This window comes from Procambarus clarkii, chromosome 13, assembly GCF_040958095.1.
Source record: "Procambarus clarkii isolate CNS0578487 chromosome 13, FALCON_Pclarkii_2.0, whole genome shotgun sequence".
In the NCBI taxonomy this organism is placed as follows: domain Eukaryota; kingdom Metazoa; phylum Arthropoda; class Malacostraca; order Decapoda; family Cambaridae; genus Procambarus; species Procambarus clarkii.
Window position 1 is genome coordinate 32,875,678 of NC_091162.1, and position 125,055 is coordinate 33,000,732.

At 45.3% G+C, this 125,055-nt stretch overlaps 2 protein-coding genes across 2 annotated transcripts in view; one reads left to right on the plus strand and one right to left on the minus strand.

The window, feature by feature from the left end:
- The window catches only part of LOC123757286 (protein SCAI), a 179,871-nt gene extending 176,498 nt beyond the window's left edge, over positions 1-3,373 (minus strand). The window contains exon 1 of the mRNA XM_069324084.1: positions 2,975-3,373. Coding sequence (XP_069180185.1) covers positions 2,975-3,063 — 89 coding nt within the window. The 5' untranslated portion in view covers positions 3,064-3,373. The remainder of the gene's footprint in view (positions 1-2,974) is intronic.
- A 49,488-nt stretch (positions 3,374-52,861) lies between these two features.
- Positions 52,862-112,171, plus strand: LOC138364286 (probable deoxyhypusine synthase). Its single transcript, XM_069323864.1, has 4 exons — positions 52,862-52,995; positions 60,645-60,727; positions 74,871-74,980; positions 112,000-112,171. Coding segments are annotated over exons 1-4 (342 nt in total). The 5' UTR covers positions 52,862-52,993; the 3' UTR covers positions 112,147-112,171.
- The last annotated feature ends 12,884 nt before the right edge of the window (positions 112,172-125,055 follow it).

Sequence of the window (125,055 nt, forward strand, 5' to 3'; positions counted from 1 at the left end):
TGTGGCCAGAGTTAGATATTGTCCTAATAGCAGCTTTGTGTTGAGTAATTAGAGAACGTAAAAGATTTTGGGTAGTAAAACCCCAAGCACAAATACCATAGTTGAGATAAGGATAGATGAGAGAGTAATAAAGTGTCACCAGGGCAGGGCGGGGTACATAATATCTGATCTTAGAAAGAATGCCAACAGTTTTTGAAACTTTTTTTGATATATTTAGAATGTGTCCCTGGAATGTAATCAGGGTGATTACCTGAATGTAATCAGGGTGATCACCACACCAGTAATGAATAAATATATTTATATAATGAATAAATGAATAATAATGAGTAATGAATAAATATATATATTTATTCATTATAATGTTGGTGCTGAATGTAGAACATGAAATATATATTTATACTCTGAAAAAGTATCATTTCATAACGAAATTGGACAAAAATAAGCTCCTGGTGACGCCAAAGCAAGTCAACGGTCCAAGCGACAACGTTGTGGAGCAACTTATCCAGGACACAATGTTGCTTGGAGTGTGTTTGCTGGCATATCAGCCTTTTGTACTACCTAACCTAACCTACCCAAACCTAACCTAACAAAACTTAACCTAACTAACTAAAGCTAACCTAACTAAACCTAACTTAATATAACCTGAAGGCAACAATATATCTTGGATAAGTCGCTCCACAACATTGTCGTTTGGAGCGTTGACTTCCTATGGCCTCTCATGCAACTTAGTTTTATCTAATTTCGTTATAAACATATATTATTTCAGAGTAAAAAGGAGTTTTTTCATGTTCTATCTTCAGCACCAACGTTATAATGAGTAATATATCCTATTTCTTTATTACTTACATAATACTAGGAAGCTTTGGGTAGTTTTGAATAGATTTGGGTAATTCGATGGACCGCTCAGCCCATTGCACACCCTGGGCCACCAGACACTCGGCCCACTGCACACCCTGGGCCACCAGACACTCGGCCCACCCTGGGCCACCAGACACTCGGCCGACCCTGGGCCACCAGACACTCGGCCCACCCTGGGCCACCAGACACTCGGCCCACCCTGGGCCACCAGACACTCGGCCCACCCTGGGCCACCAGACACTCGGCCCACCCTGGGCCACCAGACACTCGGCCCACTGCACACCCTGGGCCACCAGACACTCGGCCCACTGCAAACCCTGGGCCACTAGACACTCGGCCCACTGCACACCCTGGGCCACCAGACACTCGGCCCACTGCACACCCTGGCCACCAGACACTCGGCCCACTGCACACCCTGGGCTACCAGACACTCGGCTCACAGCACACCCTGGCCACCAGACACTCGGCTCACAGCACACCCTGGCCACCAGACACTCGGCTCACAGCACACCCTGGCCACCAGACACTCGGCTCACAGCACACCCTGGGCCACCAGACACTCGCCTCACAGCACACCCTGGCCACCAGATACTCGGCCCACTGCACACCCTGGGCCACCAGACACTCGCCTCACAGCACACCCTGGGCCACCAGATACTCGGCCCACTGCACACCCTGGCCACCAGACACTCGGCCCACTGCACACCCTGGCCACCAGACACTCGGCCCACTGCACACCCTGACCACCAGACACTCGGCCCACTGCACACCCTGACCACCAGACACTCGGCTCACTGCACACCCTGGCCACCAGACACTCGGCTCACTGCACACCCTGGCCACCAGACACTCGGCCCACTGCACACCCTGGCCACCAGACACTCGGCCCACTGCACACCCTGGCCACCAGACACTCGGCCCACTGCACACCCTGGCCACCAGACACTCAGCTCACTGCACACCCTGGCCACCAGACACTCGGCTCACTGCACACCCTGGGCCACCAGACACTCGCCTCACAGCACACCCTGGCCACCAGACACTCGGCCCAGTGCACACCCTGGCCACCAGACACTCGGCTCACTGCACACCCTGGCCACCAGACACTCGGCTCACAGCACACCCTGGCCACCAGACACTCGGCCCACTGCACACCCTGGCCACCAGACACTCGGCCCACTGCACACCCTGGGCCACCAGACACTCAACCCAATGCACACCCTGGCCACCAGACACTCGGCTCACAGCACACCCTGGCCACCAGACACTCGGCTCACAGCACACCCTGGCCACCAGACACGGCTCACAGCACACCCTGGCCACCAGACACTCAGCTCACAGCACACCCTGGCCACCAGACACTCGGCTCACAGCACACCCTGGCCACCAGACACTCGGCTCACAGCACACCCTGGCCACCAGACACTTGGCTCACAGCACACCCTGGCCACCAGACACTCGGCTCACAGCACACCCTGGCCACCAGACACTTGGCTCACAGCACACCCTGGTCACCAGACACTCGGCTCACAGCACACCCTGGCCACCAGACACTCGGCTCACAGCACACCCTGGCCACCAGACACTCGGCTCACAGCACACCCTGGCCACCAGACACTCGGCTCACAGCACACCCTGGCCACCAGACACTCGGCTCACAGCACACCCTGGCCACCAGACACTCGGCTCACAGCACACCCTGGCCACCAGACACTTGGCTCACAGCACACCCTGGTCACCAGACACTCGGCTCACAGCACACCCTGGTCACCAGACACTCGGCTCACAGCACACCCTGGTCACCAGACACTCGGCTCACAGCACACCCTGGCCACCAGACACTTTGCTCACAGCACAGCCTGGTCACCAGACACTCGGCTCACAGCACACCCTGGCCACCAGACACTCGGCCCAATGCACACCCTGGTCACCAGACACTCGGCTCACAGCACACCCTGGCCACCAGGAAGCCCGCCCACCATTCACAACCATAACCCCTCCCTCATCCATTACTAATCACCCCTAGGAACGTCGTCTGCTTTCCCGCGCTGTCACACAATGTAAACACTGCAGACGAATTCCTCTCAACCATCGCTAGCTGCCACTTCCCACTTACCGAAGTCCATTAAAGAGCTGTTTTGACTTCTCCAGCAGGTGACAAAATTCGTTTACAATTTTGCGCTCCTGTTCGTCCATTTCAGCCATGGTAGCTGAGGTAAGGAGGCAGCGCGGCTGTCATGAACCACCTCGCCAGCTCCGCCACCGTCTACACTAGTTACCGCCCCGGCTGGCCCCTCCACTCCAACTTCTCACAACGCTACTTTACAACCTCTCCGCTCTCCTCCTCAACCTCAATCTCTCCTTAAATTAATTTGTTGAGCATATGTTTGGCTAAATTGAGTTTACTTGGGCAAGTTATACGATGTATTGCGAGGGGAACTAGCAGGGAGGGGAACTAGCGGGGATCGAGGTAGGTGGCGCCAAGTCTCCTTGGAAAACTTGTCTGCCGGTTCTTCATTGCGACCTTGTGAGTGGCTGTCTCCTCACCGCTGGTCATGTCTCTTCATGTTTCCTCCACCACACTCACAAGGCCCAATGTAGTCTCCCTTAAAGTTCAGTCCCACACAAGAACAAGTGGACCCAACTTAATTGGAATCATTTTAAGGTCTGGTTTATTGATCCACATGTTTGTGTTTTGAAATGATAAGTTGGATGCGGTGATGATGTACTTATTCTTTTAACATTATAATATGTAATATAGCACTAGGCGTCTTAAACATTGCAGGAACACATTTTATCTTTTTTGTATAGCCCAATATTGGCATTTAATCGAAATATTTTAATGTACTTCCAGCAGCTGTAGTACATGCTATATGCTGTATATAATAATTAATTTGCAATAATGTACAATGTGTTGGTGAGATTACATAAGATTGGTATTTTTACATGCATGCAAAACCACTAACACGCATAGCGTTTCGGGCATATGGACTGCGCTGAGCTTTTGATTAGGTACCATGCATGTGGAAGACTCCCTAGGAATTACAAGCACCTGAAATAAATGGCAAATTACTACAATGAATAAAACAAAGAAAGCAAAGGGTCGTCCTAAGTGAAAACGACTCTGGAGAAATGTGGTAAGCAAGATACCGTAATTAAGGTTCTATCCTAGGGCAGAATATGCCTAAATACTTTGGCATACTCAAAGCAATCAACAAGAAACATGAATATGAAAAAAAAAACTTTGGATTGACCTAGTTGCAAAGGAAGTAGTTAAGAGGCACGTACACGTCAATGTTTACCAGTATAATAATTTCAATTTCTTTCTTTATTATGCACCCCATACCCATCCTTTAGCGGTGGTGTAAAGGCTGATATATATATACATATACATACACATACATATTTAATCACCTACACAAATACACACATCAATAATTTTTTGTATCATAAGTGACTCAACAAGAGGCTTACAACAGTCATTATAAAAGGCACTTTACATCTATAGTAAGTCATACAGATACTAGTCTTGTTGCACACCCACCCAACTGTGCGACAGCTTTACAGTCATGTGCATGCATTACTTACAGTAATCAAATTTTGGATACTTCGCTAAGATTTCGGACAGCACATCCATTATGAATGAAGTACTTACACATTTTTTGGACACCTTTTGATGATGTTATCTCTAGGGTCAAACTTAATCTGTGTAAACACTCTATGCAAATAAAGGGACCTAGTCTATGGAACTCACTCCCTAATGAATTGAAAAGCTGTCAAACTTTTGCCTCACTCAAAAACAAAAAACAAAAAGTACCTAATTTCATCTTCATAGTTTCCTACATTGGGCTTTAAATTTGCCCTGTATCTAGTGTTAACCAATCTCCCTATCTTCATGTACCCAATAAATTTGCCCCTCTCATGTGTATTTTATATATATAAAACGCTGAATTGTAATGTCAATCCTGACCTTAAAAGCTTCCTAGAAGGTTGTAACAGATCCCATGAGCACCACACCAGAAACAAATACCTATTTGATATTCCAAGAGTACGACTTTAGTCAAACTAGAAATGCTTTACAAATCAAGGGACCTCGAATGTGGAATGACCTTCCCAATTATGTTAAAGACTGTACCTCTCCCAACCAGTTTAAGATAAAAACTAAGTACTTCCTAATTAACTCAATGTAACCTACCTCACCCCAAATTGTCTACCCATGTCAAGTTCAAGTTCAAGTAAGTATATTGAGACAAGAACAAAAATGCATCTCAAAGGGATAGAGTAGCTTAGGCTATTTCTACCCCCCTTCACTTCATGTCCCTCAAGGGGCGCACAAATTCAGTGAGTACAAATACACAAATCACAATACAGTACAAGAATCCCATTTAACATTGCAGGTTAATATAGTAAGCACAGCATATAAGTGTTACACTCCTGGGGCAAAATTCTTGTAGCTCCTAAGTATTCTGTCTATCATACCATTATCACACATCCAAACAATTTGATGTGCCACACTACTTATTTCCTTATTTCTATAGTTATCAATAAGTTTACACTCTAATACATAATGTTCTAAGGTGTGCCGTGCGGCATACTACATAATTTACACTCCTATCTTTTTCACTGACATCAACACCGTATTGCCAGATATATTTGTATCCTAATATTAATCTCATGTAAATTGAATCCTTCCAAGTAGACTTTCCTCTACCATAGGTGAAGGACGAATTTGTATTTATTATTGAATAATTCTTAAGTGTATTACTACTGTCCACCATTGCCATTCTCTTTTACCATTTCTTCACCCTCTTGGATCATCTTGATTCTTGTTTTTATTTGCTTCAAGGTTATCTGACATACAACATCAACAAGAATTTTTTCCGTGGCTCTCTTCGCTATCTCATCAACTACCTCATTCAGCAGTATTCCCACATGTGAAGGGATCCACATGAATCTTACTTTATACCCATTTTTTTCTAATTTCTTAACATTTTTTCTACACTCAATCACAATATTCTGATAAACTGGACGTCTGCTATTTAAAGACTCTAACGCTCCTCTACTATTAATAAAGAAGCAGGCATTTTTACCACATTTGACTACTTCCTGTAATCCTGCTAATACTCCTTGGAGTTCAGCCTGAGTTGAAGAGACATTGTCAGTTAAGCGGCGGCTAATAACAGAATCTACAGTGCCGATGTCAGTGTACTCTCTGATCAAAACTCCACATCCTGCCTTCCCATCCCTAGCTACTGACCCATCACAATATACATGTAGAGTGTTTTCTGAAGGTAATTTTCTAATTATACAATCATAAGTTGCCCTCAGCTCTCACATCTCGTACATACTTTTTTCTTTTGCAAGGGAATAATTACTACATCTACATTACAATCCTCCCACGGTAGTGTGAATTGTTTCTTTCTGCTCAGGGGAAAAAAGACGTCAACAGTTTGGGGCTTAATTTATTACAAATTGGAGATGGTAAATTAAATTCTGCAGAACATGTAAATAATAAGTAGGAACAAATGTAACATATCCATGTCTACTGAGTACTAATATTTAACTTAAAATGAAACATATCCATGTCTACTGAGTACTAATATTTAACTTAAAATGAAACATATCCATGTCTACTGAGTACTAATATTTAACTTAAAATGTACACCCATATTAATTGAGTAAGCTTAGCATAGTGACATGATAAACACGTTCTGCAGAAACCTAATGTCAATGTAATGTAATTATATGAAACTAGTTATAAGTCAGGACACAAATGTTCAATCAAGTGAATAGGCCACATAGCAGGAATAGGCCGACCAGGAATAAGTAGAAGGGTTTCCTGACTAAAGGTAGGGCTTAATAGCACCTAGACTGGGCAAAGTATTCAACCCGTCCTCTTAAAAATAACGTCACTTTTGGCTCGTATGCGCGCTATGGCCAAATTTCGACGTAATTTGAAATGAAATCGACTCACAAAAGTGACGTACTGTTCCGTTTTCTGTTCGAGTCGTCCGGCCCTCCTCAGACAGCTTAGAAGAGGAACTTTCAATTCACGTTTTTCATACCGTTTTGAAACTTTATGAGAATTTCCTGCTCACCTAACCTATCAGAGGACCCTTAACTTACTGTTGTTGAAAAAAAAATCCAAATTTATTTTCAATTTTTTTTCATTTTCAAATTACGTCCAAATTCGGCCATACGGACAAACGGCCAAAAGCGACGTTCTTTTTAAGAGAACAGGTTAAGTATTAGCTGCGGACAGCGGGACACTTGGAGACCGGCGCTGCACCCCCACCGCAGGCCAGCTGGCCGGACCCCCCCCCCCCTGAAGGGCGAGGCCCGCTGGCCACGAGGCGGCCTCAAAGTGGCAGAGCAACAACATCCCGCCTGACGAGGATGTACAAGGCCGACCCCGTGTCGGTCGTTGTCGCTGCTGCGAGCCTCGCGGATGTGGAGGGGAGGTGGCAGAGCGGGAGCAGGCTGCTAAAGTAGGAACCCCGCCTTAAGTAATACACTTTATAACTGGGCCGTACACTATAACTGGTAATACACTATAACTGGGCCGAGAATCAGTGGTTCAAAAATTAAGTTGTGCCAAGTCCTCGAGTCTCAAAATACTATCATCTTGAGTCTTCTAAATGAGAATCTAGCGTACCGCGCTAATCTCCAACAACAACAACAAGAAATAACCCTCCTCCGCGAGGATATTAGAAACTGCAAGGCAAGCCAAGACCAACTACAGCATGATTTGATTGATCTCCGTGAGGAAAACAACCTTCTGAAAACTGATGAAGCCTTAAAAAAACAGGAGGAAGCTCTCAGCAAAATGACTGCATGTATCAGTACATTTTCAGCCCAACGTTCTGTCTCCCAGGATGAACAAGACCAGCAAAAGCTGCTAGGCTCTGTTATAGTGTCGTCCCAAGATATACCTGTGGAACATGAAGGTGAAAGTTGTGTCGAAATAGCTCAGGATCTCTTAAAAAACAAATTGCAGCTCATTCTAAACAAATCTGACGTTATTGCTGCCTACAGAGTAGGCAAAAAGAATCCATCAGGTCAAAACCAACGGAAAATTCGCCTGAAGCTGTCTTCCCAGTTCACGAAATCCAATCTAGTCCGGACAGCTGCAACCCAACGGAAGGGATTATACATCAACGAGTGCTTGACTGGGAACAGACAGCAACTCCTCTACCGCCTGCGTCAAATCCGCCAAAAAAACCCAGATGCGATTCATCAGTGCTTCGTTAGAGATGGACTGATAAAGGTGAGAAAAACCGCAGAGGGCAAAATGTTCACAATTACTAAAGAAGAGAACCTCAACACTTTCCTCTCTCAATGTGGTCTGTCTCAGCTCATTATCACTCCCAGTGAATTAACTTAATTAACCCCCTGTCAACTAGTGGGGCTAGGTTTCCTAAGTCTCTTTGTTTCATTTTCTGACTTAATTTTTAACTTACTCTTAACTAGTCATTTACTGAAATTATTTAATTGAGTGCATTAATAGTTCTTCAGGTCTTATAAATTATACAGTCATAACTGAACTATTTATAGTTAATAATCATTAGCTTAAATTTGCCTATGTTTATTATTCAACTTTTCTTTGATTTCATTTATTACCTAGGTTGCCTAGCCTCGCCATGCTCCCATACTCCATTGTACCCCTGGCTTTGCCTGCATCTCAAATTGCAAATTGTTACTTACAGTGTACCTGAGAGTACTTGTAAGCAATCTACCTCATTTTTCATTTTTGCTCAATTTGTTTTTGTATTGCTTAGTCTTGTTTATGTTTTTGTTTTGTATTTCTATATCTTGTGTTTTGTATAGTCCATGTTTATATGTTTTTTTCTTTTTTAATCTCATTTATTACCTAGGTTGCCTAGCCTAGCCATACTCCCTTACTCCATTGTACCCCTGTAAGCCCCTTTTGTGTTTGTTTTGTACAGTATTGTGTACATTTTTTTCCCTATTTTATAGCTTATTTCTACCTTGTAATTTGCCTTTCTTTCCTTGTTTTTCCTGCAATCAGCTTTTTTTATGCAGACAAGTATAGACCCAGAACTTAACCTCTTATCCACTATCTATGACAATTATCACTTTAATGATCTAAATTGCAGATATTTTGCAGCACATGATGTAAACAATGTATTAACTCATAATCACAATATCTCTGTAATCAATTTGAACGTTAGATCCCTAGGTAAACACTTCGATGATGTTAGTGCCTTGATTGAAGCTATTGACAACAAATTCTCTTTTATTATACTTACTGAAACATGGTTGAAAGAGGATACTACTCAGCTCTTTAACATGCCTAACTACTCAGCAATTCACAACTGTCGTCAACTTCAGAGAGGTGGTGGCACTGCTCTTTACTACCACCAAGAACTAACATGCTTAAAAGAAATTAGAACCAGAGACTGCTATGGGGAGTATATCTTCGCCAGCTTCAGAGTCAAGGGTGCCGAGTCTGTCCTGTCTGTGGGTGAAGTTTATAGAATTCCTAACACTGATGTGTCCGAATTCAACTCAAACCTTAGAAATCTAATACTTGATAACAGACTGAACAAAAACCACCTAATTATCGCAGGGGACTTTAATATTGACCTCTGCGAGCCTGAACACCCTACTGCTGTTAGCTTCCTCAACTGTATGAATTCCTGCTTCCTCATACCCTTAATCACTAGACCTACTAGAATCACTGATAGCACTGCCACGACGCTAGATCACATCTGGACAAACATAACCTCTCCGCTTACTTCAGGTATAATCACCGATAGCACTACAGACCATTACCCCACATTTCTCTTAACTAACATTAGCAAACCACCTCTTGAGTCAAGAGAGATACGTTTTAGACTACACAATGAAACTGCTATAGACAATTTTATAACTGCTGCTGATAATGTCAACTGGGAGTCCGAGTTAGGTAACATAGTGGACATCAACCTAGCAGTGCAATCTTTTCTTCAAAAAACTCTTAGCCTTTATAATACCCACTGTCCTATGCTTACAAAACAAGTCACAACCAAAAGGCTTAACAATCCCTGGCTTACAAAGGGAATACTTAAATCTATTAATAAAAAACATGACCTTGAGAAGAAGTATAGGTTAGGAATTGTCTCCAAAGAATTCTCAAAGAATTACTCATTATTGCTGTCTAAGATAATTAGACGAGCCAAAACTAAATACTACGAAGATAAATTTACCCAAATAAAGAGCAACATTAAACAAACTTGGAGAACAATTTCACAAATATTGGGATCAAAGAAGTCTTTAAATAACAAACCGACTCTCCTGTCTAATAACGATGGTCAGCTTTCAGCCTCTGATTCTGCTATTGAGTTCAATAGGTTCTTCTCTTCCATTGGTTCATCCCTTGCAAATGATATTCCATCTTCCAGTACTGACATTAAGGACTATCTTACAGGTAACTATCCACAGTCTCTGTACTTAAAGCCTATTAATTCCACTGACGTCAATGAGATAATCCTTTCCCTTAAAACCAAGTCTGGTGCCCTTGAGGAGATACCAACTTTAATTTACAAAAAAGTTTCCAGATCTTTAGCCCCTGCTATTGCTTTGCTCTTCAACAAGTCACTTGAACTTCAAACCTTCCCAGATATTCTAAAAAAAGCGAGAGTAACGCCTGTCCACAAATGTGGTGATCTCACAGATGTTAACAACTACAGACCTATATCTATCCTGCCAAACTTGTCAAAAATTTTTGAAAAACTAATCTATAAGCAGCTTTACTCATATCTAGCCAAACTCAATATACTTAGCCCTTGCCAATATGGCTTCAGACCCAAAAAAAAAGCACTAACGATGCACTTATTAGTATGCTTAACTCGATTCATACAGCTCTTGATAAAAATGAGTTCCCTGTTGGGTTGTTTGTGGACCTGCGTAAAGCTTTTGATACTGTCAACCACCAAAACCTTCTTCTTAAATTACATCATTATGGAGTCAGAGGACACTCCCTACAATACCTCAAATCCTACCTTACTGACAGGCTCCAATATGTTTCTGTGAATAATACAATTTCTCCCACCCTACCCATCAACATTGGTGTTCCCCAGGGCAGCATACTTGGCCCTCTCCTCTTTCTCATCTACATTAATGACCTTCCAAATGCCTCCCAACACCTCAAACCAATTCTATTTGCTGACGACACAACCTTCATTTACTCCAGTCCTGATCCCCTTGCTCTAAATGCCACAGTAAATACTGAGCTAAATAAAGTCCATCTGTGGCTAACTGCCAACAAACTCACCCTTAACATTGACAAAACTTTCTATATTTGTTTGGCAATAAATCCTCTAATCAAATAAATCTCAAAATAAACAATACCCAAATTTGTAACAAATTAGATGGCAAATTCCTTGGCATTCTCATTGACCACAAGCTGAATTTCCAGGGACACATTCTAAACATATCAAAAAAAGTTTCAAAAACTGTGGGCATTCTTTCTAAGATCAGATATTATGTACCACGCCCTGCCCTGGTGACTCTCTATTACTCCCTTATCTATCCATATCTCAACTATGGTATTTGTGCTTGGGGCTCTACTACCCAAAATCACTTACGTCCTCTAATTACTCAACACAAAGCTGCTATTAGGACAATATCCAATTCTGGCCCCAGACATCACTCGGTACCCCTACTCAAATCTCTGAATATGTTAGACATTAAGTCACTGCACATTCTCTCATGTGTATTATACATATATAAAACGCTAAACTATAATGCCAATCCTGATCTCAAAAGCTTCATAGAAGGTTGTAACAGAACCCATGAGCACCACACCAGAAATAAATACAGTTTTGATATTCCTAGAGTACGACTTAATCAAACTAGAAATGCTCTACAAATCAAGGGGCCCAGAATGTGGAATGACCTTCCCAACCATGTTAAAGACTGTACCTCTCTCAACCAGTTTAAGTTAAAAACGAAGCTATACCTAATAAATTCCCTGTAACCTACCTTACCCTTCTATTATCAACCAATGTCTGTTTTTCTTTAAAGAGCGCTGTTTGTCGACAATTGTATTTGTGCTGCTTTTTCATCTATGTTTTCATTTCTTGTTTTCATTCTACTCATTATGCTCAATTAGTATTAAGCTTGTCATTTAAGTTTATCATGCCCGAAACGCTTTGCGTAATAGTGGCTTTAGGCATTGTATGTACTAGCTATACCTATAAGTCAACCAATCCTTGTAAAAATTTATTGTATGTATGTACCTTACCTAAATAAAATTGTATTGTATTGTACTTAAGAATTATTCAATAATAAATACAAATTCGTCCTTCACCTATCGTAGAGGAAAGTCTACTTGGAAGGATTCAATTTAAAGTAGGAAATTATGTAACCCGCCCTACCCTGGTGACTCTCTATTACTCCCTCATCTATCCATATCTCAACTATGGTATTTGTGCTTGGGGTTCTACTACCCAAAATCACTTACGTCCTCTAATTACTCAACACAAAGCTGCTATTAGGACAATATCCAACTTTGGCCCCAGACATCACTCGGTACCCCTACTCAAATCTCTGAATATGTTAGATATTAAGTCACTGCACATTCTCTCATGTGTATTATACATATATAAAACGCTGAACTGTAATGCCAATCCTGATCTCAAAAGCTTCATAGAAGGTTGTAACAGAACCCATGAGCACCACACCAGAAATAAATACAGTTTTGATATTCCTAGAGTACGACTTAATCAAACTAGAAATGCCCTACAAATCAAGGGACCCAGAATGTGGAATGACCTTTCCAACCATGTTAAAGACTGTACCTCTCTCAACCAGTTTAAGATAAAAACGAAGCTATACCTAATAAATTCCCTGTAACCTACCTTACCCCCCTGTTGTCAACCAATGTCTGTTTTTTTTTTAAATGGCGCTGTTTGTCGACAGAATTGTATTTGTGCTGCTTTTTCAGCCATGTTCCCCCCCTTTTTTTATCTCTTTTTTTATTTGTTCTCAACTCATTTTATTCTTTATGCTCAATTAGTATTAAGCTTTAGTCATTTAAGTTTTTCATGCCCGAAACGCTTTGCGTAATAGTGGCTTTAGGCATTGTATGTACTAACCCTATCTATAAATCCATCACTCTTTGTAAAATCTCTTGTATGTATGTACCTTACCTAAATAAACATTTGATTTGATTTTGAACAGGGCGGCCCCACCTCTAGCCCAGTAGGGAATGCCGGACACAAATGTTCAATCAAGTGAATAGGCCACATAGCAGGAATAGGCCGACCAGGAATAAGTAGAAGGGTTTCCTGACTAAAGGTAGGGCTTAATAGCACCTAGACTGGGCAAAGTATTCAACCCGTCCTCTTAAAAATAACGTCACTTTTGGCTCGTATGCGCGCTATGGCCAAATTTCGACGTAATTTGAAATGAAATCGACTCACAAAAGTGACGTGAGCTCCGTCCCTTAGGAACGGAGCATTGCCATAGGGAGGGACTCCAAGTGCCCACCACCTGCCGTCTGCCATGCCGATCGACGTGCCCTCCTACGGGGCGTGGAGCTGGAGATAGGCCCTGCTAAGGGGCATAACGGACGAGCCCAATTAAGGGGGTTAACTGACGTGCCTGTGGGGCGGGCGGCAGTCCCACCAGGGCAACTCGTGGGCCCCGTGGAGGGGCAGACTGAGGGCCCTGCAAATGTGACTGAAATGTGTAAATTTCGTTGAGAAAGGAGTAGCAGGGGGGGGGGTCTTAGTGACATGTCCTTGGGGCGGGCGACGGGCCCACTAGTGCAACTCGTGGACCCAGCCTAGGGGCACTCTGAGGGCCGTGCCAAATGCGTAGCAGGCGTGCCGGTCAGAGGGGCGGAAAGGAGCATGCCCAGCAAGGCAACACCTGTACCCGCCTTCGGGCTAGGAACGTGCCCAGGCGGGAAATAACCAAGACAAAGAAACTGGAAGCGTGTCACGGGGGGGGGGGGGGGAGGGGGGTCTACCCCACGGGGTACGGACAGAGCCTGTGTGGCCACGCAAGCCCCTGGGACCTCCCAGCCCACAAGGCAGGACACTGGAGCCCAGGGTGCCCGCAGCAAGCCCAAGCGCTATGCCAAGGGGCATAGAACCGAAGAGGCCCAGCCAAGGGCATAATAAACTGAAGTGACCCCAGCCTGGGCTTAATAGACTGAAATGGCCCCAGCTTGGACTTAATAGACTGAAGAGGCCCCAACCTAGGGCTGAATACTGGAGTGGCCCCAGCCTGGGCCTAAAACTGAATTGGCCCCATCCTGGGCATAAAACTGTAGGAAGAAAAACCATAGAAGCGAGGAGGCCACAGAGTGCCTGTTCACTTGGGACGACACCCCCAGCGTGGTGCGGCACCAGCCCGCGGGCGGAGGGGAGCCCAGCACGTGCACACCACGTGGCCCTCAGCCCGGGCGGAGGGGAGCCCAGCACGTGCACACCACGTGGCCCTCAGCCCGGGCGGAGGGGAGCCCAGCACGCGCACACCACGTGGCCCTCAGCCCGAGCGAGAGGCGAGCCAAGGCCCCTAGGGCAGTCCCTAGTGGCAAGAAAGCCGTGAGGAACCTGGCCACGTGGCCCACACCGTACCCCAGACACGCTGAGCGCGCCTAACACTAGGGCACGCTGGGCACACCTCCGGGCCCCTAGGGACGCCCCCTAGGGCAAGGAAACTGTTATGGTTTTGGTCAGAAAAACAATCTTCGTCCACATGGTTTTTATTCTCCGCCAGTAACAACAACAAAACATTATCAGGTACATGAAATATTATTAACAAGATCATAAACAAAAGAGCATCTGCTCCAAACATGCTACCTCCAACATCTGTAGTACTCAATCCCAACATTCCTCCCCTTTTAAATAAACTATATCCCTACAGGTTAAGTCTATCAGGCGGTCGTATGACTCTTCCTGATTTTCTCAACTGGGAGTCCTGACCTGTTACTTCTGGGAAACATTCTTCTGAATTACTCCTTGTAGAGTCCATAGGGTTAACTGTATCCCCATTACCCTCTGCTGCCCCTTGCTCTGCCTCCCGGTCTCCTGCAGGTGCTGCTATCCCTTCATTATAAGGATGGATATCACTAGTTGCCCCGCCCCCACCTGAAGGGTCTTCAAAATTCCCTGTGAACCTTGGCATGAGCTGATCGGCATGCCTTTTCCAATTAATGTTCCCAAAACTCTGCACTTGCACAGTGAAGTTCCTGCGGCCCAGGACCTCCCTAATTTTCCCTTCCACCCAGGGCTTTCCACTTCCAAAATTCCTTGCATATACTGCATTACCCCCCCCCCTCATTAAACAACAATTCCTCTCCCTGAGCCAACTGACTGGCCAAGCTAGTTACCGATTTCTCTTTATTGGGATCTGTCTTTACTGCTTCCGTGTGCACTTTAAAGTGTCTATTAAACAGTAATTCAGGAGGAGATTTACCAGTAGTAGAATGAACAGTTTTCCTTTGATTATATAAAAATCTACAAAGCCTTGTATTAATAGTACCTTCCGTAAACCGCTTTAACCCTTCTTTCAAGGATCTCACTGCTCTCTCTGCTAGACCATTTGAAGAAGGATTATAGGGGGCAGGTGTTACATGTTTAATGCCATTTTTCCGAAAAAAAAATCCTCCATTTCCACAGAAACAAAATAAGGAGCATTGTCTGAGACAATTATGTCTGGCAATCCAAAATTACAAAATGTTTTCCTTAGTAATTCACAAGTTACAGATGATGTGGTGGAATTACACACATGCCATCCAGAAATTTGGTGTATGAATCCACCACCACTAGGTAATATTTATTATCCATAGGTCCGGCATAATCTACATGAAGTCTAGACCAAGCTTTTCCAGTGCATGGCCAAGAAAGTACTGGGGCCTGGGGTTTCTGATAATTCTTAAAGCAAATATGACAATTTTTTGTTACCTCAGCAATATCCTGGTCTATTTTTGGCCACCAAACCCAACTTCTAGCTTCTGCTTTCATAGCATTTATGCCATTATGGCCTACATGCAGCTGTTCCAAAATCTTACATCTCAGTTCCCCAGGCACCACCACTCTATTCCTATACAAGAGTACATCCTGGTGAATACTAAGGTCAGCCTTCACTGCAGCATACTCTGACAATAACAAATTATCATTCCAACCATATTTGACATTTTTCAACAACAGACTTAATTTAGGATCTCTACCAGTTGCCTTCCTAATAGTCTGGAATGAAATATCCTCAAAAGACATAGATTCCACCAGGTTAACATACTCCACTGGAATACTGGAATTTAATTCTTCTGTCACAGGCAATCTACTTAATGCATCAGCTACTACATTATCCTTGCCTGGCTTAAACTCTAAATCATACTCAAACTGAGAGAGTAGTAATGCCCATCTTTGAATTCTAGCATTGGCATTAACTGGAATCTGCTTACCTCTGCCAAACAATCCTAGCAAGGGTTTATGATCTGTTCTAGCAAGAAATTTCCTCCCCAGCAGAAAATACCTCAGTTTTTTTACAGCATATACCAAAGCTAAGGCTTCTTTATCTAACTGAGAATAATTCTGTTCCGCAGGAGATAATTTCTTGCTAGCAAAATATACTACTTTATCCTGACCATCTACTTCCTGTAATAATACACACCCCACTCCTACTGGGGAAGCATCTACCTCCAGTTTTAACGGGAGTCTACCTGTAAAATTAGTGAGCACTGGAGAATTGATCAATTCCTGCTTAATATTCCTGAATGCATTTTCCTCTCTTGCTGCCCACTTAAATCTAGCCCCTTTTTTCAACAATTCATACAAGGGTGCTAATTTTGTTGAAAAGTTCTTCACGAACTTACAAAAATATGTAACCATCCCAACAAAAGTGTACTTTGTGGGAACCGACCTGTGAGATTTATATTTATTTAATTTATATGAATTTATATTTACGTTAATTTATATACTTCGATAGCAATTTGTATAATGATAAGTGGACTGTATTTCTGCAATAATCTCTTAATCTCACAAATCGATCCTCTACACATTAGGGGGGGGGGGTTATTAAATTAATATATATATGCAGCCAATCAAACTACAGAAATAACTACATACATTAAAGAGGTTCCTTATCTTATAGTACAGCAGGTTAGTCCACCAGGTATAACTAGGGTGTAGACACCAAATTATCCTCTTTGAGGTAGCTTCCATATCACCCAGTAACTGGTGCACAAATCTTGCATCCTCGTCTTGACCTGTCAAAAGTGCGCTAGCTGTGAAGCCAGATACCTATATATGACAAGTATATCAGAGAAAACAGTACATGGAACATGAAGACCTGGCTTAATTACCTTTAGTTTGAGGCTTCCATGTGATCTAACCGGGTCACCCTATATAATGACATTAATGGCCACTAATGATAAATAATGGGTTTCGGAAAGAACACTTAACTTGATTTGTTGACAGCGTGTTGACAGATGGTACACCTTTGGTATCCATAACACTACGTCCAAGTAAAATTAACAGGAGCCGAATTTGCTCCCGTGTGAGCCTCTGGTCTCGTATAACAAATGGCTGCCCTCCTCCTCACTCTGACGCCTGGCTTACATTGTCCACATTTCAGAAAGTGATAGAAGGGTCACATTTACTCTACTTTAATATTGATAATTAAGTTAATTTATATAAGATGTTTTATGATGGTAAAGTCCAAAGACTAATGTATTTAAGAATAATTCCCAGCAGAATAGCTGGTGAATTATAATAGTATGTGGTGATGATATCCCGTTTTCTATAGACGGTAATTCCGCTACAAGTTACGTTTTCTATGGGTAACTTGTTTATACAATACAGCTATTATCTGTATGATTATTAAATGGTGTCGGATTTTCCGACATAATTCCCCAGGGGGCTGCTCACGGGTCGAAGTCCTGATTAGAACAGACGAACACCGATACTCCTCCTTCGAATTATTAGATTAATTTGATGTTAGTAGTTAGTAATCACACATTTGTGCGTCTGTTCGTACAGGACGGATGTCCCGTACTAGAGTTGCAGGGGTTAGAAGTCTAATGCGATTTCATTTCCCTGTCAACTCTTGAAAGGCTAATATTCAAGCCTTATTACATATTATTTAACCCAGAAGACTGGATGTGATCAAGTACTACAGTCAAGTATGATTCAGGGACTGCAGTGAGATCAGTGACATTAGATATAACTTGAAGTTTCTTCAGGTAACTGGTCACTGATATATAAACACTGAGGCCCATGGAATACATCTTGATTAAATAATAAATGTATCAAATCAGTCATCAGATTTATTGGGGTTTAATTTAGTTAATTGATTCAGAAGATTGAATAGCTCATCATTAAAGTAAAGTATGGTTCTGAGACTGCAGTGGGTTCAGTGACATTGGTCGCAGTGACTTGTAGCTGTTTTAGGCTACTGTTCACTGATTTGCCACTGAGGCCTCATGAACTCATCTTCAGCTTCAAATGATGATACTAACATCAACCTCTGTTGGTATAGTCAGCTGTAATCTCCTTAGTATAATGCTACTGGAGAAATATAATCAGCTGACAAATTTAGATTTCTACTGTTATTGTTTATCTGCAGGCATAGGTCTCCTCAGGCTTGATACTGGGCCTGAGAGTAATTTACCTCCTGCAGAGTTTAACATGGTTATACCCTGATATTTAGTAGGGCTACCGATGAATCGATGGCAATAGTCTGTCCCTACAAGGAGACCGAAGTCGTTGAGGTGATCAGACTTAATATTATCTGCCAATTTTATTCCTCTATTTCTCAGGAATTTGGCTGTTGCTCGCAGACCTTGAACTTGTAGGTCTACTGGTATTTTGTCCACCACAATGGCTTGTACTCGACAGACGTACCTGCCTAAACGTACTGATGGTTGTACCACCTGGTAGACTTGAGGTCCTGCATCTGTTACAAACCCTGAGATGTTGAATGACATCTGGGCTACAGGCCTTAATTGTAGTTCATCTGCCAGCTTTTTAGTGATATATGTTCTCTGGGATCCTTGGTCAAACAACCCACGGGTATGGACCTTGGCCCTCTTATTCAGGATGGTAATTTGGGCAGTAGGCAAAGTCGTATTACCTTTAGACTTTGCCGATTGGACACTCTTTGTTTGTTGCACCTTGCAGTACTGTACTGTGGTGGGAATGCTATCTTCCACCTTGGGGTTTGGAGACGTTGTTTTGGTGTCTCTGCACAATGCTGCATGGTGCTGACCTTTGTTACACCTATTACAGGTGTGTAATTGGGTCTCACAGTCGTTGATGTTATGTTTCCTGAGGCACCTCGTGCAATGTTGCAAATCTTTGAGTCGCTCAACACGGGCGTCACTATCAGGAAAATTAGGGCAGTGGTACATTGAATGTTTCTCATTGCAGAACAAACATGTTCCATAGCTTCCAGTACCCTTTGGTGTCACGTTCTTGGGTGACACAGTAACTATAGGCTTGGAGGGTCCCACTGCATATACGCCCACACTGCTACTGTTCCACTTTGATGTTGAATTATATTGTCTAGATTGATTTGGAGTACCTTTGGTACTCTGTGGTTTACTATTATTGGTTTCTGAGGGTTTACTTGGTGGTTTTAATTTGTCATGTGTTCGTAATTGATGAACTACTGACTTTAAACCTTCAGATATTTCATTCATAGATAAGATGCTTTTATTGTAATGAGCACTCATTTGTCTCAATATGTCCCTAGGTATTTTCTCCTGGACAATTATTCTCAAGACCCACTCAGCCCCGTTTGTATCTGCTGTCAGGCTGAGGGCATTGATCAATGATTCTACCTCCAGCTTGAAGACTTGGAGTGAATCAGCTGAAGCCTCCGGTGGGGGTAAATGCAACAGCTCATGAACTAAATGTGATGTTCTTACTTCTGGATCAGCATAATTATCCTTGAGGAGTTTTACTGCCAGATCATAGCCGTCATTAGTTAATCTCAGATGGGATACTACTGTTTTAGCCTCACCTGATAATTGGCCTTGCAAATAAGAGAATTTACTACTCTTTGGTAAAGATTGTTTTGAGTCTACAAGGTCAACGAATTTGTTCCAAAATTCGTCCCAATCTTCCTCATCTTTTCCTGAGAAAGTGGGTAAATTAATTGGAGGGAGTCGAGCTTCTGCTTGACTCGTATTAGATGCAACTGTTGTTGTTGTTGCTGTTGCCTTGTTCTGGGCAATTAATTTGACATAAGGCTGTAACGTGGCCTGAGTTTGATCTTCATAATTCGCAAGATCAACCATAATGTCGTCTATTTCTGTTTCTGATAAATTAGTGTTGGCAAGTTCAGCCACATATGTTGCTATTTGACATTTGATTTGCTCAAATTTACCTGCAGCTGCTTGATAATAGCTTTCCAGGTCAGCATAATCAACTGTTGATTGTTGTGACAAATCTTCACATTTCTTGATCTGTCTTGTTAAGTGGCCTTTAAGACCTGCAAGGGTTCTTTTCATTCTCCCTGCATTATCCATACTGGCTCGTTGGTGAAGCCTTGTGGGACTTGTACTTGGGCTGCTCATAATACTGAACAAACACTAATGGTAGCCTAGGGTAAATTCTGCACTCACTAGGCAATAATCCTACCTCTACTAGAGGTTAGCACTTAAAATTAATACACATTATATATATACAATCATACACACTAATGATTTGAGTGATAAACCAGTGTCACTGGAAGTACCTTTAGGTTAGCTCTTCTATATCACCCTAGGATGGTAGAGACACTAATTAATCACTCAAAGGTGTAATGATCATAAGTAAATTATTATATATACAACTCAATTCGAGTTGATAAAAATTACACCCAAAATAGGGTCTGCACCATTCATTAATGGTGTTAGGTTGTTGAATATAGTACAACTGACTATGGTAATAATGGGACTAGGATGAACGATAATAGTTCAACTAGTCATATCCTACCCTGTTGTGGGTTGGCAATTAGTAAATATTATACTGTGATCACTAGTGCAATATATATTAAATAATTCTCTATTTGGAGAAATAATATACACAATTATTGATAATAGCCTCTTAATTAGCCTCTATGAAACTTCTAATATTATCTAGAAGTATTAAATATTATTAGTGATCTCGCGAAATAAAGTCCACAAAATTCGTAGATAATCTCTCGCGAAATGTAAGACCACGAAATCCGTGAACAATCACGCGAAGACACAGTCACTAAATTGGCTGGCTTCTATATTAGCGCTGTCATTTCACGAAATAACACGCCACCAAATATCTGTGGGTGTGCATGAAACCGCTGACGAAGCTGAACTCGGCTGAGGGAGGCTCCTGAGCTCCCACGAGGCTACGCTGCCGTCTTGACTGCTGGCTTTGTTTAAATAACACTGCACTAGTTTATTTAATGAATCCACTGGTTAACTGGTTCATCCGGTACTAAGATGACCAAATGTGGGTTCATAGGATCAAATAATCCGTCATCCGGTTCGAAGATGACCAAATAATGTGGGAACCGACCTGTGAGATTTATATTTATTTAATTTATATGAATTTATATTTACGTTAATTTATATACTTCGATAGCAATTTGTATAATGATAAGTGGACTGTATTTCTGCAATAATCTCTTAATCTCACAAATCGATCCTCTACACATTAGGGGGGGGGGGTTATTAAATTAATATATATATGCAGCCAATCAAACTACAGAAATAACTACATACATTAAAGAGGTTCCTTATCTTATAGTACAGCAGGTTAGTCCACCAGGTATAACTAGGGTGTAGACACCAAATTATCCTCTTTGAGGTAGCTTCCATATCACCCAGTAACTGGTGCACAAATCTTGCATCCTCGTCTTGACCTGTCAAAAGTGCGCTAGCTGTGAAGCCAGATACCTATATATGACAAGTATATCAGAGAAAACAGTACATGGAACATGAAGACCTGGCTTAATTACCTTTAGTTTGAGGCTTCCATGTGATCTAACCGGGTCACCCTATATAATGACATTAATGGCCACTAATGATAAATAATGGGTTTCGGAAAGAACACTTAACTTGATTTGTTGACAGCGTGTTGACAGATGGTACACCTTTGGTATCCATAACACTACGTCCAAGTAAAATTAACAGGAGCCGAATTTGCTCCCGTGTGAGCCTCTGGTCTCGTATAACAAATGGCTGCCCTCCTCCTCACTCTGACGCCTGGCTTACATTGTCCACATTTCAGAAAGTGATAGAAGGGTCACATTTACTCTACTTTAATATTGATAATTAAGTTAATTTATATAAGATGTTTTATGATGGTAAAGTCCAAAGACTAATGTATTTAAGAATAATTCCCAGCAGAATAGCTGGTGAATTATAATAGTATGTGGTGATGATATCCCGTTTTCTATAGACGGTAATTCCGCTACAAGTTACGTTTTCTATGGGTAACTTGTTTATACAATACAGCTATTATCTGTATGATTATTAAATGGTGTCGGATTTTCCGACATACTTCCCCAACTGATGTTGGGGCTGTGGCATCTATTATAGCAGCTACATTTTTGTGAGAAGGAGTAAAGCCCTTACCTGAAATATGGTACCCCAGGTATTCAATGGCCTTGGTCTTCAACGTTGTTTTTCCCTTATTAATCTTCACATTGTGCTTTTGCAAAAGATTCAAAACTTGTTCTAATCTAGCATCATGCACTTCCTCATTCTCCCCACATACAATAATGTCATCTAAAAAACTAGCCACACCTTCAATGTTTACTAACAACTAGGACATGAATCTCTGAAAAATTGCTGGAGACGAGGAGAGTCCAAAAGGAAGTCTTTTATACTTAAATAACCCCTTGTGGGTGTTAATCACTAACAATTTCTGGCTCTCCTCCTCTACAGGAATTTGCAAGTCGGCATCTTTCAGGTCAATCTTAGAAAAGATTGCCCCTTGCAGACCACTGACAACAACTCATCTATCTTAGGTAAAGGGTACTTCTCACAGTGTATGCGGTTGTTCAGTTCTTTCAAGTCTGCACAGATTCTCAAGGATTTCCGATCTGCCTTCAACACTGGTACAATTGGGGCTGCCCACTCACTATGTGTAATTGGCTCTAAGATGCCTTCTGCCACATGCTTTTCCAGGGCTGATTCTACCAATTGCTTGTAATGAAACGGCACTGTTCTTGCCTTGAAAAATTTAGGTGAAGCCCCACTTTTCCGGTGAATTTTTGCCACCATGCTATTAATTGGCTTATCTGCCTCCACTGAATATTTATCTAACATTTGTTCGGCACTTTTAATTGTTTTAACTATCGACAATTCATCTAGGCCCGCCAAGAAAATTCTCACTTTTTTCCATGAGATCCTTACCACATAGGCTAGGATTATGTGAATCCACTACATAAAAATCCTGGACAATTTCTTTTCCATTATAACCTACTTTTGCCGACACCTTGCCATAGACCTTAATCGGTACATTATCATAAGCACTTAAAGATTTTTTACCTGGTTTTACATTCAATTGCAAGGTATCTGCCCAATCTCTAGACAATGTTGACACTGCAGCACCAGTGTCCAGTTCCAAGGGAACTAACTTCCCATTAATTACAAAATTCACCACTTGTGACTTCACTGAACATACCTTTTCTTTCACCGAATATAGTCTGCTTTCCTCACCTGCAGCTTCTTCAGACTGGTTACCTTCCTCTACTGCCTTGACCACAGTACCACTACCTCTTCTTCCTGCATTCCCTGGTCGTCTCCTCTCCCAGGCCTTGTTGTTCCTGTTCAGATATTCCCTACACACTCTCTGCAAGTGTCCCTCCTTGTTACAAAAGTTGCATATATATGCACGAAACTTGCACTTGCTACTTATGTGCTTGTATCCACAGTGTGTACATCTGGTCTGGCTCTGTACGACCATAATTTCCTGAGTAGAAGTCTTACTTCCAAAAGCCCTTTCCAGGTTCAATATCTTCTCGAGCACTGTCCATGAAGTCATCGATTGTAGATCCAAATTTTCTGCCACCAGGTTAGGGAAATAATTCTCCTTTTCCACTGCCATGAACAACTGGTCCCTAACCCTGCCGTCCAACTGTGCTCCGAAGTTGCAGTGGTTAGCCAAAGCCTTCAATTCCGCAAATAAATCCTGTACGGATTCCTGCTGCTTTTTCGTCCTCTTCTGGAAATCTATCAAACTCCTGTGATATGATGGTTTCACCACATACTGACGTTTAAGCAAAGCAATCAAGTCTACATAGGTCTTCGTGTGCGGTAGCTCAGGTGCACACAAATTTCCGAGAACACTATATGCTTCAGAACCCAGTGAAACTAAGAGTACCGCTTTCTTGGTGGCGTCCTCCTTAATCTCCCGGTACTGAAAGTTTGCTTCCAGCAGGCTGAGCCACAGGTCCAACGAGATCTTGGCAGTGTTTAACGGCTCGATTGACATGGTAGCCATGGCCACGGTGTAGCACACTCCACTGTTATATACGAAGCGTCCACTCGTCCACACGACGTACCCTGCACTGTCTTGATCCTCACACCACGTCTCGTACCCAGGCTCTCTGCCAGCGATGTTTAATTAATAAAATAAAAAATAAAATGTTTATTTAGGTAAGGTACATACATACAAGAAATTTTTACAAAGATTGGTTGACTTATACGTAGAGCTAGTACATACAATGCCTAAAGCCACTATTACGCAAAGCGTTTCGGGCATAAGCAAAGCGTTTCGGGCATCAATTCTCGTCGCCACTGTTATGGTTTTGGTCAGACAAACAATCTTCGTCCACATGGTTTTTATTCTCCGCCAGTAACAACAACAAAACATTATCAGGTACATAAAATATTATTAACAAGATCATAAACAAAAGAGCATCTGCTCCAAACATGCTACCTCCAACATCTGTAGTACTCAATCCCAACAGAAACCATGGAGGTCTGTTCGCACGGGCCACTCCACCAGGCTTGGGGCGACTCCGGCCCACGGGCGTAGAGGAGCCCGCACGTGCCCGCCTCGTGTCCCGGGCACCTACCAGGGCGAGGGGCGAAGCAGTGCCCTAGGGACGACGCCTAGGGCAAGCAAGCCACTGAGAGCCTGGCCACGTGGGCGACACCACCAGATGTGAGGCCGCCCGCCCTCGGGCGTTAAGGAGCCCCACATGTGCATGCCACGACACACACGCCTGGGCACTGCGCTGAGGGCGGAAAAGGACTCCGCCGTACAGCCCACACGGCTAGCGCCCTATAGAGAGGGGCAAATGAACCTGGGAGGAAGCTAGCTAGGGCGTCGCAACACGCACCACGAGGGACACGGTGCTGGCGCACACGCCAAATACTGGGGACATTTCTAACTAAACAGGGCACCCCAAACGCTGAGCGTGGTGGGGAAAACACGGGCATGATTGTACCTTAGGACATGTTGAGATGGGCAGGCCTCCCCTGGCGAGCCGATGGGCCAACAACGACAACTCCAATCAATCAGGAGTCCCGTGCGGGCCGCCCTTGTAGGCGACGTGGGCCGGCGAGGAAGACTATAAGTCGAAGGTGAGTAGGCTTCTAAGGTACTTGTCGTAGTCCACGTATAACAGAATGGCGGAGGAGCTCCATTTTTGTATGTGAAGCGGCTGCAAAGGGTGGCGAAACAGAGGTCGCCGGGACCGCGGGAGCTCGTTTAGAACCCCCGCTTAGTGCGCAAGCAGCTTAAAGGGTTAAACACAGCTCTTACAGTGTACCTGAGAGTACTTGTAAGCAATCTACCTCATTTTTCTTTTTATGTTCATTTTGTGTTTGTCTTGTATAGTCTTGTTTATATATTTTTTTCCCCTTTTTTATATCAAAATTTTATTTTGTAATTGTCATTCTTGCCTTATTTTCCTACAACCAGCTTTCTTATGTAAACAAGTATAGACCCAGAACTAAACCTCTTATCCACTATCTATAACAATCATCACTTTAATGATCAAAATTGCAGATATTTTTCAGCACATGATCTAAACAATGTATTAACCACAAGCTGAATTTCGAAGGACACATTCTAAATATATCAAAAAAAGTTTCAAAAACTGTTGGCATTCTTTTTAATTCAGATATTATGTACCCCGCCCTGCCCTGGTGACGCTCTATTACTCCCTCATCTATCCATATCTCAACTATGGTATTTGTGCTTGGGGTTCTACTACCCAAAATCATTTACGTCCTCTAATTACTCAACACAAAGCTGCTATTAGGACAATATCCAATTCTGGCCCCAGACATCACTCGGTACCCCTACTCAAATCTCTGAATATGTTAGACATTAAGTCACTGCACATTCTCTCATGTGTATTATACATATATAAAACGCTGAACTGTAATGCCAATCCTGACCTCAAAAGCTTCATTGAAGGTTGTAACAGAACCCATGAGCACCACACCAGAAACAAATACAGTTTTGATATTCCAAGAGTACGACTTAATCAAACTAGAAATGCTCTACAAATCAAGGGACCCAGAATGTGGAATGACCTTCCCAACCATGTTAAAGACTGTACCTCTCTCAACCAATTTAAGATGAAAACGAAGCACTACCTAATAAATTCCCTGTAACCTACCTTACCCCTCTATTGTCAACCCATGTCTGTTTTTTTTTTTGTTTAACACCGCTGTTTGTCGACGTAATTATATCTGTGCTGCTTTTTCAGCCATGTTCCCCCCCTTTCTTATTTTTATTTTTATTTGTTCTCAACACATTTTATACTTTAAACTCAATTAGTATTAAGTTTTAGTCTTTAATGTTTTTACTGCCCGAAACGGTTTGCGTAATAGTGGCTTTAGGCATTGTATGTACTAGCTCTATCTATAAGCCTAGCAATTTTTGTAAAAATCTCTTGTATGTATGTACCTTACCTGAATAAACATTTATTCATTTATTTATTCATTATTAACACATAATCACAATATCTGTGATTATGTGTTAATAATAAGTCTGTCAGGTGCAGTTGCAGTGAGAGGTTGTGTTAGCTGGAGCTCCGATTGTAGTATCATTATTATAGCAATAATGGAAGGATTAGTGAAGGAATTGATGAATCTAGTTGGAACTCTGAGAGCAGAGATGGATTCCCTACGAGAAGAGGTACGATAGCTAAAACATCGGAAAATCTAGATGTTACTACTGCTCGGCTTAGACTCGGTTACAAGTATCTCTGGGAATTCTCATTATATGCTGATGTAGACCTGACCAAATGTAAACTGTGCCAACAAAATTATTCGCACACCCTCCGTCACTATGTGATGGAGTGCGAAATGATACGTGAATTTAGAGACAATTCCATAACCAATGTTCCAGCGATGTCAATATTTCATTCAAAATGATCTGCTACCAGAAATTTTAGCCAAATATCCCCAGTTTGCTAACTATAGGTAGTAACTAAGTGATTGTAACCTATCCACCGCTGCCCACTGGATGGGGGGCGGTGTACAGGACAAACATATAAATTGTGACACTAGCTCTCCACATATGTCAGTTGCTTAATTTAGAACCTGTACTTGAGGTCGATCTCGAACCCATTGTTGATGTGACGACTTATATTGAATTTTGTAACTAGCTCATCAAGATTGTAACTTGCTTAGCTAAATGAATTGTGGGGTTCAGTCCCTGAGCCCATTTTGTGCCTCTGTAACCCTTTCCACTACCGCCCACAAGATGGGTATAGGGTGCATAATAAATGAACTAAACTAAACTGAAACATCGGGAAGAAACGAAGGAGGAGACCAATATTAACAAGACCTCGTCGTGGAAAGTCGTTAAGGACAGGGATCTTAAGAAAACCTTGACAAGGCCGCCTACAGACGCCCTAAGGACGTCAAATTCATTTGCCGTGTTGGAAGACGAGTGCTGTGGTGAGCCTGCAATTCACTCGAAACGGAAATCAACGAAGAGCAATGAAGCACAGGCCCCTCAAAGTGCTCAGAAAGTTAAGGAGGCACCTAAACGAATTTTGGTTGTGGGAGATTCCCAGGTGAGGTATTTAGACAGGACGTTTTGTGCCAGAGATAGGGGGAACAGGTTAAGGGTCTGGTATCCGGGAGCTGGAATTGGAGATATTGTTGACAACATGAAAGATATTATGACGGGAAATGGGAACAAACCCATTATTTGTATTAGTTAGGAGCAAGGGAGGAATCCCGATCATATGTGGCATTCTTCCGAGAAAAAGTGTTGGGAATGAATGGTTGTTGAGGGAACTTGGTGTTAATTGCCGGCTGGAAAGATATTGCAAATCAAACGCAATATCTTTCATAGACAACTGGGAACACTTCTATGGAAGAAATGACCTCAAAAGCTTCATTGAAGGTTGTAACAGAACCCATGAGCACCACACCAGAAATAAATACAGTTTTGATATTCCAAGAGTACGACTTAATCAAACTAGAAATGCTCTACAAATCAAGGGGCCCAGAATGTGGAATGACCTTCCCAACCATGTTAAAGACTGTACCTCTCTCAACCAGTTTAAGATAAAAACGAAGCTATACCTAATAAATTCCCTGTAACCTACCTTACCCCTCTGTTGTCAACCAATGTCTGTTTTTTATTTTAAACAACGCTGTTTGTCTCTAATTGTCTGTAATAATTTGTAATTTTATTTGTGCTGCTTTTTCAGCCATGTTCCCCCCGATTTTATCTCTATTTTTATTTGTTCTCAACACATTTTATTCTTTATAACCATTAGTATTATGCTTTAGTCATTAAGTCATTTAGTCGTTTAGTCATTTTCCTGCCCGAAACGCTTTGCGTAATAGTGGCTTTAGGCATTGTATGTACTAGCTATACCTATTAATCCAACAAACTTTGTAAAATCTCTTGTATAATATAATATAATAATATGTTTATTCAGGTAAGGTACATACATACAAGTGATGTTACATTAATGGATTGATATATAGATAGAGCTAGTACATACAATGCCTAAAGCCACTATTACGCAATGCGTTTCGGGCAAGAAAAACATTAATATCTAGAACTTAATACTAATTGAGCATAAAGAATAAAAAGTGTTGAGAACAAATACAAATAAAGATAAAAAAAAGGGGGAACATGACTGAAAAAGCAGCACAAATACAATAGGTTGACAAACAGTGTTGATTAAAAAAAATAACAGACATGGGTTGACAATAGAGGAGTGAGGTAGGTTACAGGGAATTTATTATGGTATGTATGTACCTTACCTAAATAAACATTTATTCATTTTAAATGAAATATATGCTCGTGATGGGGTGCACCTATCGAATGCTGGGGTTGTTGCTGTTGCGAACTCGTTGGAATCAGTGGTTAGAGGCATTTGTTTGGGTTTAAACTGTTAGTAGATAGTGGTGTGGGAATTGATAGGGAGGAAGGAGGTAATAACAGTATGTGTTTGTCGGAGAAACAAATTGGCAAAATGATCAGGGCAAGAGAAGGGCCTCAAAATAACAATTCACTTAGGGTATATTACACTAACAACTAACAGTAGAAGTCTAAGAAACAAAATAAATGAGTTAAATGCTCTTGTCTGTACAGAAAAAATAGATATTATTGCACTTACCGAAAAGTGGATGATTGTAGAAAATAGAGAACTATTAGCTGAATATCAAATAAATGGATTTACACTATTTCACACAGATAGATATATTAGACGAGGAGGGGGAGTAGCCATATATGTTAGGGACAATTTGAAATGTAGTCTCAAAGAGGGAATCAAAACTAAGCCACACACAGAAACTATTTGGATTGAATTAAACGATAAAGCAAATAATATTATAATAGGAGTTATATATAGGCCACCAAATTTAGACAGAATGGAAGCAAAGCATCTATGGGATGAAATATCTAGAGATCTAACAGTATTTATGTCATGGGTGACTTTAATTTTAGTGGAATAAACTGGGTGAACAAAACAGGGAATAATGAAGCAGAAGACTTTCTAGAATTAATAGCCGATTCAGTAAGTTCAGTAGAACTTTGGTTTCAACTCTTTTACCCTGTCGTAGCTCAGTCGATTAAGGCAGTGTCTGGGATGCTCCCAGACGCAGGTTCGAATCCTCGTCACGGCCCTTGCGGATTTGTTCATTGTATCCATCACGTTAGTGTGATTTCTGTGTGTAATGGGTATGGGGTCCACTACAGCTCAGAGGATGGGTATGGGGTCCACTACAGCTCAGAGGATGGGTATGGGGTCCACTACCGTCCACAAGATGGGTATATGGGGGTATATCTTGAGGTTATCTTGAGATGATTTCGGGGCTTTAGCGTCCCCGCGGCCCGGTCCTCGACCAGGCCTCCACCCCCAGGAAGCAGCCCGTGACAGCTGACTAACACCCAGGTACCTATTTTACTGCTAGGTAACGGGCATAGTGTGAAAGAAACTCTGCCCATTGTTTCTCGCCGGCGCCTGGGATCGAACCCGGGACCACAGGATCACAAGTCCAGTGTGCTGTCCGCTCAGCCGACCGGCTCCCATACCGACCGGGGTATATAAAAAATGAAGTAAAATATAAAATCTTCTGATTTTCCTGAAAATTTCTCTTCTCTTTTCCCTTCACCTATTAAAATATCTATATTATAACAGGTTAATTTAGTTCATTGTTGCAACCCATTCTCGCACTTGCTTACAGTCAATATTGGCTTATTTAATAAGTGCATATGTGACATGCTAATTGATTGTGAATATTTTAGTTTACCTTGAAAAGCTTCATAGAAAACACCAACCTTACCTAACCTTCTTAGTATGTTAAGATAAGCATCTTATTGCTTCTTGTTTACAATTATTACTTAACCTATCAATGGTATATGTTAAGTATAAACATGTTTTTTTGTGAGACGCTATCGTTGTGCGCGTCACCTGGGTATGAACGCTTCACTTCACCGGGGAGTCGAGGGTGCGAACTCAGCCGTGTTGAGTGGGAGGGGGTTCGAGTGTGCGCCAATCGTTTCGAATAAATACTAACGCCGCCTACGCCACTTGGAACGAGCCAGCCACCTATAGCGGGGTGCCTGATGTATGGGAATGGTGTGTAAAGCCGGCAGTGTGAATGAGTAAGTACCTATGTGTGTATTTCTGGTGATTAGTAGTCTCTAAAGCTTGAATTCGAGGTCAAGTGTTCCGTCACATTGTCACGCAGCACCTGTTCAGGTGGAGTGAATTGTGGGCGAGGAGATTAATCACCTCTGTTGTCATCTTGTCAGTCCAGAGGGACTTAAGTCTGGTGTACACAGACGTACAGTGTGTGTGTGTGTGTGTGGGTACACACGGGAACAGAATATACATAGATTAGCCAAGGACTGAGAGGATGTCCATGTAATAATTCTTTTATTTCATCGTGGTAATCATTTTTGATCGTCCGTGGGACGGAGTGATATCATTTCCATGTGTGGTCTTGCAGGTGTGGAATTCCAACACTGAGCGCTCAGGTATGTGTAACGCCAGTGATTCCTGGCAATGATTATTGTGGAGTGTACCACAGTGTGGCTTTAATTTCTTGTATTGTTCCCAGGGCCGTGACAAGTGTGATTTATATAAATATATATTGTGGTTGCAGTATTAATTAACGAAATTTTGGTGAGTTTTGGTGAGTGACGAGGCCGTCTAGAGAGACCGCCCCCGCTCTGTTGAGTAACGTAACTCTCGAGTGTTTATCGGAATGCGTGACCGATAAATCACTCACCCATGTGATTTAAGGAGTGTGAGATTCTCCTTAGTGTTCCCAATAACGTTTGATAGCTGTAGGCTACATGTGTCAGCAGTAATTTTATATATATATATATATATATATATATATATATATATATATATATATATATATATATATATATATATATATATATATATATATATATATATATATATATATATATATAATCGTAGTGTCACGGTGCCCAGTGTTATTGTGTTATTTACTGTGTGGTGATTGCAATATATTGACCTATGTTCTAGGGGTCATTTGCAGCAGTAAGTAAGTGTGTGCAGTATCCTAATATTTGGAAATTAGAGTACTTGCCGTGTGTGTTATTGCAAAGGGGGTTGTTATTTGATGGTGATTGTTGCTAGTGTTGAGCAATCACCAGATGTGATTGCAGTTCAGTAAAGCCATTGTGGGGCAGTGTTCTAGAAGGTTCATGTCCTGTAGGTTATTTTACTAGGTTCTGCAGTATTGTCATTGCAACCGGATTGTAACGTAAATCACTGTGATTTGTTAGTGTGATTTGTCATTGTCGTGGGGGAACTCGGCTGTAGACGAGTACTTGGGTACCAATATATTCTCCTGGTTATCTGGTAGGACATCGAAGTCCAGTATTCAGTGAGGTGATTGCGAGGCAATTAATATAACGTAACCAAGGGAACGCCCATTGCTTCAAGAGAATTTGTTCTTTGACAATTTAAGTAACGTAGAATACGTTTGGGTTAATTTACTTTCCTGCAAGCAGCTACGGTAGTCTCGAGGTGCCTAGCCATCAGCCAGATAAGAATTAGAGTATTGTCTGTCGTAATTAACGGTCAGTGGGCCGGGTAATTGACGTGTTTCAGGAAGTCAAAGTAATTAATCTCGATCCTTGTTTGATCGACTCACACGAAGGCTACATTGTTCCATTAACGTAACGTCGTTATCTGCCCGGAAGTACCGGCACTTGATTGACTCGTGGGAGGAGTAGCGTCATTTTAGAATAACGTAAACGTGGGGCTAATTACTGTTATTAGTCACCTGAATTGGTCTGAGTATGGAAGGCTCAGACGGAATTCATACCTTAATGTAAATTGCTGAGCCAGTGTGAAAGGTTGCGTATTTTAATTGTTTAATTATTGATCTTGAGGATAGTAATTAATTACTCTAAAGGTAATCACGAGTGATTACCGTTCTCTTAGCACTTTGGACATTGTAAATCAAAGTTTACCATCGCTGAGTGATTAGTAACCGATTAACGTAAATTAACGTAACTAGTAAAGAGATTAATCAGCTGTCTGGAAGTACAGGAATTAATGGGATTTTCTCACTGAATGCTCGACGGGTAGAGTGTTGTTTGATTTCCGCGTTACTAGTGACAGTTACAATACACAATACAATACAATACAATACAATACAATTTTATTTAGGTAAGGTACATACATACAATAAATATTTACAAGGATTGTTTGACTTATAGGTAGAGCTAGTACATACAATGCCTAAAGCCACTATTACGCAAAGCGTTTCGGGCATGATAAACTTAAATGACAAGCTTAATACTAATTGAGCATAATGAGTAGAATGAAAACAAGAAATGAAAACATAGATGAAAAAGCAGCACAAATACAATTATGTCGACAAACAGCGCTCTTTAAAGAAAAAACAGACATTGGTTGACAATAGAAGGGTAAGGTAGGTTACAGGGAATTTATTAGGTATAGCTTCGCTTTTAACTTAAACTGGTTGAGAGAGGTACAGTCTTTAACATGGTTGGGAAGGTCATTCCACATTCTGGGCCCCTTGATTTGTAGAGCATTTCTAGTTTGATTAAGTCGTACTCTAGGAATATCAAAACTGTATTTATTTCTGGTGTGATGCTCATGGGTTCTGATACAACCTTCTATGAAGCTTGTGAGATCAAGATTGGCATTATAGTTTAGCGTTTTATATATGTATAATACACATGAGAGAATGTGCAGTGACTTAATGTCTAACATATTCAGAGATTTAAGTAGGGGTACCGAGTGATGTCTGGGGCCAGAATTGGATATTGTCCTAATAGCAGCTTTGTGTTGAGTAATTAGAGGACGTAAGTGATTTTGGGTAGTAGAGCCCCAAGCACAAATACCATAGTTGGAAGAGTTATTAATTTAACGTAAAATGTTACTTTGTTATTAACGTAAATGTTATTGTGTTATTAACGTAAATCAATTGGTATTGATTGTTGATCGTCCGTGGGACGGAGTGTTAACGTAAGGATTAATTTGAGGAAGGGTGCTGGAGTTGCCAGAGAACCCATTAGTTATTGTCATTAAAAAACTACTGATTTGATTGCATTGCAACCGCTGTTGCAGGTGTAGACTGCACTGAGGCGTAGAACAGTTAGGAGGTTACTGGAGACGTATTTCAGAATCTACTGTGTCATTTGTTGTAATTGTGATTATAGATCTGTTAGTTCTTGTTTCTTGTTGATTCCTCTGTGGTCACGCTTATGTTCGAGTTAGTTCATTATGCAGTCCGAGGGGCTGGTGTCTAGCTGTCATTGATAGTGTCACAGGAAGTATTTCGAGTAACGTCATTGACATTTCTTTTTTGTTTTGTTGTAGTAGTTAGTACTTTATTGAATAAACTAAGTTGTTATGGTTAACACTGTCTTTTCGTTACACCCCCCACACATTATTATTGTTATGCAAATGTTCTTCATACTCGACTAATAAAATTGAGACTAATTTTCTGAGCTTTGGATCAAATATACGGCACCACACAACAATAAATTATTGTTGTGAGAGCCCGTGACCTACTCGTTAGATTCGCTTCGGCGATTGGCGAAGGTCGGCGGCCTAAGTGAGGGGGATTTCAATTTTCATTGGGGTCTCGGCGTTTGCTCGCGCCTAGTCAATTGTTCATACATGGTCCCAAAGTGAGGAATGAGCTGCTTACTACACTGGTGTGTTAGCTAAGCAAGTCCTTCCTCAGGCGACCTAGTTGAATATCACGACAGGAATAAAGGTTAAAGAATAAAGAAAATTCTTAGAAATTTTCCGAGCTAAAATTCCTTATACCAATTTCAATTTATTCCAAAACTTCTTACAAATGCTCAACTCAAACTCTTACACTAAGCAAGTTACAATCTTGATGAGCTAGTTACAAAATTCAATATAAGTCGTCACATCAACAATGGGTTCGAGATCGACCTCAAGTACAGGTTCTAAATTAAGCAACTGACATATGTGGAGAGCTAGTGTCAAAATTTATATGTTTGTCCTGCACACCGCCCCCCATCCAGTGGGCAGCGGTGGATAGGTTACAATCACTTAGTTACTACCTACAGTTAGCAAACTGGGGATATTTGGCTAAAATTTCTGGCAGCAGATCATTTTGAATGAAATATTGACACATCGCTGGAACATTGGTTATAGAATTGTCTCTAAATTCACGTATCTTTTCGCACTCCATCACATAGTGACGGAGGGTGTGCGAATAATTTTGTTGACACAGTTTACATTTGGTCAGGTCTACATCAGCAGATAATGAGAATTTTCCAGAGATACTTGTAACCGAGTCTAAGCCGAGCAGTAGTAACATCTAGAAGTCTGCTGATTGTATTGGATGATCCATAGATGTGTGGCTCCTCTTGCATGATAGTATGATGATAGATGGAATTACTGGTGTCAATTTCACTTTGCCTCAGATCTACAAGATCTTGTTGAAGTTCTCGGTGTACTGTTGCTCTCAGATTGCTCATTGACAATCCAAGGTTACACTCAACGGCTCTTTTAAAGGCAGATTCTTTGGCTAACTTATCAGCTCTATCATGCATTCGGAGGCCAACATGAGATGGAGACCACATGAAATGAACTCTGTTATCATCCTTAATAATTTTTGTTGTATTTGTGTCTAGCTTCGGACACGAACATGTTACAGTTATGTCTTAAAGAGTTGAGAGCATTTAAGGATGATAAGGAGTCACTTACAATTAACGTTTCAAGTTTGGAGACTTGTACACATTTCAGTGCAAGGATCAAGGCAAATAGTTCGGTCTGAAGGGTAGAGGCCCAATTGTTTATACGGACTCCCCACTCAAAGTCTCCGTGGTGTAGTGGTAAGACACTCGCCTGGCGTTCCGCGAGCGCTATGTCATGGGTTCGTATCCTGGCCGGGGAGGATTTACTGGGCGCAATTCCTTAACTGTAGCCTCTGTTTAACGCAACAGTAAAATGTGCACTTGGATGAAAAAACGATTCTTCGCGGCAGGGGATCGTATTCCAGGGACCTGCCCGAAACGCTAAGCGTACTAGTGGCTGTACAAGAATGTAACATCTCTTGTATATAACTCAAAAAAAAAAAAAAAAAAAGTACAAGCCATCACCCATTGTCAGAACAACTGCACTTCCAGCTGCACCCGTGGTGCGGTGTAGGGAACCATCAGTGTATATAAATAAATAATAAAATAAATAATAAAATAAATAAATAAATGTTTATTTAGGTAAGGTACATACATACAAGAGATTTTACAAAGTTTGTTGGATTAATAGATGGAGCTAGTACATACAATGCCTAAAGCCACTATTACGCAAAGCGTTTCGGGCAGGAAAAACAATAATGACTAAAACTTAATACTAATGGGTATAAAGAATAAAATGTGTTGAGAACAAATAAAAATAGAGGTAAAAGAGGGGGGAACATGGCTGAAAAAGCAGCACAAATACAATTACAAATTATTACAGACAATATGATTTGAGAGAGAGAATGCTCTGTGGACAGAGCATCAATATGGCTTAAGGCGTTGAGCTTTGCCTCAATACGAAGCTTGGGCTGATCTCTAATTTACTTCTTGGGTGGAAAGGGAGGGATTAAAACTGGAAAGAGTGTAACCTCCCACGGTGCAGGAAAGTGCCTTTGTTGTTTGTCTTGGTACAAATCATGAACCTGATACATTCTGAGTTGAGTTCCAGTTTTTGTTATTCATTTGGAACAATGCTGATCTTCAATAAAGAAATTCTGGAGGGCTTCTGTGCAAGGATTAGGATGAGTTAGCCTAAGCATTTTTATACCAATTTGACAATTAATTTCAGTAACACGATCAACAACGCTCAGAATATTAAGTTCCTTTCTCATATTAAGTATCTTTGTGGTACGAGGGCACCCAAGGATTATCCTCAAGGCTTCGTTCTGCAATTTTTCAAGCCCTCCAAGCTTTCTTTCAGGCATCAAAACAAGCAGAGGTGCAGCATAATCCACTAAAGATCTGATGTATGCAAGGTACATCAATTTGACAATTCTGACATTGGCACCATAGCTTGAGTGATAACCTGCAACAGCCTTGAGAGCTCGGAGCCTCTCTTTAAACTGACGACAGAGTCTGAATACAACAGGACCGTACAGTGGCACCTCAAGGCCAAGGTATTTGAATCTGTTTACATAGTCAAGCTGGGAGCCATCAGACAGTTGCATTTTGCGAACAGCTCCTCCCTGCCTGGGTGGGCGCCGATTTAGTATCTTTGTTTTCTCTGCTGAGATAATTAAACCTAGGTCCTGACATGAGTCTAATACAGAGTTAAGAGTGTTCTGCGTGTTAGCATACCCAGTGGTGTGTATCATTATATCATCAGCATAGCTAATGATGTGAACGTTGGGTTTGCTCGGTACAGAGTTTAACAGCATGTTTATTAAGATATTAAATAAGGTAGGACTGAGGACACCACCCTGCGGGGTACCTAGTTCAAAGTCTCTTGTTACACTTCTATGCCCCTGGAAAAATACAGATGACTTCCTGTTGGATAAGTAACCCCTGATCCAACAAAGAAGCCGACCACCAATATTCATTCTTGCAAGCTCACTCAAGATAACATGTCTATTTGCAATATCAAAGGCAGACTTAAGATCTAGGAAGGTGGTATATGACTTTTCAGTGTGCAGGGTAAGAAAGGTGGTGATGCAATGATGCACACTCCTTCCATGCATGAAGCCATATATCTGGGGGGATAGCATGGTTCTTATTCTATGGAGGAGACGGTTTAGGACCATTCTCTCGAATGTTTTGCAAATGCAGCTAGTAAGGGAAATTGGGCGGAAAGCATTCTCTTGATTTGGCTTGGGAATTGGAATGATTATACTGTTGGTCCAAGAGTTAGGAAGCTCCCCAGTAACATAGCTCATATTATACAGCTCAAGCAGGGGATTCCCTGGTACTAAAGGGAGCAGACGCAATATGTCATAGGTGATACCATCTTCACCGGGAGATGTGGCTTTGCCTTTGTTTAGGGCCGCGAGCAATTCAAACCTCTGTAAATGGCACGTTGCATTCATCTTCCATGTGGAGCATTTACAGTCTCCGTGGTGTAGTGGTAAGACACTCGCCTGGCGTTCCGCGAGCGCTATGTCATGGGTTCGTATCCTGGCCGGGGAGGATTTACTGGGCGCAATTCCTTAACTGTAGCCTCTGTTTAACGCAACAGTAAAATGTGTACTTGGATGAAAAAACGATTCTTCGCGGCAGGGGATCGTATTCCAGGGACCTGCCCGAAACGCTACGCGTACTAGTGGCTGTACATGAATTAACAACTCTTGTATATATCTCAAAAAAAAAAAAAAAAAAAAGTCAACGAGCCTTTCTCGATCTCCGTAACCAGCATTTAATCTGAACTGTATGTCTGGGGGAAGATTATTGAATCTAGAGGTGGTTGCCCAAGCATCGGCTAACTCGTTTGCTCTGTGTAGAGGGTGAGGGTGTGTTACATGGCCGATCTTATCGCCTTTAATTCTTTTAATATTCTTCCATGCCTGGCTGAGGGGGGTGTGAGAGTTGAGACTGTTAACAAAAGTTTCCCAGTTATCTTGCCTGAGCTCTGTCATGCGCTCCCTCGCCTTGGCTAGGGCTTTCTGAAAGAGCTTGAGCATTGCTGGCGTACGTGTTTCCCTATATGCAAGCCCAACTCTGACAGTGCGTTTCAAAGTACGCAGTTTGGGGTCATTGTAATAGGCATGGCGTTTATTACCTTTCATATCGTTCCGACTATTGGATGGTGCAGGGGGCCGACCTAAAGGGTCAGCAAACATCTGAATGCTCTGTACTAGACCGTCGTTAAATGTCTGGACTGTGGAGGGATCATAAGTGCTGTACCACTCTGACACATGAGCAACAAAGTCTTCACGTCGAGCAGGAGGAACACTGAGCCGTTTGCGTTTGAAAGTCCCACCGGGCAGGATGGTATTTCCTATACATAGAGTAGTCAATCTAGGGTGATGATCTGACAACAAATCTGTTACAATAAGTGATGTGCACCAGATGTGAGAGACGTTGAAACCAACACAGAGGTCTAAAATGCCAAAATGTACAAATACCAATATTATGTAATCTCACTAACCCATTGTACCATCTTGTAAATAAATAATAATAATAATAATTATTATTGGTAAATGGTAAAAATAAATACAAATACAAATGTTTATTCAATACAATACAATACAATACAATACAATTTTATTTAGGTAAGGTACATACATACAATAAATTTTTACAAGGATTGGTTGACTTATAGGTATAGCTAGTACATACAATGCCTAAAGCCACTATTACGCAAAGCGTTTCGGGCATGATAAACTTAAATGACAAGCTTAATACTAATTGAGCATAATGAGTAGAATGAAAACAAGAAATGAAAACATAGATGAAAAAGCAGCACAAATACAATTATGTCGACAAACAGCGCTCTTTAAAGAAAAAAACAGACATTGGTTGACAATAGAAGGGTAAGGTAGGTTACAGGAAATTTATTAGGTATAGCTTCGCTTTTAACTTAAACTGGTTGAGAGAGGTACAGTCTTTAACATGGTTGGGAAGGTCATTCCACATTCTGGGCCCCTTGATTTGTAGAGCATTTCTAGTTTGATTAAGTCGTACTCTAGGAATATCAAAACTGTATTTATTTCTGGTGTGATGCTCATGGGTTCTGATACAACCTTCTATGAAGCTTTTGAGATCAGGATTGGCATTATAGTTTAGCGTTTTATATATGTATAATACACATGAGAGAATGTGCAGTGACTTAATGTCTAACATATTCAGAGATTTAAGTAGGGGTACCGAGTGATGTCTGGGGCCAGAATTGGATATTGTCCTAATAGCAGCTTTGTGTTGAGTAATTAGAGGACGTAAGTGATTTTGGGTAGTAGAGCCCCAAGCACAAATACCATAGTTGAGATATGGATAGATAAGGGAGTAATAGAGAGTCACCAGGGCAGGGCGTGGTACATAATATCTGATCTTAGAAAGAATGCCCACAGTTTTTGAAACTTTTTTTGATATGTTTAGAATGTGTCCCTGGAAATTAAGCTTGTGGTCAATGAGAATGCCAAGGAATTTGCCATCTAATTTGTTACAAATTTGGGTATTGTTTATTTTGAGATTTATTTGATTAAAGGATTTATTGCCAAATAGAATATAAAAGGTTTTGTCAATGTTAAGGGTGAGTTTGTTGGCAGTTAGCCACAGATGGACTTTATTTAGCTCAGTATTTACTGTGGCATTTAGAGCAAGGGGATCAGGACTGGAGTAAATGAAGGTTGTGTCGTCAGCAAATAGAATTGGTTTGAGGTGTTGGGAGGCATTTGGAAGGTCATTAATGTAGATGAGAAAGAGGAGAGGGCCAAGTATGCTGCCCTGGGGAACACCAATGTTGATGGGTAGGGTGGGAGAAATTGTATTATTCACAGAAACATATTGGAGCCTGTCAGTAAGGTAGGATTTGAGGTATTGTAGGGAGTGTCCTCTGACTCCATAATGATGTAATTTAAGAAGAAGGTTTTGGTGGTTGACAGTGTCAAAAGCTTTACGCAGGTCCACAAACAACCCAACAGAGAACTCATTTTTATCAAGAGCTGTATGAATCGAGTTAAGCATACTAATAAGTGCATCGTTAGTGCTTTTTTTGGGTCTGAAGCCATATTGGCAAGGGCTAAGTATATTGAGTTTGGCTAGATATGAGTAAAGCTGCTTATAGATTAGTTTTTCAAAAATTTTTGACAAGTTTGGCAGGATAGATATAGGTCTGTAGTTGTTAACATCTGTGAGATTACCACATTTGTGGACAGGCGTTACTCTCGCTTTTTTTAGAATATCTGGGAAGGTTTGGAGTTCAAGTGACTTGTTGAAGAGCAAAGCAATAGCAGGGGCTAAAGATCTGGAGGCTTTTTTGTAAATTAAAGTTGGTATCTCCTCAAGGGCACCAGACTTGGTTTTAAGGGAAAGGATTATCTCATTGACGTCAGTGGAATTAATAGGCTTTAGGTACAGAGACTGTGGATAGTTACCTGAAAGATAGTCATTAATGTCTGTACTGGAAGATGGAATATCATTTACCCTGATAACCCTTGGCTCAAGTTATTAACTCAAGTACATGAAGATCAAATGACAGTAATCAAAGAGCAGTCGGCCTTAATAATGAACCTGCAAGGCTCATTATTATCTTTGCAGAATGAAGTTGTAGACTTACACAAGAACAATCAAGATCTATCTACCAAAGTCGTCAACCTCGAACAAGAATTAAGCATTCTCAAGAACACAGTTACAAACTTTAATCCAGATGCAACCACTAAAAAACAGGAAGAAATATTGCAACAGTTTGAGAACCATCTGAACAACCTACAACAACAACAACACACTGTTACCCAAGACGAGACAGACCAACATAAACTACTTGAGTCTGTAATTATCTCTTCACGTGATTTTCCCCAAGAAACTGATGGTGAAGACTGTGCTGCCATTGTGATCAAAGTATTGCAGGATAAGTTAAATTATTCGATCCAAAAAAATGACATCAAAGCAGCTTATAGAGTGGGTACCAAATCATCTGGTACTAATAATAGGCGAATTCGTTTAAAATTAGATAGCTGCTCCCGCAAGACTGATCTTATCTCATCTGCAGTTGCTAGTAAATCCACTGTTTATGTGAATGAATGTCTGACCAGGTGCAGGCAAAATCTCTTTTTTAAACTGCGTGGCTTCTGCAAAAATTCCCCTACAATTAAACACTGTTTTGTGCGAGATGGTAAAATTATAGCTAGGAGGACTGACACTGGAAAAACCTATTCAATAACTACAGAAGCTCACCTTAATTCATTCCTCAATGACTGTGGGATAGCTGCTGTATAGCCTGAATTCAGATTATAATCTCATATAACTACCTTTGTGTACTCTAGCTCTGCCTTTCCCTTCAAAAGGTTTTAACTTTAGTTAAAAAAAAAAAAAAAAAAAATAATGTTGTCATCTTTATTATTGTCTTTTTTTTCTTTTTACTCCCATGTTCCATAGTACACTGGCTTTGCCTGTGTCCTCTAGTATTAACTTCATTATCCAGTGTTCCTGAGTGTATCTCTATTTAAATTACCTCAGTTTGTTTTAGTGTAACTTTAGTATTCAACTATAGTGTACTTATAATAGCAAGCTTTTCATCTTATAGATCTCATAATTGTTTTTTTTTTTTACTTTTTTGGTCATCTATTGTTATTAATTATTTTAGTTAATTTTTTACATTCCTAGTTCCCATTAAGTTTTTTTTTCTTTTTACTTAAAATTACCATTAAGTTTATTTTACTTTAGAATTTTTAATCTACTTTTTTCTTTGTTTTCTATTTTGTAATTTGCCATTCTTACCTTGTTTTCCTGCAATCAGCCTTTTTATGCAGACAAGTATAGACCCAGAACTAAAGCTCTTATCCACTATCTATGACAATCATCACTTCAATGATCAAAATTGCAGATATTTTACAGCACATGATGTAAACAATGTATTAACAGATATTCTCAATATCTCTGTAATCAACTTGAACGTTAGATCCCTAGGTAAACACTTCGATGATGTTAGTGCCTTGATTGAAACTATTGACAACAAATTCTCTTTTATTATACTTACTGAAACGTGGTTGAAAGAGGATAATACTCAACTCTTTAACATGCCTAACTACTCGGCAATTCACAACTGTCGTCAAATGCAGAGAGGTGGTGGTACTGCTCTTTACTACCACCAAGAACTAACATGCTTAAAAATAATTAGAACTAGAGACTGCTATGGGGAGTATATCTTCGCCAGTTTCAGAGTCAAGGGTGCCGAGTCTGTCCTGTCTGTGGGTGCAGTCTATAGAATTCCTAACACTGATGTGTCTGAATTCAACTCAAACCTTAGAAATCTAATACTAGATAACAGATTGAACAAAAACCATCTAATTATCGCAGGGGACTTTAATATTGATCTCTGCGAGCCTGAACACCCTACTGCTGTTAGCTTCCTCAACTGTATGAATTCCTGCTTCCTCATACCCTTAATCACTAGACCAACTAGAATCACTGATAGTACTGCTACGACTCTAGATCACATCTGGACCAACATAACCTCTCCGCTTACTTCAGGTATAATCACCGATAGCACTACAGACCATTACCCCACATTTCTCTTAACTAACATTAGCAAACCACCTCTAGAGACAAGGGAGTTAAGCTTTAGGCTGCATAATGAAACTGCTATAAACAATTTTATAACTGCTGCTGATAATGTCAACTGGGGGTCCGAGTTAGGTAACATAGGGGACATCAACCTAGCAGTGAAATCTTTTCTACAAACAACTCTTAGCCTTTATAACACCTACTGTCCTATGCTTACAAAACAAGTCACAAGCAAAAGACTTAACAATCCTTGGCTTACAAAGGGAATACTTAAATCCATTAACAAAAAACACGACCTTGAGAAGAAGTATAGGCTAGGAATCAGTCTCCAAAGAATTCTCAAAGAATTACTCGTTATTGCTATCTAAAATAATTAGACGAGCCAAAACTAAATACTATGACGATAAATTTACCCAAATAAAGAGCAACATTAAAAAAACTTGGAGCACAATTTCACAAATATTGGGATCAAAGAAGATTTTAAATAACAAACCAACACTCCTTTCCAATAACGTTGGTCAGCTTTCAGCCTCTGATATTGCTATTGAGTTCAATAGGTTCTTCTCTTCCATTGGGTCATCCCTTGCAAATGATATTCCATCTTCCTGTACTGATGTTAATGACTATCTTACAGGTAACTATCCACAGTCTCTGTACCTAAAGCCTACTAGTTCCACTGATGTCAATGAAATAATCCTTTCCCTTAAAACCAAGTCTGGTGCCCTCGAGGAGATACCAACTTTAATTTACAAAAAAGCCTCCAGATCTCTAGCCCCTGCTATTGCATTGCTCTTCAACAAGTCACTTGAACTCCAAACCTTTCCTGACATTCTAAAAAAAGCAAGAGTAACCCCTGTCTACAAATGTGGTGATCTCACTGATGTTAACAACTACAGACCTATATCAATCCTGCCTAACTTGTCAAAAATATTCGAAAAGCTAATCTACAAGCAGCTTTACTCTTTTCTAGCCAAACACAATATACTTAGCTCTTGTCAATATGGCTTCAGACCCAAAAAAAGCACTAACGATGCACTTATTAGTATGATTAACTTAATTCACGCAGCTCTTGATAAAAAGGAGTTTCCTGTTGGGTTATTTGTGGACCTGCGTAAGGCTTTTGACACTGTCAACCATCAAAACCTTCTTCTTAAATTACATCATTATGGAGTCAGAGGACACTCCCTGCAATACCTCAAATCTTATCTTACTGACAGGCTCCAGTATGTTTCTGTGAATAATACAATTTCTCCCACCCTACCCATCAACATTGGTGTTCCTCAGGGCAGCATACTTGGCCCTCTCCTCTTTCTCATCTACATTAATGACCTTCCAAATGCCTCCCAACTCCTCAAACCAATTCTATTTGCTGACGACACAACCTTCATTTACTCCAGTCCTGACCCCCTTGCTCTAAATGCCACAGTAAATACTGAGCTAGAGAAAGTCCATCTTTGGCTAACTGCCAACAAACTCACCCTTAACATTGACAAAACGTTTTATATTCTGTTTGGCAATAAATCCTCTAATCAGATAAATCTCAAAATAAACAATACCCAAATTTGTAACAAATTAGATGGCAAATTCCTTGGCGTTCTCATCGACCACAAGCTGAATTTCCAGGGTCACATTCTAAATATATCAAAAAAAGTTTCAAAAACTGTTGGCATTCTTTCTAAGATCAGATATTATGTACCCCGCCCTGCCCTGGTTACTCTCTATTACTCCCTCATCTATCCATACCTCAACTATGGTATTTGTGCTTGGGGCTCTACTACCCAAAATCATTTACGTCCTCTTATTACCCAACACAAAGCTGCTATTAGGACAATATCCAACTCTGGCCCCAGACATCACTCGGTACCCTTACTCAAATCTCTGAATATGTTAGATATTAAGTCACTGCACATTCTCTCTTGTGTATTATACATATATAAAACGCTGAACTGTAATGCCAATCCTGACCTCAAAAGCTTCATTGAAGGTTGTAACAGAACCCATGAGCACCACACCAGGAATAAATACAGTTTTGATATTCCTAGAGTACGACTTAATCAAACTAGAAATGCTCTACAAATCAAGGGACCCAGAATGTGGAATGACCTTCCCGACCATGTTAAAGACTGTACCTCTCTCAACCAGTTTAAGATAAAAACTAAACACTACCTAATAAATTCCCTGTAACCCACCTCACTCCTTTATTGTCAACCCATGTCTGTTATTTTATTATTATTATTTTTTTTTAATCAACACTGTTTGTCAACCTATTGTATTTGTGCTGCTTTTTCAGTCATGTTCCCCCTTTTTTTTTTATCTTTATTTGTATTTGTTTTCAACACTTTTTATTCTTTATGCTCAATTAGTATTAAGTTCTAGATATTAATGTTTTTCTTGCCCGAAACGCATTGCGTAATAGTGGCTTTAGGCATTGTATGTACTAGCTCTATCTATATATCAATCCATTAATGTAACATCACTTGTATGTATGTACCTTACCTGAATAAACATATTTATTTATTTATTTATTATTTGCAAGGGATGAACCAATGGAAGAGAAGAACCTATTGAACTCAGTAGCAGAATCAGAGGCTGAAAGCTGACCATCGTTATTAGACAGGAGAGTCGGTTTGTTATTTAAAGACTTCTTTGATCCCAATATTTGAGAAATTGTTCTCCAAGTTTGTTTAATGTTGCTCTTTATTTGGGTAAATTTATCTTCGTAGTATTTAGTTTTGGCTCGTCTAATTATCTTAGACAGCAATAATGAGTAATTCTTTGAGAATTCTTTGGAGACAATTCCTAACCTATACTTCTTCTCAAGGTCATGTTTTTTATTACTAGATTTAAGTATTCCCTTTGTAAGCCAGGGATTGTTAAGCCTTTTGGTTGTGACTTGTTTTGTAAGCATAGGACAGTGGGTATTATAAAGGCTAAGAGTTTTTTGAAGAAAAGATTGTACTGCAAGGTTGATGTCCACTATGTTACCTAACTCGGACTCCCAGTTGACATTATCAGCAGCAGTTATAAAATTGTCTATAGCAGTTTCATTGTGTAGTCTAAAACGTATCACTCTTGACTCAAGAGGTGGTTTGCTAATGTTAGTTAAGAGAAATGTGGGGTAATGGTCTGTAGTGCTATCGGTGATTATACCTGAAGTAAGCGGAGAGGTTATGTTTGTCCAGATGTGATCTAGCGTCGTGGCAGTGCTATCAGTGATTCTAGTAGGTCTAGTTCAGGTAAATTCTATTCAGGTAAAGTACATACATACAAGATACAAAAGTTCATGGATTTATTTATTTATTTATTTATTTATTTATTTATTTATTTATTTATTTATTTATACACATACAAGAAGGTACATTGGGATTGTGAGGATACATAATAGGGTAATAACAATCTTGTAAAGCCACTAGTACGCGCAGCGTTTCGGGCAGGTCCTTAATCTAAGAAAATTTTAAGTAGGTAAATACTTGCAAAATTTCTAAAAAATTATAACAGCTACAAGGCAAGAAAAAAAAGATGAGAGAAAATTGTAGGTATATTAAAGCACATAGGTAGCTCAGATTGATTGCAATGACAGCGTGAATGGTAGTTGACAAAAATTGGTAGGCACAATACAGCATATGGCTAGCACATAAAAGAAGACAGCAATGAACACAATGATAAGGTTGTTTGGGGTAAATACATAAAAAATAGGAGATTGGGTAACACTAGGTACAGAACAAATTTAAAGCTCAGTGTAAGAAACTAAGAAGATGAAATTAGGTACTTTTTGGTTTTGCTTTTAAATAAGGCAAAAGTTTGACAGTTTTTCAATTCACTAGGGAGTGAGTTCCATAGACTAGGTCCCTTAATTTGCATAGAGTGTTTACACAGATTAAGTTTAACCCTGGGGATATCAAAGAGATATTTATTTCTGGTGTGGTGATAATGGGTCTTATTACATCTGTCCAGGGAGAGTTTCAGAGCATGGTTTCCATTTAAGAACAGGGTTTTGTAAATGTAGTTGACACAAGAGAATGTGTGGAGGGAGTTAATATTTAGCAAGTTTAGGTTTTATAGATAGAGCTAGTACATACAATGCCTAAAGCCACTATTTATTTATTTATTTATTTATTTATATATATACAAGAAGGTACATTGGGTTTGTGAGAATACATTGGATAGTACAGTATTTACATTCTTGTAAAGCCACTAGTACGCGCAGCGTTTCGGGCAGGTCCTTAATCTAGCAGATAATTTTAAGTAGGTAATTTCAATCAGAATTGATAAATGATAAAGATACATTACAAGAAAAAAACCTACCAGAGGACCCAAAACAGAAAACGGGAAAGTATGTTTATTTATTTATTTATTTATTTATTTATGCATATACAAGAATGTACATAAGGAATGTGAGGATACAAATATGGTAATTACAGTCTTGTAAAGTAACTAGCACGCGCAGCGTTTCGGGCAGGTCCTTAATCTAAGAAAATTTTAAGGAGGTAAATACTTGCAAAATTTATAGACAAAAAAATGATAACAGATTACATGAAATGAAAAAAAAAGAAGATGAGAGAAAATTGTAGGTACAGTATATTAAAGCACATAGGTAGCTAAGATTGATTGCAATGACAGCTTGAACGGTAGTTGACAACAAATTGGTAGGCACAATACAGCAGAAACAATATAAGATTGATTGCAATGACAGCTTGAATGGTAGTTGACAAAAATTGGTAGTCACAATACAGCATATGGCTAGCACATAAAAGAAGACAGCAATGAACACAATGATAAGGTTGTTTGATATTACATAAAAATTAGGAGATTGGGTAACACTAGGTACAGAGCAAATTTAAAGCTCAGTGTAGGAAACTAAGAAGATGAAGTTAGGTACTTTTTGGTTTTGCTTTTAAATAAGGCAAAAGTTTTACAGTTTTTCAATTCACTAGGGAGTGAGTTCCATAGACTAGGTCCCTTAATTTGCATAGAGTGTTTACACAGATTAAGTTTGACCCTGGGGATATCAAATAGATATTTATTTCTGGTGTGGTGATAATGGGTCCTATTACATCTGTCCAGGGAGAGTTTCAGAGCATGGTTTGCATTTAAGAGCAGGGTTTTGTAAATGTAGTTGACACAAGAGAATGTGTGGAGGGAGTTAATATTTAGCAAGTTTAGGGATTTAAACAAGGGAGCTGAGTGTTGTCTGAAAGCAGAGTTAGTTATTATTCTGATAGTAGATTTTTGCTGTGTGATGATGGGCTTAAGGTGGTTTGCAGTGGTAGACCCCCATGCACAGATACCATAATTAAGATAGGGGTAGATTAGTGCATAATATAGTGAAAGGAGAGCAGAGTTAGGAACATAATATCTGATTTTGGAGAGTATACCAACTGTCTTAGAGACTTTCTTAGTTATGTGTTGAATGTGGGTGCTGAAGTTGAGTCTCTTGTCTAGGAATAGGCCAAGAAACTTGCCATCATTTTTATTACTGATGTTAATGTTGTCTATCTGTAGCTGAATTGCATTTGATGATTTGCTTCCAAATAAGATGTAGTAAGTCTTTTCGATGTTTAATGTTAGTTTGTTTGTTGACATCCATAAGTGGACTTTTTTTAATTCATTATTCACAACATTATTTAGTGTATGTGGGTTGAGGTTTGAATAGATAAGGGTAGTATCGTCAGCAAACAATATAGGTTTGAGAATATTAGAGACATTAGGCAGATCGTTTATATATATAAGAAATAGAAGAGGTCCTAAGATACTGCCCTGTGGCACTCCAACGGTAATTGGTAGAGTGGAAGAAGTTGTATCATTGATGGTTACATATTGGTGTCTGTCACTAAGATAGGATCGGATGTAGTCAAGGGCAAGGCCTCGGATTCCATAATGCTGGAGTTTAAGTAAGAGGTAGTTGTGGTTAACAGTATCAAAGGCTTTTCTTAGGTCAATGAAGAGTCCAATCGGAAACTCATTTTTGTCAAGGGCTGAGTAGATAACGTCAAGGAGACTAATGATTGCATCGTTGGTGCTCTTTTGGGACCGGAAGCCAAACTGGCAGGGGCTGAGTACGTCGAATTTTACGAGGTAGGAATAGAGGTGTTTGTAAATAATTTTTTCAAATATTTTTGATAGAATGGGTAGATTTGATATTGGTCTATAATTGTTTATGTCCGCCGGATTGCCTCCTTTATGGACTGGCGTTACTCTTGCTTTTTTGAGGATATCAGGGAAGGTGTGATACTCTATAGATTTGTTGAACAGTAGTGCTATGGGTGGGGCAAGGGCATGGGAGGCTCTCTTGTACACAATGGACGGAATTTCACTGGTGTTCCCTGCCTTGGTTTTTAGAGAATGTATGAATTTTAGAGAATTTATTTCGCGAGCAGCTGCCGTTTCGGGCAGGAAAAACACTAAGACTAAAACTTAATACTAATTGAGATTAAAGCATAAATTGTGTTGAGAAAAAATAAGAAAAAATGAAAAAAAGGGGGGGGGGGGGACATGACAGAAAAAAAAAGCAAAAATACAATTTGGTCAACAAACAGCATTGTTTCAAGTAGTAGACATGGGTTGACATTTTGGGGGTGAGGTAGGTTACATGGAGTTAATAAGGTAGTACTTTGTTTTTATCTTAAATGGATAATCTCAATTAGTATTAAGTTTTAGTCTTAGTGTTTTTCCTGCCCGAAACGCTTTGCGTAATAGTGGCTTTAGGCATTGTATGTACTAGCTCTATCTATAAATCCATCAACTTTTGTATCTTACCATGTATGTATGTACCTTACCTGAATAAAATTTATTTATTTATTATTTATTTATTATTTATGATAGGTTTTGGGCAGGTCTTGACATGCCCGAAAGCCTTTGCGAGTTAGTTGCTTAAAATAATGTAAGAACACCAATGTTATGTACTCTCTCAAGAAAATGTATCTTCTTGTATATAAATGAATAAATAAATAAATTCGTTTGACTAATTCTAATGCATGTAGGCGAGAACAGCTGTGAACGCCAGCTGGCACACAAGTACATGAGCGTCCAAAAGTCTTTTACACAAAAGACATGTACAGATAGGCGTGTAGCGAGTAGATTATCCCAATAATATACTCGCTCCAAATGCATTGTTAATATTCCTGTCAACCTTTGGAGATGAATGAGGTGAGGCGTTGCCCGGGCAACACGGTGAGGTACGTGTTGCCCGAGCATATAAGCAGCAGAATAGCAAACATTAACCAGAGTCTACTTTCAAGTGTGGTCTAGAGCAGACACTTGCGAGATACTGTACCGACGCTCAGTGCGCTCAACTCACACCAAAGTATCACCTGTGTACTTCTGTATATTCGACCAAATATATATATAGTATCTTAGTGTCTGTGTTTATTTGTCACCATACTTTACGTAACAATAGAACCGTTACATTGGTGACCCCAGAGAGTTTCGACGATACCCAGCCACGATGGACTACAACATTGACTCTCACTGGACCTCCACTGCTGCTGCTTGCTGTGGACCCCAGCCACCTGTCGTGGAACGTTGCCAACACCCTTGCCACAGCTATGATTTTCATCGCGATCATCTCTGCATTTTCATCTGCTACGGCTTGCTGCTCCACGATCACTACTCACTCATCTGGCAGCTTCATCAGTAACTACATAATGTGGGATCTACAGCCTGTCCTGCCTACTTTCCGTCGCTGCTAGGGCACTGCTTGTTCTACAGGGGCGCCCATGAAAGCTGCTCTTTCGTCAGATTCATCGACACGTTCACTGCATTCTGATACTCTGCCGACTCAAGCACCTTGCGCAGTACAGGATTTTTTTTTACAGCTTGCGTTTCCAACTCTTCGTCGCCTCCAGGACAATTCAGCTCTAGCAGTGATTCCCTCGTTGTCCTAACTACGTGCCTACATTACCTCCTAATGTCCTGGTGCCCGAGCCCATCCGCCCCGGATCTAAATGCTCCACCAGCGACCCAAGGACGCAACAATTATGCACATTCTTCTCTCCTGCTACACCGAGCTTGTCCACACACTGCTACATCTTTTGGTACCAGACTACAATTTCCACAGTCAACAATGTAGTACTCGGCGTGTACAGTCCTAATCAACCCAAGACGCTACAGCTTCGACACAGAGCAGACAGCAGACTATAATAATAATAATAATAATAATAATAATTTTTATTTAGGTAAGGTACATACATAAAGAGATTTTACAAAGTTTGTTGGCTTTATAGATAGAGCTAGTACATACAATGCCTAAAGCCACTATTACGCAAAGCGTTTCGGGCAGGAAAAACATAATGACTAAAGCTTAAAACTAATGGGTAAAAAGAAAAGATGTGATGAGTACATATAAAAAATAGAGGTAAAAGAGGGGGGAACATTTTTGAAAAAGCAGCACAAATACAATTACAAATTATTACAGAAAATTACATTCAAACAGCGATGATTTGAACAACAAAAAACATTAAACACTACGAAAACAAAAACACTACGACCGCATCGAGCCGCCACGCTCTCGCTCCCCGAGTTCAGTTAGTTTAGTTCATTTATTATGCACCCCATACCCATCTTGTGGGCGGTAGTGGAAAGGGTTACAGAGGCACATAATGGGCTCAGGGACTGAAGCCCACAATTCATTTAGCTAAGCAAGTTACAATCTTGATGAGCTAGTTACAAAATTCAATATAAGTCATCACATAGTTCAGACACTCACAATTCTCAATCGAGCCGCCACGCTCTCCCACATAGAGCTCCACGATGCATGTAGGACTCCGGCCTCACTCAGCTCTCTGCTCTGCTCCAGGCTTCGTCTCAACGTCTGCTACACTGCTAAATCCAGAGACACATCCGCCGACTACGCAGTTCACTTTTCGACCACAGTTACCAGCAGCACCGCCACCTACGACAACGGACGATCCTGTACGACCTCCCACCCTACAAACCCCAGTTACCAGCCGCACCACAACCTGATCCTACGACGACGGACGATCCTGTGCGACCTCCCACCCTACGACCCCAGTTAGATGACATCAGCGAAGAGGAGGAAGTTAACTTTGATGGTTATGTAACGCGAGCAGGTCGTACAATTCACCGACCAGCTAAGTTCCTTGATCAAGTATTTTTCCTTTCATCCCCTGGGAGGGGGAGTTCTGTAGCAAGTAGATTATCCCAATAATATACTCGCTCCAAATGCATTGTTAATATTCCTGTCAACCTTTGGAGATGAATGAGGTGAGGCGTTGCCAGGGCAACACGGTGAGGTGTTGCCCGAGCATATAAGCAGCAGAATAGCAAACATTAACCAGAGTCTACTTTCAAATGTGGTCTAGAGCAGACACTTGCGAGATACTGTACCTGTACCTGCCTGTACCGACGCTCAGTGCGCTCAACTCACACCAAAGTATCACCTGTGTACTTCTGTATATTCGACCAAATATATATATAGTACCTTAGTGTCTGTGTTTATTTGTCACCATACTTTACGTAACAATAGAACCGTTACAGGCGTGTAGCTTCTGACTTCGTTTTTATTTATTATTATTACATATCAGGCGCTTACCTTTAATGCTTATTATTATATACAAATATAACTATCACATAATAAATGTTAAAGGAGTTTATCCAAAAACTGGCAAAAATGTTGTGTTTTGTGCGTTGTATCGTGTTTGTGGTCATTCGGGTGTGTTGTGTTTACGCTGGAGGGCGGCGTCCTTACCAAGCCCGGATTATGTCCATTACATCACTAAACTTCATTTAATAACTATATGCCTGTTAAGAAGAAGATTTTAATCGTTAGTAGCATTATATTGTCGTTTTAATATTGAACACGTACACACATGCGAAACGTCCAAAGCTGTTGTACGAAGTGGTAAAAATATTAGTGTGCGATGATGTCAGTGTACAAAGTGTCTTGTATCGGACGGAGGAGTGTGGTGGGATCATCAGTACTGTAAGCGATCATAAACAGTTGGACAGTGGAGGCTGGACTGGTGGCGCGGCGTTTAGTGTGTGTGGTTATTCACGAATATTTTAATTTGATATCACAAGTGATGTAAGTATTCCTGTTGTACAAATAATAGTAATAATAATAATTACTATTATCTATAGACTCAACTTCAGTACCCACATACAACACATAACTAAGAAAGTCTAAAACAGTTGGTATACTCTCCAAAATCAGATATTATGTTCCTAACTCTGCTCTCATCTCTCTATATTATGCACTAATCTATCCCTATCTTAATTATGGTATCTGTGCATGGGGTTCAACCACTGCAAACCACCTCAAGTCCATCATCACCCAGCAAAAATCTGCTATCAGAATAATATCAAATTCTGTTTTCAGACAACACACAGCCCCCTTGTTTAACTCCCTAAACATGCTAAACATAATCTCACTCCACAAATTCTCTTGTGCCAACTACATTTACAAAACCCTGTTCTTAAATGCAAATCCTTGTCTGAAACTCTTCTTGGACAGATGTAATAGGACCCATTATCACCACACCAGAAATAAATATCTCTTTGATATCCCCAGAGTTAAACTTAATCTGTGTAAACACTATCCAAATAAAGGGACCCAGTTTATGGAACTCACTCCCTACTGAATTGAAAAGCTGTCCAACTTTTACATCATTCAAAATCAATACTAAAACGTACCTAATTTCATCTTCATAGTTTTTCACTTTTTGCCTTAAAATTGCACTGTATCTATTGCTACCCAATCTCCCAACCTTTATGTTCCCAATTTGAACATCTTTACCATTGTGATCATTGCTGTTTTCTTATATGTGCTGCCTATCTGTTGCATGGTGTTTATAAATCTTGTTTATCTGTATCTTTTGCTACCCAGTCTCCCAATCTTTATGTACCCAATCTGAACATCTTTACCATTGTGATCATTGCTGTCTTATATGTGCTGTCAATCTGCTGTATGGTGTCTATTAATCTTGTTTAAATTACTAATCAAGCTGTCAATGTAATCAGAGCTTTAATATAACAATGTGCTTTAATATACTTACTTATCTCTCTCATCTCATTTTTCTCTTGTAATGTATCTTTATCATTTATCAATTCTGATTGAAATTACCTACTTAAAATTATCTGCTAGATTAAGGACCTGCCCGAAACGCTGCGCGTACTAGTGGCTTTACAAGAATGTAAATACTGTACTATCCAATGTATTCTCACAAACCCAATGTACCTTCTTGTATATATATAAATAAATAAATAAATAAATAAAATAAATATTAGTACCCGCAGGACACCTCCCTGCAGAGTACCTAGTTTAAAGTCTCCTGTTTATTTATCTATTTATTTATTTGTATATATACAAGAAGGTTTATATTAGAGTAAATTTCAAGATTTAATTAGATTTACATGTCATCTTTTTTTTCTTTTTCTTTTTTCTCTCGGAATTATCTATTGAGCTCACTTTGTTTTCTTAGGTTCATACCAATTATAGGATTTTAATTAACCATTACTAAGCTAATTATCTTCAAGATCATTTTACTTTATGATTATTATTTTTCTTATTATTTTTTATTTTACATTTATATTGTCAGTCTCTACTGATTTTTTGTTTTTTATTTTATGTAACTTCTGTGTCCTTCCTGGCTATCTATTGGATCTTTATTTTACTTCTAAATTGTTACTATTTTATTGTATTTGCTTTTATTCTTGTGTTTTGCTTTATCGTGTATCTTGTATCGTGATCCCTCTGCATCTCTATGCACACTGATATTGATCCTGATCAAAATCTTCTGTCTCATATCTACTCCAACCAGCACATTGATCATCATTATTGCAAGTATTTCACAGCACACCAGGCTAAAAACAAACTCAAACTCCAAAATAGCACCTGTCTATCAGTTTACAACCAAAATGTTAGATCACTTGGTAAACATTTTGACGATTTAAATGCATTACTCACAGCACTAGGTACTAACTTATCGTTCATTATCTTAACAGAAACTTGGCTAAATAAAGACTATACCCAACTCTACAACTTAGCTGGTTATAAAGCCATTCATAACTGTAGGCCTAATAAAAAAGGTGGTGGCACAGCTATATATTACCGAGATACATTTATCTGCAACAGTGTTATTAGTGACAGAGATGACTACTGTGAATATACTTTTGCTCAGTTTACAATTAAATCCCTTAAATCCTCTTTGACTATTGAATCCATCTATAGATTTCCCAATACTAACATAGCTTCTTTCTCAGACAACCTAAGGAATCTTATTATAAACAACAATCTCAACAAAAGCCACATCATTCTGGCAGGAGACTTTAATATTGACCTGGGTCAACAAAATTGCTCTCAAGTTGACTATTTCCTTAACAGCATGAACTCCTATATGCTAATCCCCTCAATCACCAAACCTACCCGAGTCACTCAAACATCAGCCACTACCTTGGACCACATATGGACAAACATAACAGCTCCCCTTGTATCTGGTATAATCTATGACAGAACAACTGACCACTATCCTACCTTTCTCATAGCGAACATGGACATAACACCACCAAAAAGCAAGAAACTTTCATTTAGGCTACACAGTGAATCAGCTTTAGGCAATCTTACAGATGCACTTCACAATATTAACTGGGATTCTGAATTCAATAATACCCAGGATATAAATTAGCTAACCTCTTCCTCTCCAAAACTCTAAGTCTCTACAACCTTCATTGTCCCCTTCTTACCAAGCAAGTAACTGACAAAAGATTAAACAATCCATGGCTCACAAGTGGCATTCTCAACTCAATCAACAAGAAACATGAATATGAAGAGAAACTTAGGATTGGCATAGTTTCAAAGGAAGTAGCTAAAAGGTACTCATCAATGCTTACCAGTATCATAAGAAAGGCAAAACTTGCATATTATGTGAATAGATTCAGTGAAGCAAAAGGCAACATGAAAAGCACTTGGAAAACAATCTCTAGTATCCTAGGAACTAAACAACACTCACATAACCAAATAAAACTCTACAAGGATGGGGATATACCGTCAACTGATTTAGAAATGGCAAATGAATTTAATAGTTTCTTTTCATCGGTTGGTGCTAATCTTGCCAGTAAAATCCCACAGACTCAGACACATATTAACACATCTCTCTCAGGCAGCTATCCAAACTCTCTTCTCCTTTCACCAATCAGCCCGGCAGATGTGTCCATCATACACTCTCTAAAAACCAAGGCAGGGAACACCAGTGAAATTGCGTCCATTGTGTGCAAGAGAGCCTCCCATGCCCTTGCCCCACCCATAGCACTACTGTTCAACAAATCTATAGTGTCACACCTTCCCTCATATCCTCAAAAAAGCAAGAGTAACACCAGTCCATAAAGGAGGCAATCCGGCGGACATAAACAATTATAGACCAATATCAAATCTACCCATTCTATCAAAAATATTTTAAAAAATTATTTACAAACAGCTCTATTCCTACCTCGTAAAATTCGACATACTCAGCCCCTGCCAGTTTGGCTTCCGGTCCCAAAAGAGCACCAACGATGCAATCATTAGTCTCCTTGACGTTATCTACTCAGCCCTTGACAAAAATGAGTTTCCGATTGGACTCTTCATTGACCTAAGAAAAGCCTTGGATACTGTTAATCACAACTACCTCTTACTTAAACTCCAGCATTATGGAATCCGAGGCCTTGCCCTTGACTACATCCGATCCTATCTTAGTGACAGACACCAATATGTAACCATCAATGATACAACTTCTTCCACTCTACCAATTACTGTTGGAGTGCCACAGGGCAGTATCTTAGGACCTCTTCTATTTCTTATATATATATAAACGATCTGCCTAATGTCTCTAATATTCTGAAACCTATATTGTTTGCTGACGATACTACCTTTATCTATTCAGACCTCAACCCACATACACTAAATAATGTTGTGAATAATGAATTAAAAAAAGTCCACTTATGGATGTCAACCAACAAACTAACATTAAACATCGAAAAGACTTACTACATCTTATTTGGAAGCAAATCATCAAATGCAATTCAGCTACAGATAGACAACATTAACATCAGTAATAAAAATGATGGCAAGTTTCTTGGCCTATTCCTAGACAAGAGACTCAACTTCAGCACCCACATTCAACACATAACTATGAAAGTCTCTAAGACAGTTGGTATACTCTCCAAAATCAGATATTATGTTCCTAACTCTGCTCTCCTCTCACTATATTATGCACTAATCTACCCCTATCTTAATTATGGTATCTGTGCATGGGGGTCTACCACTGCAAACCACCTTAATCCCATCATCACGCAGCAAAAATCTGCTATCAGAATAATAACTAACTCTGCTTTCAGACAACACTCAGCTCCCTTGTTTAATTACAACTGAAGGTACGTATACAGAAGACAACGAAGAAATTAGTGAAATTCTAAGAAGCCAGTATGAGGCTATGTTTAGCACACCAATAAACAATATGAAAGTTGATGAACTCTGAAGATTTTGAAAGAGAAATTGACAATATGCCCATGCACTCAGCTCCTGGGCCTGACTCATGGAATTCAGTATTCATAAAGAAATGTAAAGTACCAATAGCGCGAGCACTCAGCGTAATATGGAGAAAGTTAGCTCTGATCCTGTGGGATGCGATGATCTGTTTTATGCTTCTCATCTCGCTTGTTGGAAGGCAGTGCTTGCTACCTCCAGGAAATCTACCTGGGCCCTGGCTCTTAGGTTTTCTTCTCCTTTCTGTCCCTCGCTGTTTGAGGAATCTGCAGTTGTACGTATCACTCATACGGATGTATCACTCAGCGTAATATGGAGAAAGAGCCTGGATACAGGGGAGATAGCAGCTGCATTTAAATCTACAGATATAGCTCCTCTGCACAAGGGGGGGTAGTAAAGCCTTGGCAAAAAATTATAGACCAGTTGCACTAACATCCCACATAATAAAAGAGTTTGAAAGAGTGATTAGGAATCAAATTTCTAGTTTTATGGAAAATAATGAGCTACACAACCCAGGACAACATGGACTTAGAGCGGGCAGATCCTGTCTGTCACAGTTACTCAACCACTATGACAAAATCACAGAAGCTCTAGAAGAAAAGCAAAATGCAGATGTTGTATTCACAGACTTTGCAAAGGCTTTCGACAAATGTGACCATGGGGTGATAGCACACAAAATGAGGTCATTGGGAATAACTGGTAAAGTAGGATGCTGGATACTCAATTTCCTGTTGAACAGAACACAAAGAGTAACAGTCAATCAAATAAAATCGAGTCCAAGTGCAGTTAAAAGTTCTGTACCTCGAGGTACAGTCCTTGCACCACTACTGTTCCTTATTCTCATATCACATATAGACAAAAATACACGTTACAGCTTCTTGTCATCCTTTGCAGATGACACAAAAATCAGCATGAAAATTACCTCTGCTGAAGACATTGAAAAATTACAAGCAGATATCAACAAAGTTTTCAATTGGGCAACAGAAAATAACATGATGTTTAACAGTGATAAATTCCAGGTACTCAGGTACGGCAAAAATGAGGATCTGAAACATAATACAGGGTACAAAACCCAATCGAATCTTCCCATAGTAGGAAAACAGCATGTCAAGGATTTGGGAATAATGATGTCTGACAATCTAACGTTTAGGGAGCATAACCAAGCAAATATTGCATCAGCCAGAAAAATGATAGGATGGATTACGAGAACTTTCAAATCCAGGGATCCCATCACATTGGTTGTACTTTTCAAGTCACTTGTGTTGTCCCGTCTCGAGTACTGTTCAGTACTCACTTCCCTCTTCAGAACAGGAGAGATTGCTGAAATAGAGGGAATACAGAGAACATATATGGCACGCATAGACGAGATAAAGCACCTAAATTATTGGGATCGTCTCAAAGCTCTCCAAATGTACTCACTAAAAAGAAGATGAGAGAGATACAAAATAATATACATGTGGAAAATACTGGAGGGACAGGTCCCAAATCTGCACAGTAAAATAACAACGTACTGGAGTGAACGATATGGAAGAAAATGCAGAATAGAACCAGTGAAGAGCAGAGGTGCCATAGGCACAATCAGAGAACACTGTATAAACATCAGAGGTCTGCGGTTGTTCAACGTCCTACCATCGAATGTCAGAAATATTGCCGGAACAACTGTGGACATCTTCAAGAGAAAACTAGATTGTTTTCTTCAAGGAGTGCCGGACCAACCGGGCTGTGATAGGTATGTGGGCCTGCGGGCCGCTGCAAGCAACAGCCTGGTGGACCAAACTCACAAGTCAAGCCTGGCCTCGGGCCGGGCTTGGGGAGTAGAAGAACTCCCAGAACCCCATCAAGCAGGTATCACCACCACCACTGACACCACCACCATCACTGACACCACCACCACCACTGACACCACCACCATCACTGACTCCACCACCACCACTGACACCACCACCACCACCACTGACACCACCACCACCACTGACACCACCACCATCACTGACACCACTACCACCACTGACACCACCACCATCACTGACTCCAACACTGACACCACCACTGACACCACCAGCATCACTGACACCACCACCATCACTGACACCACTGACTCCACCACCACCACTGACTCCACCACCACCACTGACTCCACCACCACCACTGACTCCAGCACTGACACCACCACTGACACCACCACCATCACTGACACCACCACCACCACTGACACCACCACCATCACTAACACCACCACCACCACTGACTCCACCACCACCACTGACTCCAACACCACCACTGACTCCAACACTGACACCACCACCACCACTGACACCATTACCACCACTGACTCTACCCCCCAGCAACACCACCACCACTACTGACACCACCGTCACCAGTGACACCACCACCACTGACACCACCACCACCACTGACACCACCACCACCAGTGACACCACCATCACCAGTGACACCACCACCACCACTGACACCACCACCTCTGACACCACCAGTGACACCACCACCACCACTGAAACCACCATCACCACTGACACCACCACCACCACTGACACCACCACCACCACCACTGACACCACCACCACCACCACTGACACCACCACCACCACTGAAACCACCATCACCACTGACACCACCACCACCACTGACACCACCACCACCACTATCACCACCAGTGACACCACTGACACCACCACCACCAGTGATACCACCACTGACACTACCACCACTGACACTACCACCACTGACACTACCACCACTGACACCACCACCACTGACACCACCACCACTGACACCACCACCACTGACACCACCACTACTACCAGTGACACCACCACCACTGACACCACCACTACCACTGACACCACCACCACCACTGACACCACCACCACCACTGACACTACCACCAGTGAAACCACCTCCACCACTGACACCACCAGTGACACCACCACCACCACTGACACCACCACTACTACCAGTGACACCACCACCACTGACACCACCACTACCACTGACACCATCACCACCAGTGACACCACCACCACCACTGACACTACTAGTGACACCACCACCACCACTGACACCACCACCATCAGTGACAACACCATTACCACTGACACCACCACCACCACTGACACCAGTGACACTACCACTGGTATTGGGCTTTGATACCCAATTCTGGGTAATTTATATTAATGTTGTACATTACCTTACAGGATGGAGGGTGAGAGGGATATTGCTAAGGAGGCAGTGTTGGTCCACTCTGAGCCAGTACCCGAAGGAACTCCTACAGTCCAAGGTAGGTAATTCGTCATGATTAATGATTTTAAAGTGTATGGTTTTTTCAGTATTGTCTATTATATACTTGCTTTATGGATTTTCAAGTGGGGAGGCCCTTTGTTTCTCCCGGTAGTTGTCTCACTGAGTTGTCTCCCCACTACTGGATCACATCAGTTGTAGGAGTCCTGTTTGGCTTCTGGAGACCAGCGCCAGAATCTGGCTCACAGAGGTACCTCACAGAGATACAAGGAACAAGGGGATGACTCATATCACCCTCACTGGGAAGCATCCAGAAAGTCAGCCGTGCTTTTTAAACATCTTCAAGGGTCATAAGAAATGAAGTATTGAAACAGCCAAATGATTTTGCAAACAATTCATTTACAAATTTGGTTCACTTGAAACTAGCTGAATCTTGTCAGTATTGGTGGTTGCTACTAGGTGGCCCAGAGCCACTGGCTAACAACCAGTGTTAGCCAGTGGCTAACAACCAAAGTTGGTCCTGTTGCTGATGTTGACATGCTTAGCAGTGCTCCTTGGATTGCCAACTGGCAGTGGTTCCTACTGCTTCTCAACTAAATGCTGGCCATTGTTTGGCTTTCATCCTGTGGGGGCCATTTGCTTGTTGTAGCATTCTTCTCTTTTCAGTAATTGTTTCACATGTGTGTATTTCTTTCACTGCACTCTTGTGTGGACTTGGCAATTTTATGCTTCGAGCTGCATGTGCTCAGGGTTACTCTTCCCTGGGTGCTTATCTAACAAAGACTCTGCACTGACAGTTATTTCTCTGGTCTGTTTGGGTGTTTATAAGGGAGTTTCTGAGGGGAGCCTCTTTGGCTCCCTGGAGCTATCCAGGCTGATATGGCTACCTTGCCTTACCTTGAGGTTACCTTGAGGTGATTCTGGGGATTAGCGACCCCGCGGCCCGGTCGTCGACCAGGCCTCCTGGTTGCTGGACTGGTCAACCAGGCTGTTGGATGCAGCTGCTCCCAGCCTGATGTATGAGTCACAGCCTGGTTGATCAGGTATCCTTTGGAGGTATTTGTCAAGTTCTCTCTTGAACACTGCGAGGGGTCGGCCAGTTATGCCCTTATGTGTAGTGGAAGCGTGTTGAACAGTCTCGAGCCTCTGATGTTGATAGAGTTCTCTCTCAGAGTACCTGTTGTACCTCTGCTCTTCAACGGGGGTATTCTGCACATCCTGCCATGCCTTCTGGTCTCATGTGCTGTTATTTCTGTGTGCAGGTTTGGGACCAGCCTCTCTACTATATTAGACTTTGGCATCAGTTAATGTGAATGAAATTTTAGGCCTACCAGGGACCACAAGCCAGAACCTGGCCCCTTTAAAGAGGCACGAGGAGTGATGGCCTACAGAAACCCTGTGAGGTTGGAAGCATTCTATGTCTGCCATCGACTGGGTCAGGCACCCCAGAAAGGTAAGCGTCCTATTCTGAATAAGAAATTGCTACTGAAAACCAAACTAGTGGACAGAACTCCTCAAATGAAAACAAATAAACGAGCATGATGTCACCACGTCACCGCGCCACTTGTCTGCGCAGCTGTCCCCTCCCTGGAAGGGAAAAAGGGGAAACCCCAGACCCTCATGCCGGCTATTCATACCTCAGTTCTTTGGCTGATGTGATTGGCAACAGTCGTGTGACTCTGGCTCCTGATTTTCTGTCCTCCTACAGCTCAGTACCTTGTGGTGTGGTGCTATTTCTCTGGTGGTGCAAGAGCCAAGAGTAATTTCACAAGTACTCGGGCTGCATGCGCCTAGGGTCACCTTCCCTAGGTGCCCTATAAGTACTGCCTTGGGGCTTGAGGCCACCTTCCACAAGTCACCTTACCTTGAGGTGCTTCCGGGGCTTAGCGTCCCCGCGGCCCGGTCGTCGACCAGGCCTCCTGGTTGCTGGACTGATCAACCTTGACCTTGGGATCTACCTCTGCTTGGTCTTTCGCTGCTCGGTGATTGACTGCCCTTAGTGTGCTGGTGTGTTTCATGTACCCTTGTTTGCCTTTGGGTATGAGTAGTTTCCACTGGTAGGGGCACAAGGTACTGCACAGTTAGTTTTCACCTCTCATAGTAGCCGGCTTTGTTCCGCCTGGGTACGTTATCCTCTTGCAGTGTTTTTCTTTTATTTTTTGTTTCCTGCCTGGTGGGGGATTCTGCCTCTGGTTTTGGTTATCTCCTATTGTTCTATTGTTCTCTAGGTCCCCCTGTGAGTGGAGATGTCCCAGGGGGGGGGATGTCAGCTTTTAGCAGTTTTCTTGGTAGACTTGATTTGGGCACAGGTTAGCAGTACCCTGCCTGGGCTTCCCTTAGCGTGTTTCCTGTGTAAGGGTTCTGGGAAACCCTGCGGGAGCACTTGGGTCTGATGGATGTGTCCCTTGGGTCCCCTCTCGCCTTGTGCGAATTTGAAGGTTGCTCTGTTCCCCTGTCTCAGGGTGATATTCACCACTTCTGCCTCCGTCGTGCTGCTTGCTGGGTCAGTGACACCTTTGACCCAGAGTGCTGTGAGTTTTGTTGCTTGTTTGTGACTCAGTTCACCCAGTCCACTGATGACTCTGTTCAGGTGCAGGCAGCTCAGGCGTTGCATGCTAGGTTTAGGTTGCTGCAACGTGCTAGGTTGGTTGTTGACCCAGAAGCTCCGAGGCTGCTCCGTTTTGGTTATAGGGAATTGGACTTGGGGGTGTTGGTCGCTTCGACCTTGGTTCAGTCTGTGCCCTCTCTTCCTTCTCCTGCTATGGTTCGTTCTGGTCCTCCCTCCCTTCTGCTTCTGGTTCCGAAGCATCTAAGGGTTTTGTTTGATTGGGACTCGGGCAGTCTCGGGGAATGCCCCTTTCGGAGTGGCGACTGAGGCCTTTGAGCCTGATCCTCCTGCCGAAGCGTATGAGTCTGACCAGTGGGCCCCCTTCTGTCCTGCTTTTATGGCTGCCCTGGCTTTTTCTTGTGTGGCCGTGGCTTTGGGGAACAGCTCGGTTCCGGGTCCTGCTCTGGAGGTTACCGGGGTGGGGGAAAGGCTGACTTGAGGGGTCTTGGGCCCCATTGGACCCCACTGGGAATTTTTCTTCCCTCTGAGCAGGGTTTACTGTTACAGGGGTGGAGTTTTCTTTTTCCTCTGCCTCGTGAGTTGGATTTGGTGTCAGCCCCTCCCTGGGTTCGGTTCCGTGTCCCTTCGGATCCGTCGGTCCTGTCCTTCCGGAGGCTTCTCGTTTCCCACCTCATGAGGTGCAGGAAGTCATTGCAGTGCAACCCAGATTCTGCCTCCATAATGGATCCTTCTTCGTTCAGGTTTGAATCTTCATTTCCTCACTGGGTTCGTTATGAGGTTCTGGAGTCGTCCTGGCTAGCGGACTGCCCTGTCTTGTCATTGGAGGCTTGGCATATGTTCTGTCGGTCCAGCATGCTGGAGCAGCATGAGGCTGGGAGAGTGGTCCAGGTTTGCCTGGGGGACAAATTTGAGCACTTCAGTGTATGCTTGTTCGCCCCTACCCTTCCTCGGGATATTAGCAAGGTGCAGCTTCACGTGCAGGTTCCCTCCCTTTGAGCTGCACTGGTTGCTGAGGACTTGCGCACTCGTGGGCTGTTGGCGTCGGTCTTGCGGTTCTTTTCCTTCCTTGAGCTGTCCTCGGATTGGCTTACGGAGGATGTGAAGGCGCTTGGGGTCGTTCCTGGGTCTGGTGCTTGGTCTCAGCGGCATGTGCATCGTTTGCACTACTGAAGCTGTTCGCGCCGATCCTGTGGGATGCAATGATCTGATTATGCTTCTCGTCTCGCTTGTTGGAAGGCAGTGCTCGCTACCTCCAGGAAATCTGCCTGGGCCCTGGCTCTTAGGTTTTCCTCTCCTTTCGGTCCCTCGCTGTTTGAGGAATCTGCGGTTGTACGTATCACTCGTATGAACGTATCACTCAGCGTAATATGGAGAAAGAGCCTGGATACAGGGGAGATAGCAGCTGCACTTAAATCTACAGATATAGCTCCTCTGCACAAAGGGGGGTAGTAAAGCCTTGGCAAAAAATTGTAGACCAGTTGCACTAACATCCCACATAATAAAAGTGTTTGAAAGAGTGATTAGGAATCAAATTTCTACTTTTATCGAAAATAATGAGCTACACAACCCAGGACAACATGGATTTAGAGCGGGCAGATCCTGTCTGTCACAGTTACTCAACCACTATGACAAAATCACAGAAGCTCTAGAAGAAAAGCAAAATGCAGATGTTGTATACACAGACTTTGCAAAGGTGTTTGACAAATGTGACCATGGGGTGATAGCACACAAAATGAGGTCAATGGGAATAACTGGTAAAGTAGGATGCTAGATACTCAATTTCTTGTCGAATGGAACTCAAAGAGTAACAGTCAATCAAATAAAATCGAGTCCAAGCGCAGTTAAAAGCTCTGTACCTCAAGGTACAGTCCTTGCACCACTACTGTTCCTTATTCTCATATCACATATAGACAAAAATACACGTCACAGCTTCTTGTCATCCTTTGCAGATGACACAAAAATCAGCATGAAAATTACCTCTGCTGAAGACATTGAAAAATTACAAGCAGATATTTACAAAGTTTTCGTTTGGGCAGCAGAAAATAACATGATGTTTAACAGTGATAAATTTCAGGTATTCAGGTATGGCAAAAATGAGGATCTGAAACATAATACAGGGTACAAAACACAATCGAATCTGCCCATAGTAGGAAAACAGCATGTCAAGGATTTGGGAATAATGATGTCCGACAATCTAACGTTTAGGGAACATATCCAAGCAAATTTTGCGTCGGCCAGAAAAAATGATAGGATGGATTACGAGAACTTTCAAATCCAGGGATCCCATCACAATGGTTGTACTCTTCAAGTCACTTGTGTTGCCTCATCTCGAGTACTGCTCAGTACTCACTTCCTCCTTCAGAGCAGGAGAGATTGCTGAAATAGAGGCAATACAGAGAACATACACGGCACACATAGACGAGATAAAACACCTGAATTATTGGGACTGTCTCAAAGCTCTCCAAATGTACTCTCTAGAAAGGAGATGAGAGAGATACCAAATAATATATACATGGAAAATACTGGAGGGCTAGGTCCCAAATCTACACAGTAAAATAAGAACGTACTGGAGTGAACGATATGGAAGAAAATGCAGAATAGAACCAGTGAAGAGCAGAGGTGCCATAGGCACAATCAGAGAACACTGTATAAACATCAGAGGTCCGCGGTTGTTCAATGTCCTACCAGCGAGCATAAGAAATATTGCCGGAACAACCGTGGACATCTTCAAGAGAAAACTGGACTGTTTTCTAAGAGAAGTTCCGGATGAGCCGGGCTGTGGTGGGTATGTGGGCCTGAGGGCCACTCCAAGCAACAGTCTGGTGGACCAAACTCTCACAAATTGAGCCTGGTCTCGGGCCGGGCTTGGGGAGTAGAAGAACTCCCAGAACCCCATCAATCAGGTATCAACCAGGTATCAATCCCTGGTCGCCTGTGGCATATGCCCCCGGGGGCCACTAGCACACCTACCTTGAGGTTACCTTGAGGTGCTTCCGGGGCTTAGTGTCCCCGCGGCCCGGTCGTCGACCAGGCCTCCTGGTTGCTGGACTGATCAACCAGGCTGTTAGACGCGGCTGCTCGCAGCCTGACGTATGAGTCACAGCCTGGTTGATCAGGTAAATCACCTGGCTCAAGATGCACCTGGATCAGGTGATCACCTGGCTCAAGATGCGCCAGTTGCCACAAATATATTTTTGTTCATTTTTTGTGCACAGTTCCAAATACATTTTATTTGTTTTTTGTGCCAATCCTATGTATAATGAACACTTACACTATATTATGGCAGTAGAACATCCGTACTGTCCGAAGACAATGTGTTACGTGCATGACACATGTGTACACATATGTTGCATGTATTTCCCATGCATCATGCTAATTTATGTATATATACAATCTATTTACACACTGTACACTATCGCACAGTATATTCATTCACCATCAATACACTCAGAACTCTACGAGTGTCAGCTGCCACACCCAGCCAGTCTCCCTCACTCCTCCAACATCTTACTCGCCAACATTGCTCCTCCCACCATACTGTTATTGTTTTTATTACACTATTTACACATGTTATGTATACCTATCTACATGTTTTATTCACCAGAACTGTGCAAGTAAGCCAGTATTGTGTCCAAACTTTACAGTGGGCACCATACACTGCATGAGAAATCACACAGCAGCCAGCAGATGACACTTCAATTACATCACCTCCCTCACCAAAATAGCTCCTCCCAGCATACTCCTGTTGCAGTTATTACACTATATACACACATTGTATATACCCATGTACAAATGTGCGCCATAGCGAACCACTAAGCTAGTACAGTTAGCAAAGCAAGAGTGGCTGCCCCACACACACAGTGAGGCCACCTCGATTCTCTCCCTCGCTCCCTCACCACAATTCCTCCTCCCACAATACTATGCACCTATGTACATGGGCATATACACACATTGCATATACCCCATGTACAATTGTGTTCACAATAGCGAACCACTAGGTAGTATGATAAGCAAAACAAGAGTGGCTGCCACACACACACACACACACACAGTGAGGCTACCTCGATTCTCTCCCTCCCTCCCTCACCACAATTCCTCCTCCCACAATACTACGCTCAGCGTTAATTATCACCAAAATCCTGCTGTTATCACAATCCTGGTCACTAAATCTTGTAAATGAATAATTGACCACAAATTTATTTTGTAAAGGAACCTAGGAAGTCATTTGAAGATTCCTAGATGGACGAAATTATGCTGTGGTGCTGTGGCTAGCGCTGTGAACATTGTAAACAGCATTAAATCACTGACATTTGAACATTGTACATAGTCATTATCACACTCAGGCTCTTCTGTAATACTATCATGGCTAAATAATACAAGTTATATATATATATTTTGACATTATTTGGCGATGCTGTGGTCACAAGCTGAACAGCAGTGCTGTGAGCTCATGCTGTGTGCGCCAGCCTTGGTTGCTCACTCAGTACTGAGGCTCTCACACCCGGGAATGTGGCCCATGATTTTTTTTAAAGATGGCATCTGTTTACAAGAGCCCTGGGAAAGCTGATGTGAATCCCATGTAGCCGCAGGAGTTTTGAATGGAACACTAAAAATAAAAATACCCAGAGGCACATTGCGCACCCCTGACGTGGGCCTGCAGGCGCGTTGTGCAGATTAAGGGTTAAACCTAGCTCTCACTACAACACAGTTTACAGGAAAAGCCACTAAAAGCAAGCACAAAACCACTGAGCTGAACAGAACACCAGAGCCAACATGGGAGAGCAGCAACCTGGTAACCGCCACATCTGTACTAGAACTGGGAGCTCAGTTCTAGTGCAGACCCCAGCAGGTGGTGAGCTACCTCCCCCCCCCTTTTCCTAAATGAGTGGAGGAGGGGTGAATGAGCTTGTGCTAGTTCTGAGAGAATTTGATCATTTGTTTACAGTTGGGGAAGTTCTTTAGGTGGGTTTTCAGACTTTCTCCTTTGAATCCAGTATTAGTTTGTTTTGACTCGGTGACTTTCTGGTTGCCTTTTCCGGTGAGGTGACGAATATAAATATCTGCGGGGGCTGGGTTCTAGCTCCAGTCCCCAGTAGGTCTGTAGAACTCCAAGGCTGATGTGACCCAGTAGATGGCAACCATATCAAAGTGTAGGTTCAGGGAGCCACAAGGGGCTTCACCCAGAAAAGCAAAGCAAAGTGAAACCCATGCATGTACTCAAAGGAGAAATGTGGAATAGATCCTAAGTGTATGAAATAAAATTCTTTCCAAGCACAGGCTTGGAATGAAGTTGGAAAGAAGTTACTAGTTGCAAAAAAGGCAGTGGTATAACTGGAAAGGAGCCAAACAGCTTTATAAAATATATTTTTGTGGGCTGTTGACTCTCCTCAAGCAGTGCCATGGAAGGAAACTGAAATTCAGCTCCAGCAGATTGCTCTAGTATAGTCAGTGGCACATATGAGATTGATATGTCACAAGTCTTGAAGAAAATGCCAACAAAAGACAATTTAATTGTCCTTTCTGGGGGAAGCCCCGTCGGCTCCCCGGAGCTTTACCGGCTGATATGCTAATGTCAGACTTTGGCATCAGTCATGTGTATGGAGTTCTAGGGCCTACCGGGGACCACGAGCCAGAACCTGGCCCCCTCAGAGAGGCAAGGGGAGCAATGGCCTATAGAAACCCCCGTGTGGTTGGAAGCATTCTATGTCTGCCATCGACCGGGTCAAGCATCCAGAAAGGTAAGCATTCCAAAACAAAACCCTATTCTGGTGAAAATTGCTACCTAAGCCGAACTAGTGGATAGAACTCTTCAACAGAAAACAAGGAAACTAGTATGACGTCATACGTCACCGCGCCGCTGTCTGCACAGCTCCCCCCTCCCCGGGAGGGGGAAGGGGGAGCCCCAGACCTCCCACGCCAGCTATCCACCCATCAGTTCTTCGGCTGATGCTATAGGCAATGGTTATGTGCTCTGGCTCCAGTGGTTGTTTCAGCACTGTACCTAGAGTGTGGTGTCTGTTTTCTAGGTGGTGCGTGAGCCGGGAGTGATTCTTCAGTACTCGGGCTGCATGCGCCTAGGGATCCCTTCCCTAGGTGCCCTGTAAGTACTGCCCTTGGGGCTTGGGGCCACCTTCCACAAGTTCCTTGGGTCCTGCCCCTGCTTGGCCGTTTACTGCTTGGTTTTCGGCCGCTCTTTGTGTGCTCGGGTGTTCTGTCTCCCTTGTTCGCCTTAGAGTAAGGGGCAGTGTTTGCACTGGTGGGGCGCGGGGTACTGTGCAGCTTGTCTTTACCAATCGTAGCGGCCGGCTCTGTTCCGCTTGGGTACGCTGTCCTCTTGCGGGGTTTTCTTTTTCTTTTTGTTTATCTACCTGGTGGGGGGTCTGCCTTCGTTCTTGCCCCTTGTGTCCCTTGTGTTCTGAGTATTTTCTGGTGGTACCCCTGCTAGGTCCCCGTGAGTGTACACGTCCCGGGGGTTCAGCTCTTAGAAAGTTGTTTGGTAGCTTTGGGTGCCGGTTAGCAGTACCCTGCCTGGGATTACCTGAGCGCGAGTCCTCTTAAAGTAAACGCTCGGGACCCTGGGAAACCCCTGGGGGCGCGCGGGTCCGATGGATGTGACCCCAGAGCCCCCCCCCTTGCTTCCAGCGAGTTTGAGGGTTGCTCTCAACTTTTGTCTCTGGGTGACTCTCTGTTTTGCCTCCGTCTGCTGCCTGTGGGGTCGGTGACACCTTCGACCCGGAGTCCTGCGAGTTTGGTTGCTCATTGTGGCTCGGTTACCCAGTTGTGCTAACAAAGCGGGTGTGGGCGGCAGGGGCGTTGCACTTGAGCCTTGGTGGTGGCAACGTTCTCGTGGTTTCCTCCCCAGGAGCCCCGGGGCTGCCCCGTTGTAGTTCGTTTTGGGACTTGGGGGTGTTGGTTGCTTCGGTTCCATCCACGCCCCCTTGTCTTTCCCCTGGTTCACCCTTCCTGCCTGCATCCGGTTCCTTACCGTCTGTAGGTTCGGGGCGGGGTTTTTGGTGGTGTTGAGACTCGGGCAGTCTCGGGGAATTCCCCTTCCGGGGTAGTGACGGGGGCATTTGGGCCTGTTCCTCCAGCCGTGTTGTATGAGTCTGCCAGTGGGCTCCCTTCCTTAGTGTTTTCACGGCTGCCCCGGTTTTCTGGTACGGCCGGGGCTTTGGGGGAACGGCTCGGCCCCGGGGCCTGTCGTGTAGGTTCCCGGGGCTGGGGAGGGGCTGACTTGGGGGGGGCCTTGGCCCCGTTAGACCCCGTGGGGGTTTTTATCCCCCTCTAGGCGGGGCTTGTGGTTACGCGGAGTGGGGTCTTTCCTCCCCACTCGCCGTACGTGCTGTTGGACGTCGGCCCCTCCCCGGGCTCGGTTCCTTGGCCTTTGAGTCGGTTGGTTCCGTCCTGTGGGTGGATGTTTCCTCCCCCCCTTTTTGGGACGGTGTTTTTGTCATGTTTCCCCGTTCGATGGGGTTCTGCGTGACTTCTGATCTCGGGTGCGCCTGCGCCTTCGTGTGCCTTCGGGACTAGTGTTGGCTTCTGTGTTCTCGAGGGTACGGGAAGGTTTTTTCGCTACTTCCCACATTATTGGAACGTCTGTCGGCTCCTCGTACTTGTCGCCCTGTTGGGCTACTTGTCGCCCTGTTGGGCTGCTTGTCGCCCTGTTGGGCTACTTGTCGCCCGGTTGGGCTACTTGTCGCCCGGTTGGGCTACTTGTCGCCCGGTTGGGTTCCTATTGGGCTCTTTGCTTCTTTGGCCGGTTTTCTTGTTCCTGCTTCCTCTTTTGGCTCCTTTTCTCGTGCAGTAGTCCTGGCTGGCGCCTTCCCGCAGGGAGGGTGTGCGGTTCGGCCAGCGTGTTATGCGCATGCGCCGTGGAGTTTGTTTTGGTCTGGGCGGTGTTTCAGTGCTGGGGTTTTGTGCCCCCTTTTTTTTTTTTTTTTTTTTTTTTTTTTTTTTTTTTTTTTTTGCTACGGTGCTTCGCCTCTCGTTCTTCTCCCTGGCTGCGGTATGTGCCCTTCGCGCCGGGGGTGTCCTGGTTCCCAGTTGTAGGCAGGACACCGCGGTTTTCCCTGTGTCATGGGTGTGGACCGCCTCCGCCTCTCCGTTCTCCTGCGGGTCCGGCTCTGGCGTCTTCACCTGGCGGTGCTCCCAAGTTCTTCTGGGCACGGTTGAGTCGTGTCAAGTTCGTGCCACCATTCGCCAGGTGAGTTTCTGCGGTCTGGCGTCTTTTGGTCGGGCGCTGGATGCGGCGGTGTTTATACCTGTCTTTATTTAGGTATATTTTTGTACGACTGAGACCGTTCGCACACCAGTGACTGTCCCTTTATCACCCCTTCCTGTCCCCCTCATGTGCATGTCCAACCCATGCTGGAGTCATTCAGGGGACCCTCCCTTTTTAATGTTGTGAGGTGTGGGGGTTGTAGGGTTGGTTCTGTACTCACCTGGTAAGGCTCCTGGCTGTGCTTGCAGGATTTGAGCTCTGGCTCTTGGGTCCCGCCTATCTGGTAGAACTTGCGGGATAGTACCAGTGGAGTACAGTGGTGCTGTTGGCACTTTTGGGGAACACTGTATTACCATCAGTGGTCTGTGCTTGTTACACGACCTACTTGCGAGCATAAGCCTTCTTGCTGGTTCGTCCGTGGACTTCCAGGGCGCACTGGCCTGTTTTCGTATGGCAGTTCCGGCCCGTCCTGGTTGTGGGGGTATGTGGGCCGGTGGACTGCTCCTCGCAGCTGCCTGGTGGGCCATCCTCTGGCCGGTCAGGCCTGACCTTGGGCCGGGCTTCAGGTGTAAAAGAGCTCCCAGTACCTCATCCAGCAGGTATCGAGCGGGGTTTCTCCGCCGTCGGTCGCCTGGTGCAGGTTTCTGGGCCTGCAGGGTTTTGTCGTGTCTCCGTTGGCCCTGTCTGGGGTCGGCCTGCTCCGTTCTCTGCCTTTGCAGAGGGGAGTTGCTATTTACATGTTGCATGTTGCAGTGGTGCCTGTTGCGGCTGCTGCACGTGTGCATTGGCACCGTGTTTCACGGTGGCGTGTCCTTGTTCCTGTGTCCGGTTGTGGAGTGGCACTTTGCTGCCGTTTTGTGCCTGGGGATTGCGTGGGGTTTTTGTCCCTGCCTGATTGTCCACCCCTGGTTGTTCTCCTGGGGTTTTTTGTGCTTCTGCTCTTTCTTCCTGCCTCCTCTGCAGCAGGGATGTTCTGCGTGTGTTCTTAGGCGTTGGTCAGCCTGTGTCCTGAGATGTGCTTCTTTGTCTCGGTCTATTGCAGTTGTTCGTGCCCCTTGGTTCGGGTCCTGTTCTGGCGGCGACCCTTCCGCCTTCTCTGGTTTTCCTAGCTTGCCCTGCCGGTTGTTTTTTTTTTTTTTGGGGGGGGTCTTGCGATGTCTCGCGTCGGACCCGTCGTTTCTGAACTCCTGGCGGGCTTGCATGCTTTGGGGAGTTTTTCTGTTCGGCAGACGTTCCATCTCCTTGTGCCGCCCGGGTTTCGGTGGTCGCGCCCGAGATCTTCTCGCGGCTCGGCCTTTTCCTGGGCTCGGGGGGGGGGGGGCCTTGTTGGGGCTGCTTATGTTCTGCCTCGTGGTCTCTCCTCCGGTTGGTGGTCGGGTGGCTTCGTGGTAGGTGTCCCACCTGCGTGCTTCTCTTGGCGGCAGTATGGGGTATTTTGGCGGTCCTTCCTTTTCCTGTCCCTTCTTAGGTGGTTACTCTTGTTCGCTTGGTTTACTCTCGGCTTGGTTTTCTAGTGGGGGTTGGGGGCCGTCGTCTTGCCATGTACTGTCGCCTCTTTTCGTGCGGCGCAGGCGGAGCCGCTTCAGCTTGCTTTCGGTCTTGGTGTTGCTTCTGCACCGTTAGTCAGCTGTCTTGTGCGTCGTTTCACCTCCGGCCTGTTCATGCGCCGCTTGCACCATCCTGGTCTCTGGTCAGCGTGCTCTGTCTTCTCCTCGGTTGGTAGTGCCCCTTCGGTTCCGGTGTGTTTTTTCGTCGGCTCTTTCCTTTGGGCCTTTGCCTCTGGGGGTCGGGTCGCTGAGTTTTCTTGCTCCTTCGGTTTTAGCGTTTTGGTTGTTTGATGGCAGCAGTCTCCATCTTTTCTGGCGCGGGGTGGGGCTGCTGCATTCTGGAGGGGTCCAGGGTTTGTTGGTGCTTCGTTGGTCGGGCCGGGGGTGTGTCGTTTTTGTGTTCAGTGGCGGCCCTCCGCTGTTGTTTGCTTGCCACGGCGTTTGGGTCCGGAGCGCGTTTTGCGTTGATCCGGTTCTGTTCTTCCCGGTTCGCGGGTGATAGTGTCCCGGGTGGTCAGCCGTGTTCTTGCGGCTCAGCTGCCTGTGTTCTTCCCTCATGCCTGTGGCGTTCGTGGCTTCGCTGCTCTCGCTGCAGTCTGGGCGACGTGGCCTTGCAGTCTTTCGGGCATGGATTTTTGGTGTTCGTGCAGGGGCCTTGCTGCTCGTGGTTCTAGTGTTGTTCCCGGGATTTTCGGGGCTGTGGCGCCTTGGGTTGGCGTTTGCTGCCGGTTGTCTCGCGTCCTTGGGGGGTGCGTGGTGTCCGCCTCCCGGTTTTGTCCCTTAAGACCTTCCTCTGTGGGTAGTTAGCTCTGGGGAGCCGACGGGGCTCCCCCCAGAAAACCAGCGTTGAATGTAATGAAACGCCATTTTCTGGGTGAGACCCGGAGGCTCCCCGGCAACCCTCCCTCCCTCCGGTCGGCGTTTTTCGCGTGTTTTGACATCCAGCCTCAGAACTGATGGGTGGATAGCTGGCGTGGGAGGTCTGGGGCTCCCCCTTCCCCCTCCCGGGGAGGGGGGAGCTGCGCAGACAGCGGCGCGGTGACGTATGACGTCATACTAGTTTCCTTGTTTTCTGTTGAAGAGTTCTATCCACTAGTTCGGCTTAGGTAGCAATTTTCACCAGAATAGGGGTTTGTTTTGGAATGCTTACCTTTCTGGATGCTTGACCCGGTCGATGGCAGACATAGAATGCTTCAAACCACACGGGGGTTTCTATAGGCCATTGCTCCCCTTGCCTCTCTGAGGGGGCCAGGTTCTGGCTCGTGGTCCCCGGTAGGCCCTAGAACTCCATACACATGACTGATGCCAAAGTCTGACATTAGCATATCAGCCGGTAAAGCTCCGGGGAGCCTCCGGGTCTCACCCAGAAAATGGCGTTTCATTACATTCAACGCTGGTTTTTTATAGCACTACCAATGTGATAGGTGGACATCATGACTAAAAGTGAGGATAGCCAGGTCCTCTGACCCCTCATGTGGTAGTGGTTTCACCTGGTGGCAGGCAGTATAGCCTTTGATCCACTAAGAGTAGATTGCAGAACAATAATTAACAGTCTTGGTATTTCTATTTTCATTTGCAGTGATAATTTGAAGTGTGATTTGTTTCCTTAGTATTATTGTGAGCCGCTGCTCTTGGTGGTGGCTGAAGATACTCGTCACTATCCCTGTTTCCTAATATGTGTCATACAAACCCTTGCCAAAATTCACTTCACATTGGGAAAGAAATCCTAGAGCCTGGTGGGCAATGCGAGTCCTGTGTGGATCATGAAGGAGCTAGCTTTGGGAGCATCTGAGGAACTTACCTCTTGAAAGTGATTGTAGAACCTAAAAGAGCATTCTTTTCACAGGCTATGACTTCAATGGTGGCGTCAACTACCATGAACTTTTCCAGACATATAGATATTCTGGTTTTCAGGCAACAAGCTTTGGTTGTGCAGTGGAAGAAATTAAAAAGATGGTATGTGTTTAAGTTTTATGTTGCAACCTGTTGCCTTTATGTATCACTAGCTGTAAATTATTCACCACCTGCATGTAATGAAAGCTGTTTTATGAAATAAGTTAATGTGTTTTACTCTACATAATACTGTACATGTATTAGAAATTATTATGTAATGCAACCTTGATTTGATGAACCTCACTTTAGCAAATCTTACAATTGTGCATATATTGCAATATAATGCACACTTTGTAGGACGTATTTGCTCACAACTCCACCAAACACCCTGTTCGGCAGAGCAAGTTGTGTTTGAATATGACCTGGATGTGCAGCAGAGTTTACCGATCTATTACAGTGAACGAACTATATGGGGCAAAGCCGATTCGTTCCAGTGCGGAATTCGTTCCATCCGTCTAGCCCCAACAACCTTGTTAATTTTCTGGGGGTAGCCCCGTCGGCTCCCCGGAGCTATCCCAGACTGATATGCTAATCTCAGACTTTGGCATCAGTCATGTGTATGGAGTTCTTAGGCCTACCGGGGACCACGGCCCGAACCGGACCCCCCTCAGAGAAGCAAGGGGAGCAATGGCCTATAGAAGCCTCCGTGTGGTTGGAAGCATTCTATGTCTGCCATCGATCGGAACAGGCACCCAGAAAGGTAAGCGCCTCAAAACAAACCCCTATTCTGGTTAAAATTGCTACCAAAAGCCGAACTAGTGGATAGAACTCCCCAACCGAAAACAAGCAAACTAGTGTGACGTCACACACCGCCGCGCCACTGTCTGCACAACTCCCCCCTCCCCGGGAGAGGGAAGGGGAAGCCCCAGACCCTCCATGCCGGCTATCCACACCTCAGTTCTTGAGGCTGATGCTATAGGCGATGGTCGTGTGCTCTGGCTCCGGTGTCGCTACTGCACTGTGCTTTGCGTGTGGTGTTGGTTTTGTGGGTGCGAGAGCCAGGAGTTATCTTCAGTACTCGGGCTGCATGCACCTAGGGCTGCCTTCCCTAGGTGCCCTGTAAGTACTGCCCTTGGGGCTTGGGGCCACCTTCCACAGGCTTCTCAGGGTCTGCCTTTGCTGGTCCGTTTTACCTTTCGGTTTTTCGGCTGCCTGTTGGGCTCTTGGGTGTTCTGTTCTCCCTTGTTACCGGCAGGTAAGAGGCAGTTTGCACTGGTAGGGGCGCAGGGTGCTGCACAGCTTGTATTCCCGACATAGCAGCCAGCTCTGTTCCTTGGGGTTTGCTGTCCTCCTGCGGGGTTCTGTTGTTCTTTTGATTTTGCCTGGTGGGGGGTTCTGTCATTTTATTGTTTTTGCCCTTCCACTGTTCTCCTTGGTGGCGCCCCCTGCTAGGTCCCCGTGAGTGTACACGTCCCTGGGGTTCAGCTATAGAAGTTTGCTTGGTAGTTTTGGGCGCCGGTTTGCAGCACCCTGCCTGGGACTACCTGAGCGCGAGTCCTCTTAAAGTAAACGCTCAGGACCCTGGGAATCCTCTAGGGGGCGCGTGGGTCCGATGGATGTGACCCCGGAGTCCCCACTCGCTGTGTGCGAGTTTGAGGGTTGCTCATTCCCCTTGTCTCGTGGTGACCCTCATTGTTTTTGCCTCTGCCACGCTGCCTGTTGGGTCGGTGATACTTACGACCCTGAGTCCTGTGAGTGTTGCTGCTTGCTTGTGACTCAATTTACCCAATCCTCTGATGATTCTATTCGGGTACAGGCGGTGCGTGCGTTGCAGTCTAGGTTTTGTCTGTTGCAACGCGCTCGGTTGGTTGCTCACCCGGATGCCCCGGGGCTGCCCCGCTTTGCTTTTCGAGACCCGGACTTGGAGGTGGGGGTCGCTTCGATCCTGGTTCAGTCCGCACCTCCTCGTCCTTCCCCTTCTGTTTGTTCTGGTCCTGCCCCCCTGCTTCCGGCCCCAAAGCGTCTGAGGGTTTCGGGGTCGGAGCAGGGGTTACTTGATCTTGAGACTCGGGCAGTTTCGGGGGGTGCCATTTCCGGGGGGGCTGCAGAGGCATTCGAGTCTTGTCTCCCGGCCGAAGCTTCTGAATCTGACCAGTGGGCCCCCCTTTGTGGGATATTTGGGTTTGATTCTGATTAATTAATAATTAAAGTAGTAAATTAAATTACGAAGGACCACCCGCTTTTAAAGTAAAGAGGGAAACTGAGAATTTCAGATCATTAGATAGAATTCTAGAGAAAACCAGTGACTATGGATATGACTAGAAAGTATGATCATAAGAATAATTAATGGGCTGTATTATTAAAACCAAACCTCAAACACCTACATTGGGGGGTTATTACTGGAGGTCAGTACGTCCAGGAATCAGTATGGTTCGTTCACTAATTCTATTAATAATAATCTAATCCTATAATTAATGTTGAATATAATATTATTCATACAAAGAAGAACATGAATATGAGCATAATAATGAGTTACAGTAAATCACACATTATGTTGTACATTCTGAATGTATTGTGACGATAATCTCCTTCAAGAGATTGAGCCTGCTCTTCCCTCCATAATTACGTCTTCACAATTATATAAAAAGACTATGGAAGAAATGTCCAACAACGACAACAACACCAGCAAGGCTTGCCAGGGTGAGCAGAAACGTATGCAGCCAGCCACCTGTTCGAACTCCAACCACCAAACTACCCGTTGATCGCTACGGCTCCGCTGATTGGTCGCCGGTCTGGCTGCACCTGCACTCGCCCCCAATACTACCTGATGTCTGGGGTCGCCCCAACATCAGTCCTCAGAATGTTCAGTGCTTTCGTAGCCAGCACTCCTCCCAGCTAGACTCTAGCGTGTACTGAGAAGAGTGGTGGCTTTAAGCCAATATTCCAGCACCTCCCACTTAACTTTTGTGTTGCACTTCTTGTTATTTTGCCTTAACGTAACTTTTCATTGTGTTATTTAAGTATTCTTATTATTTTGATTCATTGATTTTATTATACATATTTGTTTGTGCATTACTTTCATGTTTTGATTTATTTAACGTAATTAAAATTTCATTGTTAAAGTTTACTTGTGTTTTGTGTGTCTTCTCCTTACCTTACCACAGACGAAGTTCCAGTTTTTCTATTTTTTTTATAACTATGTGACGAGGCCATACCCCTAGCCTTAAACAGCCGAACACCAACGCGTTACCGTCACAAGTTATATGGGGGCCTGTCCTAGGAGCTTCACTCAGGTACTGGTGTCAAGTGGTAATTTATGGTAAGCGTATTTAACTTTGTTAACGTAGCTTTACTATTTTTCATTCAATTTCATTTTTTATAAGGTGCGGTGTATTGTGCATTACGAGAGTAACATATAGTGAAGGTGAGACAACTTTGGATTACGTGGTGACTGTAGGCCGCAGTCATACTCTTAATTGGTCATCTCTCCCTCCTTGTTATTACTCGTATTTACCATCTATGTCCCTTGAATATTTCTCATTCTGACAGATCATCATATTGGTACCCTGGTACTGTGGTCTGCCCCGGGTCAAGAGTACCCAATCTTCTGCAATCTGACTGTAGGAGGACAAAGAGGGCCATAGTTCCTCTAGCTCGAACTTTAGTTGCTGAATTGGGACCTCAGCAGCAGTTCTCGTCACCAGTTGACACCTCGCACCCCTACACGTCAGTCAGAGATGATGATACATACAACGGTAGGGAATTAGCTTATTTTTTCAGAGCACAAAAGTTCGCTAATTCTGTAAGTATCATATTAAATTCAGTGGGAAAAACTTGCTTTATGTCCTATAGAGACTTGGCAAGGTATGCCTACATCCTTGGACTACCAATTTTACTTTTGAAGCATTTAACTGTTTCATTTGTTTTCGAAACTTTGTTTCATTTGTTAGTAGGATTTTCTTGCCCTTATTCTCTTACATGAGTACCGGGTACAAGATTTCCTGCGCCCTTGATTTAATTTAATCATTTAATATCTTTCACTTAACGTTAATTGTTAAAGATCACACAGGATAGGTACCAGTTGCCACGTTGTCCTGTTTCTGACATTTCATTATTGAACATTCGTGTACCTTTATTTGCTAATTTCACCATGTTTCGTCTCCAAACTTTCCGTGCAAATCCAGCAGGTGAAATAGGGACTTTAAGTCGTGCCAAGAGGACTGAACTACAAACTCTTGCACATGAGTATCAACTAGAAGTTCCCTACCAAGCCAACAAAAATGACCTACACAACCTGTTGCTGGATTACTATTTAGAGCAAGGTAAGATAGACTCTGAAACTCATGAAACTTACTATATTGCAGATAAACCTGACTTGGCAACGCTGAAACTTAAACTAGAGCTGGCCAAGATTGAACGTGAGCAGCAAAGAGAAGCAGCTGCCATACGAAGAGAAGAACACGAACGTGGACTCGCCCTCCAGGAACGTGAGGTTGCACTACTCCAGGAGCGGGAACGAGTACAGCTTGAAACACTCCAGGAGCGGGATCGAGTACAGCTTGAAACCAAACGACGCGAGTTGGAGATGCAACGCGAACATGACAAGCAACAAGCAACTCTGGCTCTAGAGTGTCGTCAACGTGAAATCGCCTTGGAAACTTCACACTTCACTCAACGCCAGCAAGCTACTGCCAATCTTCCCGTCAGTTTTAATATATCACATGCAAGTAAGTTAATGCCATCCTTTGTAGAAGCAGAAGTTGATGTGTTCTTTACCACCTTTGAAACCCTTGCTAATCAACTCAGGTGGCCTGTCGACCAATGGGCCACACTTCTCAGAGTCCATCTTACAGGTAGAGCTGCAGTCACACTCAGTACTTTGGCGTCTGAGAATGACTACTACACTCTGAAACAAGCAGTGTTAGACGCCTACCTACTTTCCACAGAAAGTTATAGAAGGAAATTCCGTGACCACCTGAAGGCAAGTACCACTACCTTCCTCGAGTTTGCCAACACGAAACGGAGGTATTTCATGAAATGGCTGGAAGCAGCACATGTCTCTACTTTTACAGAACTCGTCAACCTGATGCTTGTTGAAGAATTCTTGAGACGTGTGCCGCCTCCTGTCCGCCTCTACTTAGCAGATAAAGAAGAAACCGACTACCTGAAGTGTGCTAAGTCGGCTGACACTTACAGCCTCATCCACCGGCTGACACCTGAACCATCCTCCAGTAAGAAGTCGTGGTACAGTTACGAGAAGGTGAGCCCCGATCAAGCTGGTTCACAACTGTACTGCAAGTATTGTAGACTCTATGGACATACCATAGACAAGTGTGGTAAGTCTCAATACAAGGGAACCACTGACCAACAACGACCCAAACCAACTCCTCCTAAGTCCGGTAAGCCTGTGATGAATGTTGGTGTTGATGTTAATGATCTTTCTCTTTTCAGTAACCACCTGTATACTGGAACTGTCTCTGCCAACGGTTCAAATCCGGAGGGACGTTTCAAATTGAAGATCTTGAGGGACACAGCGGCTCTACAATCGATCATCTTGAAGTCGGCTGTGCCCAACATAGTCTACACCGGGGAAACAGTCTTCATCACTGACCTCACTGCTACCACTCCATACCCTCTCGCCAGAGTCCACCTGGATTGTCCCTACGTGAACGGGGAAGTCCAAGTCGCCGTCAGGGAAAAGCCTTTTCCCATGCCTGGAGTGCAACTTCTCCTAGGCAACGACTTGGCAGAAGACCTGCAACCGACCAACCTGATCGTCATGGACAAACCCCAGGTGTGTAACTCTGTGCCCAGAAACCCTATTCTTGAGTATGTTCCAGCAGAGGTTCAAGAGAGTGATGAAGTTTCTCCTCCGGTTCTCGTGACCACCCGTGCACAAGCCGCACGTCCACAGCCAGCTGACTCTACTGCTACCGCTGTCCCTCAAGACCCTCAGAAACTACCCCCGCATCTGACCAAGTTGGAGTTCCGTAAGTTGCAGAGGGAAGATCTTACTTTAACACCATTGTTTTTCCAGGCTGAGACTCAACCCGACAGTATTCCTGGGTTCTTCCTAGAGAACGACTTGCTCTACCGCAGATATAGACCCAGTAAACTGAAGGAGGAGGACGATTGGGCCAACATCGAACAACTTGTGATTCCCACCAGCCTGCGGCCCACTATTCTACACCTGGCCCACGGAGCATTCTCCCACTACGGCTTCAACAAGACTTACCATGGGATTCGTCAAGACTACTACTGGCCAGGTATGGTAAACAACGTCAAACAGTACGTAAAACAGTGTCATACATGTCAGATGGCAGGCAAACCGAACGTCTCCATTCCCAGAGCACCACTGATTCCCATACAGGTGCCTGCGGAACCTTTCCACAGACTCATAATAGACTGTGTTGGTCCTTTACCTCGGACCAGTTCAGGTAACGCCTACCTCCTAACCATCCTGTGTCCTACCACCAGATTTCCCATAGCAGTTCCAGTGAAGAACATCACGGCTGCTACGGTTATCAAACATCTACTGAAGATCTTCACTCAATACGGATTTCCCAGGGAGATTCAAAGTGACTGTGGCACCAACTTCACCAGTGATCTCTTCAAAAGGACACTGGAGGAGTTCAACATCAAACAGGTATTGTCCAGCCCCTATCATCCTGCTTCACAGGGTTCTCTTGAACGTAGTCATCAGACCATCAAAGCACTCTTGAAAAAGTTTTGCAGTGAAACCTCAAAGGATTGGGATAAGCAGATTGACCTAATAATGTGTATTTTCAGAAGTCTCCCCAATGAGTCCCTAGGAGTATCTCCTTATGAGATGCTCTACGGCCGTAAGTGCCGTACTCCCCTTAAGGCTTTCAAAGACTCTCTCAGAGATGCCACCTTCAGTGAGCATCAGAATGTGCCCCAGTTTCTTCAAAACCTTCAACACATTCTAGAGAGAGTCCACCGCTTTGCTCATGATAATCTATTGAAAGCCCAGGTGAGAATGAAGACTCATTACGACCAGACCAGCAAAGTAAGAAAATTCAAGCCGGGAGACTTCGTCCTTGCTTATTTCCCTATCCCAGGTTCACCTTTACAAGACAGATTTTCAGGACCCTACTGCGTCAAAGAGTGCAGGAATAATAATAATTATGTGATAGAGACTCCAGATAGGCGGCGGAAGACCCAGCTGTGCCACGTCAACCTCCTGAAGCAATATAATGGTACTCCTCCCACTGTCTTGACTAATTATTCCACATTCACAGAACCCTACATCCACAGTGAGACCTTCCCAGCTTCTCCTCCCGAAAGCACTGACAAGGAGTCAGCGCTTTCTAATTCCGAAATCCTTAATGATCTTCCCAAATACTTTCAGGATAATCATAGTGCACCTCTCGTCAAGATCTTCAGAGAACATCAAGAGTTGTTCAGAGATGATCCCCAAGAGTGTAATGTTACCCAGCACGACATCCAACTGCTCCCCGACACCCGGCCGATTCGTCAACCCTTCTACCGAATCAGCCCGAGCAAGAAGGAAGTCATGCGTGCTGAGGTGCAATACCTCTTGGATCATGGACTGGCTACACCTTGTGAGTCCCCCTGGGCCTCACCCTGTATCTTGGTGCCCAAACCCCAAGGTAAGGTGCGGTTGTGCACCGACTATCGTAAACTGAACTCTGTCACTGTCAAGGATGCTTACCCCTTGCCAAGGATAGATGACATCCTTGATGCCATTGGTAGTGCCCAGTACTTGTCCCAAGTGGACTTGCTTAAGGGGTACTATCAAGTGTGTCTAACGGAGCGCGCTAAAGAGATATCTGCCTTCATCACTCCTTTTGGACTTTTCAGATATGAACGCCTTCCTTTCGGACTATGTAATGCCCCGGCCACCTTTCAAAGAGCTGTCAACCGTGTCATCCAGGGCTTGGATAACACATACGCCTACCTGGACGATATCGTCGTAGCCTCCAACTCCTGGAGTGAACATCTGCTCCAGCTGCGACGTCTGTTCTCCAAGCTCCTGACAGCCGGCCTCACCATCAACCTGGGCAAGTCCACTTTCGCGAAAGGTAAAGTGCGTTATCTGGGTCATGTTATTGGGAGTGGCAGCATAGCTCCGTTAGACTCACACACTCAAGCCATCCTACAGTATCCACAGCCTACCACCAGGAAGCAGCTCCTGCGCTTCCTTGGTCTTGCCTCTTACTACCGTAGGTTTGTGAGGAATTTCAGTACAGTCGCCACACCTCTAATTCTATTAACCAGTCCCAAGCAACGGTATAATTGGACCATGCAGCAAACCGTTGCTTTTGAACAACTCAAATTCCTCCTCTGTTCTAACCCCATTCTCGCCTCTCCAGATATCACCAAGCCTTTCGTCCTTCATGTCGACGCCAGTGGTACCGGCGTTGGTGGTGTCCTGATGCAACAACGAGGCGAGGAGGTTCTACCTGTCAGCTACTACAGCTACAAACTGAAACCACACCAGAGGAACTACAGCACTATTGAAAAGGAGCTACTATCCATCGTCCTGAACCTCCAACACTTCGCTCCGTACCTACAAGGCGCCAGGTCTACCACCATCTTCTCAGACCACAACCCTCTCCGCTTCCTACATCAAGCCCAATTCACCAACCAGCGTCTTCTACGATGGGCTCTGTATTTACAAGACTTCAACCTGGAGATCCGCTATATCAAGGGTTCTGACAACACCATAGCCGATGCCCTCTCCAGAGTTTATGAAGTAGAAGCAACTCCATCCATTACTCCACCACATAACGACGTACTTCTTCCAGAACCGCAGGCTTCGGGGGAGAGTTGTGACGATAATCTCCTTCAAGAGATTGAGCCTGCTCTTCCCTCCATAATTACGTCTTCACAATTATATAAAAAGACTATGGAAGAAATGTCCAACAACGACAACAACACCAGCAAGGCTTGCCAGGGTGAGCAGAAACGTATGCAGCCAGCCACCTGTTCGAACTCCAACCACCAAACTACCCGTTGATCGCTACGGCTCCGCTGATTGGTCGCCGGTCTGGCTGCACCTGCACTCGCCCCCAATACTACCTGATGTCTGGGGTCGCCCCAACATCAGTCCTCAGAATGTTCAGTGCTTTCGTAGCCAGCACTCCTCCCAGCTAGACTCTAGCGTGTACTGAGAAGAGTGGTGGCTTTAAGCCAATATTCCAGCACCTCCCACTTAACTTTTGTGTTGCACTTCTTGTTATTTTGCCTTAACGTAACTTTTCATTGTGTTATTTAAGTATTCTTATTATTTTGATTCATTGATTTTATTATACATATTTGTTTGTGCATTACTTTCATGTTTTGATTTATTTAACGTAATTAAAATTTCATTGTTAAAGTTTACTTGTGTTTTGTGTGTCTTCTCCTTACCTTACCACAGACGAAGTTCCAGTTTTTCTATTTTTTTTATAACTATGTGACGAGGCCATACCCCTAGCCTTAAACAGCCGAACACCAACGCGTTACCGTCACAGTATCAAATTGCAAAGTTAAGAATAAAAGGAAATAAGCCTTAGCTGGTAATAGATTCCTTTAGATAACCCTGGCAGTCCTCTTAATCTCCAAGTCTGGTACACCGACGAATGACACGGTTAGCATGGAGAAAACAGCATGAGGAATTCGTCTCTCGAGCTGCAAGATAAATGACTACCAGTAGCAATTGATTTAACTACTCAATACATATTCAAGATTATTGATATCTACAGATAGAATTCTAATCACCTGTTATTAGGTGTTGTCTTGCCGCGTGACGTGCAATCACCCTGCCATTAATACACTTATAAATGATGCATCAAATAAAAGTACTTAACTGTGGGCACTGTGTAAGTATTAAGATTGCCGTAATTACGCATCTCAGGCTCCAGTGAACCTATGGATTGATGCGTTTCAAGCTGGCTGATCACGTGTCGTCAGGAACTAAGTCTAGGGGTCCCTTATTTAACACCAGCACTAGTTGAAGATATTATCTGCAAGGTCGTTCACGCCTCACAGTAGCGGCTTTCATCTGTGGATAGACACACGTGTCCTATTTGCTGGACAATGGCGTCTTTTGTGAGTACGGTAAGCGCAGGTCTGCCTCTCTTCGGTTCCCCACGTGTACGTGTACCGACTCCCTCACCGACTGAGGATGGCGTCGCGTCCCTCCCCCCACGCCGAGTCGACGTTCATTACACAAATTATTGGCATGAACATTATTATTTCTCGCATTCGCGCTTGAAACTCTAAAGACTGGACGGGTTTATTATTTAGAGGAACGGAATATTATTATTTAACTATTTAAGAATAGTAAAGATACAAGGGAGAGGAATTAATGTCTCCCCATAGCATTCATTGATGACGCTACCTCTATCGCGAGGTAAACGTTTTGATTCTAAAGCTCTATTCGGCCTTTAGTTAGAGAACAATTCGTCTGCAATCAGTTGTCATACAGAATGCTTTAATTATGGAGAATCGTATTTAATTCTCACACAAATTGTATATAATGTGTTTTACTGTAAAGAAATCTGACGCAATACTGGCGTCAGATGACGTGAGAATTCTAGCCTAATGCACAGATGAATTATTAGTACAGGAGAATTCTACGAGTTGTTAATTTTACTTACTACAATATTAATATGGTTAGTAATAAGTAATGAGAATACAACAATGCTGTATTCGATGTTGGAAATATCCAACATAACTCCGGGGCGGGGGTTCCCAGGGTCGCAGTGTACTGTGTTGTACTGACCTATCCCGAAGTGATATTAAGATTAACACTTTCGCACTTTCCGCGAAGGTCACTCAGCCAACCGAATGTGCGCGCGGCGTTTTTATCGCTTAAGCGTAAAAACAAAAATGTGTATACTCTTTTTACTCTTCTGACCTTAGTTCTCATGCTACGTATTTCATTTTGGTACCAACGTGTTCGCAATAAAATTCTCTAGAAGAACATCAGTAAAAAAAGTCACGAAACGTATAGGGATACCAGCACCAAATAAATAACTACGAAGATGACTCGCCGTGAGCGCCCATCAGCAACAAAATGTTTTTACTCTTGGGATTGTAATCACCTCCACACTTATTCTACAGCGTTAATTTTGGTATCAATGGACTCGCAATGAAATTCCCAACACGGTGATATGAATATAAGCGTAGAATAATGATGCGGCCCGCCCGCAAGAGTGTGGGAAGTGGTGAAATTGTTACCCGGTATCGGTGACGGGACGACGCACGGCGCTTTGAAAGTTTATACTTATTTCACTCTCATGACATTAATTTTCTATGTACGTCATTCATTTTTGTGTCAATGTGTTCGCAATAGAATGTTCTATGTGCCCATAGGTAAAAAATATCAACAAATCGTAAGTTAGAATAGCGCCAAATATAAAACAACGCTGGAACATATCAGTGAGCGTCAAACACACACGAAATGTTTTTACTTTTGTTATGTTTGTCAAGTTTATACTTGTTGCACACAGTTATTTTTGGTTGTATATTGATCGGAATAAAATTCCCTAAACAGACATATGCATATAATACATGATATGGGGGAAGCATTACCAGTATAAACGGCTAAAGTCACCCACCTGCAACCCGTTTGGGACAAAATACCATTTGATCGAAGTTATCCACACCTTTCATGAACTTATTGTACCATGCAGCCTAGTGGTAAGAAAGAGAGCCTCATAGCGCGCAGTTTGAAACAAACCCAAAGTAAATCGGATAAAAATTGAATTTTATACAAATATTTTAAAAGAGGACTCAACTTTATGTCCACTATGCGTTAGCGTTAGACGAAACGGGACGCGCTGGCGCGTCCAGATAGCGCGAAAGTGTTAATACATTAGTATGTTAGTATGTTAGTATGTTAGTACACACATAACGAACGTCCCGGATTTATCAAGGACTTACAAGAACTTGAGTCTTGCTATTTACATGTCAAATGAAACATGTTGTTTGTAGCCTACACAATATTTATAAATTTAACTCTCCCAATTTAAACTAACAGACTCTACGGTGATGCGATATCTTGGGTCATAGTGACGTGTAAGGTTTCGTTACGTGATATCACATCGAAGCATCATCAAAGTTATCTCAGTGGGATGTGAAAGAAATTCTTCTTCTTCAGAGTTGTAATAGGCTTGCAGTTTCCCTTAGTGGAAACATGCATGAAATTGAAACATTAAATGATTAAGTTATCGGTAATCAGGAACGCTCTAAAGCTCACAATAAACTCAACAACTAGGGTCGCAGTGACATGTAATGGTGTATTACGTAGCTGCAGAATCGTAGGCAAACTCAGAATAAGTTCCTAAGAACTGATAACACTATTGTATGATTATACAGTAAAGTATTATTAGTCATTTAAGATCAAGGAGACTATGACACTTCAGTAAGGTCACTGTCTAGGGTCGCTGTGACTTGTAACTATTGAGTTACTAGACAATAACATCATGCAGCATCACGATCACCTCAAATTCAAATGAGGAAATTAAATTTAATGTGCACTGCCGTGTAGTAGTCATACTGACTGATGGTACAACTAATTTGCTAACTAGCTAAATAATAGAAAAGTAGAGAACTGAAAGTTTATTCATTAAATCAAGGAAAATTCTGAGTCGACAGTGAGATTAGTAGCGTAGTCATTCTGACTTATGAGCTAATTAAATGGCAGCTCATAGGCTTGACACTGTAAACTTGTTAATACGAAATCACCTTTACATGAATTTGGATTTATTAAATCAGTCTCTATAAGTATAGTCAACTGTAATTAATGGCGAGTACAGATTAGGCTAGTACTCAGTTGACACTACTAAAGTCCCTAAACCTACCTAAATAAATGGTTTGAATTTCTAACCTACCTAAGTAAGGGACTAAGCTAATTGTGAGCAAAAATGTACTCAAATTAACATGGTGAGCAGTATTCAGCTCATTAACAGGTCGAGTTATATTAAACTCGTGAACATGGTGAGCTACATTGAGCTCGTCAGCAGTGCTGACAGGGTGAGCTACATTGAGCTCGTTAGCAGTGCTAACAGGGTGAGTTGCAGTGAACTCGTCAACAGTGTGGACAGGGTGAGCTACATTGAGCTCGTTAGCAGTGCTAACAGGGTGAGCTACATTGAGCTCATCAGCAGTGCTGACAGGGTGAGTTACAGTGAACTCGTCAACAGTGTTGACAGGGTGAACTACAGTGAGCTCGTTAGCTAGTGCTAACAGGGTGAGTTGCAGGGAACTCGTCAACAGTGTTGACAGGGTGAGCTACATTGAGCTCGTTAGCAGTGCTGACAGGGTGAGTTACAGGGAACTCGTCAACAGTGTTGACAGGGTGAGCTACAGTGAGCTCGTTAGCTAGTGCTAACAGGGCGAGTTGCATGGAACTCGTCAACAGTGTTGACAGGGTGAGCTGCATTGAGCTCGTTAGCAGTGCTAACAGGGTGAGTTACAGTGAACTCGTCAACAGTGTTGACAGGGTGAGCTGCATTGAGCTCGTCAGCAGTGCTGACAGGGTGAGCTACATGGAGCTCGTTAGCAGTGCTAACAGGGTGAGCTACATTGAGCTCGTCAGCAGTGCTGACAGGGTGAGTTACAGTGAACTCGTCAACAGTGTTGACAGGGTGAACTACAGCGAGCTCGTTAGCTGGTGCTAACAGGGTGAGTTACAGTGAACTCGTCAACAGTGTTGACAGGGTGAGCTACAGTGAGCTCGTTAGCTAGTGCTAACAGGGTGAGTTGCAGGGAACTCGTCAACAGTGTTGACAGGGTGAGCTACATTGAGCTCGTTAGCAGTGCTGACAGGGTGAGTTACAGGGAACTCGTCAACAGTGTTAACAGGGTGAGTTCAGTGAACTCGAATTAACGAGGTGGAGTTTTGTCATTCAATTATCATGGCGAGCAATATTAAGCTCGTGCGCATGGTGAACGAGCACTCATATTATTACGTTAATTCTAAGGTGAGCTATGTTAAGCTCATGAAGCATGTTAATTAACAATGCTAATGTTTAACGGTAAGGCATTAAACATATTAGTTCTCTGGAAATTCACTTACATATTAGTAAGTTTGCAAGTTTGTTCGTGTTGCGCTTCTACACTAAATAAGCAGAAACGAAAGAAAAACAACTCAAACAATTAATGCAAGTATTTATCACTAATTCTTAGTGCAGAAAACATGGTATTAAGAAGGTTTTCTTGGCAAACCTTTAAGCGCAAGTATAGTGGACCAGTGGTCCTAGTGAATTTATAATTAAATTCAGGAAATGCCAGTGGCATTGAGTGCTAGATTCTCTAGCCTAACATGATTAATTCCTAGGGAGTACTAGTTTCTCTAGCCTAACATTACAATTTAACTAGGAAGACTGAGTGTGGTCAATTACTACTTGTCGAGAATAATTCCAGGTCTGCAGTGAATTCAATGGGTTGGTCGCTGTGACTTGTACTTGTTTGAGTACGGACCATTGGTTTTCACTGAGAGCTATGACACATCTCAGCGAGTATCAATTGCACTACATACAATCTGAGTTTATTATTCAGCTGTGTTTCTCCCTTTAGCTTGTTGTTGGAGAATTGATTTACGGCTGACTAATTTATTATTGGCAGGTTTAGGCTTGTTCACATTCAGAACTTTACCAGTAAGTAAGTAGCCTCCTGCAGATTGGAGCATATTCATTCCCAATCGTTTAACATGTCCAGTTATGAACTGGTAATAGTAGTCGGCTCCCACTAGTACATCTACATTGTTAAGGCGGTCAGACATTAATTTGTTGTCAGCCAAATTAATTTCACGTTCCTGTAGGAAGTGGGCTGTGTACCCCAGACCCTTAATATGTAAGTCTAAAGGTATTTGATCTACAACAATGGCTTGGACAGCCTTGGCATGACTACCTAGTCGTACAAGCGGTTGAACTACTGAGTATTCATGGGTTCCTCGATTTATCATGAACCCTGACAAGTTTAATTTTACCTGTCCTATTGGTTGTAAATTAAGTGCCTCTGCTGCTCTTTGAGTAATAAAAGTTCTCTGGGAACCTTGATCAAATAGTCCACGTATGGTGATCTTGGTTCCTCTGTTCTTTACTTGAAGTTGGGCAGTAGGCAAAGCAGCATCCACTTGAGATGCTTGTGAAGTTACGCTGTACACATCTCGCACCTTGCAGCACTGTACTGGTGTAGATTCTCTACGTCCTATTCTAGGATTGACATAATTAGTCCTAACTAATTTGCACAGTGCAGCATGATGTTTGCCCCTTCTACACCTATTGCAGGTGTTCAGTGGGGTGTCACAGCTGTTAACATTATGTGGTTTGAGACACCTAGTACATTTGTGTAACTGTTTGAGTCGTCTGACTCTTGTGTCTCTATTAGGATAATTAGTACATTTGTACAGAGAATGTTTTTGATTGCAAAACAAGCACATTCCCCATCCTACAGATCGTTTAGGTAAAACAGTATTTGCAGGTGGTGATGGTTTTGATGCTTGCATTTGCTTGTTATTTATTCTCTTGTGAGTACTTGGTGTACTCTGGGGAACCATTAACAGGCTCTTGGGAGTGCTCTTTGGACTATTAGGTCTCTTAGAAGCACCTGTGGGACTCTTAGGTCTCACTGATGAATCAGTATTTGACTGATTGTTGTTACATTGAGTATTAGCACCTTTGTTACCTAGTGACAGTGTCACTTTAGGAGTTTCAGGCAAGGAAACTGAGGTAGGTACAGTTTTGGTGCATTCAGATTTAGCATTAATTGCCTGGTCTGCTGTATGATTGCTCATATTACGCAAACCTGTAAATATATCCTGCATTGACAGGGTATTACCATTCTGGCATACATATAGTTTATTAAGTGTGTCACCAGACAATTTTCTCTGGATGATAATTTTAGTCATCCACTCAGTAGTTGGGTGATCCACCTCTTTACTGAAAGAATTTATCAGTGACTCAAGCTGAAAACTAAAGGCTTGTAAAGAGTCAACTGATTGTTCTGGTGAAGATAAATTTAATAATTGGTGCACAAGGTTGATAATAGTCTTCTCATTGTTAGCACTTACTTTGGAAGGCTGTTGTGAGCAATTGTGACCATTACTTGTGTCGCTTAAGGCTTCTTGCTTAGCCTCAGCTTTGATTACAGCTTCGGCTGCTGCTGCAGCATTAGCTTTATCATTTTCTGGTTCAGATTCACTGATCATTGCAGCTTCACTTGTTTCTCTGGGTTCTGGTGATAAGCTAGTTAATTCAGTAGCATTATGTATTGCACTTATAGAATCCAAGGAACATTGAGAAGAGTGGTCTGAAGTTTGATCAGACTCTGTAAACAAATCATCACATGAAGCTGTATTAGATGAGAGGTTAGAAAATGAAGGTTGATCTTCAGTTGTTGATCCTGTATAGTGATCAGCATTGATTAGAGGATTCTCCTCGTCTTGATTTAGCTCAAGTATTTCATCTGAGCTGAGTGTTAACTTGGATACAGGTCTATTAATGATCTGATCCACCCACTCGGGAATATCTTGCTTTGCAAGCACCTCCTTATATCGGTCTAAACTGGTTTGAACAGAATGTTCATAGTTATCGAGATCAGATTCTGTTAGACTTAAGTGGTCTGAGACAGTATGATCGGCCTGGAGTAAATTCCTGTGGGTCTCGATTACAGTCTTGATATAGTCATATTTTTGGCTGGCGATCCTTATGGAACTTGCTAGTCTGTAGACGTCACCTGGGTCAGTTTCGACACAGAAATGACATTTCATAAGCAGTTTTCCTAAAGGACCTTGAAGAGCTCTCAAGAATCTTGCGTTCCTTTCTAAAGGATTCATTCTTGCGGTAAATTGAGCCTGATAGGGCTTATGTAGCTAGTGGTATAGCTATGTTGTCTGCTCCTTGATGCAGAGCAGGTATAAGTATTGACAGCCTAATATTTCTTGAGGCTGGTTGTAATTTACCTCATTTAGAGGTTAGCTACCTACCTAATAATAAGCAACTAAGATTTGAGTGGTACCTTGGTCTCACTACAGGTGTTCCTCAGCTTAGCTCTTCTAAATCAGCCTCGGATGGGTAGTGGACTTACAGTAACACTCAAAGACATACATAGAAATATGCAATAAAATAATTACACAATAAATGGTTAATCCCACCCTTGATAGGGTCAGCACAAAAGAATAATATGTGTGTCACTAACTAGCTCAAGCCTAGTCGTGAGAATTTCTACTTGAGAAACTACAACTATATTTAGTCTATGCTTGTGCCAAATTCAACACAGTCACAGCCTAAATTGCTACCTAATAAGGTTGGCATAAGATTATATTATGGTGCAGTAATGTGCAAATAATTGTGCTGTGTTTTTGGGTTTTTTGTATTTTATATAATATACACTTGTGTAATTATGTGTATAAGAAATTAAATGAACACAAAGGAATTAATTGTGTTTGGCAAGTATTCTACTGCCGTAAATATTATCTAACTCCTAAATGTACTCCTAATTGTGGAATAAAATATTATCAGGGTTAGTAATGATTAACTAGTATGAGATCAGTAATTTATATTAGTATACTGGATCCCTAAATGTTAATGATCCACTGACTTGAGTGAATCAGTAATTTTAACATGGATTCAGGCTATAATGGACAGTCTGCTGACAGCCATATATTGAAGCATTGGTATAGCCTAAATGGTTAACACTTAATTGGTGTTAGTGATTAATATAAGGTTATGAGCTGTTGCTCTTGGTGACCTAAGGATTCTACTTCAGTATGAAGTGTAGGTCTAAATGTTGTGGGTAATTGGTTATGACCCACTAAAGCTATGTATAAGGTAGCTGTTAGTGTGATCTAGGCTAACTGGTGTGTTACACTGTTAGTTGACACAATTAATTAAATAGTTAGTCTAGCTTCTATCACACAAGGATTAGTTATTAATGGTTAATATTTTAATTATAAATTTAATGCCTATCCGGTTCGATGGACCATAATGTGGGATATTTGGGTTTGATTCTGATTAATTAATAATTAAAGTAGTAAATTAAATTACGAAGGACCACCCGCTTTTAAAGTAAAGAGGGAAACTGAGAATTTCAGATCATTAGATAGAATTCTAGAGAAAACCAGTGACTATGGATATGACTAGAAAGTATGCTCATAAGAATAATTAATGGGCTGTATTATTAAAACCAAACCTCAAACACCTACATTGGGGGGTTATTACTGGAGGTCAGTACGTCCAGGAATCAGTGTGGTTCGTTCACTAATTCTATTAATAATAATCTAATCCTATAATTAATATTGAATATAATATTATTCATACAAAGAAGAACATGAATATGAGCATAATAATGAGTTACAGTAAATCACACATTATGTTGTACATTCTGAATGTATCAAATTGCAAAGTTAAGAATAAAAGGAAATAAGCCTTAGCTGGTAATAGATTCCTTTAGATAACCCTGGCAGTCCTCTTAACCCTTAAACTGCGCAACGCGCCTGCAGGCTCACGTCTGGTTTGCGCAACGCGCCTCCGGGTATTTGTATTTTTCACGTTCCATTCAAAACTCCCGCGGCTACATGGGGTTCACATCAGCTTCCTCAGGGCTCTTGTAAACAGACGCCATCTTTAAAAAAAATCGTGGTCCACATTCCCGGGTGTGGGAGCCTCAGTAGTGTGTGAGCAACCAAGGCTGGCGCTCGCAGCATGAGCGCACAGCACTGCTGTTCAGCATGTGACCACAGCATCGCCTAATAATGTCAAAATATATATATAACTTGTATTATTTAGCTATGATAGTGTTATATTAGAGCCTGAGTGTGATAATGACTGGGTACAATGTTCAAATATCAGTGATTCAATGCTGTTCACGATGTTCACAGCGCTAGCCACAGCACCAGAGCATTATTTCGTTCATCTAGGAATCTTCAAATGATTTCTTAGGTTCTTTTTCAAAATAAACGTGTGGTCAATTATTCATTTACAGGAATTAGTGACCAGGATTGTGATAATAGCAGGAATGTGGTTATAATTAGCGTTGTGCGTAGTATTGTGGAAGGAGGAATTTTGATGAGGGAGGGAGGGCGAGAATTGAGGTAGCCTCTATTGTGTGTGTGGCTGCCACTCTTGTTTTGCTCACCATACTAGCTTAGTGGTTCGCTATGGGCAACACATATGTACATGGGTATATATAGTGTGTGTATATAGTGTAAGAACAGCAACAGGTGAATGTTGAGAGGAGCTATTTTGGTGAGGGAGGTGACGTAATCGTAGCGTCGTCTGCTGTGTGATTTTTCATGCAGTGTATGGTGGCCACTGTACTGTTTGGACACAATACCGGCTTACTTGCATAGTTCTGGTAAATAAAACATGTAGATAGGTATATAGAACATGTGTAATAAGAACTATAGCAATATGGTGGGAGGAGCAATGTTGGCGAGTAAGATGTTGGAGTGAGGGAGACTGGCTGGGTGTGGCTGCTCTCACTCAAGCTGTTCTGAATGTGTTCATGGCCCATACGAGGCAGCTGCTATTGGCCCATGCGGGGCAGCTGCTATTGGCCCATGCGGGGCAGCTGCTATTGGCCCATGCGGGGCAGCTGCTATTGGCCCATGCGGGGCAGCTGCTATTGGCCTATACGAGGCAGCTGATATTGGCCCATACGAGGCAGCTGCTATTGGCCCATACGAAGCAGCTGTTATTGGCCCATACGAGGCAGCTGATATTGGCCCATACGAGGCAGCTGCTATTGGCCCATACGAGGCAGCTGCTATTGGCCCATACGAAGCAGCTGCTACGCGGTGTTCTGAATGTGTTGATGGTGAATGTATATAGTGTGTGACAGTGTATAGTGTGTAAATAGATTGTATATATACACAAATTAGCATGATACATAGTAAATATGTGCTGCATATGTGTACACAGGTTTCATGCACGTAACACAGTGTCTACGGACAGTACGGATGTTGTACTGCGATATTATAGTGTACGTGTTCATTATACATTGGATTGGCACATAAAAACAATGAAAATGTATTTGGAAAGGTGCGCAAAAAATGAACGAAAATATATTCGCGGCAACTCGCGCGCCCCGCCCCGAGCGCCCCCGAGAGCTTACGGCACGGGCGCACGGGGAATGATGACGTCACGCCCCAACTTCCGGACCCCATAGCAGCCAAAGTAAGTACAATTTCGACTTTTTTTTTGCATACCCATACTGAGGGAAGGGTTTTTGACACTTCAAAAAGAAAAAAGAATTTTTTCCAGAGAATTTATTTCCTGCGCACTGCGGGGGTGTCACATTTGGAGGCAACGCAGTTAAGGGGTTAATCTCCAAGTCTGGTACACCGACGAATGGCACGGTTAGCATGGAGAAAACAGCATGAGGAATTCGTCTCTCGAGCTGCAAGATAAATGACTACCAGTAGCAATTGATTTAACTACTCAATACATATTCAAGATTATTGATATCTACAGATAGAATTCTAATCACCTGTTATTAGGTGTTGTCTTGCCGCGTGACGTGCAATCACCCTGCCATTAATACACTTATAAATGATGCATCAAATAAAAGTACTTAACTGTGGGCACTGTGTAAGTATTAAGATTGCCGTAATTACGCATCTCAGGCTCCAGTGAACCTATGGATTGATGCGTTTCAAGCTGGCTGATCACGTGTCGTCAGGAACTAAGTCTAGGGGTCCCTTATTTAACACCAGCACTACTTGAAGATATTATCTGCAAGGTCGTTCACGCCTCACAGTGGCGGCTTTCATCTGTGGATAGACACATGTGTCCTATTTGCTGGACAATGGCGTCTTTTGTGAGTACGGTAAGCGCAGGTCTGCCTCTCTTCGGTTCCCCACGTGTACGTGTACCGACTCCCTCACCGACTGAGGATGGCGTCGCGTCCCTCCCCCCACGCCGAGTTGACGTTCATTACACAAATTATTGGCATAAACATTATTATTTCTCGCATTCGCGCTTGAAACTCTAAAGACTGGACGGGTTTATTATTTAGAGGAACGGAATATTATTATTTAACTATTTAAGAATAGTAAAGATACAAGGGAGAGGAATTAATGTCTCCCCATAGCATTCATTGATGACGCTACCACTATCGCGAGGTAAACGTTTTGATTCTAAAGCTCTATTCGGCCTTTAGATAGAGAACAATTCGTCTGCAATCAGTTGTCATACAGAATGCTTTAATTATGGAGAATCGTATTTAATTCTCACACAAATTGTATATAATGTGTTTTACTGTAAAGAAATCTGACGCAATACTGGCGTCAGATGACGTGAGAATTCTAGCCTAATGCACAGATGAATTATTAGTACAGGAGAATTCTACGAGTTGTTAATTTTACTTACTACAATATTAATATGGTTAGTAATAAGTAATGAGAATACAACAATGCTGTATTCGATGTTGGAAATATCCAACACCCTTCCTCCAGCTTTTCCGGCTGCTCCGTCCTTGTCTTGTGGGGTCGGGGCTTGGGGAGAGGACTCGGCCTCGGGTCTTGTGGTGAAGGACCTCAAGGCTGGGGAGGGGCTGACTTGGGGGCCTTGGGCCCCGCTGGACTCCGCCTGGGTTTTTCTTCCCTCTGAGCGGGGCTTATTGTTACAAGGAGTGGGGTTTTCTTTTCCCCCCTCTGCGTACGAGTTGGATTTGGTGTCGGCCCCTCCCCGGGTTCGGTTCCATGTTCCCCCGGGTACGTTGGTTCCGTCCTTCCGGAGGTTTTCGGCTTATCGCATCCAACCTGGTGTGGTGCGAGCGGACTTTGCAGCTTACCTCCTGCGTGACCCGGATTATGCCTCGGAAATGGATCCGTCCGAATTCAGGTTTGGGACTTCGTTCCGTTTCTGGCTCCATTATGAGGTTCCGGAGTCGTCCTGGCTAGCAGACTGCCCCTTGTTTGTTTTGGATTCCTGGCATTCCTTCTGTCGTTCCCGCACGCTGGAGTGGCGGGAAGCTTCCATGGTGCTTCAGGTTTTCCTAGGGGGCGAGCTTGAGTACCTGAATGAGTGCTTGTTTGCCCCTGCCCTTCCCCACAATGTGGGTGTTATTCAGCTCCATGTGCAAGTTCCCACCCTTTCGGCGGCACTCGTTGCGGAGGACTTGCGCGCCCGGGGCCTTTTGGCTTCGGCCTTGCGGTTCTTTTCCCTCCTAGAGCTGTCTTTGGATTGGCTCGTGGAGGATGTGAGGACGCTTGGGTCTGTTCCAGGGTCCGGCACCTTGTCCTCGGCTGCGTGTTCGTCGGCTGCCTTGTTGAAGCTGTTCACGCCCATTTTGCGGGATGCGGTTTCCCTGTTTTATGCTTCCCGTCTCGCGTGTCGGCAGGTGGTGCTGGGTTCCTCCATGGAATCTGCTTGGGCTCTGGCTCTTAGGCGTTTTTCACCTTTTTGTCCTCTTCTGTTTGAGGAGTCGGCCGTGGCGCAGTTTATTCAGGCTGCGTCGGCGGCTTGTCGTCCGATGTCGGACTTGTTGGTTTTCCGGGGGTCCCGGGGTGGGTCTTCCCGGAAAGGTCGTGCCAGGGCACGGGGTTCCTCTCGTCGTGGTAGGCCTCTGGTGTCAGGTTCGGGTTTGGCTCCTCCTGCGGACCCTCCCTCGTCTGGTCGGCGCGGTGTTCGCTCTGTGCGGGGTTCTGGGTCTCGTAAGGGTCGCCGGCCCTTTTGCGGTTTGCCCCATTGACGGGGCGATGGGGGGGCGGCTTGCACTGTTCACCCGCGCCTGGTCCCACGATTCGTGGGCCTTTCGGGTCGTGTCTCACGGCCTGCAGTGGCATTGGGTGGCCCTGACTCCCCCCAAGGGGGGGTCGGGGCTGGCAGGGCAGGTTTCTTCCCTTGCGCTCTGTCGAGTCGTCTTGGAGTGGGTACGCTTGGGCGTCGTCGAAACGATGTCGTCCCTCAGATGGGTTTCCCGTCTGTTTCCGGTTCCGAAACGGGACTGCGCGGACCTGCGGTTCATTCTGGACTTGTCCCGTCTGAACCCCTGGGTTCATTGCCCCTCCTTTCGGATGACTACGCTGTCTCAGGTTCGGCTCCTCTTGGAGCCGGGAGCTTGGATGGTGTCCCTGGACCTCCGGGACGCTTATTGGCATGTCCCGATTCATCCACGGTTCAGGGACTGGCTTGGTTTTGTTGTCGTGGTGCCCCATCTGCATCACTTAGGGGTTAGGGTTCTGGTCTATCTCGACGACTGGTTGGTGTGGGTTCCCAGAAATTCCACATGTCTGCTCGCCAGGAATTTGGTTCTTTCCCAGCTCACCGGGTTTGTGTTGGCCTACCTCGACGACTGGCTGGTTTGGGCTCCCAGCCGGTCAGCTTGCTTGCTAGCCAGGGATTTGGTTCTTTCCCAGCTCGCCGAGTTCGAGTTCTTGGTGAACTGGAGGAAGTCACATCTGGTTCCCTCTCAGGTTCGGACTTAGCTGGGTCTTCTTTGGGACTCTTGAACCGGCTTCTTGTCTCTCCCTCCGGAGTCTCTTCTGCGGCTGCGGTCCCGCCTTCATCTGTTTCTGGAGGGCCCTTGGGTCACCCGGCGGTTGCTCGAGGGGCTGTGCGGGAGCCTGAACTTCGCGATGGTGGTCTACCCGCCAGGTCGGGTTTGGCTTTGACGGCTGTTCTGGTTCCTTCGGGGTTCCCCCTTCCGCCTCTCTCGCGATCGCAGAGTTCGACCCCCGGGGGCTTTGCGTTGGTTGCTGTATCACCGGCTTCCTCTTCGGGTTTTTCGGGGTTCAGTGCCTTGGCGCCTACCCGAGCCCTCGCTCGATGTGTACACGGATGCATCATCTCTCGGCTGGGGTTTTGTGACCAGTGCTCACCAGGCCGGCCAGGGGCGTTGGGATCCGTCCTTCCATCGAGCTTACAACACGGTGCGGGAGTTCGCGACAGTGTGGTTTGCTCTGGGGAGGATTCAGGTGGCCCGCAGATCTACGATTCGGCTCCATTCGGACTGCTCTCCGGTGGTTCATTGCCTGAACCACGGGGGTTCGATGCGGTCCTTGTCTCTTTGGGGTTGGTCGCTTTGGGTGACTCGTCTGCTGAGTTCTCGGGGTTTGGCTCTCCTGGCGGTTCACGTACGGGGCGTGTCCAACGTCTTGGCCGACGCCCTGTCTCGCTTCGTTCCCCTCTCCACGGAGTGGACGGTCGACGGCGAGACCTTCCGTTGGCTTTGCCAGTCGTTCGGGCGCCCTGAGGTGGACCTTTTCGCGTTGGCGTGGTCGCGGCATCTTCCCGTTTATGCGGCGCCCTTCCCCGATCGAGAGGCCGTCGGGGTCGATGCCTTTCGGCTAGACTGGTCGAGGTGGGGGTTCCTGTGCCTCTTTCCCCCAGTTCGGCTGTTGCTCCAGGTCCTGACTCACTTAGAGACTTACCAGGGGAGAGTTGTCCTTCTGGCCCCTTGGTGGGCGGCCCAGCATTGGTTTCAGGCGCTGGTTGCTCGGTGTCCGAACCCGAGGGTTTTCCCGCGGCTCCGCCTCTTTCAGCAGATCGGGCCGGTACGTCACGTGGCTGGTTCGATCTTATCCTCGAGTCTTCGCGTATGGGTTTTTTGACTCGAGTCTATCATCATCTCTATGGTGATCAGGTGGCCTCCTAGTTGGTGTCCCACCTGAGGGCTTCTTCTCGGCGGCAGTATGAAGTTTCCTGGCGGTCCTTTTGTTTCATTTTGCGTCATCGTCGTGTTAGTTCCTTGTCTGTTCAGGTGGTCATGTCCTTACTCTCGTGGTTGTTTCAGGACCGTCATCTTATGCCTAACACTGTCGCCTCGTATCGTGCGGCACTGGCGGAGCCGCTTCAGCTTGCTTTCGGTATCGATGTTACGTCTGCGCTGTTTTGCAAGCTGTCTTGTGCATTGTTTCACCTCTAGCCTGCTCATGCGTCGCCTGAGCCGTCCTGGTCTTTGGACAAGAGTGCTCGCTTTCCTTTCGTCTCCTCGTTTCGTTGTGGCCCCTTCGGTCCAGGATTGTTTTTCCAAGGCACTTTTCTTGTTGGCTTTGGCCTCTGGGGGTCGGGTAGGGGAGCTTCATGCTCTCCTCCGGCGCAGGGGTTTCTGCTCTTTTGGTCGTGGTGATTGTTTTGTTCGTTTGCAGCCGTCTCCTTCTTTTCTGGCGAAGAATGAGACTGCTGCGTTCCGGAGGGGTCCATGGGTGGTTGATGCTTGGTTGGTCAGGCCGGGGGTGCATCATGTTTTGTGTCCTGTTGTGGCACTTCGCTGTTATTTGCGCGCCACGGCTTCTGTGTCCGGGGACGTGCTGTGGGTTGATCCGGTTTCCCTTCTTCCCTGTTCGCGGGTTCGGGTCTCCCAGGTCGTCCGCAGGGTTATTAAATCCAGCCAGCCTGCGGTCTATCCCCGTGCCCATGACGTTCGTAAGTTCGCGGCTCTTGCTGCCGTCTTTGGGAATATGTCTTGGTCTGATATTCGGGCGCGGGGATTTTGGCGGTCGAACAGGGTCCTGGCTGCTCGTTACCTTGTGAATGTCCCTGGGCCTTGTCGGGCCTGTGTTGCTTTGGGTCGGCGGTTGCAGCCAGTTGTCTCGGCTTCGAGTTGAGGAGTGAGCGACGACCGCCTCCCGGGTAAATCCCTCTTTTTTCAGTCTGTGGGTAGTTAGCTCCGGGGAGCCGACGGGGCTCCCCCCAGAAAACCAGCGTTGAATGTAATGAAACGCCATTTTCTGGGTGAGTCCCGGAGGCTCCCCGGCATCCCTCCCTCCCTCCGGTCGGCGGTTTTTCGCGTTTTTGACATCCAGCCTCAAGAACTGAGGTGTGGGTAGCCGGCGTGGGGGGTCTGGGGCTCCCCCTTCCCCCTCCCGGGGAGGGGGGAGCTGCGCAGACTGCGGCGCGGCGGTGTGTGACGTCATACTAGTTTGCTTGTTTTCGGTTGGGGAGTTCTATCCACTCGTTCGGTTTTTGGTAGCAATTTTAACCAGAATAGGGGTTTGTTTTGCGGCGCTTACCTTTCTGGGTGCCTGCTCCGGTCGATGGCAGACATAGAATGCTTCCAACCACACGGGGGCTTCTATAGGCCATTGCTCCCTTTGCCTCTCTGAGGGGGCCCGGTTCTGGCCGTGGTCCCCGGTAGGCCTAAGAACTCCATACACATGACTGATGCCAAAGTCTGACATTAGCATATCAGCCTGGCATAGCTCCGGGGAGCCTCCGGGACTCACCCAGAAAATGGCGTTTCATTACATTCAACGCTGGTTTTTTGGCCTTTGTGGAGCTTCGTCCTGACTGGCTCCATGAAGATGTTGATGTGCTCCACTCTGGGTCAGGTGTGGAGGAGGCAGTGGCCACGTTCTACTGTCCGTCTCGCATGTCAGCAAGCATATTACCCGGTCATTAGATTTACCTTGATTCTTCGCAACATCTTTCCAGATAATGTGTTTCTCAGTTATGTCTGAGGCGGCCACTTATTTGCCGGCCTAGTTCTGACCTTTTGTGTTCCAGGAGGCTCTTGTCCTTGCTCTCAGAGGGGGGTCTAGTAGTGCTGGAACTTTTTTCTTGCTGCTGGTTAGGGGTAAGCCCTTGTTGGAGCCAGATTCAGCGTCATATGTGCTTCCCGCTGTCCGTTTGTCTTCTCTTTGGCATCGCTCTCGCACTTCGTGGAAGGCTAACAATGATAGTGGATCATGCTGGCCCTTTTGTGGTTGCCCCTTTGAAAGGGTGGTGAGGTAGGGTGATCTTTTCCAGCTTGTCAGCTCCTGGTCCCATGATATGTGGACTTTCAGGTGTGTTTCGTGTGACCTGGGATGGCGTTAGTCAGTCTTTTCCCCTCCTACTGAGGGGGTCTTGGCTTTTTGGGCAGGCTTCTTTCCCTCACTTTCATTGGATCATTGTGGAGTGAGTGGCTTCCAGCATGGTCGTAACGCCTGCATCTCCACATCTCTTCGCTCCACATCTCTTCCCTCCACATCTCTTGTGTCGTCTCTTTCTGGTTCCAAAGTGGGACTCAGCATAACTCTGTTTCATTTTTTATCTTTTGGGGTGGTAGAACAAGTTCATGATCTGCTTGAACACACCAGAGAAGAGAATTCTCTCTGTGTACGGCAGAGCTAGGGATCACACATGGAGGATAGGCCTTAGCACATGCAGCTCCAAGCACACAATAGTCAAGTCCATGCACAACAATACATAACAAGAGGCCAGACAGGACACAGTACAAAAATGGCTGTCACTTAGATGAAAAGCACTGCTGTTAGTCAAGGTAGGCCCTCAGTGGAGCAAGATTGTGGGTCACATGCGCTTTCAGGAACTAGTTCATCTGCTGGTCAGTGCTATTTTTGCACTTCACAGAGGGCTTCCGCTTGTCATTATTTGCACTGGCCTTTTTGCGGTTCGCGCCTTTGACGGGGCATTGGGGGATGGGGGTGGTAGCTTGCCTGGGTTACTGGCTCTTGGTCCCATGATTCATGGGTCTTTCTGGGGGGAGCCCCGTCGGCTCCCCGGAGCTATCCCAGGCTGATATGCTAATGTCAGACTTTGGCATCAGTCATGTGTATGGAGTTCTTAGGCCTACCGGGGACCACGGCCAGAACCGGGCCCCCTCAGAGAGGCAAGGGGAGCAATGGCCTATAGAAGCCCCCGTGTAGTTGGAAGCATTCTATGTCTGCCATCGACCGGAACAGGCACCCAGAAAGGTAAGCGCCCCAAAACAAACCCCTATTCTGGTTAAAATTGCTACCTAAAACCGAACTAGTGGATAGAACTCCCCAACCGAAAACAAGCAAACTAGTGTGACGTCACACACTGCCGCGCCGCTGTCTGCGCAGCTCCCCCCTCCCCGGGAGGGGGAAGGGGGAGCCCCAGACCCCCCGCGCCGGCTACCCACACCTCAGTTCTTGAGGCTGATGCTATAGGCGATGGTCGTGTGCTCTGGCTCCGGTGTCGCTACTGCACTGTGCTTTGAGTGTGGTGTTAGTTTTGTGGGTGCGAGAGCCAGGAGTTATCTTCAGTACTCGGGCTGCATGCGCCTAGGGCTGCCTTCCCTAGGTGCCCTGTAAGTACTGCCCTTGGGGCTTGGGGCCACCTTCCACAGGCTCCTCGGGGTCTGCCTCTGCTGGTCCGTTTTACCTTTCGGTTTTTCGGCCGCCTGTTGGGCTCTTGGGTGTTCTGTTCTCCCTTGTTACCGGCAGGTAAGAGGCAGTTTGCACTGGTAGGGGCGCAGGGTGCTGCTCAGCTTGTATTCCCGACATCGCGGCCGGCTCTGTTCCTTGGGGTTCGCTGTCCTCTTGCGGGGTTTTGTTTTTCTTTTTGTTTTTGCCTGGTGGGGGGTTCTGTCATTTTATTCAGTTTGTTTTTGCCCTTCCACTGTTCTCCTCGGTGGCGCCCCCTGCTAGGTCCCCGTGAGTGTACACGTCCCTGGGGTTCAGCTTTAGAAGTTTGCTTGGTAGTTTTGGGCGCCGGTTTGCAGCACCCTGCCTGGGACTACCTGAGCGCGAGTCCTCTTAAAGTAAACGCTCAGGACCCTGGGAATCCCCTAGGGGGCGCGTGGGTCCGATGGATGTGACCCCGGAGTCCCCACTCGCTGTGTGCGAGTTTGAGGGTTGCTCGGTCCCCTTGTCTCAGGGTGACCCTCATTGTTTTTGCCTCTGCCACGCTGCCTGTTGGGTCGGTGATACTTTCGACCCTGAGTCCTGTGAGTGTTGCTGCTTGCTTGTGACTCAATTTACCCAATCCTCTGATGATTCTATTCGGGTACAGGCGGCACGTGCGTTGCAGTCTAGGTTTCGTCTGTTGCAACGCGCTCGGTTGGTTGCTTCCCCGGATGCCCCGGGGCTGCCCCGCTTTGCTTTTCGAGACCCGGACTTGGGGGTGGGGGTCGCTTCGATCCTGGTTCAGTCCGCACCTCCTCGTCCTTCCCCTTCTGTTCGTTCTGGTCCCCCGCCCCTGCTTCCGGCCCCGAAGCGTCTGAGGGTTTCGGGGTCGGAGCAGGGGTTACTTGATCTCGAGACTCGGGCAGCTTCGGGGGTTGCCCCTTCCGGGGGGGCGGCAGAGGCATTCGAGTCTTGTCTCCCGGCCGAAGCTTCAGGGTCTGACCAGTGGGCCCCCCTTCCTCCAGCTTTTCCGGCTGCTCCGTCCTTGTCTTGTGGGGTCGGGGCTTGGGGAGAGGACTCGGCCTCGGGTCCTGTGGTGACGGACCTCGAGGCTGGGGAGGGGCTGACTTGGGGGCCTTGGGCCCCGCTGGACCCCGCCTGGGTTTTTCTTCCCACTGAGCGGGGCTTATTGTTACAAGGAGTGGGGTTTTCTTTCCCCCCCTCTGCGTACGAGTTGGATTTGGTGTCGGCCCCTCCCCGGGTACGGTTCCGTGTTCCCCCGGGTACGTCGGTTCCGTCCTTCCGGAGGTTTTCGGCTTATCGCTTTTTTTCCAACCTGGTGTGGTGCGAGCGGCCTTTGCAGCTTACCTCCTGCGTGACCCGGATTATGCCTCGGAAATGGATCCGTCCACGTTCAGGTTTGGGACTTCGTTCCCTTTCTGGCTCCGTTACGAGGTTCCGGAGTCGTCCTGGCTAGCAGACTGCCCCTTGTTTGGTCTGGATTCCTGGCATTCCTTCTGTCGTTCCCGCACGCTGGAGTGGCGGGAAGCTTCCACGGTGCTTCAGGTTTTCCTGGGGGGTGAACTTGAGTACCTGAATGAGTGCTTGTTTGCCCCTGCCCTTCCCCGCGATGTGGGCGTTATTCAGCTCCATGTGCAGGTTCCCTCCCTTTCGGCGGCGCTCGTGGCGGAGGACTTGCGCGCTCGGGGCCTTTTGTGTTCGGCCTTGCGGTTCTTTTCCCTCCTGGAGCTGTCTTCGGATTGGCTCGTGGAGGATGTGGGGACGCTTGGGTCCGTCCCGGGGTCCGGCACCTTGTCCTCGGCTGCGCGTTCGTCGGCTGCCTTGTTGAAGCTGTTCACGCCGATTTTGCGGGATGCGGTTTCCCTGTTCTATGCTTCCCGTCTCGCGTGTCGGCAGGCGGTGCTGGGTTCCTCCGTGGAATCTGCTTGGGCTCTGGCTCTTAGGCGTTCTTCACCTTTTTGTCCTCTCCTGTTTGGGGAGTCGGCCGTGGCGCAGTTTATTCAGGCTGCGTCGGCGGCTTGTCGTCCGATGTCGGACTTGTTGGTTTTCCGGGGGTCCCGGGGTGGGTCTTCCCGGAAAGGTCGTGCCAGGGCTCGGGGTTCCTCTCGTCGTGGTAGGCCTCTGGTGTCAGGTTTGGGGTTGGCTCCTCCTGCGGACCCTCCCTCGTCTGGTCGGCGCGGTGTTCGCGCTGTGCGGGGTTCTGGGTCTCGTAAGGGTCGCCGGCCCTTTCGCGGTTTGCCCCTTTGACGGGGCGATGGGGGGGCGGCTTGCGCTGTTCGCCCGCGCCTGGTCCCACGATTCGTGGGCCTTTCGGGTCGTGTCTCGCGGCCTGCGGTGGCGTTGGGTGGCCCCTCCCCCCTTTGGGGGGTCGGGGCTGGCAGGGCAGGCTTCTTCCCCTGCGCTCTGTCGAGTCGTCTTGGAGTGGGTACGCTTGGGCGTCGTCGAAACGACGTCGTCCCTCAGATGGGTTTCCCGTCTGTTTCCGGTTCCGAAACGGGACTGCGCGGACCTGCGGTTCATTCTGGACTTGTCCCGTCTGAACCCCTGGGTTCATTGCCCCTCCTTTCGGATGACTACGCTGTCTCAGGTTCGGCTCCTCTTGGAGCCGGGAGCTTGGATGGTGTCCCTGGACCTCCGGGACGCTTATTGGCATGTCCCGATTCATCCGCGGTTCAGGGACTGGCTCGGTTTTGTAGTGGGGCGTCTGAGTTACCGCTTTCGTTGTCTCCCGTTCGGGTTGAACCTGGCACCTCGCGTGTTCACACGCCTTACACGGGTTGTGGTGGCTCGTTTGCGTCTCCTAGGTGTTCGGGTGTTGGCCTACCTCGACGACTGGCTGGTTTGGGCTCCCAGCCAGTCAGCTTGCTTGCTAGCCAGGGATTTGGTTCTTTCCCAGCTCGCCGGGTTCGGGTTCTTGGTGAACTGGAGGAAGTCCCATCTGGTTCCCTCTCAGGTTCGGACTTGGCTGGGTCTCGTGTGGGACTCTCGAACCGCCTCCTTGTCTCTCCCTCCGGAGTCTCTCCTGCGGCTGCGGTCCCGCCTTCGTCTGTTTCTGGAGGGCCCTCGGGTCACCCGGCGGTTGCTCGAGGGGCTGTGCGGGAGCCTGAACTTCGCGATGGTGGTCTACCCGCCGGGTCGGGTTTGGCTTCGACGGCTGTTCTGGTTCCTTCGGGGTTCCCCCTTCCGCCTCTCTCGCGATCGCAGAGTTCGACCCCCGGGGGACTTGCGTCGGTTGCTGCGTCACCGGCTTCCTCTTCGGGTTTTTCGGGGTTCAGTGCCTTGGCGCCTACCCGAGCCCTCGCTCGATGTGTACACGGATGCGTCGTCTCTCGGCTGGGGTTTTGTGACCAGTGCTCACCAGGCCGGCCAGGGGCGTTGGGATCCGTCCTTCCGTCGAGCTCACAGTACGGTGCGGGAGTTCGCGGCAGTGTGGTTTGCTCTGGGGAGGATTCGGGTGGCCCGCGGATCGACGATTCGGCTCCATTCGGACTGCTCTCCGGTGGTTCATTGCCTGAACCGCGGGGGTTCGATGCGGTCCTTGTCTCTTTGGGGTTGGTCGCTTCGGGTGACTCGTCTGCTGAGTTCTCGGGGTTTGGCTCTCCTGGCGGTTCACGTACGGGGCGTGTCCAACGTCTTGGCCGACGCCCTGTCTCGCTTCGTTCCCCTCTCCACGGAGTGGACGGTCGACGACGAGTCCTTCCGTTGGCTTTGCCAGACGTTCGGGCGCCCCGAGGTGGACCTCTTCGCGTCGGCGTGGTCGCGGCGTCTTCCCGTTTATGCGGCGCCCTTCCCCGATTGCGAGGCCGTCGGGGTCGATGCCTTTCGGCTCGACTGGTCGAGGTGGGGGTTCCTGTACCTCTTTCCCCCGGTTCGGCTGTTGCTCCAGGTCCTGACTCGCTTAGAGACTTACCGGGGGAGAGTTGTCCTTCTGGCCCCTTGGTGGCCGGCCCAGCCTTGGTTTCAGGCGCTGGTTGCTCGGTGTCCGAACCCGAGGGTTTTCCCGCGGCTCCGCCTCTTTCAGCAGATCGGGCCGGTACGTCACGTAGCTGGTTCGATCTTCTCCTCGAGTCTTCGCGTATGGTTTTTTTGACTCGAGTCTATCATCATCTCTATGGTGATCAGGTGGCCTCCTTGTTGGTGTCCCACCTGAGGGCTTCTTCTCGGCGGCAGTATGAAGTTTCCTGGCGGTCCTTCCGTTTCTTTTTGCGTCTTCGTCGTGTTAGCTCCTTGTCTGTTCGGGTGGTCTTGTCCTTCCTCTCGTGGTTGTTTCAGGACCGTCATCTTATGCCTAACACTGTCGCTTCGTATCGTGCGGCGCTGGCGGAGCCGCTTCAGCTTGCTTTCGGTATCGATGTTACGTCTGCGCCGTTTCGCAAGCTGTCTCGTGCATTGTTTCACCTCCGGCCTGCTCATGCGTCGCCTGAGCCGTCCTGGTCTTTGGACAGAGTGCTCGCTTTCCTTTCATCTCCTCGTTTCGTTGTGGCCCCTTCGGTCCAGGATTGTTTTTCCAAGGCACTTTTCTTGTTGGCTTTGGCCTCTGGGGGTCGGGTAGGGGAGCTTCATGCTCTCCTCCGGCGCAGGGGTTTCTGCTCTTTTGGTCGTGGTGATAGTTTTGTTCGTTTGCAGCCGTCTCCTTCTTTTCTGGCGAAGAATGAGACTGCTGCGTTCCGGAGGGGTCCATGGGTGGTTGATGCTTGGTTGGTCAGGCCGGGGGTGCATCATGTTTTGTGTCCGGTTGCGGCGCTTCGCCGTTATTTGCGCGCCACAGCTTCTGTGTCCGGGGACGCGCTGTGGGTTGATCCGGTTTCCCTTCTTCCCTGTTCGCGGGTTCGGGTCTCTCAGGTCGTCCGCAGGGTTATTAGGTCAGCCAGCCTGCGGTCTATCCCCGTGCCCATGACGTTCGTAAGTTCGCGGCTCTTGCTGCCGTCTTTGGGAATATGTCTTGGTCTGATATTCGGGCGCGGGGATTTTGGCGGTCGAACAGGGTCCTGGCTGCTCGTTACCTTGTGAATGTCCCTGGCCTCGTCGGGCCTGTGTTGCTTTGGGTCGGCGGTTGCAGCCAGTTGTCTCGGCTTCGAGTTGAGGGGTGAGCGACGACCGCCTCCCGGGTAAGTCCCTCTTTTTCTGTCTGTGGGTAGTTAGCTCCGGGGAGCCGACGGGGCTCCCCCCAGAAAACCAGCGTTGAATGTAATGAAACGCCATTTTCTGGGTGAGTCCCGGAGGCTCCCCGGCATCCCTCCCTCCCTCCGGTCGGCGGTTTTTCGCGTTTTTGACATCCAGCCTCAAGAACTGAGGTGTGGGTAGCCGGCGCGGGGGGTCTGGGGCTCCCCCTTCCCCCTCCCGGGGAGGGGGGAGCTGCGCAGACAGCGGCGCGGCAGTGTGTGACGTCACACTAGTTTGCTTGTTTTCGGTTGGGGAGTTCTATCCACTAGTTCGGTTTTAGGTAGCAATTTTAACCAGAATAGGGGTTTGTTTTGGGGCGCTTACCTTTCTGGGTGCCTGTTCCGGTCGATGGCAGACATAGAATGCTTCCAACTACACGGGGGCTTCTATAGGCCATTGCTCCCCTTGCCTCTCTGAGGGGGCCCGGTTCTGGCCGTGGTCCCCGGTAGGCCTAAGAACTCCATACACATGACTGATGCCAAAGTCTGACATTAGCATATCAGCCTGGGATAGCTCCGGGGAGCCTCCGGGACTCACCCAGAAAATGGCGTTTCATTACATTAAACGCTGTTTTTTGTTTTGTTTCATGTGGCCTGTGGTAGAGTTGCTCGGTCCCTGGTCTTGGTAGAGAGAGGCTGGTCTCAAACCTGCACACAAAAATAACATCACATGAGACCAGAAGGCATGGCAGAATGTGCAGAATACCCCCATTGAAGAGTAGAGGTGCAATAGTTACTCTGAGAGAGAGAGAGAGAACTCTATCAACATCAGAGGCCTGAGACTGTTCAACACGCTTCCACTTCAAATAAGGGCATAACTGGCTGACCCCTCTCAGTGTTCAAGAGAGTACTTGATAAACACCTCCAAAGGATACCTGATCAACCAGGCTGTGACTCATATGTCAGACTGCGAGCAGCCATAACCAATAGCCTGGTTGACCAGTTTTGCAACGAGATGGCCTGGTTGACGACTGAGCTGCGGGGACACTAAGCCCCGAAATCATCTCAAGGTCTCCTCAAGGTAACCTCAAGGTAACCTCAAGGTAACCTCAAGGTTACCTCAAGGACCTCCCACCCCACTTCACAGGGTCTGGGCTTTCGGGCAGGCTTCTTTCCCTCACATGCTTCTTGTCATTTTGGAAATGGTTGCTTCTGCATGGTTGAGACAACTGCATCTCTTCATTGTCTTGTCTTGTCTCTTTTTGATTCCGAAATGGGATTCATTGAAGTTTGAGGGTTATCCTCAATCTTTCTGGGCTGAAGAGGCCCTGACTTACATTTCTTATGGTCATTTTGGCCCCAGGTTTGCCTCATCTTGTAGGTGGGTGCCTGGATGATTTCCCTGGAACTTTGGGATGCATACTGGCACATCCCTATTCAACTGGGGTTCTGGGATTGGATAGGTTTTGCTGCAGGACATGAGGCCAACCTCTTTTGGGGTCTTCCCTTTGGCTTGAGTCTGGCACCTCATATTTTTCCCAGGTTGGCTAGGGGTCATGGCGACTTGTGTTTTCTTGTTGGGCATTTGTGTTCTGGCTTGTGTGGGCCCACAGTCAGTCAACATATCTGCTATCCAGAGATATAGTTCTCTCTCAGCTTGCTGGATTCGAGTTCCTGGTGAACTGGCAGAAGTACTAATAAGTTTCGTCCCAGGTTTGAACTTGGCTGGGCCTCGTATGGGACCCTCAATTGGTGTCGCTTTCCCCTGCTTCCTGCAGCTTTGCTTTGGCTGCTGTGCCACTTCCTGCTAGTGTTGAGGTTACCTTGAGGTGCTTCCGGGGCTTAGCGTCCCCGCGGCCCGGTCGTCGACCAGGCCTCCTGATTGCTGGACTGATCAACCAGGCTGTTGGACGTGGCTGCTCGCAGCCTGACGTATGAGTCACAGCCTGGTTGATCAGGTATCCTTTGGAGGTGCTTATCCAGTTCTCTCTTGAACACTGTGAGGGGATTGCCAGTTATGCCCCTTATGTGTAGCGGAAGCGTGTTGAACAGTCTCGGGCCTCTGATGTTGATAGAGTTCTCTCTCAGAGTACCTGTTGCACCTCCGCTCTTCAACGGGGGTATTCTGCACATCCTGCCATGTCTTCTGGTCTCATGTGATGTTATTTCTGTGTGCAGGTTTGGGACCAGCCCCTCTAATATTTTCCACGTGTAAATTATTATGTATCTCTCCCGCCTGCGCTCAAGGGAGTACAGATTTAGACTCTTTAGTCGGTCCCAATAGTTTAGGTGTTTTACTGAGTGGATTCTAGCAGTAAAGGATCTCTGCACGCTCTCCAGGTCAGCAATTTCTCCAGCTTTGAAAGGGGCTGTCATTGTGCAGCAGTACTCCACTCTAGAGAGCACAAGCGTTTTGAAAAGTGTCATCATCGGTATAGCATCTCTAGTGTGAAAAGTTCTTGTTATCCAACCTGTCATTTTTCTTGCAGTTGTGACGGCTACTTTATTGTGTTCTTTAACACAATAAAGGTGTCCAAGGTGACTTAACGGTTGCTTGAGCAGATGAATGGGAGCCTAAACTTTGCCTGCATGGTTTTTCCATTGGGCAGGGTGTGATTTTGGGGATGTTCTGGTTTCTTCGGTTCTGCCTCTTTCACTGTTGCCATGAGAATTGGATTTGGACCCTGATTGCCCTTTGCCGGCTGCTGTGTTGCCAGCTTTTGGGCTTTTCAGGGGGTTCCATTCCATGGTGCCTCCTTCTTCTTTTGTCTACATCTTTACTGATGCTTTGCCTCTGGGTTGGGGCTTCGTGACCAATGCTCAACAAGCCTCTCAGGGTCGTTGGTCGCTCTTTTCATCGGACACACAGAATGGTGTGGGAGTTTGCATCCCTGTTGAGGATTCGGATTCCTCCGGGCTCCGATTCTGCTCAGACTGTGCCCTGGTGATTCATTGTCTCAATCAGGGGTAGCTTGCTTTGGTGTGTTGCTCTTTGAAGCTGGATGCTGCGTATAGCTCATCTGCTAGCTTCTTTGGGTTTGGTTCTCTGCACAGTTCACATTCAAGGTATGGCCAACATACTCAGCTATTCTGTCCCTGTTCCTTCCTGTCTCCATGGAGTGGACTGTTGATGCCATCTCCTTTCATTGGCTTTGCAAACCTTTCGGGCACCTCACATTGGATCTCTTTGCATCGGTTTGGAATCAGTACCTTTTGTTCCGTTAATGTCTTGTTCAGTGTTTCACCTTTAGCCTGTTCATGCACTGCTTGAGTCTGCTTGGTCCTTAGACCATGTTCTCATTTATGTTTCTTCTTCTCAGTTTACAGTGTCCCTTTGGTCCCCTTTTTCATGTTCCACCCATGCTAAATAATTTGTCTTTGTCCACCTTGTCAATTTTCTTGAGAATTTTGTAGGTGGTTATCATGTCTTACCCTTACTCTAAACCTCACTTCTCCCAGTGATGTGAGGTTTAGCTCCCATAGACTTTCCTTGTAGCTCATACCTCTCAGTTCTGGGACTAGTCTGCTGGCATACCTCTGAATCTTCTCTAACTTTGTCTTGTGTAAAACTAGTTATGGACTCCAGGCTGGAGCTGCATACTCCAGGAATGGTCTGACATAAGTGGTATACAAGGTCTTGAACAATTCCTTACACAAGTTTCTAAAGGCAGTTCTTATGTGTGCCAATCTAGCATATGCCGCTGATGATATCCTTTTGATGTGGGCTTCTGGAGACAGGTTCGGTGTGATATCAACCCCCAGATCTTTTTCTCTGTTTGGCTCTTATAGGATTTCACCTGTCAGAGCTCTTCAGTAAATTTCTCCAAAAATAATTTTTCTGAGGAAAAAATAAGATTCACCTTACAAATGCTTCCTGAAGGCATTTCTGGTTGCACCGAATTAGAGTTGGTCCAATATATTTCATTGAATTGAGGTTACACTATAATATATGCCTGACTCCTATTATGATTATCATAAATGTCATGAATCATTTATTTTCATGCCAGATAGCCTGCAGAGACATGCCAATGCCAGAAAACTTCAATGATGAATTGGAAGAAGATGAATACATCAAAATCCGCAAGAACTGTAATATTTTCCTTGGTTATACTTCCAATATGGTCTCATGTGGTGTTAGAGAAACAATCAGGTGAGTGCTTGTCATATCTTTCCTCACTTTTAGTTGCATCTAATGTTTTTTTTTTTTTATCTAAGGGGAGCCCCTTCGGCTCCCTGGAGCTATCGGACTACAGGCATACCTCAGTTTAAGAGTTTAATTGGTTCCTGGAGACGCCTCGTATTCCGAAAACTCACATTCCGAAGCTAATTTCCCCATAAGAAATAAAGGGAAATGAATTAATCCGTTCCTGACTACCCCAAAAACCCCACATCAAACTAAATTTTTATACCTAATTCATCTAAATAAACCTACAAAACTATGTTCAAGTTATTACTTACCTTGCTGTTGAATGCTGTAGGCGTATGGAAGATGGTGAGGAGGTGGAGGAAGAGAGGAGTTACTGTTTGGAAGGGGAGTCCCTTCCATTATAACATCAGGCAGTGAGGACTTCACTGGTATGCACACTCTGGCACATTTTGCCTGCATACCACTAGGACTTGCTTGTTTTACTAAGAATTTATCTAATGACACTTGTTTTTCCCTACATTTTAACACTTGTCTGTAGTAAGACATCACATTATCATTTAACAGGTCAATGCAACGGCCTGCTACAGCTTTATCTGGGTGAGTTTTTTCAACAAAACTTTGCAGTTCTTCCCATACTTCACACATTTTCTTAATCAAGAAGGGACATCCTCTACTGCCTCTACTCACAGCTATTTTCTTAGGTTGAACCTTACCAATGGCTTTCTTGAGACCCATGGCAAGATATATAATGACAACTTTTATGCTCAAATGGCCAAAAAACCGATAAAAAACTGTAAATCCTTGTGAAGAATTCAGGTGGTATAGTCACTGGACACGAGACACTGGTAAACTGAGGCGCGATCGCCATGCCACCACGCGCCAGTCGGCCTGTACACGTATCAACAAACTCGCGTCCCGAGGTAACCCTCGCCTTCCGAGACATATTTTTGGAGTAAATCCTGCTCGTCTTCCGAAAAACTCGCATACAGGGACACTCATGATGATAAATGCATATAGTCCACCGCCAAGCAGCACATGGTCAAAGGAGGAGCTAGATAGTAAACGTGAAGGTCTTATAACAATAATGAGAGAGATTATAGCAAGAGCGGATAACGATAGATCACGACTGTTGATAGTCGGTGACTTCAACTTGAAATCCATAGACTGGGAAGCATATGAAGCTAAAACAGAAGATTTTTGGACCTGTAAATTTGTAGACCTCATCCTGGAAACATTCTTGTATCAACATGTTAAACAAGCTACGAGGATGAGGGAAGGGGACGTTCCCTCCATGCTAGATTTGATATTTACCAGGAAGGAGGAAGAGATATTTGACATTCAGTACCTTCCTCCCTTGGGTAAAAGTGACCATGTCTTTTTGGGAATAAAGTATGCAATGCGTTATAAGCTGGAAGAAAATAAGGAGGTTGAAGCAGTTGAAAAACCAGACTTCAGGAGAGGACATTATGGTGACCTTAGAAATTTTTTTAGTGAGTATAATTGGACAGACTTGATGCTAGGCAAGGAAGTGAATGAGATGTATGGCAAGTTTTGTGAAATATATGATAAAGGCACAAAAAAATTTATACCAAAACAGAGATGCAGAACTAGGAAACAGGATTGGTTCAATAGAAATTGCGAGAGGGCTAGAGACCGAAAGACACAAAAATGGAATCAATACAGGAAGAGGCCGAACCCCCAAACATACCAGCGATACAAAGATGCGAGAAACAACTACACGGCAGTGAGGAGAGAGGCAGAAAGAAATTTTGAAAAAGGGATTGCGGACAAATGTAAAACAGAACCAGGTCTATTCTATAAATTCATAAACAACAAATTGCAGGTAAAGGATAATATTCAGAGGTTGAAAATGGGAAATAGATTCATGGAAGATGAAAAGGAAATGTGTGAAACACTAAACGAAAAGTTCCAAAGTGTGTTTGTACAAAATGAAATCTTTAGGGAACCAGATACAATAAGAATTCCAGAGAACAACATAGAACACATAGAGGTGTCTAGAGACGAAGTGGAAAAAATGCTCAAGGAGCTCGGTAAGAACAAAGCAGCTGGCCCAGATGGCGTTTCACCATGGGTTCTGAGAGAATGTGCATCTGAGCTCAGCATTCCACTTCACCTGATCTTTCAGGCATCCCTGTGTACAGGAATCGTAGCAGACGGGTGGAAACAGGCTAACATAGTTCCAATCTACAAAAGTGGCAGCAGGGAAGACCCCCTCAATTATAGACCTGTATCATTGACAAGTGTAATAGTGAAAGTATTGGAAAAACTAATCAAAACTAAATGGGTAGAACACCTAGAGAGAAATGATATAATATCAGACAGACAGTATGGTTTTCGATCTGGAAGATCCTGTGTATCGAATTTACTCAGTTTCTATGATCGAGCCACAGAGATATTACAGGAAAGAGATGGTTGGGTTGACTGCATCTATCTGGACCTAAAAAAGGCTTTCGACAGAGTTCCACATAAGAGGTTGTTCTGGAAACTGGAAAATATTGGAGGGGTGACAGGTAAGCTTCTATCATGGATGAAAAATTTTCTGACTGATAGAAAAATGAGGGCAGTAATCAGAGGCAATGTATCAGAATGGAGAAATGTCACAAGTGGAGTACCACAGGGTTCAGTTCTTGCACCAGTGATGTTTATTGTGTACATAAATGATCTACCAGTTGGTATACAGAATTATATGAACATGTTTGCTGATGATGCTAAGATAATAGGAAGGATAAGAAATTTAGATGACTGTCATGCCCTTCAAAAAGACCTGGACAAAATAAGTATATGGAGCACCACTTGGCAAATGGAATTTAATGTTAATAAATGTCATGTTATGGAATGTGGAATAGGAGAACATAGACCCCACACAACCTATATATTATGTGAGAAATCTTTAAAGAATTCTGATAAAGAAAGAGATCTAGGAGTGGTTCTAGATAGAAAACTATCACCTGAGGACCACATAAAGAATATTGTGCAAGGAGCCTATGCTATGCTTTCTAACTTCAGAATTGCATTTAAATACATGGATGGCGATATACTAAAGAAATTGTTCATGACTTTTGTTAGGCCAAAGCTAGAATATGCAGCTGTTGTGTGGTGCCCATATCTTAAGAAGCACATCAACAAACTGGAAAAGGTGCAAAGACATGCTACTAAGTGGCTCCCAGAACTGAAGGGCAAGAGCTACGAGGAGAGGTTGGAAGCATTAAACATGCCAAAACTAGAAGACAGAAGAAAAAGAGGTGATATGATCACTACATACAAAATAGCAACAGGAATTGATAAAATCGACAGGGAAGATTTCCTGAGACCGGGAACTTCAAGAACAAGAGGTCATAGATTTAAACTAGCTAAACACAGATGCCGAAGAAATATAAGAAAATTCACCTTCGCAAACAGAGTGGTAGACGGTTGGAACAAGTTAAGTGAGAAGGTGGTGGAGGCCAAGACCGTCAGTAGTTTCAAAGCGTTATATGACAAAGAGTGCTGGGAAGACGGGACACCACGAGCGTAGCTCTCATCCTGTAACTAGACTTAGGTAATTACTTTGGTAATTACATACAAGAAGGTACATTGGGATTGTGAGGATACATAGCATTGTAATTACATTCTTGTAAAGCCACTATTACGCACAGCGTAGCGAAACACTATATTAGTCTGGGGCATCAGTCAATGGAGCTCAGCCTACTGGGGACCACGCACCAGAACCTGGTCCCCTTAGAGAGGCACAGGGAGCAGTGACCTACGGAAACCCCCATGTGTTTGGGAACAGTCCATGTCTGCCATCGACCAGGGTTAGGCACCCAGAAAGGTAGATACAGTATATGTAGATATGGGCCCTGGAAAACCCCATCGGGGCTCGGTTGACTGATGGATGTGTCTTCCGAATTCCACCTCCCCTTGTGCAAATTTGAAGGTTGTTCTGTGCCCTTGCCTTAGGGTGACAGTCACTTATTTTGCCTCAGCCCTATTGCCTGTTGGGTCAACGACATCTTTGACCCGGAGTCATGTGTCTCTGCTTGTGCTCCAGTTTATCCATTCTATTGTCACTGAGGTTCGGGTTCAGGCGGATTCCACGTTGCATGCCTGGTTTATGTTGCCGCAATGTGTTGGTTGCCCGCTCAGATGCCCTGGGGCTGCCCCATTTTTGTTATAGGAACTTGGACTTGGGGGCGGTGTTTTACCTTCGTGGCGATCACTGCAGTGCTGTTGTGTGTGGTGGCCAGGTGTTCTTCATCAATGCCGGGGCTGCATGCACTTACGGGCTTCCGTCCATAGGTGCCCTGCCCTTGTGTGTTAGGGTTCCCTTCCCTGGTGCATTGGAGATAACTATTTCTGTAGGGGTTTTTGCTACTCGGTATTTATCCCACCCTTGGGGCCAGCTGGGGTTTTGTGGCCCCTTGTTTCCCCTTGGGTAGGGAGTGGTATCCTGCTGGTTGGGGCATCAGGGTGTTGTGCTGCCTGCCTACCTACATGGCAGCCGGTTCCTGTTTCCTTTGGGGACGTTGTACTTTTGCTGGGCTTTTCTTTTATTTTGTTTTTCTTACCTGGTGGGGGTTCTGCCTGGTGTGGCTATCGTTCCACTATAATATTTTGGTAGCCCTCTGCTAGGCCCCTGTGATTGTACACGTCGCAGGGATTTCAGTGTCTTGATCTCCCCTTGTTAGCTTTGGGTCTTAAACCTGTTAGCAACACCTTGCCCAGGCTTTCCTTAACAATCGGCCTATGGACCATGGGAAAACCCTGTTGGGGCTCGGTGGACCTATGGATGCATTTTCAGAGTTCCAGCCTTCCTTTTGCGAGTTCGAAGGCTGCTGTGTTCCCATGTCTCAGGGTGACAGTCACCTCTTTTGCCTCTGTCATGCTGCCTGTTGAGTCAACGACACCTTTGACCCGGAGTCTTGTGAGTCGAGTTCTCTGCATTCTCCAGTACTATTCTTATGATATTACTGTTAGGGTACAGGCAGCACCCACGTTGTATGGTAGGTTTAGATTGCTGCAATGCACTTGGTTGGTTTTCCACCCGGATGTCCTGCGGCTGCCCCTCTTTGGTTATTGGGACCCAGACCTGGGGGTGTTTGTCGCTTTGACTTTGATTCAGTCCGCGCTTCCTGGTCCTTTCCCTGTTGTTTATCCTGCATCTTTTCTCCCTTGCTTCCAGCTCCCAAACATCTGGGAGTTTTGGAGCTGGAGCAGGGTTTATGTGGTAATGAGACTTGGGCAGCTTCGGGGGCTGCCCCATTCGGGTTGGAAACGGAGGCATTCAAGCCGGTTCCTCCTGCCAAGGCATCTGGGTATCACCTGTAGGCCCCCCCTTCTTTTCAGCCTTTTCCCTGGACCCCTTTTCTTCAGGGGTGGAGGGTATGGGAGGACTGCTCTGCCCTGGGTCCCAACTTGGGGGATCCCAGTGCTGATGAGGAGGAGTTGACCTGGGGGTCCTTTGGGCTCCGTTTAACCCCTGCTTGGGTGTTAGTGCCTTCTTTGCGGGGCTTGTTGTTGCTGGGGAGGGGTTTTCTTACCCTCCTTTCCTGTGTGAGTATGATTTGAGTTCGACTCCTCCCTGGGTTCGGTTCTGGGCTCCCTGGGTTCCTCGGCCCTGTCCTTCCGGAGGCTTCCTGCCTCTCATATCTCTATGCGGGAGGTTTGGGAGGCTCTTGCTACATACCTCCTGCGAGACCCAGATTCCACCCTCTGTTATGGATTCATTCTTATTTGTGTCCGGTTCTTGTTCACCGTATTGGGTGCTTTTGGAGGTTCCGGAATCTTCCTGGCTGGCAGACTGCCTGTCTTTTCGTTGGGGCGTGGCCGCGGGTTCTATTGGTCCCACACGCTTCAGTGGCAAGAAACGTCTATCATTCTGCAGGTTTACCTTGGGACGTGAGTTTGAGTGGCTTAATGTGTGTTTGTTCGCCCTGTGCTTTCTCGGGATGTTGGCCTTGTGCAGCTAGCATGTGCAGCTGCACAAGGCCAACATCAGGGTCCTATCCTGATGTTGGGGTCCTATCCTTTCAGCATCCTTGGTTGAGGAGGATTTGCACACCCGTAGGCATTTGGCTTCGGTCTTGCTCTTCTTTTACCTTCTCGAGCTGTCTTCGGCCTGGCTTGAGGAGGATGTGGAGGTGTTGAGTGCCAAGCCTTTGTCTGGTGTGCTGTCCTTGGTGGTTAGGGTGTCAGCCACACTGTTAAATCTGTTTGCGCCTATCCTGAAGGAGGCAGTGTGTCTGTCTTTGTTTCTCTCCTTGTGTACCGTCAGACTGTGCTCGCCCTCTTTGGAATCTGCTGGGCTGTGGCTCTTAAGTTTCATCTCTGTTTTGTTTGTTGCTGTTTGCAAAGGCTGCTGTCATGCAGTTTTGCAGGCGGCTTTGTCTAGTTGTTGTTCTGTGTCGGACTTGTTGGTTCTCCAGGGCGGCCATTCTCAGGCCTTCTCGGAAGGGTCGTGCTAGGACTCGGGGTTCCGCTGGTCGAGCTGGGCTATTGGTGCCAGCTTCTGAGTGTTCTGTCTTGTGTTTGTCACAAGCTTGTTCACCTCATCCAAAACTGTTGTATCATATCACCTCACCCAAATGCTAGTATAAATATGGAAGCAAATGGCGGGTTTACAGGTTACAGTTGTGTGTGTAAACTAAAGTCTTTGAAAATGTAATAGGTAATTACGAAACGCATTCAGGCGTCACATCAGACTAGAAATAAAAATGAACTTTGGAGAATTGATTTTTCAATTACCATCAACAGTTAAAAGAAACATAAGAAATATTGAGAAAATGTGTTAGAATGATTAATCTCACTTTTCGGTCATATTTAACAAAATAAATATATATATATATGTCGTACCTAGTAGCCAGAACGCACTTCTCAGCCTAGTATACAAGGCCCGATTTGCCTAATAAGCAAGTTTTCATGAATTAATTGTTTTTCGACTACCTAACATACCTAACCTAACCTAACCTAACTTTTTCGGCTACCTAACCTAACCTATAAAGATAGGTTAGGTTAGGTTAGGTAGGGTTGGTTAGGTTCGGTCATATATCTACGTTAATTTTAACTCCAATAAAAAAAAAATTGACCTCATACATAATGAAATGGGTAGCTTTATCATTTCATAAGAAAAAAATTAGAGAAAATATATTAATTCATGAAAACTTGGCTTATTAGGCAAATTGGGCCTTGCATAGTAGGCCGAGAAGTGCATTCTGGCTACTAGGTACGACATATATATATGTATTTATAAGTATTATATATATATATATATATATATATATATATATATATATATATATATATATATATATATATATTATATATATATATATATATAATATATATATATATATATATATATATATATATATATATATATATATATATATATATATATATATATATATATATATATATATATATATATATATATATATATATATATATACAGCAGTGTGTGTCCTCACTTGAACGAACTATATGGGGCAAAGCCGATTCGTTCCAGTGCGGAATTCGTTCCATACGTCCGGCCCCAACAACCTTCTTATTTTTTTTTTTTTAAACATATGCCAGGACACATTAGTTGTTTCTTTGTTGTGTGGTGCTTCATTATAATATCTTTCATGCTCTTTTGGTGTCAATAATAATCTGAGATGCGAGAATCACCATCCCCCACACCACCCACACCATCCCCCACACCACCCACACCATCCCCCACACCACCCACACCATCCCCCACACCACCCACACCATCCTCACCATCCTCCACACCACCCACACCATCCTCCACACCACCCACACCATCCCCCACACCACCCACACCATCCTCCACACCACCCACACCATCCTCCACACCACCCACACCACCCACACCACCCACACCATCCTCCACACCACCCACACCATCCTCCACACCACCCACACCATCCTCCACACCACCCACACCATCCCCCACACCACCCACACCATCCTCCACACCACCCTCCACACCACCCACACCATCCTCCACACCACCCACACCATCCTCCACACCACCCACACCATCCTCCACACCACCCACACCATCCTCCACACCACCCACACCATCCTCCACACCACCCACACCATCCCCACACCACCCACACCATCCCCCACACCACCCACACCATCCCCCACACCACCCACACCATCCTCCACACCACCCACACCATCCTCCACACCACCCACACCATCCTAACACCATCCACACCATCCTCCACACCACCCACACCATCCCCCACACCACCCACACCATCCCCCACACCATCCCCCACACCACCCACACCATCCCCCACACCACCCACACCATCCCCCACACCACCCACCATCCCCCACACCACCCACACCACCCACACCATCCCCCACACCACCCACACCATCCCCCACACCACCCACACCATCCCCCACACCCCCACACCATCCCCAACACCATTCGCCCCCACCACCCCACACCCCACACCATCCCCCACACACACCACATCATCCCCCACACCCCCCACATCATCCCCCACACCCCCCACATCATCCCCCACACACCCCACACCACCCACATCATCCCCCCACACCCAACCACACCACCCACACCACCCACACCAACCCACCCACACCACCCAAACCACACCACCCAAACCACACCATCCATGGGGTGTATTGAAGCAGCAGGCTTGGAAGCGTCTCAACTCGCCCGACAAAAAAAAAATGATGGGTTGACAGGTCTCCTCTCACACCTCCAGGACCCCCCCACCCGCCACCCCATAGGTACCCTGCCATACACACCACAATGCCAAGTCAGCTATTGTTTTCTTCAGGAAACAATAAAACGTGTTAATGATTAATAATGTATATTAATACACGAAAATTAACATATTTTGGCATAAATATTTTACAGCTAAGATTGAGATTTATAATAGAGTATGAATGAGAGGTTTGGCAGCCATGCGTGGTCACCACCCTTCTCTCTCCACTTCCACCTCCCCTGACAACACCTTCCACCACTGACCCCACTGCCTCCCCTGACCCCACCTGCCTCCCCTGACCCCACCTGCCTCCCCTGACCCCACCTGCCTCCCCTGCCCACCTGCCTCCCTGACCCCACCTGCCTCCCCTGACCCCACCTGCCTCCCCTGACCCCACCTGCCTCCCTGACACCACCTGCCTCCCCTGACCCCACCTGCCTTCCCTGACACCGCTTGCCTCCCCTGACCCCACCTGCCTCCCCTGACACCACCTGCCTCTTTCCACCACCTGCCTCCCCTGACACCGCCTGCCTCCCCTGACCCCCACCTGCCTCCCTTGACCCCACCTGCCTCCCCTGACCCCACCTGCCTCCCCTGACACCACCTGCCTCCCCTGACACCACCTGCCTCCCCTGACACCACCTGCCTCCCCTGACACCACCTGCCTCCCCTGACCCCACCTGCCTCCCCTGACACCACCTGCCTCCCTGACACCACCTGCCTCCCCTGACACCACCTGCCTCCCCTGACCCCACCTGCCTCCCATGACACCGCCTGCCTCCTCTGACACCACCTGCCTCCCCTGACCCCACCTGCCTCCCCTGACCCCACCTGCCTGACCCCACCTGCCTCCCCTGACCCCACCTGCCTTCCCTGACCCCACCTGCCTCCCCTGACACCACCTGCCTCCCCTGACCCCACCTGCCTCCCTGACCCCACCTGCCTCCCCTGACCCCACCTGCCTCCCCTGACCCCACCTGCCTCCCCTGACCCCACCTGCCTCCCCTGACACCACCTGCCTCCCTGACCCCACCTGCCTTCCCTGACACCGCTTGCCTCCCCTGACCCCACCTGCCTCCCCTGACACCACTGCCTCTTTCCACCACCTGCCTCCCCTGACACCGCCTGCCTCCCCTGACCCCCACCTGCCTCCCTTGACCCCACCTGCCTCCCCTGACCCCACCTGCCTCCCCTGACACCACCTGCCTCCCCTGACACCACCTGCCTCCCCTGACACCACCTGCCTCCCCTGACACCACCTGCCTCCCCTGACACCACTGCCTCCCCTGACACCACCTGCCTCCCCTGACACCACCTGCCTCCCCTGACCCCACCTGCCTCCCATGACACCGCCTGCCTCCCTGACCCCACCTGCCCCCCTGACACCACCTGCCTCCCCTGACCCCACCTGCCTCCCCTGACACACCTGCCTCCCCTGACCCCACCTGCCTCCCCTGACACCACCTGCCTCCCCTGACACCACCTGCCTCCCCTGACACCACCTGCCTCCCCTGACCCCACCTGCCTCCCATGACCAGCCTGCCTCCTCTGACACCACCTGCCTCCCTGACCCCACCTGCCTCCCCTGACCCCACCTGCCTCCCTGACCCACCTGCCTCCCCTGACCCCACCTGCCTTCCCTGACCCCACCTGCCTCCCCTGACACCACCTGCCTCCCCTGACCCCACCTGCCTCCCCTGACCCCACCTGCCTCCCCTGACACCACCTGCCTCCCCTGACACCACCTGCCTCCCTGACCCCACCTGCCTCCCCTGACACCACCTGCCTCCCCTGACCCCACCTGCCTTCCCTGACCCCACCTGCCTTCCCTGACCCCACCTGCCTTCCCTGACCCCACCTGCCTCCCCTGACACCACCTGCCTCCCCTGACCCCACCTGCCTCCCCTGACCCCACCTGCCTCCCCTGACACCACCTGCCTCCCCTGACACCACCTGCCTCCCTGACCCCACCTGCCTCCCCTGACACCACCTGCCTCCCCTGACCCCACCTGCCTCCCCTGACCCCACCTGCCTTCCTGACCCCACCTGCCTTCCCTGACCCCACCTGCCTCCCCTGACCCCACCTGCCTCCCCTGACCCCACCTGCCTCCCATGACACCACCTGCCTCCCCTGAGCCCACATGCCTCCCTGAGCCCACCTGCCTCCCCTGAGCCCACCTGCCTCCCCTGAGCCCACCTGCCTCCCCTGACCCCACCTGCCTCCCCTGACCCCACCTGCCTCCCCTGACCCACCTGCCTCCCTGACCCACCTGCCTCCCCTGACACTGCCTGCCTCCCTGACACCGCCTGCCTCCCTGACACCGCCTGCCTCCCCTGACACCGCCTGCCTCCCTGACACCACCTGCCTCCCCTGACACCACCTGCCTCCCCTGACACCGCTTGCCTCCCCTGACACCGCCTGCCTCCCCTGACACTGCCTGCCTCCCCTGACACCACCTGCCTCCCCTGACACCGCCTGCCTCCCCTGACACCGCTTGCCTCCCCTGACACGCCTGCCTCCCCTGACACTGCCTGCCTCCCTGACACTGCCTGCCTCCCCTGACACCACCTGCCTCCTGACCCCACCTGCCTCCCCTGACACCGCTTGCCTCCCTGACACCGCCTGCCTCCCTGACACCGCCTGCCTCCCTGACACTGCCTGCCTCCCCTGACACCACCTGCCTCCCCTGACACCGCTGCCTCCCCTGACACCGCTTGCCTCCCCTGACACCGCCTGCCTCCCCTGACACTGCCTGCCTCCCCTGACACCACCTGCCTCCCCTGACACCACCACAAATGATGCCAGCCACCTCACCAAGGCCTAACGTTCACACGACCTGTGCTTGTTTTATTAGCCTCCTCAAAATTTATTCTAAATAGGTATTAGTACAGTACGTAGGCTGTTAGAGGAGGGAGGGAGGGATCCAGGAAACAACCCCCCCCCCTCCCACCTCCACCCCCCCCAATGGCTCAGGGAGCGACGGCCGGCCACACAATGCCAGCTGTTATCTACACCCCAATTGTATTAAAAATTCTGTGAAAAGGAAATGTGTTCAAACTGTTTAAAATATGTACTGTATATATTACAATTTTCACCATTATTATTGCTCCAATATGACATTTTTCTAATAAAAAGGCTATTTTCAGTGTAGATAATGCGATAATTATCATTAAATTGACTCTTGGCATCTGACGACGAGAGGAGAGTGGTGGTCTCTGTGGTCAGGTGGAGGAAGGAGGGTGGGGGCGGGGGAGCACGTGTTGCCTCCTGACAACAACTCTCTCACCAATGCCCCCCTGACACCATTTTATCACCATTTTTATCACCATTTCTCCCTAGAAACAATGGGTAGGGATAATAAAACACTATAGATGAATAACTGTTTACACTCTGGCGAATCATAGTTGATGGCAGCCAGCTCTGACGCTCGGCTCGGTGACCGCTTGGACGAACATTCCTCATTAATCGAACATTTGTATGTTCCACTGAACATTTGGTACCGAATTCAATTTGTTCGGCTCTTCCGGGAATTCGATAGAGCGGGGTTCGTTAGTCTGAGGAAGCACTGTATATATATATATATACGCCTGTATATATATATATATATATATATATATATATATACAGTGGAACCTCTATTAACGAGTGGCTCTATTAACGAGTTTTTCCAGTAACGAGCAAGCCACTCGCAGCAAATTTGTCTCTATTGACGAGCTCGCCTCTATTAACGAGTGAAACCACATGGCGCTTCCTAGCGTCTCGCAGGTTCTCGCAAATTCTCGGACGCCTCCGATGCCAGTGTTGTTGTTGTATCTCACACGACAAGCATCCCTCTGGATTTATTTGAGCTTTTCTTGGGTTTTTTAGTGGTTTTGCGACTACAATTTGTAACACACGATGTCTCCAAAGAAGCTGCTTGCTAAAGATAGTGTTGTCAAGAGGAAGAAAGACACAATTACTGTGGATTTAAAGAAGGAAATTATAGCAAAGCATGAGTGTGGTGTCTGTGTGATTGATCTCACAAGGAAGTATGGCAGGTCCTCATCAACAATTTACACCATTAGTAAGGGAATGAGGAGGTAAGGGAGGATGCTGCCTCTTAAACTGAGATCAGGGAAGTGTTTGGAATGTTTGAAAAGGTGAACGCATTCTGGAAAAGCTG

What these genes read in the sequence shown, in the direction of transcription:
- LOC138364286 (XM_069323864.1), top strand. An exon ending in AGGAACTCCTACAGTCCAAG is followed by an intron (nt 60,728 to 74,870) that starts GTAGGTAATTCG and finishes TTCTTTTCACAG; the next exon opens with GCTATGACTTCAATGGTGGC. An exon ending in TGGAAGAAATTAAAAAGATG is followed by an intron (nt 74,981 to 111,999) that starts GTATGTGTTTAA and finishes TTTTCATGCCAG; the next exon opens with ATAGCCTGCAGAGACATGCC.